This window comes from Bombina bombina, chromosome 3, assembly GCF_027579735.1.
Source record: "Bombina bombina isolate aBomBom1 chromosome 3, aBomBom1.pri, whole genome shotgun sequence".
In the NCBI taxonomy this organism is placed as follows: Eukaryota; Metazoa; Chordata; class Amphibia; order Anura; family Bombinatoridae; genus Bombina; species Bombina bombina.
Genome location: NC_069501.1, coordinates 664,697,639 through 664,841,817, shown reverse-complemented (window position 1 = coordinate 664,841,817; position 144,179 = coordinate 664,697,639).

Genomic DNA, 144,179 nt, shown 5'->3' with positions numbered 1-144,179 from the left:
CCCCAAACACAGTGTGTATCTGTGTGTGTGTGTGTGTGTGTATATATATATATATATATATATATATATATACATACATACATACACATACACACATATATATATATATATATATATATATATATATATATATATATATATATATATATATATATACTTGTATATATTAAACTTATCCCAACATTTATAATTTAATTCCCAATAAACCCTTTGCAAACTAGACGGATAGACAGACCTTTCAGTATTTTACTATAGAGTAATCACTTGGTTGTAATAGTTTAGTGGTTTAATGATAAAATTCTATAATTATATTTAAATTAAAAATACATCAGGTATAGAACCACATTGTTATGATATCAAACCCTGTATCACGTGCCAGCCAGTAGCCTTTCACAGACATGTATGAATATAGACATGTGCGTTTCGTTTCTGCCAAAATTTTGGCCGATTTGGAGATTTGAATGCTGAATTTCCGAATCGGTACCATAACTAAAATCCCGAAAAATTCCAAAAATGAATAAATCGGTTTTCAAATTTTTGGATTACATTATTCATATTCTGAATTTTTCATTGTTCTAATCTAAACCGCAGTTCCTCAACATCGTCGACACTAACTAAATCACAAAATAAAGCTATTATCCCATAAACCGCCATTCCCCAACATCGCCGACACCAACTAAATAAAGCTATTAACCCCTAAACCGCCGTTCCCCGACATAGCCAACACTAACCAAACCTATTAACCCCTAAACCGAGGTTCCCAAACATCGCCAACACTAGCTAAACCTATTAACCCCTAAACCGCAGTTCTGACATCGCCGACACTAACTGAAACACTAAATAAACCTATTAACTCCTAAACTGCCATTCCCAAACATCGCCAACACTAACTAAACCTATTAACCCATAAACTGCAGTTCCCCGACATTGCAACAACCTAAATTAAACTAATAACCCTTAAACCTAGCACCCCCTAACTTTAACATAATTAAAATAGACCTAAATTAAAGTTACAATTATTAACTACCTACCTATTTGAAAATAAATACAAACTTACCTGTGAAATAAAAATAAAACCTAAGCTAGCTACAATATACCTATTAACTAACTACCTAGTTAAAATAAATACAAAGTTACCTGTGAAATAAAAATAAAACCTAAGCTTACACTAATAAAACCTAAGATTACTAAAAAATTAAAACTACACTTACAAAAAATAACACTCAAATTACAAAAAATAAAAAAAATATAAATTATGCTTACCTGATAATTTCATTTCTATCGTCGGTCGGAGGGTCCACTGCTTCGTTCTTTTTTTAAAATAAATAGGACTTTCATTCATCAATTGATATATTTGTTTGCATATATTAAGATATCGCCGTTATAAAACTATGCATAAACGATCCACTAATTCAACCCGTATTTTTTTTTTTTCTGTGTTGATCACGTTTTTTCCCCAACCAATTGAAATTCTGGCCATTAGGGGGCCGTCACTCGACATCATCCACCCCTTTTTTCATTTGCGCATGCCCAATTTGTTTTTCTTCTGAATGAATTCCAAGAGTGCACCCGTTTCGCGCATGTGTATTTGCAAACTAATTCATTCAATACTGTTACGATATTTCACGCATGTGCAGTAGAAAATATTGACCGGTGATTATGCGCATTGAAAAGCGGCTTCGGCGATTTGCGCATGCACATTGCAATCTAAGATCGTGAACGCGCATTTGTGACATGTAGAGAGCGGGACTGCTGAAGACGTCACACAACAAAGAAAAAGAAAGTAGGGATGGAGAGGAGTCAGAACCCAAACAGTAGGGAATTAGAAATTCATTTTTTATTAAAACTATGGCAGAAATCTGAAAAAAAAGTTGCGACTACATGAAGGTGATAATGATAAATGGGAGGTTGTCTTCAAGAAAGGATAACTTTACCTTCACTTTAAATACCTTCCCCACTTCCCTCATCCCCCAGTCATTCTGTCAAAGGAACAAGGAACAGTAGAAGAAATATAAGGGTATAAATGGTGCCAAAAGAACAAAAAATAAATTTTGGTCCGCCCACCGTAGAACGGCAGGTGCAGTGGACTCTCCTCCCCACGATGGAAATTAAATTATCAGGTAAGCATAATTTATGTTTTCCATCTAAAGGGGAGGAGAGTCCACTGCTTCATTCATCACTTGCTGGAACAAATACCCAAGCTCTAGAGGACACTGAATGAAGAAAATGGGAGGGTAAAGGAGGCAGACCCTATACTGAGGGCACCACAGCCTGAAGAACCTTTCTCCCAAAAGTTGCTTTCGCCTAAGCAAAAAAGTCAAATTTGTAAAATTTTGCAAAAGTATATAAGGATGATCAGGTAGCCGCCTTACAAATATGCTCCATAGAAGCATCATTCTTAAATGCCCAAGAAGAGGCCATAGCTCTAGTCGAGTGAGCCGTAATCCTCTGAGGAGGCTTGTGTCCCGCTGTCTCATAAGCCAGATGGATCATACTCCTCAACCAAAAGAATAGAGAAGTTGCAGAGGCCCTCTGACCCCTGTGCCTTCCAGAATACACAACAAATAAGGAAGACGTCTGTCTGAACTCCTTCGTAGCTTGAAGATAAAACTTCAAGGCCCGAACCACATCCAGATTATGAACTAACCTCTCCTTTGAAGAGGATGGGTTAGGACACAAGAAAGGAACGACTATTTCATGATTAATGTTACGACTCAACACTACCTTGGGAAGAAATCCCAAACCGATTTCAGAACGGCTTTGTCAGCATGAAAAAACAAGTAAGGAGGCTCAAATTGTAAGGCCGCCAACTCAGAGATTCTGCATGCCGAAGCAATAGCCAATAACAACAGGACCTTCCATGAGAGAATCTTAATGTCCAGAGCATGCATAGGCTCAAACGGAGCCCTCTGCAAGACCTTAGGCACCAAGTTTAAGCTCCAGGGAGGAGCCGGATTCCTGAAAACAGGTCTAATCCTAACCAGAGCCTGAATATCAGAAAGCTCAGCAAGCTTCTTGTGCAACAGTACAGATAAAGCTGAGATATGTCCCTCCCCTTAGAGAACTGGTGGCAAGACCCTTATCCAGACCATCCTGGAGAAAGGCCAAAATCCTGGATACTTTGAGCCAAGGGTATCCTCGTTCCTCCACACCTTGTGGTAGATGCGTCTAGTGACCGACTTCCTGGCCTGGACGAGAGTGTTGATCACTCTCTACGAAAAACATCTCTTGGCTAAGACTAGGCGTTCAATCCCCATGCAGTCAGCCTCAGAGAATCGAGCTTTTGATGTAGAAAAGGACCTTGAACTAGCAGGTCCTTGCGACAAAGTAACTTCCCTGGCGGATAAGATGACATTGCCACTAGATCTGCAAACCACGTCCTCCGCGGCCACAATGGAGCAATCAGAATAGCTGAAGCTTGCACCTGCTTGATGTGGGCTACTATTCGAGGTAGAAGAGGCAACGGTGGAAATATGTAGATTAGGTTGAAGTCCCAGGGTACCGCCAAGGCGTCTATCAGTTGCGCTTGGGGATCCCTGGATCGCGACCTATATCTGGGTAGCTTGCAATTGAGTCTGGATGCCATGAGATCTATTTCCGGCATCCCCCATCTGCTGCAGATCTCCGCAAACATCTCGGGGTGGAGAGACCATTCCCCTGGATGAAATGTCTGCTCAGAAAATCTGCTTCCCAGTTGTCCACACCCGGAATGTGGATCGCTGAGAGCGAATAATTAAGAGTGTCTGCCCATTCCAGAATCCGAGATACTTCCCTCATTGCTAGGGAGCTTCTCGTCCCCCCCTGGTGGTTTATATAAGCCACTGAGGTGATGTTGTCCAATTGGAATCTGATGAATTGGGATGACCCAAGAGGGGGCCAAGCCTTCAGAGCATTGAAAATCGCTCGAAGTTCCAGAATGTTTATAGGTAGGCTCGATTCCTCTCGAGTCCATCTGCCTTGTGCCTTTCTGGCACCCCAAATGGCTCCCCAAGCTGATAGATTCACATCAAAGGTTACAATCACCCAGGATGGTCTCAGAAAAGAAGTCCCCACCAAGGTCTGTCCAGAGATATCTGTTGGGACAAATCTGAATGATCGCCGTTCCATTGTCTCAATATGCACAGCTGCAGAGGTCTGAGATGAAATCTGGGGAATGGAATGACATCTATTCTGGATACCATGAGCCTGATTACCTCCATACATCTAACCACAGATGTCCTGGAGGATGTCTGCAGGGCTAGAAAGTTGGACGTCAGCTTACAATGTCTGTGAGGAATATCTTCATCGCAGAAGAATCTTCTATCGTACCCAGGAACTCCACCCTGTTGCTGGGGACCAATGATCTCTTCCCTTCGTTTATCTTCCACCCATGGGATCGAAGTAGGAGAGCTCTCGAATGATCCTCCGCCAGACTAGGATGGAGCCTGGACCAAGATATCGTCCAGATACGGAGCCACTGCAATTCCTCTGGCTCTCGCTACTGCGAGAAGAGCTCCCAGAACCTTTGTGAAGACTCTTGGGGCCGTCGCCAGACCAAACAGAAGGGCCACAAACTGGAAGTGCTAGTCCAGGAAGGTGAACCTTAGGAATTTGAAATGATCCTTGTGAATTGGAACATAAAGGTAAGCATCCTTCAGGTCTATAGTCATCATGAATTGCCCCTCTTGAACCAAGGACAGAATTGACCTGATTGTCTCTATCTTAAACGATGGGACTGACAAAAACTTGTTTAGGGCCTTTAAGGTCCAGGATTGGATGAAACATGCCCTCCTTCTTTGGGACCACGAAAAGGTTTGAATAATACCCCAGACCCCTTTCTGCATGAGGAACTGGGACAATTACCCCAAGAGATGAGAGATCCCTCACACATCCCAGGAAGGATTCTCTCTTTTCTGGTTTTGAAGAGATGTTTGACAGGAGGAACCTGCCTCTGAGCGGATATGATTTGAAACCTATCCAGTACCCCTGGGCGACGACCTCCAGGACCCAAGGGTCTGTAACGTCTCCCCTCCAGGCCCCCGCAAAGAAAAGAGATAGTCTGCCCCCTACCTGGTCCAAGGACGGGTCGGGGGGCGCCCCTTCATGCCAACTTTGACTCGCCGGGCTTCTTGTTCTGCTTGGACTTATTTCAAGAGTTTGCTGGCTTCCAAGATCCCTTGGATTGCTCAGATTTTGCGGAAGGCTGCTGGCGTTGAGACTTGTCTGCATGAAAGGGACGAAAAGTAGGTCCCTTAGGTTTGGCTTTCTTATCCTGAGGTAAGAAGGGGCCCTTGCCACCCGTGACTGTAGATATAATAGAATCCAGGCCTGGGCCAAACAAAACCTTCCCCTTGAATGGAAGGGAAAGCAAGTGAGACTTAGATGTCATGTCAGCAGACCACGAGTTTAGCCACAGAAACCTGCAAGCTAAAACAGAAAATCCTGACATTTTAGCATTCAGGTGAATAATCTGCATGTTAGATTTACAAATTAATGAATGTGCTACCCTTAAGGCTTTGATTCAATCCAAAATCTCCTCAAGGGGGTCTCCACCTCGACCATTGCTGCTAGTGCATCACACCAATAGGTAGCTGCACCAGCCACCGCAGCGACAGCCGCCACTGGTTCGAAAATTAACCCTGTCAGTTGGAACATCTTCCGCAACATGGACTCCATCTTTTTATCCATGGGTTCTTTAAAAGAGGAGCTATCTTCAAGCGGAATGGTCATTCTCTTAGCGAGAGTGTAGAGAGCATCATCCACCTTAGGGACGGTTCCCCACAGTTCAAACTGAGCATCCGGAATGGGGAAAAGCTTCTTAAAAGAAGAGGAGGGAGAAAAAGGCTGAACCTAGTTTCTCCCATTCATTTTTAATAATGTTCGTCATTTTGATAGGAACCGGGAAGGCCTGGGGCACTACCCTGTCCTCATAAACCCTATCCAATTTAGGGATCGAAGGTTCCTCGGGTAGCTTCGGTACCAGAACCTCCAGCGTAGCAAGTACTTCCTTCAGCAGGAAATGCAAATGCTCCATCTTAAATTTGAAATCTGGTTCCTCCCCGGATGGAGGCCTAGAATTAGCCGATTCCGACTCAGAAGCAACATCCTCCGATAAGTCGGAATTGTCCTCCTCCACAGATAATCTGTCCGAGATATCCAACGGAGTCGAAGACCCCTGAGATGGATAGCTGTGCCGTACCTTCCGCTTGCGCTTAGTAGGATGTGGTATCGCATTTATGGCCACAGAGACCGCCGTCTGCAATTGATCAGCAAAATCTGGAGGCCAAATGGCCCCTCCCACAGGGCAGGAGGGTTAGTAGTGCCCTGGGGAACTGCTTGTGTAATCGGAGATGCATGTAGGGAACGCACCTCGCAGGACGGATAACCCTCAGAAGGGGACGGCCCAGTTGTACTAAATACTTTATTCTTTTTAGAAGTAGTAATATTTTCGTAACATGTGGAACAGAGCTGTAACGGCAGTTCGACCGGATCCTCCTCACAGTATACACAGTTAGTAGATTTAGATAAGAAAGGAGTACCCTCCAACATATCAGAGTCCTCCATAGCTTGCGTCTTTATTATGGACTTGATTATAGATGAAATGGCACCTTTATATCCCAATGACCGGGGCACTCACCACCTCCTATGACCCGGACTACAAGAAACAGCTTTTGTCTCCTCCAAACACAGGTCGAGAAAGAGAAAGTTACGAGGCCACACCCGGTCACATGGAATGCCATGCAGGACCTCCCCTGCACTGAGCGTGAGACGCGCCAAAAAGCCTGCCTCAAACTCTCTCTAACTGTTCCACATTGACAGAGCCTCATCTCACACAAGTGCAGCAAAGAAAAACACAATAAACATTATCATGTATATTAAAATCCCCCCTGTTACATAACCCCCTTCCAAGGGTATTACCCTAGATTCTATACAGATAAAAGGAGTCACACAGTGACCCTGTCTTCTTGCGTTATCACATATTTATATATTGAAACGATCTTACCAGAATCAACGCTGTAGGACAGGAACATGGCCCTTCAAGTTTGACAGGTTAGTAGCGTTGCTCCTGACATGGACTTGAGAGAATAAAAGCAGGCAGTAAAACTTGTCAACGCTGATTGCTTAAGGAGCTGTTAATCTGAGTGGGGATGGTTTCGCAGGAGAAAAACTCCCCCTGCATCTCCAGGCTCTAACTTTCACCCATGCTCTCACTGAGAGGCTGACAGGACTACTTAAAACTCCAGATCCATTGCGAAGAGTACTACCCTCCATAAGAGACTACTCCAAATCTTCCAACACTTCTCTGCAAACCTTCTGTGATGACAGGCAAATAATAACTGGGGGATGAGGAAAGTGGGGGAGGTATTTAATCCTTTAGCTGGGGCGTCTTTGCCTCCTTCTGGTGGCCAGGTTCTTAATTCCCACAAGTGATGAATGAAGCAGTGGACTCTCCTCCCCTTTAGATGGAAAAACTACCATTACAAAAAATAACAAATGAAATTATCCAAAAAAATAAAAAATTATTCCTATTCTAATACCCTGTTTAAAAAAAACAAAAAACACCCCAAAATAAAAAACCCTAATCTATAATAAACTACCAATAGACCTTAAAAGGGCCTTTTGTAGGGCATTGCCCTCACATTAACAGCTCTTTTGCAAAAAATTAAAACAAACCCCCCCCTTAACATTACAAACCCCCACCCCCCCAAACCCACAAAATAAAAAAAAACCTAATAAAAAAAAAATAATCTTCCCATTGCCCTGAAAAGGGCATTTGTATGGGCATTGCTCTTAAAGGTGCATTCAGCTCTTTTACTGTCCTTAAAAGGGCATTCAGCTCTATTTTGGCCCATTAAAATAAAAAAATAAAAGTGCATTTAGCTCTTTTACTGCCTTTAAAAGGGCATTCAGCTCTTTTTTGGCCCATTAAAATAAAAAAAGCCCAAATCTAAAAAAAAAAAAAAAAACACCCCCAAAAAACCCCCAAAATCGGTACTCACAGTTGCTGAAGTCCAGTGAGCGATCTTCATTCCAGCGGCGAAGTATCCTCATCCAGACGGCTCCATGTTCATCCATCACGGGACCAGCATCTTCTTCATCCCTGCAAAGTGGTCGATTCGCAGAGGCGGAGGTCCCGGGAGAGGTCCATTGGTCCGACGTGGAGATCCTCTTGATGTGATTGTCGGCCGCACACTGAGGATTCAATGCAAGGTACCCCTTTTATATTGGGGTACTGTTGCATTCCTATTGGCTGAAAAATTTAAATCAGCCAATAGGAATAAGAGCTGCTTAAATCCTTTTAAACGGGGTATTAGAATAGGAATAATTTTTATTATTTAGGATAATGTTGTTTGTTATTTTTGGTAATGGAATTTTTTTTTTTTTTTTTTTAATGTGCCAAAAAAGAGCTGAATGCCCCTTTAAGGGCAATGCCGATACAAATGCCTTTTCAGGGCAATGGGTAGATTAGGTTTATTTTTATTTTGCGGGTTTGGAGGGTGGGGGGTTGTAATGTTAGAGGGTGTTTGTTTTTATTTTTTGAAAAAGAGCTGTTAACTTTAGGGCAATGACCTTTTTAGAGCCCTTGGTAGTTTATTATAGATTTTTTTATTTTATTTTGGGGTGTTTTTTTTTTTTTAACGGGGTATTAGAATAAGAATCATTTTTATTTTTTTGGATAATTTCGTTTGTTGATTTTTGTAATAGTAGTTTTTTAACCCTTTCGTGAATGGGTTAAAGTGTCTACATCAGAACAACTGTTCCTATGTAGACAAATTGAAACCACGCGATCGTGCACACGATTGCGAGATTTCAATTATTGAATCGCATCTGGGTGGTATCCCTACAACCCTAGGAATGCCCTCCAGAACGTGATCAAATCCTGGAAGCACAGAAAGCTTCAGGACAGCCATTGCCTATGACGTTATATTCCGTCATAACGGCATTAAAAGGTAAAATTTTTTGTAATTTTAGTGTTTATTTTTTTTTGTAATTGTAGTTTAAATTTTTTAGTAATGTTAGATTTTTTATTTTTAGTAATGTTAGGTTTTATTAGTGTAAGCTTAGGTTTTATTTTTATTTCACAGGTAAGTTTGTATTTATTTTAACTAGTTTATATTGTAGCTAGCTTAGGTTTTATTTTTATTTCACAAGTAAGTTTGTATTTATTTTTAAATAGGTAGTTAGTTAATAATTGTAACTTTAATTTAGGTCTATTTTAGTTATGTTAAAGTTAGGGGGTGTTAGGTTTAGGGGTTAATATAGTTTAATTTAGGTTGTTGCGATGTGGGGGCTGCGGTTTAGGGGTTAATAGGTTTAGTTAGTGTTGGCGACATTTGGGAACGCCGATTTAGGGGTAAATAGGTTTATTTAGTATTTTAGTTAGTGTCAGCGATGTTTGGGAACTTCGGTTTAGGGGTTGATAGGTTTAGTAAGTGTTGGTGATGTTTGGGAACGGCGGTTTAGGGGTTAATAGGTTTATTTAGTGTTTCAGTTAGTGTTGGCTATGTTGGGGAACTGTGGTTTAGGGGTCAATAGGTTTAATTAGTGTTGGCGATGATAGGGAACTGCGGTTTAGGGGTTAATAGCTTTACTTAGTGATTTAGTTAGTGTCAGCGATGTTGGGGAACTGCGGTTTAGGGGTTAATAGGTTTAGGTAGTGTTTGTGATGTGGGGGCGGTGGTTTAGGGGTTAATAGGTTTAGTTAGTGTTAACTATGTGGGGGGCGGTTTAGGGGTTAATAGATTTATTTAATGTCTATGATGTGGGTGGGGGCGGCGGTTTTAGATCATTTTGTTTCGGCAATCGCTGGCATATTAGTTATGTTTAGTTAAATCGTTTTTTTGGATCCATTCTTTATGCATATGCTTTATTTTATTCTAAACTTCAGAATAGAATAATGCATATGAATAAAGAATGGATCCGAAAAATCGAACGGATCCGAAAAAAAAACGATTTAACTTAACATAACTAATGTGCCAAAATTTTTTTGCTGAAACAAAATTGTTTATTTAACTAATGAAAACGAAACTAAACAAATTGTTAGCGTTGCACGTGTCTAATATGTACTATGAACCAGGAATGGGTGCATCAGAAAGTGTGCACTTAGGAGGACTGCCCACAATTTGACTACAGAAGCAAATTCAGAAGTCTTAAAATTGCATGCTGTACCTAAATCATGAATATTTTTTTTGTTTTTCATGTCCCTTTAATAGATATTATTGATATTCCCAAAAAAGGGTGTACCTTCTTGTAAGATGCAGTGAAAAGCAGCCCTGCACAGTATGAAGTGGAGTACAGGTATGCTCCCAGGATTAGAATAATATCAAACTCTCAACAGAGAACCCACACCACAAATCACTGTACAACCAAAGAAACAAGGTTTTACTCTAGGTAGGTGAACTGGCAACTTAGAGAATGTTTCCCGAGTGTAACTGCAGCTACATTTCATTACTCTTCATACACAAAAATCATTCATTTTTGTGAATATTGTGGACCAAACAGAAAGAATTATAATGCTGTCTCACTGTACCCTATCGTGGACAATACGCAGGTGCCAAGTCGAGCAGGAATGCATGGGAATGGAGTTCCTCCACTACTATGGACAGAGAACAGAAACGCTTTAGTAAACACTGTTGCTTCTGGTGGAAGGAGCTGGAGTACAGTCTGGTTAGAGGGATAGTGAGATCCTCTAGTAATGGGCAGTAACACTTCCTACAATACACTAAATGCATGCCTGTCAGCAGTCCTGATTTGTGATCACTCTGCACTATGTGGAACACATGGTGCTTACATTTCTGTGTGGCTTGCTTTCATTAACCAAAGTGTATACTATAGATTATATACATATAAATACAGTGTGTGTGTGTGTGTGTGTAAGTGTGTATGTACAGTATATAAAACCATATTAATTGTGAGAGGGTGGAAGTCTTGGTGAGTTCCCGCACTTTTTTGTAAGACTTGACCCCTGACAATACGGTTCTAAAATAAGGCATAAGAGACATATAATATATAGGAAGCTAAAACAACAAGAGGTTACAGCAAACAGATAAGGTATTACAGAGTTAGGGGACTGAGAGTGAAAGGAAACTTTTCTTTACAAACATCTTCCAAAACTGAACTGACTTTTGAGTTGCATTACATGATGCCTTCACATTACTATGTTCTCAAAATATTACATTTTTTAATATTATTATAAACCAATTATCAATGGCTGTCTAATGGGGGTGACTCAGGTCTCCATTTGCAAAACAAAATATATGAGGCAAATTCAAGCTAAAATTGTTAAGAGTCAAGGGATTAGGGGGAGGAATGATTCAAATAGAGAACATAATTTTAAACATCTTTTCAATGTATTTATTTTATCTAATGTGCTTTGTACTCTTGGTATCCTTTGTTTAAAAGCATACCTAGGTAGGCTCAATTCTTCTAGCTGTTGATTGGTGGCTGCACATATATACCTTTAATCTTTTACTTACCAATTTGTTCAGCTAGTTCCCAGGAGTGGGTTGCTGCTGTTCAACAAAGGATACCAAGAGAATTACGCACAATATTTACTAGAAGTAAATTGAAAAGTTATTTAAAAGTGTATGAAATAAAAAAATCCCTTTAACACGCAATTGAGTTTAACAATAGAGAAAGAAATGAACAATATCAATAAACTGCTCTGATATGTAATAATACCACCTGTCCAATAAATAAAAGCGGGTACAACTGATTTTTAGTCAACCATAAAGCAAATCGATGTCTGTTTTTCTTTCTATATTTGTTTTGTCAGTAATTTTGTCCCTTGTGCTAGTTATCATAAGAGAAATTATTTGTTGCTAATACTAATGACTAGGAGAGATTGTTGCTGGCCTAATATAGTTGTTTTTTCACAGATGTCTCTACATTAAATTTAGATTGTTGCAAAATGGCGTTCCAAAATTGCATGTTGAGTGTGAAAGGTAAAGATGATGAAATGGTTTAAAAATATCAGTGACTCACTATGTTTTCATGAAATTTCCAGCGGCTTATAACAGACTTTGTGACTCAGAAATGGCAATAAGTATGACAGGAACATTTTTATTGTAGATTCTATTTTCTGCAGGGCTGTAAAATCAATTCACTGCATACACCGTTCTGTCTCGGCAATAAATTTGTAAATCATGTTTCTGTTTCAATAGAATTCATGAATAAAATCATGCATTATTCTAGTTCACATATGAACAAAACCTGCCTTACATGTAAAGTATTCTGTTATGAATGTAAAACAAAGCCTTGTTTAGTGAGAGACTCATATCTACATTTTGTGCCTTGTGTTTAGAAGTACAAATTTAAAAAAATATATAGATCATTTTAAAATCTTTAACATATATGAAGTACACTGTAAAGCATTACATTAGCTTTCCAAAAAAAATAAAACTGCAAGTCAATTTTATTCAGGCCAGTTAAAGGGACAGCCTACTTGATTTTTTTTTAATTATTTAAAAAGATAGATAACTCCCTTACTATCTATTCACCAGCTTTGCACAACCAACATTGTTTTATTCATTTACTTTATAACGTTTAAAACTCTAAGGGTCATATTTATCAAGCGCCGTACGGAGCTTGATGCCCCGTGATTCCGGCAAACCTTCAGGCTCGCCCGGTAACAGAAGTTATGAAGCAGCGGTCTAAAGACCGATGCTCCATAACTTGTCAGCCTGCTCTAATGCAGCGGACAAAAATCAACCCGATCAAATGCGATTGGGTTGATTGACACCCCCTGCTAGCGGCTGATTGGCCGCGATTCTGCAGGGGGCGGAATTGCATCAGCAGTTCACCAGAACTGCTGGTGCAATGATAAATGCCAACAGCGTATGCTGTCGGCATTTATCAATGTGGAGCTATGTGCAGCGTATCATATCTGTTTGCACATTGTTAAATATGCCCCTAAATCTCTGTCTGTTTCTAAGCCCCTGCAGGCTGTCTTTATCTCAGCACGTTTTATTAGCTTTTCACGGCAAGACAGTACTAGTTCATGTGTGCCATATAGATGACATTGTGCTCACTCCTGTGTAGTTACATAAGAGCCAACACTGATTGCCTAAAATTAAAGTTTGTAAATAGCTCTGAGATAAGGGACAGTCTGCAGAGGCTTGCATACAAGGTAATTACAGAGGTAAAAAGTGTATTAATATAACTGTGTTGGTTATGCAAAACTGGGGAATGGGTAATAAAGGGATTATCTATCTTTTTAAACAATAAAACATTTCAAGTAAACTATCCCTTTAAATAAATTGGAAAGTTTGGTATAACCAAGGGCTGTCTACAGTCATATGCACCTGCTAATGTCCGCAAGACATCTAATGCTAATCTCAATCATTGCAAATAAATATTTTACAGTGATTTATCACACTCTATTAAGCATTTTATCATTACTGAGTCAGCACTCCCTCGCCATTTTGTTTGTTGTTAAAGGGATAGGAAAGTCAAAATGAAACTTGCATGATTCAGATAGAGCAGGTCATTTTAAGACACTTTTAAATTAACTTCTATTTTCAAATGTGCTTCGTTCTCTCAGTATCCCTTGTTAACAAATGAATATGCACAAATCATACACTAGTGGGATCCGCTGCTAATTGGTGCCTGCACACATTTGTCTCTTGTGATTGGCTAAATAGAAATTTTCAGCTTCCTGTCAGTAGTGCAATGCTGTCCCTTCAGCAATTGATAACAAGAGAATGAAGAAAATTTGATAAAAGAATTAAATTTGGAAAGTTGTTTAAAATTGTATGTTCTATCTGAATCATAAAAGAAAATGTTGGGGTTTACTATCCCTTTAACCCTGCACTACATGTGGTGCTTCTTAAATGTAACTCATGTATGAAGAGAGTATCAACAAAAAAGAGCCACTACTATAGTGGTACAAAATAGACATGTGCATTCGGATCCTTCATTGGGATCCAAATGTGGAAGTAAGCGCTATTTGGCTCTTTTCAGAGCCAAATTGATTCTTGTGTATGATCACCATGTTAAGGTCTGTGCAAATCCAGATCTTAACGTAGTGATTTTACACAAGAATCAATCCGGCTCCAAAAGAGCTGAATTACACCATGGGCGTCCGCAGAAATAAAAAAATAAAATAAATAAATAAAATAAAATACCCTAAGAATAATAATAGTAGTGGCAACATGTAAAGCAGACTTCATACTTGTGAGTAGCCCATTGGCATCAAAAGGGTGACTCAAGTGAGTGCTAATGACTTTTTATGCTTAGATACTTTGTAATTTCCCTAGACACATACAAAACATGGAAATGGGTTGCGATCTCAAACCACACTGGGTGCACATCCTGGGGCCTATCTACCGGACTGGGTGCAAATCATGGGGCCTATCTATCAAGCTCCGAACGGAGCTTGATGGCCCGTGTTTCTGGCGACTCACAAAGACCGCTGCTCCATAACCCTGTCCGCCTGCTCTGAGCAGGTGGACAGGAATCGACAGAATTCAACCCAATCGAGTACGATCGGGTTGATTGACACCTCCCTGCTGGAGGCCCATTGGCCGTGAGTCTGCAAGGGGTGGCGTTGCACCAGCAGCTCTTGTGAGCTGCTGGTGCAATGCTGAATACGGAGAGCGTATTGCTCTCCGCATTCAGCAATGTCTTGCGGACCTGATCCGCACTGTCGGATCAGGTCCGCAAGACATTTGTTAAATAGGCCTCCATATGTCACTGTAAAACTCACAGCCCGGTGTACTCACCAGCACTCACAGACAGCTGAACAGCTCCCAAAAAAATCAGGCGGTCAACCACAGACAAGCCTGGGTGCAAAACCCATAGGAAAAATTACAAAACATAAATATTAGCAGAACACATAGAAAGTCTGGAACTCTCTTCCAAGCACACAGCTAGATTTAAAGCAAAATGGAATAGTAAGTTTTTATCTAGCTTTGTGTTTGCAAAAGTGTGCCTGACTTTTTACCTGGAGCTAAATTCTAGGGGGGGCACTGAATTACACATAATGAAGGGTCCAAATGCACATCTAGTACAAAATACTTTTGCACATTCTTAAAAAAAGATAAAAACAAAATGTATTTCATCCTTTGATCCATGAAGATAGACATTTTTCTTTTTTTTTTCTTTTATTGAGATAAAATAACATATAATACCTATTGCACTCATGGCCGACAAAAGAAGTACAACAGTACACGCAAGAAGACATAACAAACCAGTCAAATAATATCACAATCAATACCGCAATATACATAGTAAAGACAGTTACTTCATTTTATGCTTTTAGTATATTATGTAAGAAGCACTTAACTTTTTAACTCTTACAAATATAAACTACAAAAGTGTGTACTCCATTTGAAACAATTGGTCACTTTAGGGCCTCAGTAGTTATAAAATCTTGGTAGAGGGTAACAAGATGTAAGGCATATTCCCAGTTTTCAAATATAAGAAAAACATGCAAAGAGGGCGTCCCCAATTGAAAAATAGCTTAAAAGAGTGACTTTGCTAGTAAAGGGGAATTGTAGTACTTAAAGCGCCACTCTTGGATATATCGAATATGACACAAGTGAAACTGTATCTTAAATACTGGAAATAAGTTGCTACGTAGACTCTAAATTTAAATGATCCAGTAACAACATATATCAAAATGGTTATAGGCTTATTTTGATCTTATCTTTTAATAGGAATTTGACTATAGCGTTTATAGTTGATAATGACAACTATAGCAGAAAATGACTGGTTTTGAAACCATGTAAACAAAAGCACTAGCTTTCTAAATGGGTGTTTTTTGGCATTGCTGCTTTTAAGCAAAAAAAAAACAAAACATAAAGAAGATACTGTCTTGGGATACTGTCCAAAGTGCGGCAGTGTTTGCTGCTTACAGAGCTAAAGAGAATAACCCAATTACAAAATAAGCAGAGGGAACAACAGTTTTGTCATAACCAACAAGAAATTAACTAGGTGCTATAAAGGAGGCAAATACCATCAACGTGGCTTAATAAAGTACTAATAAACTCTCTCTCACTGAAATGTCCCATTGGTTTCTAAAGAGGTGAAGTTAAAGGGACACTGTACTCAAAAATGTTCTTTCGTGATTCACATAGAGCATGCATTTTTAAGCAACTTTCTAATTTACTCCTATTATCAAATTTTCTTCATTCTCTTGGTATGTTTATTTGAAAAGCAAGAATGTAAGTTTAGATGCCGGCCCATTTTTGGTGAACAACCTGGGTTGTCCTTGCTGATTGGTCAGCACCAATAAACAAGTGCTGTCCATGGTCCTGAATCAAAAATTTGCTGGCTCCTTAGCTGAGATGCCTTCTTTTTTAAATAAAGATAGCAAGAGAACAAATTAAAATTGATAATAGAAGTAAATTAGAAAGTTGCTTAAAATTGCATGCTCTATCTGAATCATGAAAGAAAAAATTTGGGTTCAGTGTCCCTAAGTGCGGTAATCTCTGTCTTGGAAAGAAGCCAGAGTTCTATTGATACATAATAATAGTGACATTGTACCTTGTGAAGTCTAGTTATTGGTTTAGGTAATGTACACCCTGCTGCCTCAGCCGTTGACAGTATGGCACCAGCCCACTTAACTGTCATATATAAAAGTAGAAGCACGGAACAGTAGACTATAGAGAGACTCTGATCTTCTCTGCACAGAACTACCACTGTCTATATTAAATAGCACAAATAATTATTTTTAATATAGTAGGCTATCCTCTCACATTAAACTGGCCATGTGACCTCTGTACTTTTAAGTGTATATGGGGTAAAGGCAGACAAAAAACATTCACAAAAAGTTAAAACCTAACAATGATAAAGAAAAATATAGGCCTAGATTTGGAGTTTGGCGTTAGCCGTGAAAACCAGCGTTAGAGGCTCCTAACGCTGGTTTTAGGCTACCTCCGGTATTTGGAGTCACTCAAAATAGGGTCTAACGCTCACTTTTCAGCCGCGACTTTTCCATACCGCAGATCCCCTTACGTAAATTGCATATCCTATCATTTCAATGGGATCTTTCTAACTCCGGTATTTAGAGTCGTGTCTGAAGTGAGCGTTAGAACTCTAACGACAAAACTCCAGCCACAGGAAAAAAGTCAGTAGTTAAGAGCTTTCTGGGCTAACGCCGGTTTATAAAGCTCTTAACTACTGTACTCTAAAGTACACTAACACCCATAAACTACCTATGTACCCCTAAACCGAGGTCCCCCCACATCGCCGACACTCGATTAATTTTTTTTAACCCCTAATCTGCCGACCGCCACCTATGTTATACTTATGTACCCCTAATCTGCTGCCCCTAACACCGCCGACCCCTATATTATATTTATTAACCCCTAACCTGCCCCCCACAACGTCGCAGCCAGCTACCTACAATAATTAACCCCTAATCTGCCGACCGCAAAGCGCTGCCACCTACGTTATACTTATGTACCCCTAATCTGCTGCCCCTAACACCGCCGACCACTATATTATATTTATTAACCCCTAATCTGCCCCCCTCAACGTCGCCTCCACCTGCCTACACTTATTAACCCCTAATCTGCCAAGCGGACCGCACCGCTATTATTATAAAGTTATTAACCCCTAATCCGCCTCACTAACCCTATAATAAATAGTATTAACCCCTAATCTGCCCTCCCTAACATCGCCGACACCTAACTTCAAACATTAACCCCTAATCTGCCGACTGGAGCTCACCGCTATTCTAATAAATGTATTAACCCCTAAGGCTAAGTCTAACCCTAACACTAACACCCCCCTAAGTTAAATATAATTTAAATCTAAAGAAATAAATTAACTCTTATTAAATAAATTATTCCTATTTAAAGCTAAATACTTACCTGTAAAATAAATCCTAATATAGCTACAATATAAATTATAATTATATTATAGCTATTTTAGGATTAATATTTATTTTACAGGTAACTTTGTATTTATTTTAACCAGGTACAATAGCTATTAAATAGTTAAGAACTATTTAATAGCTAAAATAGTTAAAATAATTACAAAATTACCTGTAAAATAAATCCTAACCTAAGTTACAATTAAACCTAACACTACACTATCAATAAATTAATTAAATAAACTACCTACAATTACCTACAATTAACCTAACACTACACTATCAATAAATTAATTAAATACAATTCCTACAAATAAATACAATTAAATAAACTAGCTAAAGTACAAAAAATAAAAAAGAACTAAGTTACAAAAAATAAAAAAATATTTACAAACATAAGAAAAATATTACAACAATTTTAAACTAATTACACCTACTCTAAGCCCCCTAATAAAATAACAAAGCCCCCCAAAATAAAAAAATGCCCTACCCTATTCTAAATTACTAAAGTTCAAAGCTCTTTTACCTTACCAGCCCTGAACAGGGCCCTTTGCGGGGCATGCCCCAAGAAGTTCAGCTCTTTTGCCTGTAAAAAAAAAACATACAATACCCAAGCCCCCCAACATTACAACCCACCACCCACATACGCCTAATCTAACCCAAACCCCCCTTAAATAAACCTAACACTAAGCCCCTGAAGATCTTCCTACCTTGTCTTCACCTCACCGGGTTCACCGATCTGTCCAGAAGAGCTCCTCCGATGTCCTGATCCAAGCCCAAGCGGGGGGCTGAAGAGGTCCATGATCCGGCTGAAGTCTTCATCCAAGCGGGGCAGAAGAGGTCTTCCATCCGATTGAAGTCTTCATCCAAGCGGGATCTTCTATGGTCATCCAGCGGAGCGGCAGGATCCTGAAGACCTCCGACGTGGAACATCCATCCTGGCCGACGACTGAACGACGAATGACGGTTCCTTTAAATGACGTCATCCAAGATAGCGTCCCTCGAATTCCGATTGGCTGATAGGATTCTATCAGCCAATCGGAATTAAGGTAGGAATATTCTGATTGGCTGATGGAATCAGCCAATCAGAATCAAGTTCAATCCGATTGGCTGATCCGATCAGCCAATCAGATTGAGCTCGCATTCTATTGGCTGATCGGAACAGCCAATAGAATGCGAGCTCAATCTGATTGGCTGATTGGATCAGCCAATCGGATTGAACTTGATTCTGATTGGCTGATTCCATCAGCCAATCAGAATATTCCTACCTTAATTCCGATTGGCTGATAGAATACTATCAGCCAATCGGAATTCGAGGGACGCCATCTTGGATGATGTTATTTAAAGGAACCGTCATTCGTCGTTCAGTCGTCGGCCAGGATGGATGTTCAGCGTCGGAGGTCTTCCGGATCCTGCCGCTCCGCTCCGGATGGATGACCATAGAAGATCCCGCTTGGATGAAGACTTCAATCGGATGGAAGACCTCTTCTGCCCCGCTTGGATGAAGACTTCAGCCGGATCATGGACCTCTTCAGCCCCCCGCTTGGGCTTGGATCAGGACATCGGAGGAGCTCTTCTGGACAGATCGGTGAACCCGGTGAGGTAAAGACAAGGTAGGAAGATCTTCAGGGGCTTAGTGTTAGGTTTATTTAAGGGGGGTTTGGGTTAGATTAGGGGTATGTGGGTGGTGGGTTGTAATGTTGGGGGGCTTGGGTATTGTATGTTTTTTTTTACAGGCAAAAGAGCTGAACTTCTTGGGGCATGCCCCGCAAAGGGCCCTGTTCAGGGCTGGTAAGGTAAAAGAGCTTTGAACTTTAGTAATTTAGAATAGGGTAGGGCATTTTTTTATTTTGGGGGGCTTTGTTATTTTATTAGGGGGCTTAGAGTAGGTGTAATTAGTTTAAAATTGTTGTAATATTTTTCTTATGTTTGTAAATATTTTTTTATTTTTTGTAACTTAGTCCTTTTTTATTTTTTGTACTTTAGCTAGTTTATTTAATTGTATTTATTTGTAGGAATTGTATTTAATTAATTTATTGATAGTGTAGTGTTAGGTTAATTGTAGGTAATTGTAGGTAGTTTATTTAATTAATTTATTGATAGTGTAGTGTTAGGTTTAATTGTAACTTAGGTTAGGATTTATTTTACAGGTAATTTTGTAATTATTTTAACTATTTTAGCTATTAAATAGTTCTTAACTATTTAATAGCTATTGTACCTGGTTAAAATAAATACAAAGTTACCTGTAAAATAAATATTAATCCTAAAATAGCTATAATATAATTATAATTTATATTGTAGCTATATTAGGATTTATTTTACAGGTAAGTATTTAGCTTTAAATAGGAATAATTTATTTAATAAGAGTTAATTTATTTCGTTAGATTTAAATAATATTTAACTTAGGGGGGTGTTAGTGTTAGGGTTAGACTTAGCTTTAGGGGTTAATACATTTATTAGAATAGCGGTGAGCTCCAGTCGGCCGATTAGGGGTTAATGTTTGAAGTTAGGTGTCGGCGATGTTAGGGAGGGCAGATTAGGGGTTAATACTATTCATTATAGGGTTAGTGAGGCGGATTAGGGGTTAATAACTTTATAATAATAGCAGTGCAGTCCGCTCGGCAGATTAGGGGTTAATAAGTGTAGGCAGGTGGAGGCGACGTTGAGGGGGGCAGAATAGGGGTTAATAAATATAATATAGGGGTCGGCGGTGTTAGGGGCAGCAGATTAGGGGTACATAAGTATAACGTAGGTGGCGGCGCTTTGCGGTCGGCAGATTAGGGGTTAATTATTGTAGGTAGCTGGCTGCGACGTTGTGAAGTTAGGGCAGCAGATTAGGGGTACATAGGGATAATGTAAGTAGCAGCGGTTTACGGAGCGGCAGATTAGGGGTTAATAATAATATGCAGGGGTCAGCGATAGCGGGGGCGGCAGAATAGGGGTTAATAAGTGTAAGGTTAGGGGTGTTTAGACTCGGGGTACATGTTAGAGTGTTAGGTGCAGACGTAGGAAGTGTTTCCGCATAGCAAACAATGGGGCTGCGTTAGGAGCTGAACGCGGCTTTTTTGCAGGTGTTAGGTTTTTTTTCAGCTCAAACAGCTCCATTGTTTCCTATGGGGGAATCGTGCACGAGCACGTTTTTGAGGCTGGCCGCTTGCGTAAGCAACTCTGGTATCGAAAGTTGGAGCTGCGTTAAATATGCTCTACGCTCCTTTTTTGGAGCCTAACGCAGCCTTTATGTGGACTCTCAATACCAGAGTTATTTTTATGGTGCTGCCAGAAAAAAGCTGGCGTTAGCTACGCGGGTCGTTACCGACAAAACTCCAAATCTAGGCCATAGTTTTTAACTTGAAAGTCTTACTCATGTCAGAGTCCCTTATAAAAAGAAAACAAAATGTGAATGTCCTAAGGGACAATTCCTAAAGTATGACGAATGAGACTTTTAAAATATATATATCTTAGCCCACCTTGGCTTACAGGCTTGGCATTCTGAGATGAATAGTGTCCAAAATGAACTCTTGTTTGTAGACTTCTCTCTTTCTGGCTAAAACTAGGGTTCAGCTTTCACATTTCAGGTGGGGAGAAAGCCAACAAGCTTGGTAGGGGGCTCCAATAACCGCAAGTCATTTCAACATGCAGGAGAGCTTCCACTCTGTCACAAACAGTATAACACTGTATCTCTACTGTTTAGCAGGGTCTGTTCTTCTTGCTCTCCAAAGAAATGTCCAGTATCGACGGACTCTGTGTCATCATAGGCACTTGGTTTCCAGCCTGTTCAAGAAAGGAGTGCAATTTAACTCCTCCAGATCTCAGCGGGGCATTCTGTATCTAAGATTTCTCTATTAGTAATCTGAAATGCGCTATATAGTTCTCTCTCAAAACAAATCTAATGTGCTGATAGTATCTCCTCAAGTGTTTAGAAAATTTACTTTTCTATTGTTACAGATAAATTAGGATATCCTCTAAGACATATAATGCAGTTTTCAGGGCAGGCCCTTCCAGGGGAAATGTAAATGGAATACTATGGGAGCTAGCCCTGCGGTTTACCGCTTACGTGGCGTTACTCTGTTACCTGGAGGGGTTGTCTGCGGTAGCCCAAGCCCCGAATACAGCCAATCATATCTCATAGAAGACTATGGCCTTGTTTCTGGTGTTTACAATCGATGACCTTGTGGATTCACTAGAGAACATTATTCAGGTAAACGGTCATATTAGATGCTCCCCAACTTCTCAAAAATTTCCTAGGACAAGGCATCATCTAGAGCTTGCAAAAAATATTTAAAAACCCTATGATCGAGGTGTAGTCCAGGAGCGCCTGTAGTACACGTCCTGCCACTCCAGTGGTCAGCTCCACCCCTACAGAAATATTTTAAGCTATACGCACTTAGTTGTGTTCAACAATATGTAGTACCATATGCATAGAGTAAGCAATGATGGCTGGTACCAAGTATAGTACAGGAAATTATACAATTAATAATAGGTCAATAAATATAATCCACCACATATAATAATTTATACATGAAATTGCCCTTTTGCTGTAAGTTTACTGTTCGTATCATTAAATAGCTTTTTTGGACTAGATTGGGCTATTCAGAAGACAGGAGGAGATGTTTCTTATCTTTCTCTGGCTTGGGAATTCTCCTTATTTGTCAGGTCACTAGTTATCAAACCACTAGTAGCAAAGATTTCCCTCCCTAACACCTGGTTGCTAGTTGGCATCAGAAAGAGTCACTGACTAGAAGTTCTGAAGGTGACCAACATTTTAGGATTGGACTCTGTAGCTGGTAGTTAAACAAACTAAGGTAGGTACCTGAGATAAAAAGAAGGGTAGTCGATTCAGCAGGATCATTAATAGAATCATAATCCAGATAGCAAGGTCAAGTTCAGGCTGAGGTCGGCAACGCACAGGCAAAGTAACAAGTCAGAATGGGTATCCAAATGAGGTCAACTTCAGGCAGAGGTCAGCAAAACAGAGGCAAAGTAACAAGGCAGAATCGGTATCCAAATTAGGTAATATTTAGGCAGAGGCTGGCAGCACACTGACAAACATCGAAGCCAAATTGGAAGACAAATGGATGGTCAGAAACAAAGCAGGAGTTCAAGCACAAATCCACAGAAACACATGATAGCAGGCCCAGAACACAGTCTATCAACAGGCAAGCTCTGCAGGAATGGGCTGGATATAAATATGCTAGAAGTGATTGCTAAACGCCTTCAGCTGCAATTAGGCAGAGCTAGAATAGAAACTAAGATTAGCAAAACACCAGCCCAGTGTCTTATTAGAACAACCCACAGTACAACAAACCAGGAGACTCCAGGATGAAACCATATTGAAAGCTTCATAAATGGGGGCCTTAGCTTTGATCATCATACACTTTTGGTATATGGGATTTAAATTTAATAAACCATAACCCTCCATTGCATTAACCTCTCACTCTTAACACTCAACCCTCCCTTCTCCCCCACTGCCCCAATAGTCTTTACCATAAACTAAATAAATGTCCTCACTGCACATAATCTTTTACCTCATGGGACCCTGCCACCACAATGTTACCCTTTCTGCAACGTCTCCACACCAAACTAACTTCCACCCAACCTTTACTTTTTGACAATCTCAGAGTTAAAAAAAAACAAAGACCTCCCCAACCACATTAACCTCTAAATCACTGCCAACATCTTTTACCCTAACCAAAGCTAACTCCAGCACCCCTAACATGGAGAGACTTTGTTCTCACTCACAAAAATTAACCCTGCCACCAATTTATTATTTACCCCAGCCTCCCATGACCACAACTAACACCAGCTAAGCATGACTATCCTGGTGACCCTGGCTATGATTAACCATTTATTTTCTAAACAGTGACTAATCTAGGTCCCCATATCTTTAATTGACCCCAGGCACCGAGCACTATTATCACTAGCCATATTAACTTTGAATAATTATTTCCCTCATAACCACTTAACTGTTAACCCCTTAAACATTCACATGGCAGGACATTGATACATGCTGTCTCAATCTTGATTCAACATTTCTGAAAGTGTTCTATAAAAACCAAGGACACAAAACTAGCGTCAGACATACATTGAGTAAGACAACTGCATGAACCCTTGTTTCAGTGGCCCAAAGAAGAAAAGATAGTCAACACTAAAATCAGGATTAAGGAAGGTAAACACCAAAGAGATTTTTTTTTTTCTTCAAGTGAGTTTAAGGTTTTTTTGTGGGGCGGGGGCACTTAGTTGCTGGGAATATTAATAAATAGGTAGTAGGGTGATAAAAGCCAGCTAATGATGCAGGTGGTACTGGTAAAAACCTCATCTTTTACTGCTTATTTAAATCCCATTCCTTTTTCATTTGCCACTTTCTTTTTCAACTTGCAAAACTGTTATCAGCTACCTTTCTAACGGAGGCAGCTGGCACCTTAAACATTTAGGAAAGCTACAGTGACAAATGGGAAGCATAGCACTTCCCTAGACTTTCCACTGTGTGGCAGTGGTGAGCCTAAGCAGACCCAATGACCCTGTAAGTAATACTGCTTAATAAATGCAAAGGGTTTTTCCTTTTACCGTTGCTGTAAAGCAGATCTTCCAGGTCATTATATCCACCAGGAAGAAAACAATGGACTATTAAACACTTTCCTTCAAAAGTATCAACTTTCTATATATTTCAGGTTTGCGGTTATGCCAATTAAGGAATGCACAGTGATGTCAAATACCAACATCTGCATAAAATAAACTCAGACGATGTGTATATTCTAATTTTGTTTGATAGCATATCAAGTGACTCAGCTTTAATCATCCAAATATAATTCAATAAGGACTTTAGTGGAAATATTTAAGAAGCTTTTATTCAGGATTAGATAACACCTGATAGATTTGTGTAAAAATGCAAACTCATAACAAAAGCTCACAAAATGTTAACCTCCCCCCCCCCTTCAACCCTTACTTGATGAATTTCCTGTGTAATATGATAAATGTACATAGTTTTGGACACTCACATGACCATCTGTTAACAGTTGGTCGTTCGGGTTAGTAACGTAGAGTAGAGGCTAACAAATGGTGCAAATGTAACTTGATTAGTTTAATGAACTCTGCATAATACAGGAAAAGCATTCAGGATCATTTTCATTTATGACTGCTATTTACCAACCGAATATCGTGAGTAAAACAAATTTATATTTTTATTGAACTGAGGAAAAACAGTTGTCACATGGAGTTGCTAATAAAACAATAAAAAAACTACTAATTGTAACTGATTTTTCTATCCTCAGGTAAAAGAAAATGACATTTAAAGGGATTTGAAAACCAAACATTTTCTTTTTTGATTCAGACAGAGCATAGCATTTTAAAAAAGTTTCCAATATCTCTATTATATAATTTGCTTCAAACCCATGAAATTCTTTTTTGAAGAGATACCTAGGTAGGCATCTGTAGCCCTGCATGGCAGGAAATAGTGCTGCCATCTAGTGCTCTTGCAATGGTATAGCAAGTATCATATTAAACCAATGTTAGCACTTCCCTTTAGGTGTTTGCTGCCAGCCCCGGTTCTCTCAAACCGTGTATGTAAGACAGATATGTAGCAAGTTGGCGGCGCGGTACCACTTCCAGGGATCAAAGCTGTCCACGTCCTCAGAGTCTCCAAGCTTCTCCCTCAGATCAAATCTGTCCCACTTTGGAGGTGGAAGAAGTTTGGAGACTCTAAGGATGTGGACAGCTTTGATCCCTGGAAGTGGTACAACTCGCTACATAAATGGCTCTTGCAAAACTGCTGCAATATAGTGCTCTAGAAATGGGTTGGCTCCTAAGCATACATCCCTGTTTTTCAACAAAAGATTCCAAGAGAATAGAAAAAAAATTGATAATAGAAGTAAATTAGAAAGCTGTTTAAAACCACATGCTCTATTTGAATCTTAAAATAATAATTTTGGGTTTATCCTGTTAAGGGAAAGAGGATTTATTTTCAAATGTAACAAACAGCAAACCACTTTCCTGGTTATGCACAAGTCTTCCCCAGCGTTTCACAAATGTTATTTAGCTGAAATCGATGGCTGAGATGTCCCGCTTACAAAACTACTCCTTCTGAAATGCTGCAGATTTAAACACAAGGGTAAGAGGGTGGTGTGACTAAACTTAGAAACTGAACTCTCTCAAAATTGATTAAATCCTTAAAGAGACACTGAACCCAAATGTTTTCTTTCGTAATTCAGATAGAGCATGCAATTTTAAGCATCTTTCTAATTTACTCCTATTATCCATTTTTTTCGTTCTCTTGCTATCTTTATTTGAAAAAGAAGGCATCTAAGCTTTTTTTTTAGTTCAGTACTCTGGACAGCACTTTTTTTATTGGTGGATGAATTTATCCACCAATCATCAAGGACAACTCAGGTTGTTAACCAAAAATGGGCCTGCATCTAAACTTACATTCTTGCATTTCAAATAACGATACCAAGAGAATGAAGAAAATTTGATAATAGGAGTAAATTAGAAAGTTGCTTAAAATTTCATGCTCTATCTGAATCACAAAAGAAAAAATGTGGGTTCAGTGTCCCTTCAAGATACAATGCAAATGAAACAAGTAATAATGAAATACAAAATAAGATGTACTGTATTGTTGCATAACAAATCTAGACAAAAGCAATACTACTCTAGGTAACTGGTGTGCTGCTTTCACAAAATGGGAATATTGGAATTTAAAGGCTGCAACGCTGGAGAAACATAACAGGGACAGAATAGGCTGTGAAATAGCAAATAATACAGACAGGGAAGTAGAGGGCCGATTATCAAACAGTCAAGGTCGAAAGAGTTCAACAAAATAAGAAAAGTTGTCGGCACAACCGGTATAAAAATTAGAAAAAAATCTTTATTAATCCATTAAGAAATTGCAGGATAAAACACGCATCTAAAATGAAATGTAACAGCTCAAACAGGTACAATATAAATCCAAATTGTCAGAGTAATGTCTCAAGTAAAATCTATTCAAACCAAGAGTAAAAAATACAAAATCCAGATTATCAGGGAACGCAAATATCTCATTTAAAACATAGTCAAACCAAGAGACACACAAATCCAAATGATCAAAATAGGAAATGTACCTAGAATAAAAAATAAATACAAATTGTCAAGGAGAGGTCTAAAATACAAAAGCAGTTTAAACCATAAGTCAAATAGAAGCACCCACTGACAATGCATTAAATCTACAGTACAGTACATGCAAAATACAAAGGCACCATATAATACTGCACACAGAGTAACATAGTAACATAGTAGATGAGGTTGAAAAAAGACAGAAGTCCCTCAAGTTCAACCTATACAAATATAAAATACTTACAAAAAGCTCCAGTTAAGATTAAATAATCACACTAAAAGGTGACCCATTTAATACAAGAAATCATATCCATGAATTTTGTTTCTAGACAGAAATGTATCCAAACTATTTTTAAATGTATCTAGGGTATTAGCATTCACTACCTGCTTTGCTAATGAGTTCCACAATTTTATTGCTCTTACAGTGAAAAAACGTTTCCATTGCAAGAGATTAAATCTCCTTTCCTCCAACCTTAAATTGTGACCTCTTGTCACAAACAATTTCCTTGGAATAAACAGAGCTTCTGCCATCTCTGTATATGGGCCTTGAATATAGTTATATAAAGTAATCATATCACCTCTCAAGCGCCTTTTTTTTTAAAGAAAACAGACCCAGTTTGGGAAGCCTCTCCTCATAGCTTAAATTCTCCATTCACCTTATTAGCTTTGTGGCCCTTTTCTGAACTTTTTCTAGTTCTGCAGTATCTTTTTTTGCAATTGGTCCCCAGAACTGCACTCCATACTCAAGGTGAGGTCTTACCAGGGATTTATATAGTGAAAGAATTAGGCTTTCCTCCCTTGAATCAATGCCTCTTTTAATACATCTATTTCTCATAAAACCATGCTGATTTGAACTCATAATCTTGTTTACACAAATATGATCATCAATAAAATCCCTTATAATCCCTTCAAATATCTTCCCCACTATTGATGTCAGACTAACTGGTCTATAGCTTCCTGGATCATCCTTGCTTCCCTTTTTGAGTGGCACCACATCAGCTTTACGCCAATCCTGGGGGACCATGTCGGAGGATAATGAGTCTTGAAAAATTAAGAGTAGAGGTTTGTCTATAACAGTGCTAAGTTCCCTTAACACTCATGGGTGAATTCCATCTGGGCCTGGAGTTTGTTTTACCTTAATATAATCCAATTTTGTCCTGAGATCCTCTATACATAACCCAATTAATGGTATGTGCTGGCATGTTCTAGTTTGTTCCAAAGTATCCTCCGCTGGTTCCTCTATTTTGTATACTGAAGAAAAGAACTAGTTTAGTACCTCAGCCTTCTCCCTGTCACTATTAATCATGCTACCCTCCACGCATTTTAATTTACCTATATTGTCCTTCTTAGATTTTTTGCTATTTGTGTACTTAAAGAACCTTTTAAGGTTAGACTTAGAGGTCTATCTATCAAGCCGTCAACTATGCTGCATTCGCCGGCACCAATATGCTCGCCTAACATCGCGGCCACAGACCTGAATATGATCTCCATATTTATAAAAAAAGCCGGCAAAAAGCCGTGCACCAAGTATGGGGCGATGAGCAGCGGACTGTTAACTAACAGTCATCGATCTCGCTGCTTTTCGGCTTTTTCCCAACTTTATTTATATCCTGTCACTAAACACTGTCACTATACTAAAATGTTTAACCCCTATCCCGTTGCTCCCGGATCCCGCCGCAACTAAATAAATGTATTAACCCCTATCCCGCAGCTCCCGGACCCCGCCGCAACTAAATAAATGTATTAACCCCTAAACCCCTGGCCTCCCACATCACTACCACTTACTAAACCTATTAACCCCTAAACCTCCAGCCCCCCACATTGCTATCAACTAAATTAAGCTATTAACCCCTAAACCTAACAACCTGCTAACTTTACATTAAAATTACCTCATTCCTATCTCATAATAAATTTAAACTATTAATTAACCTACCCTAACTATTATACTAAAATTACATTAAACTATATTAAAATATTAATTAACCTACCCTAACTATTATACTAAAATTACATTAAACTATATTAAAATATTAATTAACCTACTCTAACTATTAAACTAAAATTACATTAAACTACCAATTAAATTAACTATATTACATATTTAAAAACATAACCCTACTCAAATTATTGAAATCTTCAATTAAAAATTACTAAGTTACAAAAAATAAAAAACACTAAGTTACAAAAAATAAAAAACACTATGTTACAAAAAATAAAAAACACTAAGTTACAAAAAAAACAGAGTATGAAAAATAAAAAACAATTACACCTAGTCTAATAGCCCTATCAAAATAAAAAAGTCCCCCCAAAATAAAAAAACCCTAGCCTACAATAAACTACCAATGGCCCTTAAAAGGGCCTTTTGCGGGGCATTGCCCCAAAGAAATCAGCTCTTTTACCTGTAAAAAAAAAATTACAAACACCCCCGCAACAGTAAATTCCACCACCCACACTTCCAACCCCCCCAAATAAAAACCTATCTAAAAAAAACTAAGCTACCCATTGCCCTGAAAAGGGCATTTGTATGGGCATTGCCCTTAAAAGGGCATTTAGCGCTTTTACTGCCCAAAGTCCCTAACCTAAAAATAAAACCCACCCAATAAACCCTTAAAAATACCTAAAACTAACCCACGGCGATCCACTTGCAGTTTTCGAAGACCGGACATCCATCCTCATCCAAGCGGCAGAAGTCCTCATCCAAGCCGGCAGAAGTCTTCCTCCAAGCGGGCTGAAGTCCTCATCCAGACGGCATCTTCTATCTTCATCCATCCGGTGCGGAGCAGATCCATCTTCAAGACATCCGGCGCGGAGCATCCTCTTCTTATGATGGTCGCTGTAGAATGAAGTTTCCCTTTAAGGTACGTCATCCAAGAAGGCATCCCTTACATTCCGATTGGCTGATAGAATTCTATCAGCCAATAGGAATTAAAGGGGAAAAAATCCTATTGGCTGTTGCAATCAGCCAATAGGATTGCATTCTATTGGCTGATTGGAATAGCCAATAGAATGCAAGCTCAATCCTATTGGCTGATTGGATCAGCCAATAGGATTTTTTCAACTTTAATTCTGATTGACTGATAGAATTCTATCATTCAATCGGAATCTAAGGGACGCCATCTTGGATGACGTCACTTAAAGGAACCTTCATTCATCAGGAGTTGTCGTAAGAAGAGGATGCTCTGCGCCGGATGTCTTGAAGATGGACCCGCTCTGCGCCGGATGGATGAAAATAGAAGCTTCCGTCTGGATGAAGACTTCTGCCTGTCTGGAGGACCACTTCTGCTGGCTTGGATGAAGACTTCTCCCGGCTTCGTTGAGGACTTCTCCCGGCTTCGTTGACGATGGATGTCCGGTCTTCAAAACTGTAAATAGATCTTCGGGGGTTAGTGTTTTTTAAGGGTTTATTGGGTGGGTTTTAGTTTTATATTAGGGACTTTGGGCCGCAATAGAGCTAAATGCCCTTTTAAGGGCAATGCCCATCCAAATGCCCTTTTCAGGGCAATGGGGAGCTTAGGTTTTTTTAGTTAGGGTTTTATTTGGGGTTTGGTTGTGTGGGTGGTGGGTTTTAGTGTTGGGGGGGTTGTTTGTATTTTTTTTACAGGTAAAAGAGCTGATTTCTTTGGGGCAATGCCCTGCAAAAGGCCCTTTTAAGGGCTATTGGTAGTTTAGTTTAGGCTAGGGTTTTTTTTTATTGGGGGGGGCTTTTTTATTTTGATAGGGCTATTAGATAAGGTGTAATTAGTTTAAATATCTTGTAATTTGTTTTTATTTTGTGTAATTTAATGTTTGTTTGTTTTTTGTAATTTAGGTATTTGTATTTGAGTTAATTGTATTTAATGTAGGTAATTTATTTAATTGTAGTGTAAGGTTAGGTGTTTATTTTACAGGTAAATTTGTATTTATTTTAGCTAGGTAGTTAGTAAATAGTTAATAACTATTTAGTAACTATTCTACCTAGTTAAAATAGATTGGGTTAATAAGTGTAAGATTAGGGGTGTTTAGACTTGGGGTTCATCTTAGACTGTTAGGTGTAAACATAAATTTAGTTTCCCCATAGGAATCAATGGGGCTGCGTTACTGAGCTTTACGCTGCTTTATTGCAGGCGTTAGGCTTTTTTTCAGCTGGCTCTCCCCATTGATGTCTATGGGGAAATCGTGCACGAGCACGTACAACCAGCTCACCGCTGACTTAAGCAGCGCTGGTATTGGAGTGCGGTATGGAGCTCAATTTTGCTCTACTCTCACTTCTTGTCTTTTAACGCCGCATTTATAAAAAACCTGTAATACCAGCGCTGTAGGTAAGTGAGCGGTGACAATAACGTGCAAGTTAGCACCGCACCCCTATGACCGCAAAACTCGTAATCTAGCCGAGTGTTTTTTTATTTTTTGTAACTTAGTGTTTTTTATTTTTGTAATTTTGTAATTTTTAATTGTAGATTTCAATAATTTGAGTAGGGTTAGGTTTTTAAATATGTAATATAGTTAATTTAATTGGTAGTTTAATGTAATTTTAGTATAATAGTTAGGGTAGGTTAATTAATATTTTAATATAGTTTAATGTAATTTTAGTATAATAGTTAGGGTAGGTTAATTAATAGTTTAATATATTTTAATGTAATTTTAGTATAATAGTTAGGGTAGGTTAATTAATAGTTTAATATAGTTTATTTTAATTCTAAAGGTAAGTTTTAATTTTTTATAAGCTAGGGATGTTGTAATGTTAATGTAAAGTTAGGGGGTTGTTAGGTTTAGGGGTTAATAGCTTAATTTAGTTTATGGCGATGTGGGGGGCTGGCGGTTTAGGGGTTAATAGGTTAAGTTAATGGTAGTGATGTGGGAGGCCAGAAGATTAGGGGTTAATAATTTTATTACAGTTGCGGCGGGGTCTGGGAGCAATGGGATAGAGGTTAATAGGTTTAGTTAGTGGTAGTGATGTGGGAGGCCAGAGGTTTAGGGGTTAATACGTTTATTTAGGTTGCGGCGGGGTCAAGGAGCGGCGGGATAGGGGTTAATAACTTTTATTTAGGTGGCAGTGATGTCGGGGGCAGATTAGGGGTAAGCGGGGCTTATGTTAGGGTGCTTTCAGACTTCCATTGATTCCTATGGCATCCGCGGCCTCCATGGTGGCGGATTGAAAACCAGGTACGCTGTGCCGGAATAGTGGCGAGCGTACCTGTTAGAAATTTGATAAATTGCAAAAGGTGTCAGAATTTGTATTCGGAACATCTGTAATGATGTAAGCATTGATCTGTGTCGGATTGAGACCGGCGGATCGTATGTTATGTCACAAATTTCAACTTTTGCCGGTCTGTAGGCTTTGATAAATAGGTCGGATCAAGCTCGTAACAATTACACTGCGGAATTCCGGCGTATTTGCGGTTGATGGCTTGATAAATAGGCCTCTTAGAATCCTTTGCAATTAATTTTTTATTTTCAATTTTGGCTAATTTGATTGCTTTTTTACATGCATTGTTACATTCCTTATAAATATGGTATGTTGAGTCTGTACTATTTTCTTTGAATAATTTAAATGCCCTACATTTTTTACTAATTTCTCTTAACACATTTTTATTTAGCCACATTGGCTTGGATTTTTTATTTTTATAACCATATAGTATTTGTTGATATGTATATTTATTTAACAAAGTTTTAAATGTTATCCATTTATCCTCTGTATTTTTTATTAGAGAATACTTTGTCCCAATTTATGTTATTTAATGATTTCCTTAAATCGTTGAATTTTGCTTTCTTAAAATTAAAAGTCTTAGTTAAACCTTTAAGACATTGCTTATGAAAAGAGAGTTCAAATGTGACCATGTTATGCTCACTGTTACCCAAATGTTCTTTGACTTCTATGTTTGATATTATATAGGTATTGTTTCATAGCACTAAATCCAATATAGCTTTACTCCTAGTTGGTTCCTCTATTACTTGCGATAAGAAGTTATCCCTGAGAACATTTACAAATCTATCCCCCTTAGCTGAATTACTAGTTTCGTTGGCCCAGTTTATATCAGGGTATTTAAAATTTCCCATAACTACAGCACTGTTATTAGCAGCCTTACCTATTTGCATTAGTAGTTGCGTTTCCTCTAGGTCACTAATCTTGGGGGCTTGTAGCATGTTCAAAGTAATATTTCTTTTAGGATTTTCCCCAACCCACAGGGTCTCTACATTGTCACCTGTATCAAAAATATCTTCCCTTATTGTAGGTTTATGGTTAGGTTTAATATACATGCAGATTCCTCCACCGCTTTTATTATTCCTGTCCCTCCTAAATAAAGTATACCCCTCTAAGTTAACTGAAATAGTGTGAGTGAGTGAGCGCTAAAAGCTAAAAAGGCTAAGCAATGTTTGTGTTGAAAGGCTAAGCAATGTGCATATTTATTACAACAATATCATAAAACACATAATCAATAGTTAAAAACACAATGATAAAATCAAATAAAATCTTCCTTAAAACCTACATGGATCCATGAGATACGTATAAAATCACAATCTACGTCCTGTACTATGGTGACAGTATTTGTTATGGGTGAGAATATAGCATATGATGATCACAGCAAATCTCAGGGAGATAGTGGCTACTAATAAGGTTGTCACAAATATAGTGATGAACAAATGGGTCCTGATATGTGTACAAGAATATAAGTGTGTACAAAAATTAACACGTGTGTACAAGAAATAAGTGCATATAAGTCAACAAATGTGACAAAATAAAAAGAATAAAAAGGTGAAAAAATGTATCAAGTAATGTCCAGGTTCAATGTCCAATTATGATGTCATACAGAAAATAATAATAAATGCCAAAAAGACAAGAACATCGTCTAGATAAATCTAATAACCAATATAGGGGACACAGGGAAAACCACCATCCCCAAAGGAGAACATTGGGATATCAAGGTCCACGAAGGAATGATATGCCACATGAAACCAGACATTGGTACGACACATATGAGAGAAGGCAACGCAATCGCAGAGATGCCTATGACCATAGGATCTACGAGCGGAAACCACGATTTGAGGGGGAAAGATATAATCACTATCCTAACCAGGAACAAAGGCCGCATTCTTTTAATTATAATACCAGAACATATAATACCAACTATCGTAATAATCCCTATCAGGGAGATGCAAGAGCATCCCCAATGAGGAACGGCTATGAAAGAAGGATATTGTTCTCTGATCACAGACAAGATACCTATAACTATGGAAGAAGAGACCAATACTACAACAACCAAACCAACTATGATCAGTACACACCTATGAACTATAGGAACACATACCGGAGATCAAGTTGGAGAGAATATCCCTCTCATAATTACGGAAATTCAAGCAATATATGACAAAGGAACAACTCTAAGGTGGAACAACGCCACCACAACCAGACACCCCAATCTCACAAGGGCAATTCGAATCCGGGAAGCACCGAGATCCTGAACCTAGCGTCCACTTCTGACCAGGTTTTTTTAGTGGGAAGCCCCCAGCCTCCCAGAGAAAAGGAGAAGGAAAGACCAACACTGAAGAGAAAAAACACAGATTCAGAAGAGTCAAGAAGCCCCATCCAGAAAAGAAGACCTTTAGAGGCAAGAGAGGAGGTGCAAAACTAAGGAAAAGAAAAGAGAAAAAAGAAAGACAACAGCCCATGGCCTGCCATACTACTACTAACAAAGAGTCGATCATTCCGAAAACTAAAGGAATATACAATCTCAGTTCCACACCGTTATCAGACAAGGAAGTATCAGTACTATCCTATGGTTTAAGTTTTGCCCCGGCAAAAGGAATGGACAAATTCCAAACCTTCATAGGCATAAAAGAATTTGTCAGGAAGCTGACATTGAAGAGACATTTTTCAAGAACTCCCACTGAAAGATTTATCACACAGCAAAGACAACTTCCAGAGGATCAATTTATACATACAGACCTAAAACCCAGATCTACCTTTTACCCAACCAGTAGCAAAGGTAGTGCTATAGAAGCTTTTGAGGTTAACGTCTGTCAAGACATTAAAAACTTAAGCTCTGATAAGGTCAAACACATCAAACACAATCTATCAAGGTCCCAAATAGGAACTATAAGAAAACTTGAAAGGAACCATGATCTGATAATCAAGCCAGCAGATAAATGTGGCGGCATAGTCGTCATGGACAAAGACAAGTACGACGGTGAATGCAGAAGAATTTTGAATGACGAAAAAACTTATGAAAAACTCTGAAGTAACCTAGTGGAAAGATATAAAAAAGAACTAGAAGATTTACTAACAAAGGCCAAAACACAGGGAGTACTCAACGATAAAGATTTCGACTACATTAAAGTATCACATCCCATTACTCCAGTTTTTTATCAACTGCCCAAGATTCATAAATCTTTGGAAAATCCACCGGGAAGGCCTATCATTTCAGGGATAGGGTCTTTGTCTAGCAACCTCTCTGAGTATGTCAATAAGAACTTGCAGAAATATGTTACCAGACTTCCATCATACCTGAGGGACTCTACACAAGTGCTAGCCATATTAGACAAACTAGTCTGGGATGAGAATTACATACTAGCGACGTGCGATGTTACATCGCTTTATACAAGCATCCCACACGAAGCAGGCATAGAAGCCGTAAATTCCTTTCTAATGAAAGACCCAGAAGTACTTGATGAACAACATCTATTCATACTAGAAAGTATAAAATACATTCTAAGTCACAATTATTTTTGCAGTAACAACAAATTCTATAAGCAAATATGTGGCACAGCAATGGAGACCAGGTTCGTGCCTAGCTACGCCAATCTCTACATGGGTCAATGGGAACAAATATTCTGGGACTCATGCCCAGCTAGCGCGGACCTGGTCCTGTATTCGAGATACATAGACGACATCCTGATCATTTGGAGGGGATCACTGGAAGATCTGAAACATACTATCGATGTAATGAACCTCAATTTAATGAATTTAAAGTTCACGTCCGAATATAGTTACAACAAAATAAACTTTCTGGATCTAACAATCGAGGTCAGAAATGGCAAAATTGAGATGTTGACCTTCTTTAAGAAGGTCGACTGTAACAATTACATTCACAGTCTGAGCTGCCACCATCCAACTTGGAAGGCCAACATACCAGAAGGGCAGCTCCTAAGGGTAAGAAAAAATTGTTCTAACCCCAGCAAGTAGGTAGAACAAGCAGACATATTGAAAGAAAGGTTCATGGACAGGGGGTACAACAAAGAGATCTTGGAAGACAAAATAGAGGAAGTTGGAAAAGTCGACAGAAACAGCCTCATAAAGTATAAGACCAAGTCGGTGAAAGAATGGGAAGACAACCTTATTGACGTACCTATGATTACGGAATACTGCTCCAACAGACATATTCTAGAAAGAATTATTAGGAAGCATTGGGCCATACTGAAAGAGGATGATGTAATTGGTGAGAAGCTGATATCTCAACCGAGATTCATCTATAGGAAGACTGACAATTTGAAAAGACTACTGGCCCCAAGTGTCCCTGGGAACAAGATAAGAAATATTACGAATTACCAGGGCAAAACAATTAAAGGCTTCTTCCCTTGTCCGAGCTGCAAGGCCTGTAAAAGTGGAGTAAAGACCAACCGATTTTCCCCACACGGTAAGAGGGATGAATATAAAATACGAGACCTCATTAGATGCCAAGACAAGGGAGTCATTTATGTGATATTCTGTCCATGTGGCCTTCAATATGTGAGACAGACTTTAAGAGCCCTAAAGGACAGAATAAGAGAACATATATTATGTATCGAAAAGCTAAATACCGACACTCCATTATACAGACACTTTTCTATAAAACATGGAGGCAACATTAAAGACTTTAAGTTCTTTGGAATACAAAAGATAAACAATAATTGGCGAGGAGGTGACCATGAGAGAAAATTATTATTCAATGAATCCAAATGGATCTTCACATTGGATTGTCTTTATCCTAAGGGACTGAACCACAAAGAAGACCTGTCACATCTCCTGCCCCTAAGAAAAGAATATACAGAGTGTACTATCCCTTAAGATTAGGTTCACCAAATTGAACTCTACCATAGGATAACAAAAAGACATTCCGTTATTCAAGCAGTTTTATCAGAATAAGTCACAATATTGACTGCATGTGTTTTCACACTAGCTATCACGTATGACCCTTATTGTTAAATCAGCCGACAGATCCAAACTAGCCGATTTTCCCCACACGGTAAGAGGGATGAATATAAAATACGAGACCTCATTAGATGCCAAGACAAGGGAGTCATTTACGTGATATTCTGTCCATGTGGCCTTCAATATGTGGGACAGACTTTAAGAGCCCTAAAGGACAGAATAAGAGAACATATATTATGTATCGAAAAGCTAAATACCGACACTCCATTATACAGACACTTTTCTATAAAACATGGAGGCAACATTAAAGACTTTAAGTTCTTTGGAATACAAAAGATAAACAATAATTGGCGAGGAGGTGACCATGAGAGAAAATTATTATTCAATGAATCCAAATGGATCTTCACATTGGATTGTCTTTATCCTAAGGGACTGAACCACAAAGAAGACCTGTCACATCTCCTGCCCCTAAGAAAAGAATATACAGAGTGTACTATCCCTTAAGATTAGGTTCACCAAATTGAACTCTACCATAGGATAACAAAAAGACATTCCGTTATTCAAGCAGTTTTATCAGAATAAGTCACAATATTGACTGCATGTGTTTTCACACTAGCTATCACGTATGACCCTTATTGATAAATCAGCCGACAGATCCAAACTAGCCGATAAATTAAACCAGTAAGTCCTATGACAAACTAATGGACAGACTGGACAAGCTGGTAAACCAGATGAGCTAGCATTATCTGAAGGAATAAACTCACCTATTGAGTACAATATAAGAATGCTTTAACCTCCTCTCCATATTCACCAGAAGCCTTAAGCTCTTACTAGACAGCCAAAATGAATTTATAAACAACTAGCTCTGTAGAAGCCCTATGTCTACAAACATTTTAACACTTATGAGATTTCATATAGAGAACATCTAGGATATAATTTTGTCCTATACAATGTAACTCACACAATACCCTCCCACTCCAGTTAGCCTAGCATATGTCGCTTAGAATCCCATCAAGTATATTTGGGAAACAGTATTTTTTGACACACTCAGATCTATGTCACACACCAAGAAAATAATAACACACTGAGATTTGGCCCAAACATCAAGATTATATTTGGCATGGCCACCTAATTAAGATGGATAACGCCAAATAAGATGGACGGATCCTCTAAGTAGCACTTTAGTCATGATACTGGTCCTTTAATTCAGTTTCTGACATCATATGACACACTTTTACACATTTTTATTGTCTTAAATAGCCATTAAATTGGCTTATATTGTGATTTCTCCGTTTGTAATATAACTCATCTTTTACTGTGACATTTCTATTAGGTTACTCCCATCTTTTACAATTTTATATGTTTTTAACTGTTTAGATTGATATCTTAGACTGACATCTAAGATCATCTTCCAGATCGCAACTCTTGCACCCCATTAGGATGTTGATTAAGTCACATAACTTGCATATTGACATAATCAGATGACCTATTTATTTGGCCAATTTTAACATTTCCAACTATACAGAGTATGATTGCTCAACTAAATCATAGAAGGTCCGATACAGGTCAACTTCCGGCAATAGCGAAACCGGATGTGACACTACCAAAACTGGATGTTCATGAAGATGAAGTCCGTTATACGTCAACTTCCGGTAGTATGGAAACCGGAAGTGACGCTGCCGATACCGGATATGATGCGATATACATCGCAACCGGAACAGGCAGTGAACCTAAGACCCGGAAGTGGGGCAAAAAAGGTAAAAAGCGAAAATGCTTTAATGGCCAAATAAATAAGTACCAAAGGTGATAACCCCTCTTATGTATAATATATACACAACAAAGAACTGCCTGTTTTATATACACTTCAAAATCACATAAACTATGAGATATAAGAAATTAAGATTTTTAACAGGAAATCTCCCATGAAACATTGGGCCAAACAGGAAAGGGCGGACCTTATTTTTTGGCGCCAAAACAGACCCAATCATTAAAGTGACTACCATTTAAAAGCTCCCAGAAAATATACAACAGTATAGTCTTGATAAAGGCCTGGCAAGACCGAAACGCGTTGACATACTGGTGAGCTCATTTCCAATTATTATATATAGTGTTTAGACGTTATTGCACTATTGTTTTCTTTATTTATTCACAGGTTCAGAAGATATTTTGGACCACCTTTTCCTTCATTTTTATTTTATTTATTATTTTTTATTCTTTAGTTTTTTTCTATATTTTTTTAATTGTTCCATTGCTTCCACATTTTTATGTGCTTGTGATCATGTTTTCGGATTTATTTTAGTGTTACCTTCCACATCAGATTGGATTTTGGTTTTTACAATTTTTTTCTGCACCACTGTGAATCTGCACCATTGTCAAAATAAGGGAAATCCATTTTGCATATAGCAACACCGGACACTTTTTGCATTGTTTAATAACATCATTTTTTGGCATTTTTTGGCATTTATTATTATTTTCTGGACTACATCATAATTGGACATTGAACCTGGACATTACTTGATACATTTTTTCACCTTTTTATTCTTTTTATTTTGTCACGTTTATTTTGTCACATTTGTTGACTTATATGCACTTATTTCTTGTACAGACGTGCTAATTTTTGTACACACTTGTAATTTTTGTACACACTTATATTCTTGTACACATATCAGGACCCATTTGTTCATCACTATATTTGTGACCACCTTATTAGTAGCCACTATCTCCCTGAGATTTGCTGTGATCATCATATGCTATATTCTCACCCATAACAAATACTGTCACCATAGTACAGGACGTAGATTGTGATTTTATACGTATCTCATGGATCCATGTAGGTTTTAAGGAAGATTTTATTTGATTTTATCATTGTGTTTTTACCTATTGATTATGTGTTTTATGATATTATTGTAATAAATATGCACATTGTTTAGCCTTTCAACACAAACATTGCTTAGCCTTTTTAGCTTTTAGCGCTCACTCACTCACACTATTTCAGTCTTTTTCCAAGTCCACTAGGGGGCTCCTGTCAGTGAGCATAAGGCTTCATAATACTAGCGCTCGGTCTACTAATCGAAAATCCCTCTAAGTTAACTGCCCAGTCATGGGAATCAACCCATTAAAGGGACATGCCAACCACATTTTTTCTTTTATGATTTAGAAAGAGAATGCAATTTTAAACATCTTTCTAATTTACTTATATTATCTAATTTGTTTTATTCTCTTGATATTCTTTGATGAAAAGCATATCTAGATATGCTCACTAGCTGCTGATTGGTTGCTGCATATAGAAGCATTGTGTGATTGGCTCACCATGTGCATTGCTTTTTCTTCAACTAAGGATATTTAAAAAATGAAGCAAAATAAATAATGGAAGTAAATTGTAATGTTGTTTAAATTTCTATTCTCTATCTGAATCATGAAAGAAAGATTTTGGGTTTAGTGGCCCTTTAAGTTTCAGTTATACTGATAATGTCATAGTCCTCTTCTGCAACTAAGAGCTCCAGCTCCCCCATTTTACTCGTCATGCTTCTTGCATTTGATGTCATACATTTCATTTTCATGAGCTTTTTGCTTTTACTTGGTGTGCTTTCCTCCATACTTTCTAATGTGACATTTCTTAAGTCATCCCTTACTTGAGATACTATAGGAGTGACATATTTACAGACTGATACACAGACTGTGTTCTAACTGACCCTCCCCCTTTGCCTAGTTTAAAAGATTCTCTAAACGTGCTACCATCCTTTCCCCCAACACACCTGCACCCATGTCATTATGGTGCAATCCATACTTACTGTACAAATTGTACCTAGGCGAAAAGTCAGCAAAGTACTCTAAAAAGTCAAACCCCTCATTTTTACACCATGTTTTTAACCATGAATTAACAGACCTTAGCTCCTTCTGCCTTACTGAGTTAGCACACGGCACTGGTAATGTCTCCAACCACCAACATCTGCCTCAGGCCCTGACTTGTATGCCCCTCTTCCATGACCAAAGGACTGTTAACTATAGTATGCCCCTCTACCATGTCTGAAGGACTGCCCAACATAGTATACTCCTCTTCCACGACTAAATGACTGTTCAGTATACTAGGCAAAACAGCCCTCTCTGACACTGCCACCCCGTAACTGATATCCCAACATCTTCACTTAATCTGGCAAATCTGTTGGGATGTACCAGCTCAGAACTGGCCTGTCTCTTCGGCTTACCTTTACCTCACCCTCTGACTGTGACCCAGCTACATCCTGGAGTCTCCTCATCTGAATCCTCCCCATTCCCACTGCTAGAACCATTAACATCCAGCTCAGTCCTATCTATTTCCCTTTCAAATGTCTGAATTTCATGCAGTGTTGCATTTCTTTACTCCAAAACTCCAATACGAGTTTCTAAAGAGACAATATGCTCACACTTGCCACAAACATATAATCCCTGAAGTGGCTGCCCCAGTGATGCAAACATATGGCAAGCTGTACACTGGATGAGATTCTCACACACTCTTACTAAAAGGTTTAACGTATAAATATAAAATAATTATATTATTTAATAGATAATCAATGCAGCAGACCCTCTTAGATAGGTTTGCCACCTGCCCCGGTGTCACCGGAACAGTCCCGATCTGGGACTGTATGTCACGTGTCCCAGAACTACCGTCAAATTCCCCGGGCTAAGAGCTCCCCTGGCGCAGCAGTGAGCACAGATTAAAAAAAATTAGCTGACCAGGGGAGCTCTTTGCCCAGGAGCAGAGACGCACGGAGCCTGGAGTATGTGGGAGGGGGTAAGAGGAGGGTTGAGGGACTTGAGGCACCACAGGGATGTGAACTACATTTCCCATCATGCCACTACGTCTGCTATTGGCTTCCGACTTATGGTACGGAAACCGATAGTGACCGGGCAGGGATTCCAGACTAGAGGCCATGGCCGGGAGGGGGTATAGGTGGAGGGGATTGATTTGTCTCGTCTTCCACTGAGCAGCTGTGATGCGCAGATTTATTCGTGCCATCTAAGGAGACAAACAGCAGAGGTGCGTGCACCGGTCCTGTTAGGTAACAGCACAACACAGAGGTACAATTTACCTAGCTTCTTATGTAATGTACCACAGGGTCACATTGTGCTCTAAGTCAGGGTGTTCTCATGTAATGTACTGGCTGTGGCTTTTATATATATATATATATATATATATATATACATAATATATATATACATAATATATATATATATACATAATATATATATATATAATTAATATATATAATATAATATATAATATCATATATATAATATATATATTATATATAATATATATAATATAATATATATATATATATATAATAGTCACACAATATAAGAAACGAGTGCGAATCACAATACTTTACTAGCACAACCAAGATCCTGTGCCTATCCTGAATACAAACATAGCCAATATCAGAGCCAAAGAGAATACACAAACCTCCCAAAACATCCAATACTTGCAGGGTTATAAATCACTTCTTCTTCTCAAACAGTAATAAAGCAAACTTGGCACCAGATGTGTGCTTTCTTACCCTTCACCTTTGACTGTCCGGCTTCCGAGAACGAGGGACCGCTTGTCTCACAGGCAGACTGCTCCTCGGTACCCTCCACCTCCCTCGGCGTCTCCAGCCGGAAGTGCTCCACAGGTGGCCCGGTGATTCCGGGTGACGTCAGCGTTAGTTGGGGGTTTTGCGGATTGGCTAGTTGTCAGGACGTGCAGTGTACAGCAGTATCGGCGGTGGATTTCAGGATAGTAAGATAGATCATCAGGAGAAAAGATAATCCACGCCAACTTAAAACTTGACCTTTATTTATCTTCGGTTAAAAAGAGTTACAAACAAAGGAGATCTTCGCAGCTTAGCAGAGTGAGCGCAGCACTGGGCTTACGCGTTTCGGCAGTTAAGCCGTAGTCATAGCCTATAGTGCTGTGTTCACTCCTGCTATTTAAAAGGAGATACAAAATTCTTATTGGCTCAAAATTGATTGGAAATTGAAAACACAATTGCGCTACTCTATGCTTAAGGTCAGCAAGAACATGTATAAGAACTTCAAAAACAGATTTATTATTTATTACTTTTGTTAAATATTAACCTATAGTACACCTTGGATTTCGTGATTTTTAACTTGTTATAAGAGCCCTATTATGCCACAATATAGTTGAAGTTTTATTAATTGAGAAGTAATGAATTTATTCATTTAAACATTTTCGAGTAAATGAAATCATTCATTTGCTGTGGCACACACACATTTAAGAATGTATATATAGGGTCCGTAACATAATTTAAATTATAACTGTCAATATGTGTTCTTATGCATGTTCTTGCTGACCTTAAGCATAGAGTAGCGCAATTGTGTTTTTAATTTCCAATCAATTTTGAGCCAATAAGAATTTTGTATCTCCTTTTAAATAGCAGGAGTGAACACAGCACTATAGGCTATGACTACGGCTTAGCTGCCGAAACGCGTAAGCCCAGTGCTGCACTCACTCTGCTAAGCTGCGAAGATCTCCTTTGTTTGTAACTCTTTTTAACCGAAGATAAATAAAGGTAAAGTTTTAAGTTGGCGTGGATTATCTTTTCGCCTGATGATCTATCTTACTATCCTGAAATCCACCGCCGATACTGCTGTACACTGCACGTCCTGACAACTAGCCAATCCGCAAAAACCCCAACTAACGCTGACGTCACCCGGAATCACCGGGCCACCTTTGGAGCACTTCCATCTGGAGACGCCGAGGGAGGTGGAGGGTACCGAGGAGCAGTCTGCCTGTGAGACAAGCGGTCCCTCGTTCTGGGAAGCCGGACAGTCAAAAGTAAAGGGTAAGAAAGCACACATCTGGTGCCAAGTTTGCTTTATTACTGTTTGAGAAGAAGAAGTGATTTATAACCCTGCAAGTAACAGACGTTTTGGGTGGTTTGTGTATTCTCTTTGGCTCTGATATTGGCTATGTTTGTATTCAGGATAGGCACAGGATCTTGGTTGTGCTAGTAAAGTATTGTGATTCGCACTTGTTTCTTATATTGTGTAACTGTGATAACGGTACTAACAGGAGGTACCAATTTGAGTGCTTGAGTAATTTAGTTGCAGTAGTACAGCAGTAATAATGGAGGTGAATTTGCAGCAGGGAAATGTAGTCCAATACAATAGAGACTTTTTCTCACTAATGCCAGCAATGGAACGTGAACATAAGGCACAAGACTATGAACATATTTTTTCTGAAGACAAGGGAGTACTATCTCTCAGTTCCTTATTCGAAATGATGGAGTCACTTCTTTTGAAAGAATGCAAGGTCCAATGGGACATCTGGACATTTGACAAATACCTTGAACTGGGGATGATCCCCAGGGGACTGAGACTTTTCAAATTTCCAACATTTGATGTAGACCTGAATGAAAAAGAGTTTATTAAGGACTGGAATTTAACTTTATCTGATTGTTCTATGAAGTTGATGAGAATGTTAAAGTAATTTAAATCTAGACAACTAATTGTGATAAAAAATGAAATCTCAGATTTACAAACTGAAATGGATAAACGCATTGGCGATCCACAGTTTGGTAAATTTGACACCATACTCAGAGGCATTGTGGCTAGGGGGAAGAGTGTGGTAATGGAAAACAAACATTCAAAGTTTCTGCGGGACAGATCAGATTGCCAGACAGACACAGTATATATCTGGAATAGGAAGAAAAGGGGAGAATTAAGACGTACTTAGTTTCCCAATAAGAAAAGAGGTAACCGCAGACGCAGAGGTAACAAACAACAGAAAAATGTTACATTCTCTGGGAGTGATACAGAATAGTCCTCTGATGAAGGAATAACGGAATGCACTGCACCTGCGGTTACCTCTGACAATATGGTCCCTATTACCTCTAATGATATGTCTTTTGCCCCTGTTATACATATGGGTTCAAGAGTGGGGGTATCAGGTGGTATAGCAGATAGACAGAAAAAATAACAAACAACCACAACAAGTAACTCATTATGAACTTATGCCACCATGTGGAACAGCAGTTAAACAGAAAAACACTAAACAACCACAACAAGTTACCAACTATGAACCTATGTATACACACAGTTCCACACATGCGCATAGCTCTTTGCAAACCAGTAGTGCACAAGGGACTGTGAATTCTGATCTTGAACAAGTATTTCCCCAGGTTTTTTGAGAGACCCAAGATCAAATGGGAGGTTTCCAGCAGACACAAGGGGAAGGGACAGGGAGGTATCAATTGAGGGGCAATCGTCCACAAACCAAGTACAAATGATACACAATGTACTTGTCAGGTCTGTCTCTTTAAGCTAAGCCCTCCTCCACACACTACAAATCCTCACCGCACCTGCAAACAGGTGCTTAGCAATTTGTTAGCAACCTTGTGTATTGTAGCAGCAAGTAATTCTGAGCTCCTCTCCTAATCAGAGTTTTGATTTCTAACGGACTTTTCATCAGCTTTCTCAGACTGAGATTTACAAAGACAAACTTTGGAGATTACCCCTCATTCAACTACAACGCTGTTGTTTTTCTCAAACTCCTAAAGCAACGGAACCGCTGACTACCACAAAAAAGAACAAGCAGGATTCACCACTGTGAGTGAAACAACTTATGCTGTATACAGATTTCACTTCAACACCAATCTTACCCGTAAGCACTACTCCGTAACTAACACGGAGACCGGAGTTCCGCATACACTCCCCCTGTGACGTAACAGTGGGCGCTAACTGCAACACAGACGCGGCTGTCAGTACCACCAAGCCTGATCACGGAGCTCTGTGAGCATAACGGACACCGGATAACTGAAGCCACTCCCCACTGTGACGTAACAGTGAGCTATCTCTACTGTTCAGTAGCGGAGGGTAAGAAGGTTGATACAAAACCAAGTAAAGGACATTTACTACAACACTAGTCATCCAGAGAAACTAACAGTTAGTGTTTTTTCTCACAAAGAGTTATAGGTTAAAGGAATACTTTATCAGTATCTCCTCTGACTTCATTCAATCCTATAATAACTGCTACATATTCACAACGGGTAAACTTGTTACCATTCCCTCTCAATAGTGGCGACATATTATCCCATTGTGATACACACCAAAATTGTAGTATATAGTTCTGCATATTGTGATCTTATTAAACCCCTGTATTAAAAAGCAGGAATAACCCATACCAGTACATTTCAGAGGAATACCTGGAAGCAAGGTATTACATATTGCTAAGCCCCATAATGGATCCAGCAGAACTACCTCAGTTCGTTTACAATCTTTCACAGAAGGTGGACCAATTATCCCAAGGTCTCAGAGACCTTCAACTAGAGAACCAAACTTTGAGAGTTATTATAAAAGAGACATTAGTACACAAGGACCTCCCACCTGAACCACAGGTCTCTCTACCTGAGACCTTTGCAGGTAACAGGAAATCATACCGGCAGTTCAAAAATGCCTGCAATTTACTCTTCACACTTAAACCAAAAACATATCATTCAGACCGGATAAGAGTCCTGACGATTGTTTCATTTTTAAGGGGTGAACCCCAAGTCTGGGCAGACACATGTTATGAGAACAACGATCCCATCCTCTCCTCACTACAAAGTTTCTATACCACTATGGATGAACTATACCAAGACAGTGACATACAACTGACTGCAGAGGCTAAGATGAGGGCTCTCAGACAAGGTCGCAGGCCAGTCGAAGAGTACATCACAGAGTTCAAGCAGTATGGCACTGACTCGCAGTGGAATGCGATCGCTCTGAGAAATCAGTTTCGCTTAGGCCTTTCAGACCAACTAAAAGATGAATTGGCAAGGTTAGAGATTCCAAATAGCCTTGAAGTACTGATGAAGCTTGTTATACAGATAGATAGGAGGTTAAGAGAGAGAAAGGTTGAGCGATACCACTCTGAGACTTCAACAAGACAGCCTCCATCCAACCCACAACAGATCTCAACCCAGAGAACCTCTGATGAACCAATGGATTTGGGGGTTATCAGAGGACCCATCACTCCCCAAGAAAGGAACTGCAGAAGGAGTCAGATGCTTTGCATGTATTGTGCAAATCCATCACATGCTGTTAAGGATTGTCCACTTCTTGTCAAAAAGAAGAGACGTAAGTGTTCAATCAGTACTGTTCATACTGCCACCTCACCTAAACCCACTTACTGCCATGTACTTTTGTCTCTACAGTGGCACCAACAGAGAGTCAACGCTGAAGCAATTATCGACTCGAGAGCCACAAACAGTTATATAGATGTAAACCTTGTAAAAATAAACAAGATACCTATTGTGTGTAAGCAAAACCCTGTCTATATTCGTCTTATTGATGGTACAGCAATCAAAACTGGGCCTATCACACACCAAACTATACCCCTATTGGTACAAACTACCAATGGTCACAGTGAATACTTAACACTAGATGTAATTCCCTCACCTCTTTTCCCGATAGTCTTAGGTTTAACTTGGCTACAACTACATCAACCCTCGATAGATTGGAAAGCTCTCCATGTCACTTTCAATTCCGCATACTGCTCCAAGACCTGCTATGCCGGCATGGAGACTTTTCTCAACATCAGTGATGAAGGACCGAGTTTACCTGCAGAGTATGCAGACTTCGCAGACGTCTTCAGTAAAAAACAGGCTGAAGCATTACCACCTCACAGACAATATGATTGTCCTATTGAATTACAACCTGGGGCAACCATTCCCTTTGGACATCTCTATCCCCTCAGAAAACCTGAGTTGGATCACTTAAAAAATTACCTTGAAGAAAACTTAAAAAAAGGCTTCATTCGTCCATCGACATCACCTGCTGGAGCCGGCATATTTTTTGTACGCAACAAAGACAAGTCACTAAGACCCATCATCGCTACCCACTTCCCCTCATACCAGAGCTCATTGAAAGAATTCACCAAGCCACAATCTACACTAAACTCCACCTATGCGGAGCATACAATCTAGTCAGAATACGCAAAGGTGACGAATGGCTCACCGCTTTCAGGACCAGGTATAGGTTATACGAATATCTCGTAATGCCGTTTGGGCTCTGCAACGCCCCTGCAACTTTTCAGCATTTCGTCAACGATATTTTCAGAGATTTGCTCGACATCTGCATGGTCATATATCTTGACGATATTCTCATATTTTCCAACAATCTCCAGGAACATGTCACACATGTTCGCTCCGTATTAGCAAGACTCAGAGATCATCACCTCTACGCCAAACCGGAAAAATGCCTGTTCCATGTAACACATCTGTCATTTCTCTGATATTATATCAGTCCAGAGGGTATAAAGATGGAGGAGACAAAGGTACAAAGCGTAAAGAACTGGCGAGAGCCAAAAACCAAGAAAGAATTACAGCGTTTCTTGGGTTTCGCAAACTATTATAGAAAGTTCATCAAGAATTTCTCACAAATAGCGAAACCTCTAACAAGCCTAACTGGAACTGTCTCTCATTTCTCCTGGAATACAGATGCCCAGAAAGCGTTTGATCATCTCAAGACACTTTTCACTACAGCTCCATTGCTACGCTATCCTGACCCCACTCTACCATATATACTAGAAGTGGATTCTTCGGACTATGGCATTGGAGCCATTCTGTCCCAACGACCTAGCTCCGCTTCTCCTATCCATCCCATCGCCTACTTCTCGAAAGTTTTGTCTCCAGCTGAATCTAATTACCCCATCGGGGAGAAAGAACTATTAGCCATCAGGAAATCCCTAGAACACTGGAGACACTTACTAGAAGGCACTGAAGAACCCATACAGATAATAACGGACCATAAAAACTTAGAGTATTTACAGACAAGTAAAACTCTCTCCTCACGTCAAGCGAGATGGAGTTTGTTCTTCACACAATTTAATTTTACTATCACATACAGACCTGCAAAACTTAATGGGAAGGCTGACGCCTTGTCCAGAAAAGATCTGCCACCAGCGAACGAACCTCAAATGGGCCAAATCATTCCTCCTGAACGATTCATAGCAACTACCTCTTCACTTCATATACCGCTTGACGAGACCACCATTGATCACAATGAGATCACGCAATACTGTTTACAAAAACATTCCGATGGGTCATATTATCATGGTGACCAAAGATATGTATCTCCCTCATCACGGCTCACTATCTTACAGTGTTACCATGACACACCAGGAGCTGGTCATCAGGGAGTTCAAAGAACACATGAAAAGATTTCCAGAAGTTTTTGGTGGCCACAAATGAAAAGAACTATAGCGGATTACATACGTGGTTGTTCAATCTGTGCAAGTTCCAAATACGAAACCAACAAACCTTACGGGTACCTTATGCCCATACAAATAAAACAAAAGCCCTGGCAGCATGTAGGTCTTGACTTCATCGTGGACCTCCCCAAGTCGGAAAGGTTTAATACAATACTCGTTGTAGTCGACCTTTTCAGCAAAATGGCCCATTTCATCCCTTACTCTAAGTTGCCAACTTCATCCGAAACAGCTGACCTGTTCCTACAACTTATTGTTCGCCTACATGGAGTACCACCCATCCTAACATCAGACCATGGCACCCAGTTTACCTCCAGGTTCTGGAGGCAGTTATGTCATCTCCTACAGATCCAACATCGCTACAGCACCTCCTTCCACCCACAAACGAATGGCCAGACTGAGAGGGTAAATCAATGGCTCGAGCAATACATTCGTTGTTTTTGTGGCCAACACCAGACAGATTGGGCAAAACTCTTACCACTGGCAGAGTTCGCCTATAATGATTCAATGAACTCCAGCACAAAGATGACCCCTTTTAATGCGAATTATGGCTTCCACCCTACTTTTTCATTTTCTGACTCAACCATCTCATCCTCACCTCTCGTAGATGAGTACACCAATACCCTCAAGGAGACATTCAATATTCTACGCCAGAATATACAACGCTCCCAAGAGTCACAGAAACATTACTACAACCTACGGTGTAGATCACCCCCAGAGTATAAGGTTGGAGATCATGCTTGGTTGTCCTCCAAAAACCTTCGTCTACAGGTTCCTACTAAAAAATTTGGTAGTCTCTTCCTAGGACCTTTTCCAATCCTTAAGGTTGTCAACCAAAACGCTGTTACTTTAGATCTCCCACCTAGCCTGCGAATACACCCCACATTCCATGTCTCCTTATTAAAACCGGCAGGGCTCATGAGAGTGACTACACCAATTCTACCTCCTTCTCCAGTATTGCCACCAGTGGATGAATATGAGGTTAAAAATATCTTGGATTCTCGATACCACAAAGGTTGCCTGGAATACTTGGTACAGTGGAAGGGTTACTCGAATGAGAATAACTCCTGGGAACTGTCTGCTAATCTAAACGCCCCCAGACTGGTTGCACAGTTTCACCGCCGTTACCCTGATCGTCCTAGACCTCAAGTGTTGGGACCACTTGCTTGAAGAGGGGGTGATGTCAGGTCTGTCTCTTTAAGCTAAGCCCTCCTCCACACACTACAAATCCTCACCGCACCTGCAAACAGGTGCTTAGCAATTTGTTAGCAACCTTGTGTATTGTAGCAGCAAGTAATTCTGAGCTCCTCTCCTAATCAGAGTTTTGATTTCTAACGGACTTTTCATCAGCTTTCTCAGACTGAGATTTACAAAGACAAACTTTGGAGATTACCCCTCATTCAACTACAACGCTGTTGTTTTTCTCAAACTCCTAAAGCAACGGAACCGCTGACTACCACAAAAAAGAACAAGCAGGATTCACCACTGTGAGTGAAACAACTTATGCTGTATACAGATTTCACTTCAACGCCAATCTTACCCGTAAGCACTACTCCGTAACTAACACAGAGACCGAAGTTCCGCATACACTCCCCCTGTGACGTAACAGTGGGCGCTAACCGCAACACAGACGCGGCTGTCAGTACCGCCAAGCCTGATCACGGAGCTCTGTGAGCATAACGGACACCGGATAACTGAAGCCACTCCTCACTGTGACGTAACAGTGAGCTATCTCTACTGTTCAGTAGCGGAGGGTAAGAAGGTTGATACAAAACCAAGTAAAGGACATTTACTACAACACTAGTCATCCAGAGAAACTAACAGTTAGTGCTTTTTCTCACAAAGAGTTATAGGTTAAAGGAATACTTTATCAGTATCTCCTCTGACTTCATTCAATCCTATAATAACTGCTACATATTCACAACGGGTAAACTTGTTACCATTCCCTCTCAATAGTGGCGACATATTATCCCATTGTGATACACACCAATATTGTAGTATATAGTTCTGCATATTGTGATCTTATTAAACCCCTGTATTAAAAAGCAGGAATAACCCATACCAGTACATTTCAGAGGAATACCTGGAAGCAAGGTATTACAGTACTGAATCTCTCCTCATACACACTGTCTAAAGAACAGATACAGGTGTTGTCCTTGGGATTAGGTTTTTCTCCTACAAGCAATTTTAATCTGTTCCAAACTTTGTTGGATGTGAATCGCCTAATTAGGAATTTAACTTTAAAAAAACATTTTGGCACAGAAGATAATTTTCCAAGAAGTGAGGGGGGAGCAGCATTGCAGAATCAAGTGAATAATACTTTGCAAGAGTTTAATGAACTCTGTGATGTTGTGGCCCTGCACTCCTTGGAAAATGAGTCAAGTAATCCCTCTGACACCACAAGTAGGGCACCCAGGTTTAAAAACAATTCAACCTTTTACCCCATCCACAATAGAGGAACGATTTTGGAAACTTTCCAACAAAGAGTGGAAACAGATTTGATCAATTTGGTGAGTTCATGCACCAACACTAAACATAATCTTTCCTATGACCAAAGAAAAGCATTGAGTGAGCTAGAGAAAAACAACAATTTGGTCATACGCACCGCAGATAAGGGCGGTGCGATTGTTGTTATGAATAGGATAGATTATGTGGCGGAGGCTAATCGCCAACTGCACAATCAACATGACTACATCAAACTGGACAGAGATCCCACACGGGCCTACCAGTTGGAACTTAAGAATATTTTGGATGATGGTAAGGAACAGGGGTTCCTGGATGACCAGACAGTGGCATATTTATGCGTACAACATCCCTGGACCCCCTGTTTCCACCATCTACCCAAAGTCCACAAATCTGTCACCAATGTACAAGGATGGCCCATTGTGAGTGGCATCGGTTCACTTTTAAAACATCTTTCACAATGGACCGATTCCATACTACAGCCCCTAGTGACACAATTGGCATCCCATTTGAAGGATATCAAGCATGTCATCAATATTGTTGAACAGTTCGAGTGGAACAGTGACCACATGTGGCTTACTGTGGATGTTGCCGCGTTATACTCTTCCATTCCCCACAACAAGGGACTGGAAGCTATACAGTTTTTTCTGTATAATTATTCCAATTACAATGCAGATTTTCAGACCTTCATTTTGAGAGTAGTCAAATTTCTTCTAACCCACAATTTCTTCCAATATGAGGGGGATTGCTATCTCCAGAGATGCGGCACAGCCATGGGAGCGAAATTCGCACCATCCTACGCCAATTTATATCTAGGCTGGTGGGAGCTGTGCCGCAGCTATGGAGATAGCAACCCGCACAAAGATAACATAAAATTGTATTACAGGTACATAGATGACCTGTTGTTGGTCTGGAAGGGAACAAAGGAAGGTATTGAACTATTCTTGTCTTACCTTAACAACAACGATATGGGTTTAAGATTCACGTATGAAACTAATCCTATGGAAATACATTTCCTTGATTTAACCCTTAAAGGCATAGTTGGCAAGAAAGTTGCCACTTGCGTGTACCGCAAACCTATAACAGGAAATACCATACTACATGGCAGGAGTTGCCATCCGAAGCAAATAAGGTTTGCGATAGCCAAGGGCCAACAAATAAGGCTAAAGCGCAACTGCTCAGATCCCTCTGAATTCAAAGAAAAGGCCAGGGAGCTAAAATACAATCTGAGGAAAAAAGAATGCCCACAGAGGGATTTGGATAGAGCAGAGGCAATAGTTGAGACCTTTCCCAGACCTGAATTACTTAAATACAATAGAGGAACAGAGAGGAAAACTATCGAAAGTAAGGTCAATTTTGTAACAGAATACAGCTCTCAATATGAGGAGATCTGTAAAATAGCGAGAAACAATTTCTCACTGCTGGTGGCAGATGACCAGTTACAAAACGTGGTCAAAACAGGAATCAGATGCTCCTACAAAAAGAGTAAAACCTTAGGTTCCATTTTGGCACCCACCCAATTGAAGAAAATTTCCAATGCAAATAGTTCATGGCTCACACATGTGGGCATGTACAGATGTGGGAGTCTTCCTTGCGAGTTTGTACAAGTTACCAAGGATTTTGAATCTGCCGCATTAGGCACCACATATGACATACGTTCATGTCTTAACTGCAGAAGTACTTACGTAGTCTATCTGATAACTTGTACAGCATGTAAGAAACAGTACGTGGGACTCACGTCAAGGGACGTAAATACTCGAATTAGGTTACATCTTTCCACAATAAGCCAAGGCAGGGCTACTACCCCGTTGGTACAACATTTTGCTGAGAAACACAAAAGTTCCCTAAGTACTTTCAAGTGGTGTGCCATAGAGAAAGTAGTGTTGCCCAAACGTGGCGGTGACCTTGAACAGCTTTTAGCCAAACGAGAAATTTTGTGGATCTTTGAATTGGGTACTAGAGTTCCAAAAGGCCTTAACTCTAGGTTTGACTTAATAAACTACTGGGAATAATACTTATAATTAGTTTCACAACATATTCAAATTTATGGTGTTTTTTATAACTCCGTCCAGTTTTCTAGAGTCCAACACCTTATAAGTTCTCGAGCAGGCCAGACAATTTTATCCAATTAGTAGCATACATTAGTGTATGTAACACAGCAAGGGTTATCACAGTATATTATAGGATATCATAGTGACATCAAATACAATTGGGGAATATCCTCCCCCCCAGGAAACAGGCCACCTTCTAATTTTAGTAATGTATGTCACATACCCCGTGAACTGTTCACATTCTTAATGTACAAGACACAGTATCTCTGAGTTTTCTAGCAAAATTAACATATATGTAGGGTCATCCTAAACCCACACTAAAACTAACAATCAACTTCAAAAACAGATTTATTATTTATTACTTCTGTTAAATATTAACCTATAGTACACCTTGGATTTCGTGATTTTTAACTTGATATAAGAGCCCTATTATGCCACAATATAGTTGAAGTTTTATTAATTGAGAAGTAATGAATTTATTCATTTAAACATTTTCGAGTAAATGAAATCATTCATTTGCTGTGGCACACACACACATTTAAGAATGTATATATAGGGTCCGTAACATAATTTAAATTATAACTGTCAATATGTGTTCTTATGCATGTTCTTGCTGACCTTAAGCATAGAGTAGCGCAATTGTGTTTTTAATTTCCAATCAATTTTGAGCCAATAAGAATTTTGTATCTCCTTTTAAATAGCAGGAGTGAACACAGCACTATAGGCTATGACTACGGCTTAACTGCCGAAACACGTAAGCCCAGTGCTGCGCTCACTCTGCTAAGCTGCAAAGATCTCCTTTGTTTGTAACTCTTTTTAACCGAAGATAAATAAAGGTCAAGTTTTAAGTTGGCGTGGATTATCTTTTCTCCTGATGATATATATATATAATATATATATAAATTTGATTTCATATTGAATTTGAGCCCGCGAGAAGCCATGCCCCAAGCCACGCCCCCTCCACCCACATTTAGAAAGTGTCCAGGAATCTTCTGGGGAAAAGGTGGCAACCCTAGTCTTATAGCAGGCTCCAAGAGTTACTGCGCTTAATTTATATTATATGTAGGCCCAAACAGGTGAAAATAATCCCTCCCCTAATTACCCACACAGGAAACATAAAAAACAAAAATGAAGGTTAGAAATAAACTTATAAAAAAAAACAGTTATTTTTTTTTGTAAATGCAACCCTTGCACAGCAAACAATTTAAAAGATTACCTTGTTTAGCTAACTGCTATACTTAAACAGACAATCTTACTTTAACAGATAATCAATTCAGCAGTCCATCTTAGAGCAGGCTACAAGAGTTACTGTGCTAAATTTATAGTCTAGGTAGGCCCAAACAGGTGAAAGTAATCCCTCCCCTAATTACCCACACAGGAAACAAAAAACAAAAAATGAAGGATAGAAATAAACTTGAAAAAAAAACTGTTTTTTTTTTTTTTAAATGCAACCCTTGCACAGCAAACAATTTAAAAGATTACCTTGTTTAGCATTACTGCTATACTTAAACAGAAAATCTTACTTTAACAGATAATAAATGCAGCAGACCCTCTTAGAGCAGGCTCCATGAGTTACTGTGCTAAATTTATAGTCTAGGTAGGCCAAAAAAACTGAAAATAATCCCTCCCATAATTACCCACACAGGAAACGAAAACAAAAAATGAAGGTTAGAAATAAACTTTAAAAAAAAATCTTTTTTTTTTTAAATGCGAACCCTTGCACAGCAAACAATTTAAAAGATTACCTTGTTTAGCTAACTGCTATACTTAGACAATCATACTTTAACAGATAATCAATGCAGCAGACCTTCTTAGACCCTCTTAGAGTATACATATATAGACTACTGCAGTTTAGGCTGACTAGAAACTGCCAGACCTTCTAACCCAGCAGACAAAGCACAACTTAAAGGGATAGGAAAGTGAAAATTAGACTTGCATGATTCAGATAGAGCATGTAATTTTAAGCCATTTTTTAATTCACTTCTATTTTTAAATGTGCTTGGTTCCCTTGGTATTCCTTGTTGAAAAATAATAAACACATATCATACACTAGTTGGAGCAGCTGCTAATTGGTGCCTGCACACATTTGTCTTTTGTGATTGGCTGACTAGATGTGTTCCGCTAGCTGCCAGTAGTACAATGCTGTTCCTTCAGCAAAGGATAACAAGATAATAAAGCAAATTTGGTAATAGAAGTAAATTGGAAAGTTGTTTAAAATGTTATTTACTATCCAAATCATGAAAGAAAATTTTAGGGGTTCCCTGTCCCTTTAATACAAAAATGTAGTACACACTATTATTACTACAAAACACAGATATGACAGCAAATTTAGTATAAGCCAATCATGACAGCAACTAAGTGAATAAAAGCATGGACACATGGTTAAGAAGTTTAGCTGTTCAAAAGAAAATAATCAAAATGTTGATTTTTTTTTTATCTAAGAGACTTTGCCAGCCAGGTTGGTTTGAGTATCTCAGAAACTGCTGATTAGGGATGGGCAAATGTGTTGATATTTGAATGTTAGAACGAATGTTATTGTAGAAATTCGATTTACATAATCGAATGTTGATAAGAACAAAAATTCTTAAAAATTTTATAATCGAATACTATTTACAGCTTTCGAATGTCACTTTCAAATTCGAATGTTTATAATTTAACGGATACTATTCAGAAGTTGAATAGTTCATGCGGTAGGGAATTTAGTAAATTGACACATAATAAATATAAATATATCAATTTGAATGTTTCTATTTCAAATATTGATTAATTCCAATATTACATTTAAAGAGAGCATTAGAGATACTATTATAAATATATAAATTCGAATTTGTTTGAATTTGAATATTGCATAATTTGAATATTACATTTAACGAAAGCATTAGAAATACTAGTACAAATATATAAATTCAAATTTTTCGAATTCGAATATTGCATAATTCAAATCTAATTATTAAAAAAATTTGAATCAAATATTACATTTAAAGAAAGCATTATAAATACTATTACATTAAACAAATGTTAGAAAGTTATACAAACATTCAAAATTTGAAACAAACTAACGAATTTGTTAAAATTTGCTTCATTTTTCGAATGTTGCAAAATATTCTTTAAAATGCCCACTTACATTTATAGACCTCAATAATCTATGAGGTAGTTGGTCAGCCATTTATAACATATAGGTCATTGGTACAGTTTCTTCAGCTTCTGATAAGTCTAAATTCTACAATTTGCATGAAAAAGCTGTTTGATATGCAGGCAACCTGGTTTACCAGGTATATAAAAGTACGTATTTCTTACTTTGTCTAACGCGTTTCGAAGGATTATTAAGGATACTTCCTTCTTCCTCAGAGACTTCATAGAGATATGCGGCTTGTTATGTGCTTTAAAAAGAAAATCGTGGTCAGCCTCATTATCGTAAGCAGAACCGCCATTAGCTAATCCGGTCACGTGATCCTATATCACTTCTGACGTAGGTGGATAGATACTATTGGATGATACATGATCACGTGATCGGCTAAATGTAAACAAAACAGGTCAATCGTGATATGCGTAATAGTAACGGCATTTGAAACTATACTTGATTATAAGCAAAATAGCTACAAAGAAAACTAAATAACTTTTAACAGATTTTTCTTATATAGAGCTTCGTAATAGAGTATCTTTTTGAAAAGACAATGTATATATATATATATATATATATAAATAAGAGGATGGTCTTTACTCAGTATGGGAATTAGCGGATCACTTATAGATTGATATTTCTGGTTGTTTATCGCTACACTTGGGGGATAGAATTTAAATTTAAATCATATAAATACAATAAATCTATTATAAATACACAGAAGTACTTTTCCATAATCACAGAATGGTTAATACATACACATATACTTAATAAATATTTAAAATACATTTAGAATTAGATTTCAATAATAGTTAGCGGATCACTTTTGGATTAATATTTCTAGTTATTTTTCGCTATACTTGGGGGACTAAATTTGTATATCATATAAGTCAACTATATATAAACAGGAGAACCTTTCCATAAATCCAGAATGGTCAATAAATATACATAATTAAAAAATCTTTAAAAAAACATTTAAAATTTAAAATTCAATTTCAATTTAAAAAAAAAAACAACATTATGTGATTATGGAAAAATATTTCTTTGTATTTATAATAGATTTATATGATATACAAATTCTGTCCCCCAAGTGAAGCGATAAACAGCCAGAAATATCAATCTATAAGCGATCCGCTAATTCCCATACTGAGTAAAGACCATCCTCTTATTTTTATATATATATATATATATATATATATATATATATATATATATATATATATATACAGGTATACCCCGCTCATACAGCGGGTTAGGGACCGGAGCCCCGCTGTAAAGTGAAAACCGCCTTAAAGTGAAACAGGGCAGTTTTAGCTTTCTTTTCACTTGCCAGTGTGTTTAAAGACTTGGAAACATGTTTGAATTAACATATATTAGGGGTGCAATAGTGCTACGTTTAGTTTAACACTAACACAGCACAGTATTCAATTAGTATCCAATAAATACTGTACTTGTAAAATAGTGACAATTACTGTAGTAAAATTTTCCAGACTACAACACTGAGACACAGATTGCACTGTAATGCTGTAAACAGAGTGAACTAAGCATAACAAAATGGTGCCAGTCACTTTTCTCGCGATTACAGCACTGTTTCAAAATCCTTGGAGGTTGAACTTCAGCTCCACAAAGCGCTGTATTAGCGAAGCGCTATAAAGTGAAGCGCTGTAAAGTGGGGTATACCTGTATATATATATATATATATATATATATATATATATATATTGTATATTTATACACTGCATATACATTGTCTTTTCCAAAAGATATTCTATTACGAAGCACTATATAACAAAAATCTGTTAAAAGTTATTTACTATTCTTTGTAGCTATTTTGCTTATAATCAAGTATAGTTTCAAATGCCGTTACTTTTAAGCATATCACGATTAACCTGTTTTGTTTACATTTAGCCGATCACGTGATCCTGTATCATCCAATAGTATCTATCCACCTACGTCAGAAGTGATATAGGATCGGATTAGCTAATGGCAGTTCAGCTTTCTTTTTAAAGCACATAACAAGCCGCATATCTCTATGAAGCCTGAGGAAGAAGGAAGTATCCTTAATAATCCTTCAAAACGCTTTAGACAAAGTAAGAAATACAGACTTTTATATACCTGGTAAACCGGGTTGCCTGCATATCAAACAGCTTTTTCATGCAAATTGTGGAATTTAGACTTATCAACTTGTTTTCTTACTATATCTCACTATTTGCAACTTTTATTTCCTGTTTCTTCCTGTGAGAGAGATCCAAAAATCCGGAAGTCTACCATACTGGAAGAAAGAGCACAAAGAGGAATCCTGTATCACTTATTGTAATGAGATCCTCACTATTCCCTGATCCTTTAACATAAGACCCGCCTACTTCACCTGCTATATATTTCTCTTAACTACCTTTTCTCTTTGCTTGGTATTCCTTGTCAAGCTTCTGAGCGTCCCTAGTCGTCCTTCATCTGAAGATTCCCTCCTCCTGCAGAGTCTAACCCCAGCGCTCCTTGGATACCGCTCAGGACTTACTCCTTCCTCCAGCCTCAGAGTTGCAGCCATCACAGGCATCTCCGCTCACTGCCGCAGCTTCTCAGCGTTCCCTGCTGCTACCCTGTAAATCCTTTGCATCTGTAAACTACCTTCAGTTGTCTCTCCCTCGTGCAGTCTCAGTTTCTTCTCTAAGCGCATATTAAGGTATTTTAATACTCTGTTAACAGAAAACCGCTAAGTTACATACGGCTTCAAAATTGGAGACACAACCTCCAAACTCTCATAGTGAATACTGTATGTTAGCAGGGGAGACTAAATGCTCAGTCCTTATACATGAACCTATGAGCCTGATTCATTGTATTTAGGTATGCTGTCTTACTGTGTAACATCTCAGATTCGTTGCACTACATCCATTATTGAGAGCTACATAACTAAACCGACTGAATATCTGCAGTTGTGGTTCTTAACTTGCAGTTTCCTAAACAAGTTTCAAATCTCGTCACACAGCACTAACAGAAATCTGACATTAATACCAAGCCTACAACAATGAATCCAGCAGATATTCCCACTCATGTTATTAATATGTCACAAAAATGTATGTTATGTCCCAACAAATCAGGGAGTTACAAATAGAAAATGAGACATTAAAGAAATAGGTTAGAGAAATTGTTAAGCCCAGTCCAGGCACCCCTCCTGAAACTATTGTAGGGGTTCCAGAAATGTTTAGTGGTGACACAATATTCTCTCCCAAAGGCAATCTCTAAAACATCCCTTACATCCTGTGGCATATTATTCTAGAGTCATGAACCCCGCTGAAATTAATTACCCAATTGGGGAAAAAGAACTCCTAGCTAGTGATGTCACGAACCTAAAATGTTGCGTTCGCGAACGGCGAACACGAACTTCCGCAAATGTTCACGAACCGGCAAACCGGGCAAACCGGGAAAACCGCCATTGACTTCAATAGGCAGGCGAATTTTAAAACCCACAGGGACTGTTTATGGCCACAATAGTGATGGAAAAGTTGTTTCAAGGGGACTAACACCTGGACTGTTGCATGCCGGAGGGGGATCCATGGCAAACTCCCAAGGAAAATTACATAGTTGATGCAGAGTCTGGTTTTAATCCATAAAGGGCATAAATCACCTAACATTCCTAAATTGTTTGTAAAACGTGCTTTAAAACATCAGGTATGATGTTGTATCGATCAGGTAGTGTCAGGGTTACGCCCGCTTCACAGTGACAGACGCGCACGCGTGCACGGGAGTAGGCGGGCGTGCGTGTGCACGGGGAGGGAGCAGGTGGGAACCGCTACACTACAGAAAAAAATGTTTTTATAAGTGGGAGAAAGGGGTGCAAAATATTTAGTACTTGGAAATCTAAGTGATCTGGGAGCGGGTGGGGGATTGGTCTTGGGGGGGGAAGCTACACTACAGAAAAATGAAATAAAAATAAAAAAAACACATTTTATTTGCAAACTGGGTACTGGCAGACCGCTGCCAGTACCCAATATGACCCCCAATAAGGCCGAGGGGGAGGGTTAGGAAGCTGTTTTGGGGGGATCAGGGAGGTTGGGGGCTAAGGGGGGTATCCTACACAACAGCATATGTAAATATGCTAAAAAATATATATATTAAAAAAAAAAGATAGCTTTTATTTTAGTACTGGCAGACTTTCTGCCAGTACTTAAGATGGCGGGGACAATTGTGGGGTGCGGGAGGGAAGAGAGCTCTTTGGGAGGGATCAGGGGGTCTGATGTGTCAGGTGGGAAGCTGATCTCTACACTAAAGCTAAAATTAACCCTGCAAGCTCCCTACAAGCTACCTAATTAACCCCTTCACTGCTGGGCATAATTCATGTGTTGTGCGCAGTTGCCTTCTAACTACCAAAAAGCAACGCCAAAGCCATATATGTCTGCTATTTCTGAACAAAGGGGATCCCAGAGAAGCATTTACAACCATTTGTGCCATAATTCCAAAATGTTTGTAAATAATTTCAGTTAGAAACCTAAAGTTTGTGAAAAAGTTTACTATTTTTTTTAATTTGATCGCATTTGGCGGTGAAATGGTGCATGAAATATACCAAAATGGGCCTAGATCAATACTTGGGGTTGTCTACTACACTACACTAAAGCTAAAATTAACCCTACAAGCTCCCTACAAGCTCCCTAATTAACCCCTGCACTGCTGAGCATAATACACGTGTGGTGCGCAGCGGCATTTAGCGGCCTTCTAATTACCAAAAAGCAATGCCAAAGCCATATATGTCTGCTATTTCTGAATAAAGGGGATCCCAAAGAAGCATTTACAACCATTTGTGTCATAATTGCACAAAATGTTTGTAAATGATTTCAGTGAGAAACCTAAAATTTGGAAAAATGTAACGTGTTTTTTAATGTGATCGCATTTGGCGGTGAAATGGTGGCATGAAATATTCCAAGATGGGCCTAGATCAATACTTTGGGTTGTATACTACACTACACTAAAGCTAAAATTACCCCAAAAAGCTCCCTACATGCTACCTAATTAACCCCTTCACTGCTGGACATAATACACGTGTGGTGCGCAGTGGCATTTAGCGGCCTTCTAATTATCAAAAAGCAACGTCAAAGCCATATATGTCTGCTATTTCTGAACAAAGGGGATCCCAGAGAAGCATTTACAACCATTTGTGCCATAATTGCACAAGCTGTTTGTAAATAATTTCAGTTAGAAACCTAAAGTTTGTGAAAAAGTTTACTATTTTTTTTAATTTGATCGCATTTGGCGGTGAAATGGTGGCATGAAATATACCAAAATGGGCCTAGATCAATACTTGGGGTTGTCTACTACACTAAAGCTAAAATTAACCCTACAAGCTCCCTAATTAACCCCTGCACTGCTGAGCATAATACACGTGTGGTGCGCAGCGGCATTTAGCGGCCTTCTAATTACCAAAAAGCAATGCCAAAGCCATATATGTCTGCTATTTCTGAAAAAAGGGGATCCCAGAGAAGCATTTACAACCATTTGTGTCATAATTGCACAAAATGTTTGTAAATGATTTCAGTGAGAAACCTAAAATTTGGAAAAATGTAACATGTTTTTTTATTTGATCGCATTTGGCGGTGAAATGGTGGCATGAAATATACCAAGATGGGCCTAGATCAATACTTTGGGTTGTCTACTACACTACACTAAAGCTAAAATTACCCCAAAAAGCTCCCTACATTCTACCTAATTAACCCCTTCACTGCTGGACATAATACACGTGTGGTGCGCAGTGGCATTTAGCGGCCTTCTAATTATCAAAAAGCAACGTCAAAGCCATATATGTCTGCTATTTCTGAACAAAGGGGATCCCAGAGAAAAATGTACAACCATTTATGCCATAATTGCACAAGCTATTTGTAAATCATTTCAGTGAGAAACCTAAAGTTTGTGAAAAAATTTGTGAAAAAAGTGAAAAAAAATTTTATTTGATCGCATTTGGTGGTTAAATGGTGGCATGAAATATACCAAAATGGGCCTAGATCAATACTTTGGGATGTCTTCTAAAAAAAAAATATATATATATACATGTCAATGGCTATTCAGGGATTCCTGACAAATACTATTTATCATGGGTGTTTTTTGGTGGTTGTAGATGAGTAACAGATTTTGGGGGTCAAAGTTAGAAAAACTGTGTTTTTTTCCATTTTTTCCTCATATTTTATAATTTTTTTATAGTAAATTATAGGAAATTATGAAAATAATGGTATCTTTAGAAAGTCCATTTAATGGCGAGAAAAACGGTATATAATATGTGTGGGTACAGTAAACGAGTAAGAGGAAAATTACAGCTAAACACAAACACTGCAGAAATGTAAAAATAGCTCTGGTCCCAAACGGACAGAAAATGGAAAAGTGCTGTGGTCATTAAGGGGTTAATGTACACTACTGTTACACCAGATATGAGTTGCACTGGTGTGACACTGGAGGAAACTGACTGCTATTATTTCACAGTCAAAAAAGTGTTTTTTTTTTTAAATGTACACTACTGTTACACCAGATATGAGTGGTGGCACTGGGCAAGTGGGCACAGTATACGCTGTGAGCCTGACACACATGCTGGCAGGCAGGCAACTGCAATTAGATTACACAGGAAAAAAAAAAAGCAGACATGTTCTAGCCCTAAAAAGGGCTTTTTGGGGTGCTGTCCTTACAGCAGAGATCAGATGAGTCCTTCAGGACTGTAGTGGACACTGAATACACTAGCCTAGCTATCGATTTCCTATTAAATCAGCAGCAGCTACACTGTCCCTCCTCTCACTAAGAATGCAGCTTCCAAATGAATCTAAAATGGATGCTGTCCAGGAGGTAGGAGGGTCTGGGAGGGAGGGTCTGCTGCTGATTGGCTGGAATGTGTCTGCTGACTGTGAGGTACAGGGTCAAAGTTTTACTCAATGATAACGAATAGGGGGCGGATCGAACATCGCATATGTTCACCCACCGCGGCGAACGCGAACATGCTATGTTCACCGGGAACTATTCGCCGGCGAACTATTCGCGACATCACTACGTCCTAGCTGTAAAATCAGCACTTGAACATTGGAGGCACCTCTTGGAGGGTACTCCAGTCCCTGTTCTCATCTATTCCAACCACGATAACTTATAGTACTTAAAAACTTCCAAAACTCTCTCTTCACAACAGATACGTTGGGCCTTGTTCTTCACTAGGTTTAATTTTGTTATTGCATACAAACCTGGTAACACAAATGGAAAAGCAGATGTTCTTTCTAGGAAAGAAGAAAGACCACCTTTCCCACCTACCTCCACCACTATTATTCCTCCTGAAAACGTAATTGGATTATGTAGCAGTATGGATGACATTATCAATAATGTCAACAATTAGATACCAACAAACCTATAAACCTCTTACGGAAAGGATAACAATGATTTCTATCGATATAATCAACAACTTTATATCCCTCCATATGTACGAGAACTTGTTTTGAATAATGTTCACGACCTATCCTTGGTGGGACACCCAAGTGAATATAAAACTTATCAGTTCTTAAAATGAGACTTCTGGTGGCCTACTATGTTTAATGATACTAAAGCATATGTCCAGTCTTGCTCCATATGTCAAACAATAAAGCCGGATAGGAATCTACATTATGGCTTACTTCTACCCTTACCCATCCCCACCAGACCCTGGAATGAGATATCTATGGACTTCTTTGTGGATCTACCTAGATCCCAAAATAATAACACAATACTCATTGTCGTAGACTTACTCACCAAAATGGCACATTTCGTACCATTCAAATCTCTTCCTACAGCTTCCATAACTGCATAACTTTTTCTTGACAATGTTGTAAAACTACATGGTCTCCCAACAACAATTACTTCTGACAGAGGAACCGAGTTTACTTCCAAATTTTGGAAGGAACTGTGCCGTATACTTAAGATTCAACACCACCTCAGTACAGCTTTTCACACACAGATGAATGGACAAACAGAGCACACTAATCAGTGGCTCAAACAATATATACGCTGTTACTGCAATAGTCAACAGGACAACTGGTCAACACTCTTATCCACAGCAGAATTCATATAATAGCATCAACTCATCTACTAATCAATCTCCATTCTACACCAACTATTCTTTCCACCCAAATTTCCACCTACTCCCAGAACGAGAATCCACTAACCCAGCTCTCAACGATTTGAAAGCCTCTATTTCCCAAAATTTTGATCTTCTGTGAGATAACATCAAACAGGCCCAAGAAACACAGGAATATCTTTACAAAACCAGAAGACGAGCTGCTCCATCTTACCAAGTGGGCAACAAAGTATGCCTATCTACGAGGAACTAGAAACTGCACACCCCTTGCAGGAAATTCAATAAAAGATTTGTTGGTCCTTTCACTATTGTAAAATGTGTTAATAAAAATGCAATGACTTTAGAATTACCTTCATCCTACAGAACTTATCCAGCATTCCATGTTTCTCTTCTGAAACCTTTCCATTCATTCCGATCAACCTTGAACACTGATCAACTTTCAACTCCAGATCTACAAGCAGATGACGAGTACGAATTTTATAGCATTCTCAATACCAGGAGATATAGAGAACAGTTGCAGTACTTGGTTCATTGGTCAGGGTTTGGTTCTAAGGAAGATTCCTGGGAGCCCTCCACTAACCTCTCCACAACTAGGTTAAACTCTCTCTTCCACAGGAGGCATCCTGAATGGCCTAAACCGTGAACCACAGAGTGGTTCATTGGGGGGAGAGTTCTGTCATCAGATCCTCACTATTCCCTGTTCCTTTAACATAAGACCTGCCTACTTCACCTGCTATATATTTCTCTTAACTACCTTTGCTCTTTCCTTGGTATTCCTTGTCAAGCTTCTGAGCGTCCCTAGTAGTCCTTCATCTGAAGATTCCCTCCTCCTGCAGAGTCTAACCTCAGTGTTCCGGTTACACTGCTCCTAGGATACTAGGATACCGTCCAGGACTTCCTCCTTCCTTCAGCCTCAGAGTCGCAGCCGTGTGGCTAGCGTGATGTCATCACAGGCATCTCCGCTCACTGCCAAGCTTCTGAGCGTCCCTAGTCGTCTTACATCTGAAGATTCCCTCCTCCTGCAGAGTCTAACCCCAGTGCTCCTAGGATACCGTCCAGGACTGTAATATAATTATCTATATCTGCATATATTCATGGCTGATTGGAACTGATTAGAATTCTATCAGCCAATCGGAATTGAAGGGACGCCATCTTGGATGACGACATTTAAAGGAACCTTTATTCAGTGTTAGCTGTCAATGAAGAGGATGCTCCGCGTCGGATGTCTTGAAGATGGACCCACTCCGCGCCGGATGGATGAAGATAGAAGATGCCGTCTGGATGAAGACTTCTGCCCATCTGGAGGACCACTTCGCCCGGCTTGGATGAAGACTTCTCCCGGCTTCGTTGAGGACTTCGGCCCGGTTGGATGAAGACTTCTCCTGGTAAGGTGATCTTCAAGGGGTTAGTGTTAGGTTTTTTCAAGGGGGTATTGGGTGGGTTTTAGAGTAGGGTTGGTTGTGTGGGTGGTGGGTTTTAATGTTGGGGGGGATTTGTAATTTTTTTTACAGGTAAAAGAGCTAATTACTTTGGGGCAATGCCCCGCAAAAGGACTTTTAAGGGCTATTTGTAATTTAGTGTAGGGTAGGGCTTTTTTTATTTGTGGGGAGGCTTTTTTATTTTGTTAGGGAGATTAGATTAGGTGTAATTAGTTTAAAAATCTTGTAATTTGTTTATTATTTTCTGTAATTTAGTGGGGTTTTTTGTACTTTAGATAATTTTGTACTGAAGATTGAATGCATGGTTTCCCCTTCTATAGGGGCACTTTTGCATTTCTACTGGCTGATTTTTTTATTCAAAATTTGTATAAAAAACTGGCATGGTCTGGGCTGTTTTTCAGGGTATGGGCTAGGCCCCTTAGTTCCAGTGAAGGGTCCTCTTAATTTTACAGGATACAATTGGGTGCTTCCAACCTTATGGCAACAAAGGAAGGCTCTTTTCTGCACAAGCCCATGTGCACAAAGCGAGGTCCATGAAGACAATTTTTGTGTGGGGGAACTAGAGCGTACTGCACAGAGCCCTAACCTCAACCCACTTAACAACTTAGGAATTCATTGGAACACCAAATGCAAGACTGACCTTCTCATCCAACAACAGTACTTGACCTCACAACTGCTCTTTTAGCCTAATGGGGACAACTTCCAACAGGCACACTCCCAAGATCTTGTGGAAAGCCTTCCCAGAAGATTTTCAGCTGTTATAGCCACAAAGGGGGGGGGGGGGCAATACCTTATTAATGCCTATGGTTTCAGAATGGGATGTCCAACAAGCACATGTGGGTGTCATGGTCAGGTGTCCACATAAATTTGGCGATATAGTGTGTGTGCCCTCATAAAAACTATTGTTTGGAAAGCTCTTTCAAGGTTGTGTGCAATATACTTGGTAAAATATACTACGAAAATCACCAGTTAAACTTTCCTTGTTTTATAGTGCAGTGGGTATGTTTCATTTAAATAGACACAGGGTAAATGCCACATGGCAACTGCACCACAATAGAATGGATGTACAAAACCACTATCAGAATGCTTCTTAACAATCTATTCTTATAGAATGACACCTATACCTAAATGAAGCATATGTGGTCTGTTTAGAATCCTGACTTTAAAAGAGTTGAACTGTGCCATTAATTACATTTTACCATGTGTCTGATATATTGGATGAACCTGGCTTAAATTGCATTGTTGCAGGATGTTATTGCCCAACATTTTCTGATCAAATAAAGGTGAAACACTGACTATTTTTAATGGTTATGAAACATTTATTTTTTTATCAAAAAATGCCTAAACCCTATTTTCATATTACCTAACTGCAATTATGAATTAATATTCTAATATTAGTATGTTGCTTTTGATCCCTTTCATATATTAAAGGTGTATATGTTTTCTACTATAATAGGATTCAATAACATTCCTATAGAAAAGCCTATCAAATGGATTAATCTATAAAAAGAAATCCCATAAACGTATAATGATGGATTTTGTAGAAAAATCATTAGATTGTGATTGGCTGCATAATGAAACTAGGACTTTTTTAAAAAAATGTGACTATTAACCACTAATCCACCATAAATCCATTGCAAACTACCCTCCTACGATATTAACCCATAAACCGCAATAATCCCTTAACCGCTATTACCACCACCGCAATAACCCCTTCACTACTTAACCCCCTAAACCGCCATTACCTCTACAGCAATAACCACATACTCTATTAACCCCAAGATCCCTAACCTTAGACTCTATAAGTTACAAACAATAAAAAAACACTACCATTACATTTTTTTTACAAACAAACAAACTTTACTACCAGTAAAAACTCTATCCTAAAACTAAAGTACCCTAACATAAATCCCCCCCTAAGAAACCATATACTAAAACTAAAATACCCCCCCACCCAAAATAAAAACTTACCTTAAAAAAACTAATCTAAAAATCACACTGAAAAGGAAATTTGTCGGTCAGTTGGCCTGGTAGAAGCGATGATAGCACTTTTGCAAAAAAGTGATTATTAGACGTGCGTTTCATTTCGGCTGAATTTTGTTTTCGGCCGAATTTTAGCCAATTCAGAGATTCAAATGCATCCGAATTTCCGAATTGGAAAATCCCGAAAAATTCCGAAAATGAATAAATCAGTTTCCGAATTTTCGGTCCATTATTCATATTCAGAATTTTTCATTGTTCTAATCTAAACCACAGTTCCCCGACATCGCCGACACTAACTAAATCACTAAATAAAGCTATTAACCCCTTAAACCGCAGTTCCCCGACATCGCCGACACCAACTAAACCCATTAACCCCTAAACCGCTGTTCCCAAACATCGCCAACACTAACTAAACCTATTAACCCCTAAACCGCAGTTCCCAAACATCGCCAACACTAACTAAACCTATTAACCCCTAAACTACCGTACACCCACATCGCCAACACTAACTAAACCTATTAACTCCTAAACCACCGTCCCCGACATCGCAACAACCTAAATTAAACTATATTAAATCCTAAACCTAACACCCCCTAACTTTAACATAATTAAAGTTACAATTATTAACTAACTACCTATTTAAAAATAAATACAAACTTACCTGTGAAATAAAAATAAAACCTAAGCTAGCTACAATATAACTATTTACTAACTACCTAGTTAAAATACATACAAACTTACCTGTGAAATAAAAATAAAACCTAAGCTTAAACTAATAAAACCTAACATTACAAAAATAAAAAACCTAACATTACAAAAAAAAAATAAAACTACAATTACAAAAAATAATAAACACTAAAATTCGAAAAATTCAAAAAAACTACCATTACAAAAAATAACAAACGAAATTATGCAAAATAATAAAAATTATTCCTATTCTAATACCCTGTTTTTTAAAAAAACACCCTAAAATAAAAAAAAACTAATCTACCAAGGGCCCTTAAAAGGGCCTTTTGTAGGCCATTGCCCTTAAAGGGACATGAAACCCACATTTTTTCTTTTGTGATTTAGAAAAAACATGCAATTTTAAACAACTTTCTAATTTACTTCCATTATCTAACTTGCTTGATTCTCTTAATATACATTGCTGAAAAGCATATCTAGATAGGCTCAGTAGCTGCTGATTGGTTGCTGCACATAGATGCCTCGTTTGATTGGCTCACCCATGTGCATTGCTATTTATTCAACAAAGGATATCTAAAGAATTAAGCAAATTAGATAATAGAAGTAAATTGGAATGTTGTTTAAAATTGTATTCTCTATCTGAATCATAAAATACATTTTTTGGGTTTAGTGTCCATTTAAGTTAAACAGCTCTTTTGCAAACAAATGAAAACAAACACCCCCTAACATTACAAACCCCCACCCCCCCCAAACCCACAAAATAAAAAAACCTATCTAAAAAAAACTAATCTACCCATTGCCCTGAAAAGGGCATTTGTATGGGCATTCAGCTCTTTTAGTGCCCTTAAAAGGGCATTCAGCTCTTTTTCGGCCCTAAGCCCTAATCTAAAAAAAAAAACACCCCAAAAAAACAAAAGAAAACCTAACACTAGCCCCAAAATCGGTATTCACAGTTGCTGAAGTCCGGTGAAAGATCTTTATCCCAGCGGCGAAGCATCTTCATCCAGGCGGCTCCATATTCATCCATCGCGGGACCGGCATCTTCTTCATCCCTGCGGAGGTGGAACGGTCTATGCGCGGAGGTCCAGGCAGAGGTCCAGACGGAGGTCCATCGGTCCGACATGGAGGTCCTCTTCATGCGATTGTCTGCCGCACACTGAGGAATCAATGCAAGGTACCTCTTTTATATTAAGTTTCCGTTGCATTCCTATTGGCTGAAAAATTAAAATCAGCCAATAGGAATTAGAGCTGCTTAAATCCTATTGGCTGATTTGAACAGCCAATAGGATTTAAGCAGCTCTCATTGCTATTGGCTGATTCAAATACCAAAATTTCGGGACAATGGGTAGATTAGGTTTATTTTTATTTTGTGGGTTTGGGGAGTGGGGGTTTGTAATGTTAGGGGGTGTTTTTTTTTCTTTATTTGCAAAAGAGCTGTTAACTTTAGGGCAATGCCCTAAAAAGGCCCTTTTAAGGGCCCAATAGTTTATTATAGATTAGGTTTTTTTATCTTTGGGTTTTTTTTTTTTTAAACAGGGTATTTAATAATAATAATTTTTATTCACCTAGATTACGAGTTTTGCGTTAGAGGCTATGCGCTGCTAACGAGCAGTTTATGCTCACCACTCACTTACAGACAGCGCTGGTATTACGGGTTTTTAAAAACCCGGTGTTAGCAGACAAAAAGTGAGCGTTGAGCAAAATGTTGCTCATTACCGCACTCCAATACCAGCGCTGCTTACGATAGCGGTGAGCTGGTTGTGCGTGCTCGTGCACAATTTCCCCATAGGAATCAACAGGGAGAGCCGGCTGAAAAAAAGTCTGACATCTGCAAAAAAGCAGCGTAAAGCTCCCTAACGCAGCCCCATTGATTCCTATGGGGAAATACATTTTATGTCTACACCTAACACCCTAACATGAACCCCAAGTCTAAACACCCCTAATCTTACACTTATTAACCCCTAACCTGCCGCCCCCGACATCGCTAACACCTACATTATACTTATTAACCCCTAATCTGCTGCCCCCAACATCGCCGACACCTACATTATATTTATTAACCCCTAATCTGCCGCCCCTAACGTTGCCGCCATTATTCTAAATGTATTAACCCCTAAACCTGAAGATGGACCCGCTCCACACCGGATGGATGAAGATAAAAGATGCCGTCTGGATGAAGACTTCTGCCCATCTGGAGGACCACTTCACCCGGCTTGGATGAAGACTTTTCCCGGCTTTGTTGAGGACTTCGGCCCGGTTGGATGAAGACTTCTCCCGGTAAGGTGATCTTCAAGGAGTTAGTCTTAGGTTTTTTTAAGGGGGTATTGGGTGGGTTTTAGAGTAGGGTTGGTTGTGTGGGTGGTGAGTTTTAATGTTGGCGGGGGATTTGTAATTTTTTTACTGGTAAAAGAGCTGATTACTTTGGGGCAATGCCCCGCAAAAACATAATTTATGTAAGAATTTACCTGATAAATTCATTTCTTTCATATTGGCAAGAGTCCATAAGCTAGTGACATATGGGATATACAATCCTACCAGGAGGGGCAAAGTTTCCCAAACCTCAAAATGCCTATAAATACACCCCTCACCACACCCACAATTCAGTTTAACGAATAGCCAAGTAGTGGGGTGATAAAGAAAGGAGTAAAAAGCATCAACAAAGGAATTTGGAAATAATTGTGCTTTATACAAAAAAATCATAACCACCATAAAAAGGGTGGGCCTCATGGACTCTTGCCAATATGAAAGAAATGAATTTATCAGGTAAATTCTTACATAAATTATGTTTTCTTTCATGTAATTGGCAAGAGTCCATGAGCTAGTGACGTATGGGATATCAATACCCAAGATGTTTAACTCCACGCAAGAGTCACTAGAGAGGGAGGGATAAAAATAAACAAAAGCCATTTTCCGCTGAAAAAATAATCCACAACCCAAAATATAAGTTATTCTTATAATGAAAAGAAAAACTTAAAACATCAGCAGAAGAATCAAACTGAAACAGCTGCCTGAAGAACATTTTTACCAAAAACTGCTTCTGAAGAAGCAAATACATCAAAACGGTAGAATTTAGTAAATGTATGCAAAGAGGAGCAAGTTGCTGCTTTACAAATCTGATCAACTGAAGCTTCATTCTTAAAAGCCCACGAAGTGGAGACTGATCTAGTAGAATGAGCTATAATTCTCTGAGGCAGGGCCTGACCCGACTCCAAATAAGCTTGAAGAATCAAAAGCTTTAACCAAGAAGCCAAGGAAATAGCAGAGGCCTTCTGACCTTACCTAGGACCAGAAAATATAACAAATAGACTAGAAGTCTTCCTGAAATCTTTAGTAGCTTCAACATAATATTTCAAAGCTCTCACCACATCCAAAAAATGTAAGGATCTTTCCAAAGAATTCTTCGGATTAGGACACAAGGAAGGGACAACAATTTCTCTACTAATGTTGTTGGCATTCACAACCTTAGGTAAAAATTTAAATGAAGTCCGCAAAACCGCCTTATCCTGATCAAAATCAGAAAAGGAGATTCACAAGAAAGAGCAGATAGCTCAGAAACTCTTCTAGCAGAAGAGATGGCCAAAAGGAACAACCTTTTCCAAGAAAGCAGTTTAATGTCCAAAGAGTGCATAGGCTCAAAACCAAATTAAGACTCCAAGGAGGAGAAATTGATTTAATGATAGGCTTAATACGAACTAAAGCCTGTACAAAACAGTCAATATCAGGAAGTTTAGCAATCTTTCTGTGAAATAAAACAGAAAGAGCAGAGATGTGTCCCTTCAAGGAACTTGCAGACAAACCCCTATCCAAACCATCCTGAAGAAACTGTAAAATTCTAGGAATTCTAAAAAGAATGCCAAGAGAATTTATGAGAAGAACACCATGAAATGTAAGTCTTCCAAACTCGATAATAAATCTTTCTAGAGACAGATTTAAGAGCTTGTAACTTAGTATTAATCACTGAGTCAGAGAAACCTCTATGACTTAGCACTAAGTGTTCAATGTCCATAACTTCAAATTTAATGATTTGAGATCCTGATGGAAAAATGGCCCTTGAGACAGTAGGTCCGGCCTTAACGGAAGTGGCCAAGGTTGGCAACTGGACATCCGAACAAGATCCGCATACCAAAACCTGTGAGGCCATGCTGGAGCCACCAGCAACACAAACGATTGTTCCATGATGATTTTGGAGATCACTCTTGGAAGAAGAACTAGAGGCGGGAAAATATAAGCAGGTTGATAACACCAAGGAAGTGTCAGCGCATCCACTGCTTCCGCCTGAAAATCCCTGGACCTGGACAGGTATCTGGGAAGTTTCTTGTTTAGATGAGAGGCCATCAGATTTATTGCTGGAAGACCCCACATCTGAACAATTTGAGAAAACACATCTGGATGGAGTGACCGATCCCCCGGATGTAAAGTCTGACGGCTGAGATAATCCGCCTCCCAATTGTCTACACCTGGGATATGAACCAAAGAAATTAGACAGGAGCTGGATTCCGCCCAAGTAAGTATCTGAGATACTTCTTTCATAGCTTGGGGACTGTGAGTCCCACCCTGATGATTGACATATGCCACTGTTGTGATATTGTCTGTCTGAAAACAAATGAACGGTTCTCTCTTCAACAGAAGAACAGAGTTCTAAAATATTGATTGGTAATCTCGCCTCTTGAGATTTCCAAACCCCTTGTGCTGTCAGAGATCCCCAGACAGCTCCCCAACCTGAAAGACTTGCATCTGTTGTGATCACAGTCCAGGTTGGCCAAACAAAAGAGGCCCCTTGAACAAAACGCTGATGATTTAACCACCACGTCAGAGAGTGTCGAACATTGGGATTTAAGGATATTAATTGTGATATCTTTGTATAATCCTGGCACCATTGATTCAGCATACAAAGCTGGAGAGGTCTCATGTGAAAATGAGCAAAGGGAATCGCGTCCGATGCTGCAGTAATGAGACCTAAAACTTTCATGTACATAGCCACTGAAGGAAATGACCGAGACTGAAGGTGCCGACAGGCTGCAACCAATTTTAAACGTCTCTTATCTGTTAGAGTCAGAGTCATGGACACTGAATCTATCTGGAAGCCTAAAAAGGTAACCCTTGTCTGAGGAATCAAGAAACTTTTTGGTAAATTGATCCTCCAACCATGTTTTCAACGAAACAACACTAGTTGATTTGTGTGAGATTCTGCAGAACGTAAAGACTGAGCTAGTACCAAGATATCGTCCAAATAAGGAAACACCGCAATACCCTGCCCTCAGCATTACAGAGAGTAGGGCACCGAGTACCCTTGAAAAGATTCTTGGAGCTATTGCTAGGCCAAATGGAAGAGCAACAAATTGGTAATGCTTGTCTAGAAAAGAGAATCTCAGGAACTGATAATGTTCTGGATTAATCGGAATATGAAGGTATGCATCCTGCAAGTTTATTGTGGACATATAATGTCCTTGCTGAACAAAAGGCAGAATAGTCCTTATGGTCACCATCTTGAAAGTTGGTACTCTTACATAACGATTAAAAATGTTCAGATCCAGAACTGGTCTGAAGTGAAACACACTTCAGGAAAGACTGAGCTTTTACTGAATTTACTGGGATGCGTGAGAGAAAAAATCTTCTCACAGGAGGTCTTAATCCTATTCAGTATCCCTGAGAGACAATGCTCTAAATCAATTGATTTTGGACAGAATCTGTCCAAACATCCTTGAAAAATCTTAATCTGCCCCCTACCAGCTGAGCTGGAATGAGGGCCGCACCTTCATGCAGACTTAGGGGCTGACTTTGGTTTCTTAAAAGGCTTGGATTTATTCCAATTTGAGGAAGGCTTCCAATTGTAAACAGATTCCTCGTGGAAGGATTAGGTTTTTGTTCCTTATTTTGACGAAAGGAACAAAAACAATTAGAAGCCTTAGATTTACCCTTAGGTTTTTTTATCCTGAGGCAAAAAAACTCCCTTCCCCCCAGTAACAGTTGAAATAATAGAATCCAACTGAGAACCAAATAAATTATTACCTTGGAAAGAAAGAGATAGTAATCTAGACTTAGATGTCATATTAGCATTCCAAGATTTAAGCCATAAAGCTCTTCTTGCTAAAATAGCTAAAGACATGGATCTAACATCAATTTTGATAATATCAAAAATAGCATCACAAATAAAATGATTAGCATGTTGCAGTAAGCGAACAATGCTAGATAAGTCAGAATCCAATTCTTGTTGCGTTAAATTCTCCAATCAAAAAGTTGATGCAGCTGCAACATCAGCCAAAGAAATTGCAGGCCTAAGAAGATGACCTGAATATAAATAGGCTTTCCTTAGATAAGATTCAAGTTTCCTATCTAAAGGATCTTTAAAGGAAGTACTATCTTCCATAGGAATAGTGGTTCGTTTACCAAGAGTAGAAATAGCCCCATCAACTTTGGGGATCTTTTCCCAAAACTCTATTGAAATTGCTGGTAAAGGATACAATTTTTTAAACATTGAAGAAGGTTTAAAAGGAGTACCCAGCTTATTCCATTCCTTAGAAATCATATCAGAAATAGCATCAGGAATAGGAAAAACCTCTGGAGTAACCACAGGAGGTTTAAAAACAGAATTTAAACGTTTACTAGTTTTAATATCAAGAGGACTAGCTTCCTCAATGTCCAAAGTAATTAACACTTCTTTTAACAAAGAACGAATATACTCCATTTTAAATAAATAAGTAGATTTGTCAGTGTCAATATCTGAGGAAGGATCTTCTGAATCAGATAGATCCTCATCAGAGGAGGATAATTCATTATGTTGTCGGTCATTTGAAATTTCATCAACTTATGAGAAGTTTTAAAAGACCTTTTACATTTATTAGAAGGTGGAAATGCAGACAAAGCCTTCTGAATAGAATCAGTAACAAATTCTTTAAAATTCATAGGTATATCATGTACATTAGAAGTTGAAGGAAATGCAACCGGCAATGTACTATTACTGATGGATACATTCTCTGCATGTAAAAGTTTATCATGACAACTAATACAAATGACGTTTGTTTGGCTCCAAGTATGACGTACAACGAAACTGAAAATTTTTTGGTGCCATATCCGGAAATGACACACTCGCTTCACTAATGACGCAACCCTGTGTGAAGAACTCGGCATCCACTATGATGCCGGAAGTGGAGCATTTGGCGTACCCGCGAGCCTAATCCAGCCCGCAATTTGAAACAAAAGTAGTCAATTGAAAAAAGACTAAACCCCAGGTAAGAAAAATATTTCTTAATATTTACTTTCCCCAAATATGAAACTGACAATCTGCAAAAGGAAATACATGAGCCTGACTCATGGCAAATATAAGTACAATACATATATTTAGAACTTTATAATAATGCATAAAGTGTCAAACCATAGCTGAGGTGTCTTAAGTAATAAAAACATACTTACCAAAAGACACCCATCCACATATAGCAGATAGCCAAACCAGTACTGAAACAGTTATCAGTAGAGGTAATGGTACATGAGAGTATATCGTCAATCTGAAAAGGGAGGTAGGAGATGAATCTCTACGACCGATAACAGAGAACCTATGAAATAGATCTCCCATGAGGAAAACCATTGCATTCAATAGGTGATACTCCCTTCAAATGCCTCTGACATTAGCTGTACTCTGAGAGGAATCGGGCTTCAAAATGCTGAGAAGCGCATGTCAACGTAGAAATCTTAGCACAAACTTACTTCACCACCTCCATAGGAGGCAAAGTTTGTAAAACTGAATTGTGGGTGTGGTGAGGGTGTATTTATAGGCATTTTGAGTTTGGGAAACTTTGCCCCTCCTGGTATAATTGCATATCCCATACGTCACTAGCTCATGGACTCTTGCCAATTACATGAAAGAAAGGCCCTTTTAAGGGCTATTTATAATTTAGTGAAGGGTAGGGCTTTTTTTTATTTTGGGGGGGGGGTTATTTTTGTTAGGGGGATTAGATTAGGTGTAATTAGTTTAACAATCAAGTAATTTTTTTATTATTTTCTGTAATTTAGTGTTTGTTTTTGTACTTCAGCTAATTTTATTTATTTGTATTTAATTGTATTTAATTTAGGGAAATAATTTAATTATAGTGTAGTGTTAGGTCTTAGTGTAACTTAGGTTAGGTTTTATTTTACAGGTAAATTTGAATTTATTTTAGCTAGGTATTTATTAAATAGTTAATAACTATTTAGTAACTATTCTTCCTAGTTAAAATAAATACAAACTTGCCAGTAAAATAAAAATAAACCCTAAGCTAGCTACAATGTAACTATTAGTTATTTTGTATTATTATTATTATTATCGGTTATTTGTAGAGCGCCAACAGATTCCATAGCTAGCTTAGGGTTTATTTTATAGGTAAGTATTTAGTTTTAAATAGGAATAATTTAGTTAATGATAGTAATTTTTATTAAAATTTCTTTTAATTATATTTAAGTTAGGGGGATTAGGGTTAGACTTAGATTTAGGGGTTAATAACTTTAGTATAGTGGCGGCGACGTTGGGGGCGTCAGATTAGGGGTTAATAAATGTAGGTAGGTGTTGGCGATGTTAGGGACGGCAGATTAGGGGTTAATAATATTTAACTAATGTTTGCGAGGCAGGAGTGCAGCGGTTTAGGGGTTAATATATTTATTATAGTGGCGGCGATGTCCGGTTCGGCAGATTAGGGGTTAAAAAAATTATTTTAGTGTTTGCGATGCGGGAGGGCCTTGGTTTAGGGGTTAATAGGTAGTTTATGGGTGTTAGTGTACTTTTTAGCACTTTAGTTAAGAGTTTTATGCTACGGCTTTGTAGTGTAAAACTCTTAACTACTGACTTTAAAATGCGGTACCAGTCTTGACAGGAGAGGGTCTACCGCTCACTTTTTGGCAGACTCGTAATACCGGCCCTATGCAAGTCCCATTGATAAAAGAGGATACGCAATTTACGTAAGTGGATTTGCAGTATTACCAAGTCTGGCCAAAAAAGTGAGCGGTACACCTGTACATGCAAGACTCGTAATACCAGCGGGCGTTAAAATGCAGCGTTAGGACTGGCCAACGCTGCTTTTTAAGCCTAACGCAAAACTCGTATTCTAGGTGATAGTTTTGGATAATTTTAGGCTAGATTACGAATCTTGCGTTAGCCTTAAAAAGCAGCGTTGAGAGGTCCCCACGCTGCTTTTTAACGCCCGCTGGTATTACGAGCCTTGCAGGTACAGGTGTACCGCTCACTTTTTCGGCCAGACTTTTCAATGGGACTTGCATAGCGCCGGTATTACGAGTCTTCCAAAAAGTGAGCGGTAGACCCTCTCCTGTCAAGCCTGGTATCGCATTTAAAAGTCAGTAGTTAAGAGTTTTATGGTCTAACGCCGTAGCATAAAACTCTTAACTAAAGTGCTAAAAAGTACACTAACACCCATAAACTACCTATTAACCCCTAAACCGAGGCCCCCCACATCGCAAACACTAAAATAAAATGTTTAACCCCTAATCTGCCAAACCGGACATCGTCGCCACTATAATAAATATATTAACCCCTAAACCGCCGCACTCCCGACACGCAAACACTAGTTAAATTTTATTAACCCCTAATCTGCCGTCCCTAACATCGCCGACACCTACCTACATTTATTAACCCCTAATCTGCCGCCCCCAACGTCGCCACCACTATATTAAAGTTATTAACCCCTAAATCTAAGTCTAACCCTAACCCTAACACCCCCCTAACTTAAATATAATTTAAATAAATCTAAATAAAATTACTACAATTAACTAAATTATTCCTATATAAAACTAAATACTTACCTATAAAATAAACCCTAAGCTAGCTACAATATAACTAATAGTTACAATGTAGCTAACATGATTTATTTTTATTTTACAGGCAACTTTGTATTTATTTTAACTAGGTACAATAGTTATTAAATAGTTATTAACTATTTAATAGCTACCTAGTTAAAATAAAGTCAAATTTACCTGTAAAATAAAACCTAACCTAAGTTACAATTACACCTAACACTACACTACAATTAAATGAATTCCCTAAATTAACTACAATTAAATACAATTAAATACAATTATCTAAAGTAAGGGGAAAAAAACACTAAATTACAGAAATTAATAAAATAATTACAATAATTATTTTTTAAACTAATTACACCTAATCTAATCCCCCTAATAAAATAAAAAAGCCCCCCAAAATAATAAAAAGCCCTACCCTATACTAAATTACAAATAGCCCTTAAAAGGGCCTTTTGCAGTGCATTGCCCCAAAGTAATCAGCTCTTTTACCTGTAAAAAAAAGTACAATACCCCCACCAACATTAAAACCCACCACCCACACACCCAACCCTACTCTAAAACCCACCCAATCCCCCCCCTTTATAAAACCTAACACTAACCCCTTGAAGATAACCCTACGTTGAGACGTCTTCACCCAACCGGGCCAAAGTCCTCAACGAAGCCGGGCGAAGTGGTCCTCCAGACCGGCTGAAGTCTTCATCCAAGCCGGGAAAAAGGGGTCCTCCAGACGGGCAGAAGTCTTCATCCAGACGGCATCTTCTATCTTCATCCATCCAGCGCAGAGCGGGTCCATCTTCAGACAAGACGGAGCGGGTCCATCTTCTAATCAGCCAATAGGATTGAAGTTCAATCCTATTGGCTGATTGCATCAGCCAATAGGATTTTTTCTACCTTAATTCCGATTGGCTGATAGAATTCTATCAGCCAATCGGAATTGAAGGGACGCCATCTTGGATGACGTCATTTAAAGGAACCTTCATTCAGTCGTCAGATCAAGAAGGAAGAGGATGCTCGGTGTCGGATGTCTTGAAGATGGACCCGCTCCGCACCGGATGGATGAAGATAGAAGATGCCGTCTGGATGAAGACTTCTGCCCGTCTGGAGGACCTCTTCTTCCCGGCTTGGATGAAGACTTCTGCCCGTCTGGAGGACCACTTCGCCCGGCTTCGTTGAGGACTTCGGCCCGGTTGGGTGAATACTTCTCAAGGTAGGGTGATCTTCAAGGGGTTAGTGTTAGGTTTTATTAAGGGGGGATTGGGTGGATTTTAGAGTAGGGTTAGGTGTGTGGGTGGTGGGTTTTAATGTTGGGGGGTATTGTACTTTTTTTTACAGGTAAAAGAGCTGATTACTTTGGGGCAATGCCCTGCAAAAGGCCCTTTTAAGGGCTATTTGTAATTTAGTATAGGGTAGAGGATTAGATTAGGTGTAATTAGTTTAAAAAACTTGTAATTATTTTATTATTTTCTGTAATTTAGTGTTTGTTTTTTTCCTACTTTAGATAACTGTATTTAATTGTGGTTAATTTAGGGAATTAATTTAATTGTAGTGTAGTGTTAGGTGTAATTGTAACTTAGGTTAGGTTTTATTTTACAGGTAAATTTGTCTTTATTTTAACTAGGTAGCTATTAAATAGTTAATAACTATTTAATAACTATTGTACCTAGTTAAAATAAATACTAAGTTGCCTGTAAAATAAAAATAAATCCTAAGCTAGCTACAATGTAACTATTAGTTATATTGTAGCTAGCTTAGGGTTTATTTTATAGGTAAGTATTTAGTTTTAAATAGGAATAATTTAGTTAATTGTAGTTATTTTATTTAGATTTATTTTAATTATATTTAAGTTAGGGGGTGTTAGGGTTAGGGTTAGACTTAGGTTTAGGGGTTAATAACTTTATTATAGTGGCGGCGACATTGGGGGCGGCAGATTAGGGTTTAATAAGTGTAGGTAGGTGGCAGCGACGTTGGGGGCGGCAGATTAGGGGTTAATAAATTTAATGTAGGTGTCGGCGATGTTGGGGGCAGCAGATTAGGGGTTAATAAGTATAATGTAGGTGACGGCGATGTCCGGAGAGGTAGATTAGGGGTTAATAATATAATGCAGGTGTCGGCGATGTTGGGGGCGGCAGATTAGGGGTTAATAAGTGTAAGATTAGGGGTGTTTAGACTCGGGGTTCATGTTAGGGTGTTAGGTGTAGACATAAATTTTATTTCCCCATAGGAATCAATGGGGCTGCGTTAGGAGCTGAACGCTTCTTTTTTTGCAGGTGTTAGTTTGTTTTTCAGCCGGCTCTCCCCCATTGACTCCTATAGGGAAATCGTGCACAAGCACGTTTTACCAGCTCATCGCTACCGTAAGCAGCCCTGGTATTGAGGTGAGATGTGGAGCTAAATTTTGCTCTCCGCTCACTTTTCTGCGGCTAACGCTGGGTTTGTAAAAACCCTTAATACCAGCGTTGTCTGTAGGTGAGCGGTGAGCAGAAACTGCTTGTTAGCACCGCACCCCTGTTACCGCAAAACTAGTAATCTAGGCGTTTGTTATTTTTTGTAATGGTAGTTTTTTATTTTTTTATTTTAGTGTTTATTATTTTTTGTAATTGTAGTTTTCATTTTTTTGTATTCTTATTTTTTTTTTAATTTTTAGTAATGTTAGTTTTTTTTTAGTGTTAGCTTAGGTTTTATTTTTATTTCACAGGTAAGTTTGTATTTATTTTAACTAGGTAGTATGTAAATAGTTATATTGTAGCTAGCTTAAGTTTTAATTTTATTTCATAGGTAAGTTTGTATTTATTTTTAAAAAGGTAGTTAGTTAACAATAGTAACTTTAATTTAGGTCTATTTTAATAATGTTAAAGTTAGGGGGTGTTAAGTTTAGGGGTTTATATAGTTTAATTTAGGTTGTTGCGATGTGGGGGCCGGCGGTTTAGGGGTTAATAGGTTTACTTAGTGTTGGCAAAGTTTGGGAATGGCAGTTTAGGGGTTAAAGGGACAGTCAACACTTACTTTAACATGTTTTTATATTGAAAATAACAAAACAGAGGTCCGCCTACACTATACCCCTCCTGCTTTGCCGCCTTGCTTCTGTCCTAATCAGCGGCGCTAACTACTATAATACCCGGTAAATATGGATGCCGGAATCCCCCCACCATTACGTAGCTGCCTTCTTCTTCAACTGATAAGCAAATCAGAATCCAGTCCTCGGACAGAAATTGCTCACCCGTTCTTGTCATTTGCGTTCTTGAATTTTTGCTAACCCATAATTTTTTCTGTTTTGAGGACAAATACTATCTCCAAAGATGTGGCACTGCTATGGGGGCAAAGTTTGCCCCCTCCTACGCCAATCTTTATCTAGGGTGGTGGGAGTACGGCCACATCTTTGGAGATACTAACCCCTACAGACCATTTATACGTTTTTTCAAACGTTTTATAGATGATTTTTTGTTCATCTGGTCTGGCCCTCTAAGTAGTGTGGGGGATTTTGTGGGATGGCTCAATGCGAATGACCTAAATGTGAAGTTCACATATGAGTGTAATATTGAATCCATTAATTTTTTGGATCTAACTTTAATGGGGGACAGTGAAGGGAACATACACACCAAGGTGTATCGTAAACCCATATCAGGTAACACGCTTCTTCACGCAGATAGCTGCCATCCAAAAAATATTTCCTATGCTGTGGCCAAAGGCCAATTCTCACGATTAAAGATAAATTGCAGCAGGACAGGCGACTATCTGAGTGAAGCCAGTGATCTTGAGAATAGGCTTACTGAACGTAATTACAACAAAAATCATATAAAAGAAGCCAAAACTAAGGTACATAATATACCCATAGAAAGGCTTTTGGAAGATCGAGTATACACCAAAAATGAACAGACATTTAAGGGTATACACTTTGTAACTACTTACAGTACCCAATACACCAAAATCTGCAGTATTGTAAAAAAACACTTTTCTTTACTGGCAGCGGATGACCAACTCAAAGACACAGTTGATAAGGGTTTACGCTGCTCTTACAAGAAGTGTCGGACCCTTGGTGCAATTTTATCCCCCACTCAGTTGAAACCAGTCAATAGATCTGTGAGTTCGTGGCTATCTCATGTGGTATGTTTCGCTGTGGACACCGCAAATGTAAACCGTGCGAGTATGTCCAGATAGCGAACTCCTTTGAGTCATGTGTAACGGGCAAAAGGTATGATGTGAAAACATGCCTTAACTGTACTCATACGCACGTCATATATTTGATTACATGTGTGAAATGTAACATCCAATATGTAGGACTCACCTCCAGAGACATAAACACATGGATGAGGGAACACTTTTAAACAATTGAAAGAGGGAAATCAACAACACCTCTGGTACAACACTTTGCCATCCATCATTCGAGTAAACTTAACACCTTGACATGGATGGCTATAGAAAAGGTTGCACTTCCCAAGCGGGGGGGTGACATTGATACATTACTGGTCAAACGTGAGGTATTCTGGATCTTTCATCTAAGAACCAGAGTACCTCAGGGATTAAATTCCAGATATGATCTTATGAATTTTTGGGAATAAATCCACAGTCTTTCTTTTAATTCATTTAAATTCATTAATATCTGGTAATACATTTTATTACTATATCCATTCATTATTAAACATCTGATTGGCCTCCATTTCATGCACTACATTATATACCTAATTTAATGTACTATTATTTATTAAATTGCATTGGAACTAGGACACTTTGTTTTAACTATAGGTCCTTTTAAATTTAATACCATCTTAGATATTTTTCATCTATGAAACTATGGATATGTGAGCTGTTATATGAGTGCTCACTGAGAAATATATATATACTCTTAATGAGCCTCAGTCACAGAGATAGGTCTTTTATTAATTATAGTATACCATTTACATTTATGAGCTGTATGCTGTATATTCTCACATCCTTGGTATTTATTATGTGCATTAATTCAGTGATGTTTGCTTCACATTTCAAAACTGACATTTTTATAATATCAATATTTGATGTTCATTATGTTATGGTCTGCACTGTTAATATTAGCACAAATTCTTTTTCTTTTTCTTTCTCTTTTCTTTCTTTTTTTTTCTTTGGTTAATAATGTTTAGCTTTGGCATAAGGCATTCTGGGGTTAAATTTTGTTAAGATTTGTAGGTGTTACTCCCATTTTTAATTGTATCCAATCAGGTAACACGTTACCTGTTTTAAGACAGATCTCTTGATAGCACTGTATGCTATGATTACGGCCTGAGGGCTATACCTACTTTCTGTTGGGATGTTTCCTGCTGTTCTCTGAATTTTTAATGTTGTTCAATAAAAGACATTTTATTTATCTAAACAGTGGCTCTACTCCTCTTTATACTATACCTAACACCCTAACATGAACCCCGAGTCTAAACACCCCTAATCTTACACTTAGTAACCCCTAATCTGCCGCCCCTGACATCGCTGACACCTACATTATACTTATTAACCCCTAATCTGCTGCCCCCAACATCGCTGACACCTACATTATATTTTTTAACCCCTAATCTCCCGCCCCCAATGTCACCGCAACCTACCTACACTTATTAACCCCTAATCTGCCGCCCCCAACTTCGCCGCCACTATAATAAACATATTAACCCCTAAACCGCCGCACTCCCGCCTCGCAAACACTAGTTAAATATTATTAATCCCTAATCTGCCGCCCCTAACATCGCCGCCACCTACCTACATTTATTAACCCCTAATCTGCCGCCCCCAACGACGCCGCCACTATATTACATTTATTAACCCCTAAACCTAAGTCTAACCCTAACACCCATAACTTAAATATAATTAAAATAAATCTAACTAAAAATTCCTATAATTAACTAAATAATTCTAATTTAAAACTAAATACTTACCTATAAAATAAACCCTAAGATAGCTACAATATAACTAATAGTTACATTGTATCTAGCTTAGGGTTTATTTTTATTTTACAGGCAAGTTTGTGTTTATTTTAACTAGGTAGACTAGTTACTAAATAGTTATTAACTATTTACTAACTACCTAGCTAAAATAAATACAAATTGACATGTAAAATAAAGCCCTACCCTGTCCTACGCTAACACCTAACCTTACACTACAATTAAATAAATTACCTAAATTAAATACAATTAACTAAATTAAATACAAATACCTAAATTACAAAAAAAAAACCCACTAAATTACACAAAATAAAAAACAAATTACAAGAAATTTAAACTAATTACACCTAATCTAATAGCCCTATCAAAATAAAAAAAAGCCCACCCAAAATAAAAAAACACTAGCCTAAACTAAACTACCAATAGCCCTTAAAAGGGCCTTTTGCGGGGCATTGCCCCAAAGAAATCAGCTCTTTTACCTGAAAAAAAAATACAAACAACCCCCACAACAGTAAAACCCACCACCCACACAACCAAACCCCCAAATAAAACCCTAACTAAAAAAACCTAAGCTCCCCATTGCCCTGAAAAGGGCATTTGGATGGGCATTGCCCTTAAAAGGGTATTTAGCTCTATTGCGGCCCAAACCCTAAGCTAAAAATAAAACCAAAAAGTCCTCAACAAAGCCGGGAGAAGTCTTCATCAAAGCCGGCAGAAGTGGTCTTCCAGACGGGCAGAAGTCTTCATCCAGACGGCATCTTCTATCTTCATCCATCCGGCACGGAGCGAGTCCATCTTCAAGACATCCAGCGCGGAGCATCCTCCAACAAAGTCTTCCCAAATGAATGTTTCTTTAAGTGACGTCATCCAAGATGGCGTCCCTTAGATTTCCGATTGGCTTATTTTATTGTTTTAGGCCCAGGTGTCCTTGATTATTACACCTACGCAATAAGTTGAATAAGACAAACTCTATAATATAAGGGAATATGGATCATATATTTTAATATTTGCATTGAAACTATTTTAATGTGTTTTAAAGAGCACACGTGCAGTGTGCACCTGCATATAAATATTAACAAAAATTAAAAAGAGTTACTAAATCCTCTTTTATACAATATTAATAGATTCATTGCACTGCAAAAAAAGCAGAATTTTCAACCTGTCAAAATATTTATTTTCTCTTCAAGTATGCATTAGCTGAGATAAGAGAGATCTCAAAAAGAGTACACAGTCACTTCTGATCCCATTTTCTGGTATAGTGCAAACGTGGCACCTCTCTTATATGATTAACAGCAAATAAGATAACAAAATGTGCAACGTGATATGTTGTCAGTATATGCTCAGTGAGTGTGTTACCTACGGAACGACCTTTTAAATTGCTGCGTGGGAAGACAGGCTTTCATCTCACAAATGGTATATAGCGCAAACAATAGGTTGTCCTGGTAAATTAATCCTCGACTTTCAAATCTCTATGGCTGACTATAAGCCATCAGGGAAGTGGAGCGTGATGGAAGTTTTATATTAATCTCCAATGAGACATATGGTAATTCCCACAACTTGAGTAAGGAATTGTCACGACCCACAGATTCATTGAAGCATGTATTATAAATATTATTATGGCAGTGCTTACCTGTACCTTAACAAGGCAAGAGAATATCAGGAATGGCAGACTTGTAGCTTCTGTGACATGCATAGCAAAGAAAAAAAAACTGAGTAAAAGGAGAAAGATAGTGAACAGAATTAACAAAAGAAAGAGAAGAAAGGAGTTGATAATATGCTGCTTTTTTTAACAATGATTAGTCTGACTGCCGGGAAAAGCTGGAGGTAATAATATTATTGTGTGCTTTTAAAATGCCTTTCATTTTATGTGCAGACAACTCAATCACATTAGCTAGAACATCCTGGTCTGCATTTAGAGAGAAAAATAGGGCAATTATATTATTAGAATAAACTGTAGCAGTGGAATAAAAAAGTAGCTAGCCCAATACCATTTATTTAAAAAATGTTAGAGGCTAAAACACTTCTAACAACATTTTAGCACCAATAACTATGCAATACAATAAAAAAAACTTGCTGCACAGAAAAATATAATTGAATTTATAATAATATTATTTATGTGATCATATAGAATTGTTTCCTTTAAAACATTTATTTCCAAGTCAACTAAATTTATGTTTTTTGCTCCCCCATATGGAATGCAGCACAATGGTGCATAATAAATACTTGTATTCCATTGTTGTCCCAATTCTTGCTCACATCCATTTTTGCTGCACTTCTGGGTTCTTTGTTTATGTTGCACATTTTTTTGCCTCCTCCAGCCTTCTACTGGTATCATATTTTGCCGTCCTATCATGTCTTTTCTGTGTACATTTTAGCACTAATTGGGCACATATGTATTGCAAGTTTTTCTTCTACTCCTTGCCCATTTGCTGATAGTTGCTCTCTGGGTGTGCTTACTCATGATGAATATCCTGTATACAAAATATTGCTTGTTTCTTTGATTACCCTTCTGTTCCTGGTTCTGCTTGGCTGCTTCTATGGGTTTGACCCTTGGCTTGTCCACCTAATTTTGTACATCATTACGTGGCTTGGATTTTAATATGGACTGTCTCTGACCTTGTAAGACAAACAGGATTACTTTAGACCAGGGGTGTCCAAACTTTGCTCTCCAGAGGTTTTGGAACTACATTTCCGATGATGCTCAGCCAGCATTTTATCTAGCTGAGCATCATGGGAAATGTAGTTGCAAAACCTCTGGAGAGCAAAGTTTGGACACCCCTGCTTTAGACCATCCTAGAGTCCTTTGATGATTATCAAACTACTTTAGAAATCATTTGCATATCATCAGACATCAGGTAAGGTAAAAAATTATGGGCGATAACTTCAGAGTGATTAGCAGATTACCACAACAGGGGGTTGTAGAGCTTAGGGGAGCTCTATTTATTTTTAAAACTTTACCTAGAATTGTTAGCCTATATAGGTGGGAATAGATACAATACCAATACTTAATAATCGTAACAAACAAACTTACAAATAATGTTACTTGGTTAAAAATTGAGCTATCGCTAACTTAGACCAATTATAATGTATCTAGTTACACACTATTAGAGAGGAATCTTATCTAAACCTGGCTACTTAATCTAAGCGGCATACTGGCAGTTTATGTAGGGAATATGTTTGATACCAATTGACTTTAACTAAGAAGTCAGGCAAACGATCATTGTAAGTGCTAACGTACTGCCGAATTTGTGGCAACTAGTAATAATTTAGTTACTATTGTTATAAAGAACCAATAGGATTGACAATATTATTGAAGCACAAAATAATAAAATAACTTCTTAAACAAGTGGCTTCATAAGTGGATACATTTCTTTAGCGGCATCAAGTACAAACCGGATATCTACCGGCACAGTTATAGGACTATAAAAAACCTATTACACCAGTACATTTTATAGATGCACGCTTAGCCATTGTAAATCTACTTGCTTGTACTCTGCAATTCATTGCATACAAACCTTGTCTCCTATAGTACTATCCCACTGGTATAATAGTGGATAAACTTTATCTCTAACAGAAAGCAAATAATCAGTAATTTTATTAACTCAAGGCACTGGTAATGCGATATATGAGATGTATATGACGTATTCAGTGTAGAAAATATAATCCTACCTGACAACTCAGGAAAAATATTCTAACCTGATATGCCGAACTAACTTATATGCTAATACATACCACTACAGCAATATTAAGAAACTAAGCCAGAACTATATTGCAAGATTAAGCAATAAGACACGGACACCACTCTATCTAAATTGATCTTTATTTTTAGAAACCAATATGGAAAACTTACTATAAAATCATACAGTTGGTGCTGAGCATGTTTTCATTGCCTTACTTAATATTAACTCAAGGATAATATGAAAGTGATACTAAAGTGATATCACACAGTTACTAAAACCATAGAAAAGTATTCACAAGGAGTTACATGCAATTTGCATGCTCCTAAAGTCACATTATCCAGTATTAACACAAATACTACATGAATATGATACTATGTGAATAAATAATGTGATGTCACACAGTCATAAACAATATATACAAATACACTCACAAAGGGTTGTGCGCTATTTGAATGCTCTGAAATCTATTGTGTGCTATTTGAATGCTTTGAAATCTATTATTTCAACTCTAGTATACTATGAACATGATGGTACAAGCACAAATAAAGTGATACCACACAGCCATAAAAGTGCATATAAACACTTATAAGGTGTCACGTTCTATCTATATGCTTTGAAAATACATAATCACAACATAACTTGTGAATAAAATTACAATATTGATCCTCACTATCTATTATTTATTTGTCTAATAGTGGTCATAGATATAGCTCCCCACCTATAATAATTCCTTATATTACTGTGGACATATCAAAGGCTTACTGATAATTCAGGAATGGGCTTCCAATTCTTTGGTTGTTTTTAATTGTGAGTTTTATTTTAAATATACCAAATAAAAGTTATATTTTAATTTTCCCATATTTTTCCACTACTAGTCCAGGCTTAGAGTGCTATATGTGCAGTCTTTTGAGAGGTCCCTTCCTCTTTTTTGCTCAGTGATTAGCAGATTACCTTACTGATTACTCCACATGCATGAATAGCCAGTGAATTACTCTAGAGTCATCTCATTTAAATATTTCGGCCTGTAGGCATAGGATGGTTTCTGATGATTGGTCTGGAGTCATTGATTATTCAGAAAGACTCCAGCAAGATCATCCTTTAACTCAGGCTCTATTATGAATTCTGATTTGCCCGCTTTACTCCTGGAGTTGATTTGGCTCACAACTATACTTGTAATCTGTATTCATAAATATCTCAAGTCCTGGGTCCTATTCATGGAATTGAGTTAGTGTTTATCTATCACTACGTTTTCAGGACTGATGTTTGCTTTACTTTAATGTATCTATTTGCTTAGTTTTAGGTTGAGTTTTCTCCATAGCTGTAGTTTTTGTTTAATCAGAGTGCAGGGTGCTGTAGGAGGTTTACGTACCAGGGCCGGCCGAAGACATTGTGCTGCCAGGATCCAAAAATAAAGTGATGCCCCTCAACTCTCTGCACATTACAGTCTAAACCCAACCAGAGTCAGTTGTCTCAGAGATTAAAGTTCCGCAGATTAAAAATTCCCATGAGAACATGCAGATGAGCATCATATCAGGTTAATTTCTCTTTAAAACACTGTTATCCAGAATATACTCTCCCCATTATGTGCTGCCACTGTTAAGTGCTGCAGGGTCCAGTGGTCCCAATTTTAGAGCCGGCCCCCCATACTACAAGGTTAGATTTTTGAAGTTTAATAAGTTATTTGCAGCTAGGATATAGATCAGTTTTACAAATAAAGGGGTAGAGAGGTCTCAGAGGGGGATAGCTTTGGGTATTCTCCAATTCACAGCTTGACATTTTTTACTGAGTATGTTGACACTAATTATTAAAGAGAAAAAAAAGGCATTGACCTGCCACACTCGCGCTCAGCTGTATGGTATAAGGTCGCAATATACTAAGGAAAATAAGTCATTAACATTAAAAATTAACCTTAAATACAAATTAAATGAGAGTAAAAAAAAATACAAGCATATGCTACCTCTCTCCTCTGCAAAGGAAAACAATCAGATGTGCATTATATATTTCCAATTAGCAAGTTGTTGTTCTATTTATGACCTAAAGGTTAGCACAAAATGGGTAATTATCCCCATTGCCAAGTAAACAGCAAGTACAAAAGATCTCTAATATAATAACTATAGGATGACAATTACATTTCAATTACTACAATTAAAGAACAAGGGGAAACTCTCTACACTTTCACCATTTTGCTTGGCAATTATCTAACAAAGCAATAATCTAACATTACTTGCAGACTCAGTATTGCATATCACAATTAAAGGTACAGTCAACACCAGAATTTTTGTTGTTTAAAAAGATAGATAATCCCTTTATTACCCATTCCCCAGTTTTGCATAACCAACACAGTTATATAAATACACTTTTTACCACTGTGATTACCTTGTATTGAAGCTTCTGCAAACTGCCCCCTTATTTCAGTTCTTTTGACATACTTGAATTTTAGCTAATCAGTGCTCACTCCTAAGTAACTTCACATGCGTGAGCTCAATGTTATCTATATAAAAAACATGAACTAATGCCCTATAGTGGTAAAAAACTGTCAAAATGCATTCAGATTAGAGGTGGCCTTCAAGGTTTAAGAAATCAGCATATGAACCTCCTAGGTTTAGCTTTCAACTAAGAATACCAAGAGAACAAAGCAAAATGTGTGATAAAAGTAAAATGGAAAGTTGTTTAAAATTACATGCCCAATCAGAATCATGAAAGTTTATTTTGGACTTGACTGTCCCTTTAAATAACATGTATCATAGGAAAGCAGAGACAATAAATGCCTAACTTTCGCCTACTCCTTTGTTAATGTCCAAAGAATAATGTAAAGAGTTTCCCTCCATCACACTTTCCTTATTTGGAGGATCCCATCTGGCTTTGAGTCTGCAGAAGACAGGACTTGCCAGTGTCATTATGTTAATAAAATCTCAATGGTTTGGCTTCGGTAAAAAAGATCACAAACTGAAAGTTAGGAAGAAATAAGTGGCAAGGTTAGACTTGTGAAGCGTGTCATGTGGTCTTTCATTTTTCAGGATCAGAAAATCCAAAATTTTCAGACTTAAATTAAAGGAAATGGGAGCAAAGTAAATAATGAAAGTATATTTCAGAGTTTTAATATGTATAATTAAGCATGTTATATAATAATCGTATTTTCCCTTTAATGGGAATTAAAAGCAAAATGTAATTCCCTATAAACAAAAATGTATTTATGCATTGCCAAAAAATGCATTATTCTTCATTCAGTATTTTTTGTCCTGTTTTTACCTCTAAAAACTGTGTATTAGTCAGTGTATCCTTCATATTTCACATTTTACTACAGGACAGGGAGACTCATATTTTGCTTAATCTTTCTTCTACTATTTATTTAGCTTTCAAATGTAAATAAAAAACATAACCAAATTAACAGTAAAAACACAGAATAGAGACAGAAAAAGAATGACTCATGAGAGGGCACTTTTAAGTGGTGCAGCAAAAAGTAGCTGAATAAAATGTTCATAATGACCATTTATAATCTAGAAGGCAAAGAAGAGTTCAAGGAGCACCGTGATAGAAGTAAAAATTAAACTTTATTAGTGTCAAAATTGAAAACACAGGGTATCCATAATTCTGGGGGTAAAATACAGACAGCTAGATTACGAGTTTTGCGTTATGAGCGGCTCACTGCTAACTTGCAAGTTATTTCCACTGCTCACCCTGCGTTAGCAGGCAATATAGCAGCGTTGAGCTCCACTGAGCTCCATACCGCACTCAAATACCAGCGCTGCTTTAAACTGGTTTTACGTGCTCGTGCACGATTTCCCCATAGTCATCAATGGGGAGATCCGGCTAAAAAAAAGCCTAAGACCTGCATTGAGTCCTATGGGGAATCAAGCCCCATTGATTCCTATGGGGAAAGAAAATTTATGTTTACACCTAACACCCTAACATAAACCCAGAGGCATCTAATTATCAAGCCGTCAACTTACTTGTATTCGACGGCACCAATACGCTTGCCTAAGATGTTCCAATCAGCCAATAGAATGCAAGCTCAATCCTATTGGCTGATTGGATCAGCCAATAGGATTGAACTTCAATCCTATTGGCTGATTGCATCAGCCAATAGGATTTTTCCTACCTTAATTCCGATTGGCTAATAGAATTCTATCAGCCAATCGGAATTGAAGGGACCCCATCTTTGATGACGTCACTTAAAGGAACCGTCATTGTTCAAGAAGACGTAGGATGAAGAGGATGCTCCGCGTCAGATGTGTAGAAGATAAAGCCGCTCCTCGCCGGATGGATGAAGATAGAAGATGCCACCTGGATGAAGACTTCTGCCCGTCTGGAGGACCACTTCGCCTGGCTTGGATGAAGACTTCTCCAAGCTTTATTGAGGACTTCGGCCCGGCTGGTTGAAGACTTCTCCCAGTAAGGTGATCTTCAAGGGATTAGTGTTAGGTTTTTAAGGGGGTATTGGGTGGGTTTTAGAGTAGGGTTGGTTGTGTGGGTGGTGGGTTTTAATGTTGGGGGGACATTTGTACTTTTTTTACAGGTAAAAGAGCTGATTACTTTGGGGCAATGCCCCGCAAAAGGCCCTTTTAAGGACTATTTGTAATTTAGTGTAGGGTAGGGCTTTTTTTATTTTGGGGGGGCTTTTTTATTTTGTTAGGGGGATTAGATTAGGTGTAATTAGTTTAAAAATCTTGTAATTTGTTTATTATTTTCTGTAATTAAGTGTTTTTGCTTTTTTTTGTACTTTATATAATTTTATTTAATTTTATTTTATTTTATTTTATTTAATTTAGGGAATTCATTTAATTATAGTGCAGTGTTAGGTGTAATTGTAACTTAGGTTAGGTTTTATTTTACAGGTCAATGTGTATTTATTTTAACTAGGTAGTTATTAAATAGTTAATAACTATTTAGTAACTATTCTACCTAGTTAAAATAAATACAAACTTGCCTGTAAAATAAAAATAAACCCTAAGCTAGCTACAATGTAACTATTAGTTATATTGTAGCTATCTTAGGGTTTATTTTTATAGCTAAGTATTTAGTTTTAAATAGGAATAATTTAGTTAATGATAGGAATATTTATTTAGATTTATTTAAATTATATTTAAATTAGGGGGTGTTAGGGTTAGGGTTAGACTTAGGTTTAGGGGTTAATAAATTTAATATAGTGGCGGCGACGTTGGGGGCGGCAGATTAGGGGTTAATAAATGTAGGTAGGTGGTGGCGATGTAGGGGGGGCAGATTAGGGGTTAATAAGTTTAATGTAGGTGGTGGGTGTGTCAGGGGCAGCAGATTAGGGGTTAATAAGTATAATGTAGGTGGCGGCGATGTAGGGGGGGCAGATTAGGGGTTAATAAGTATAATGTAGGTGGTGGCGATGTAGGGGGGGCAGATTAAGGGTTAATAAGTATAATGTAGGTGGCAGTGGTATCAGGGGCAGCAGATTAGGGGTTAATAAGTATAATGTAGGTGGCGGCAGTGTAGGGGGGGGGCAGATTAGGGGTGTTTAGACTCGGGGTACATGTTAGGGTGTTAGGTTTAAACGTTACCATAGGAATCAATGGAATATCGGGCAGCAGCAATCATGAGCTTTCGCTGCTTTCAGACTCCCATTGATTCCTATGGCATCCGCCGCCTCAAGGACGGCGGATTGAAAACCAGGTACGGTGGGCCGGAATAGTGGCGAGCATACCTGGTAGAAATTTGATAACTAGCAAAAGTAGTCAGATTGTGACGAATTTGCATTCAGGACATCTGTAATGATGTAAGCATCGATCAGTGTCGGACTGAGTCAGGCAGATCGTATGTTACGTCAAAAAATTCTACTTTTGTCAGTCTGTAGGGTTTGATAATTTAGGGGAATCAGGCTAGCAATACGTGTGGAATTCCAACGTATTTGCGGTTGATGGCTTGATAAATAGATGCCGGAGTCTAAACATCCCTAATCTGTCGCCCCCGACATCGCCGACACCTACATTACACTTATTAACCCTAATCTGCCACTCCCGACATCGCCGACACCTACATTATACTTATTAACCCCTAATCTGCCTCCCCTAACATCGCCGCCACCTACCTACACTTATTAACCCCTAATCTTCCGCCCCCAACATCACCGCCACTATACTAAAGTTATTAACCCCTAAACCTAACCCTAAGTCTAACCCTAACCCTAACACCCACTAACTTGAACATAATTAAAATAAATCTAAATAAAAATTACAATTAATACCTAAATAATTCCTATTTAAAACTAAATAAATACTTACCTGTAAAATAAACCCTAAGCTAGCTACAATATAACTAATAATTACATTGTATCTCTCTTAGGTTTTATTTTTATTTCACAGGCAAGCTTGTATTTATTTTAACTAGGTAGACTAGTTAGTAAATAGTTATTAACTATTTACTAACTACCTATCTTAAAAAATGCAAATTTACCTGTAAAATAAAACCTAACCTGTCTTACACTAACACCTAACCTTACACTGCAATTAAATAAATTACATTAATTAAATACAATTAACTAAATCACAAAAAAAACACTAAATTACACAAAATAGAAAAGAAATTATCAAATATTTAAACTAATTACACCTAATCTAATAATTAATTAATTAAAATAAAAAAGCCCCCCCCCCCCCAAAAAAAAAAAAAAGCCTAGCCTAAACTAAACTGCCAATAGCCCTTAAAAAGGCCTTTTGCAGGGCATTGCCCCAAAGAAATCAGCTCTTTTACAAACAACCCACCAACAGTAAAACCCACCACCCACACAACCAAACCCCCCAAATAAAATCCTATCTAAAAAAACTAAGCTCCCCATTGCACTGAAAAGGGCATTTGGATGGGAATTGCCCTTAAAATGGTATTTAGCTCTTTTGCAGGCCCAAAGCCCTAACCTAAAAAATAAACCCACCCAATACACCCCTAAAAAAATCCTAACACTAACCCCCAATCAGCCAATAGGAATGAGCTTGCATTCTATTGGCTGATTTTTTCTACGTTGGGGACGGCAAATTAGGGGTTAATAAGTATAATGTAGGTGGCAGCGATGTTTGGGGTGGCAGATTAGGGGTTAATGATATTTAACTGGTGTTTGCGAGGTGGGAGTGCAGCGGTTTAGGGGAGTGCAGCGGCTTATTCTAGTGGTGGCGATGTCCGGAGCGGAAGATTAGGGGTTACATTTTTTATTATAGTGTTTGTGATGTGGGAGGGCCTCGGCTTAGGGGTTAATAGGTAGTTTATGGGTGTTAGTGTACTTTTTAGCACTTTAGTTATGAGTTTTATGCTACAGCGTTGTACCATAAAACTCTTAACTACTGAATTTAGAATGCGTTACAGATCTTGGAGGTAGAGGGTGTACCCTTACTTTTTGGTCTCCCAGGACAGACTCTATGAAAGTCCCATAGAAAAAAGAGTTTACGAAGTTTACGTAAGTCGTTTTGCGGTAAGGCCAAAAAAGTGTGCGGGGCCCCTAAACCTGCAAGACTCGTAATAGCAGCGGTAGTGAAAAAGCAGCGTTAGGACCTGTTAACGCTGCTTTTTCAGCTTACCGCAAACTCGTAATCTAGCCGAAGATTTCTAAATGAGAAGTATTTCTCCCTTCTAAGATAGAAAAATTATTTTTATTTTGTGTATCAATGTCATTTATTAGCTATACTATATTATTTTAAGCAGTGTTTACCCGCTAATATACTTTACATAGATCAGTTACAAGATCAAGCTTTATTCTTATTCTATACTGTTATACTAGATCGACCTGTGGTTACCAAGAGAGATATATCATGCTTTACTAGATGACCCATAAGTAACCAGTTCACTAACCACTCATATGCTATTTTTATTGATATAAAAGAGGTTTCTAAAATATATTATTTAATGTGTCGCATAGCCATATAACGTCAGTCTATGTAGTAATTTGTTGTACTTTGAATCTGATCTTTGTAATATGATTTACAGTATTGTTTGGAATTTTTGCAAAACCTCAATAAAAGAATATTAAATTAAAAAAAAGAATGTAACGAAAATGCAATTTTCGTTGTTTTTTTTTATTCTTCCAAAAACTAATGCACATGTCTAAAAACAATATTATTTTTTTCTTTTACACTTTTTGTTGTATATTTCTCATATGTCATGATATATACTTAAAATAATAGCTGTTTAAATCTGCTTGATCTGTCGAAAAAAAACCAATATATCATTTGGGTAGGTTTCTGACCAAAGATGACCTATGGTTAAATAAATAATTAGTAGATAATTAAATGCTGTTTCCCCTTTTTTTCTCACTGTGCTATTTTCTTTCATTTTTACATTTTTATATATTCCTGGTAATTTTGTTTTACTTTTTTTTTATATATTTCTTTCCATGCTTACAGCATTTAACTTAAACATTTTTTCCTTCTAAATCATTTACTTGCAGACACATTTTTTTATTTTCCTTATTTCAGTTCTCGCTTTCTCTGTAGTTGCATAGTGTTTCTAAATGAATATTTTTAGACTTTTGCATTTAGCTACTGCTTCTCACTGGCCAACTGTAAGTGCTACTATTGTGAAGTCGAAGCATCTAGAATCAACACAGGCCCAGCCACAAAGTTATAGACCACTGGGTTGTTAAGTGCTGAAGCACATGGTACATAAAAATCACCTTTCATCTGTTGCATCACTCACTACAGAGTTCCAAACTGCTTCTGGAAGCAACATCAGCATAAGAACTGTGCGTTAGGAGCATAATTAAATTAATTTTTATGGTAGAGCAGCAATAAGCCTCACATACACATTCTATATGCCAAACAACAGTTGAAGTCATGTAAAGCAAGCTGCCACTGGACTCTGGAACGTGTTTTCTAACGTGAATTACATTTCATTATCTGGCAGTCAAATGGAAAAATGTAGGTGTGGGGGAAGCAAGGAGAACTCTACCTACCAAAATGCATAGTGTCTACTGTAAAGTTCGGTGGAGAATGGATGATTGTTTGGGGCTTTTTCAGGGCTTGGATTAGGCCCCTTTGTTCCAGTGAAGTGTCGTCTTATTGCAACAGGATACAAAGACACTTTAGGCAATTGGGTGATTCCAACTTTGTGGCAATAGTTTGGAGAAGGCTTTTTCCTGCTCCAGTATGACTGTGCCGCTGTGCAAAAAGTGAGGTCCATGAAGACATGGTTTGGCTATATTGTGTATATAGTCTATAAGGAAAAAGCTTGAAGCCCACTCAAAGGAAAATGTCATTTTTTTTTTTTATTTGTTCATTGAAATTTCTTGGCTAGTGGGACTAGTTGACTAGTGAACATTTCAATTCCGAAATATATTCCATGTAAATGTTTTTGCTACATGGAAATCGGTGCACACATTTTATTTATATCATCAAAAATAGTTTTGGCAATTTATGCTTTTCTTTTATCTTATGTCTGATTATTCTGTAGAAATAATCTTGAAATTCTTGGAAAGGAAATTGTATTGTTTGCTGAGAGTATTTTCATTTTTCCACCCTAAGTGCTAAATTTTCATCAGGCCCGCCCAACAACAGTACATAAAACTCATTTAATTAATTCATACTTCTGCTAGGGTTTCTCTGGTTTTTGAGTTACAATATTCTTGTGTCCTTAAACTAGAGATAATGTAATACACAAATTATCTCCACTCAACGTTTTTAAATAAGAGACTTAAATTGATATGAAACCCAAAATTAATCTTTCAAGATTTAAATGCATATTACAAGTTTTAACAACGATCCAATTTACTTTTATTAACAATTTTGCTTCATTTTCTTGGTATTTTTTATTAAAGGAGCAGCAATGCATTACATAGAGCTAGCTGAACACATCTGTAAGCAAAGGACAACAAACATATAGTTGCAGCCACCAATCAGCAGCTAGCTACCAGCTCCTGAGTCTGTCTAAATAGGTATTATTGTCAACACAGGATACAAAGAGAAGAAAATTAGATAATAGAAGTAAATTGGAAAGATGTTTAAAATTGTGTGCTCTTTCTGAATCATGATACTCAACATTTTGAGTTTCATGTTCCTTTAATAAATCATTTTATATTCTTGAAATACTATAATATATTTAAAAATATTCCATTGCACTTCATACTCAAGTGTTTTTTGGACAAAAAAAAATTCTGCAGACTCTTTAGAAAATTGGCCAAGCTCTGCAGTTAAACATTGTAAATGTCAAGGCAAAAGTCCTAAACAAACAGAAAGTTAAGTCCGAGCATATTAGAAGTCTGGCAAGCACTGGCATTTTAAGAAATTCCATTTTAAAATAGTTACTGAAATGTCTTTTCTTCTTTAGCCTTTATTGTTTGAGGATTACGTGTGAGAATAAACTAAACAATAGAAGACTTCTGTGGCCTGTGTTGATTTATATCATTAGACCACAAGGATTGGTTGGCACCATACACCCTAGCAAAGCTTTTTAAGTAAAGCCTGGATATCACTTAGGTGAATACTGATTAAACCAGAAGAACAAGTTCATCAGGACAAAAAGGTTCATGAGTGACATTCTCATGAGATTATTAAATATATAGTGACTTTGCTTAAGATGTAGAACAGAAAAACAATAGCTTAATGATAGTTTTATTTGTATTATGTAAGGACACAGTTATGTGCATAAGGGCCATTATTAGAAAAGAGAGATATGCTGGTAGTAACTGTTTATAAACTTTTTTTCCCATAGATTGCCTTCCAAAAATTAATTGAAACACATTAAAATGTATTAAAGGGACATGAAACCCAATTTTTTTCTTTTATGATTCAGATAGAGCAGGGGGTGCCAACCTTTCGGACCTCAGGGACCACTAAACTCACAATTTTGAATCCCGTGGACCACTAACATGTTTTTTTTTTTTTTAAAAAGGTACAAACCTTTATAATATATGTACTGTGTGTGTGTATGTGTATGTGTGTGTATATATATATATATATATATACACACACACATACATACTGTACATAACTTAGCGAAGTTTACATTATATATATATTTAAAAAATTTTAAGAACTATTTTTTGGAATTAACTAACTGAATGACAGAACTGAGAGAATACTTCCAAATGACAGATTATGTCTGAGTGCCAACCTTTGAGCTTGAAACAGAGAGGCAGAAAGTGGGGGGGAAGAATTATGTTTAATAGGACCACAAGACTTCCAAGTTACCTCTCAGTTAGGAATTATTCAAAACTACTTATGATCATGGACAGAGATCGGAGTCATAAATTAAGTTTATATCAGAAAGCTCTCAATATGGATGTGAGCTAACCACGGCTGATGTTACTGGCAATCACTATAATACTGGTGGGATATGGCTGATCTGCTGGATGGCAATTACTGGAATTCAGGTGGGATGGCTTTGTGCACGGAAAAATTATTATAATTAATATTTAATTAAAAAAAAAAGAAAATGGAGGGGAGGAAGACAAACATTGATGTAAGTCAATCTGAAGTAATTAGAAAAACTACTACAAAGAGACAGGTAAAGGGAAGAAAATAAATGAAATATGAAAAATATTATTTTTTTATATACTTTAATTCTACTATTTCAAGCCAAGACTAAACCAACCTCTGCTAGCTTTAGAATGGAAGCATCTTCCTCTGAGGAGCGCACCGGGCAGGAGGAGTTAAAAATACAATCTAGCTACGCAAGTTGCGCAGTAGTACACAACGTGCATAGGGAGATTATAATTTAACTCCTCCTCCGTTGGTTTTCACTGATGTCCAGCCAGGCACTGTAGGGAGTTGGGGCGCGACAAGGGTGACACTCCCAGGGGTGACAGAGGAGATTAATTCCTGTCAAGGGCCACCAACATCTTCTCGTGGACCACCAGTGGTCCATGGACCACTGGTTGGCGACCACTGAGATAGAGAATGCAATTTAAATAACTTTCCAATTTAATTATATTATCTAACTAGCTTCATTCTCTGGTTATCCTTTGTTCAAGAAGCAGCAATGAAATACTAGGAGCTAGCTGAAAGGATTGAGTGAGCCAATAACATAGGGAATATATGTGTAGCCACCAATCAGCAGTTTCTTAGTCTATTTAGGTAAAGGATACCAAGATAACAATACAAATTAGATAATAGACGTAAACTGAAAAGTTGTTTAAAATCACATTTTCTATCTGAATCATGAAAGAAAAAATATGTGTTTTATGTCCATTTAATGTTGTCTAGTTATAGATAATCCTATATTATAAAATGCCAGGTATGTTTGTCCGAAGCTGGCCTTAGACAAACACACTTGGCACCTGATCCACAATAGACTGTGCGCGAGGCAGTGGCACGTGAGGATAAATCAGTAGCGTGTCTCTGTCCGCCAACGAACGGTGGGCGGTAGTGGGCGTGGTGGGGGCAGGAGCGGGTGTGGTGGGGGCGTGGTCGGTCGGGGCCAGGCAGGACCACTGCACTGCATAAAATGGTTTGTGTACACAGGCTTTAGGACTAGTAATGACATAAATGGTAACATCAGAAAAGCTCAGAAAAGGAACAAATATATATGTATACATAATATATAAATACATTTGTGTATATATATATATATATATATATATATATATATTTATATATATATATATATTAGACATGTGTATGTACAGTATGTGTATACATATATTTATTTATTTTTTGCAAAAATTGTACCATCTAGTAATGGATATGGTGGCTAAGGTCAAGCACCCACAGTACTCCAATGCTGACGTGGGTACCAAGGTGCATGGAGGTTTAGAGAATAATATATATATAAAAAAGAGAAACATATAGTAAACCTTATCCAGCAACCCCATATTAAACCTTAATAAAAAATAATAAGAGCTACCAGAATCTCAAGAATGCACAAACACGGATACTTGATGAGAAATAATATTCATTAATTTATTAAGGTATATGTGCAATGTGCAAAAAGAAAAACAATAACTAACTAATAAAGAAACTTCCAATTAATGGTCTAAGGTATAAAGCATATGTGATTCATTCATTACCCAATAACATATACAGAGATCCCTGTTAGTATATACACACAGCAAGAAAGCTATAAATATAGCTGTAAGGTAGTCCCAATATTATGGATCCTTAAGTATACAGTCCGTGAGTCTGGACAATTGCTGCTAATTTCGTATGTAAGGCAAAACTGGCTGGGTACTCCTAATTTTCACCCTTGCTCCCTATGTGGCAAAACAGTAAATATTCAAGCGGACTCCGGTCCGCCTAGAGATACGACTCACTGGACCAAACACAAAAGGGGCAGATTGATTATCACTAAACCCTGCGCTTCATCCCAAACCACTCACTCTGGCAGACTGCAAGCTGTAAGTTGACCAATGGGATAACAAGTACAGTCCAGCAGGGTAATGACACTAACGCTCCTCATACAGCGTCCTCCAACGTGTCAAACAGGCAAAATACACACTGCTCTTCTCACTCAGCATCTCCTTAGTGTTACCTGTATGTTAAATGCTGTAGTTATTTCACCCCATGTTCAGCACATGCACCGCTCATCGGTCATCAGTAGTCATAATTAGCGTCCTATACTCACATAGGGAGTGTTACAGAGGGCTCCTGGGTTAGGTTGTTAGAACGCTGTAACTCCAAACAGCGTGGAAGTCGGCACCAGCCGATAGATAAGCCGCTACACGTGTTTCACCCTACGTCACTTAGGGCTTCCTCAGGCATGGTCAATTGTTGTCTGCTTCATAGATTCTGCTCTATTTAATGTGCTTCCCACATGTGAATTGGAACTTAATTGCTTTTTACACATAGTAACAAAACTAATCATAATGAAACCTATTTTGCAAAAAGAAAAAGAGGATTTATTTACCTGTGGGAAGCACATTAAATAGAGCAGAATCTATTCAGCAGACATCAATTGATCGTGCCTGAGGAAGCCCCAAGTGCCATTCAATAAATTTCAATAAATGGCAGAGTAGTGAACAATATAATAAATTGAGTGAAGAAATTAGAATTGAACTCAGGAAATTACAGGATGAAATTAAATAAAGGAAAAGAAGGACATTTTTGAGGGATTTGCTGGCCTATAAGAAGGTGTTGTATATGATTACGCATGTCAAAAATCAGGCACATCTGAAAGGCAGATCAGCTAGGAGAAATAGAGGTAGAAGAAGGGGTAATTTTTTAGGCAACAGGAGGATAAAAGACAAAAAAAGAGAAGAAGGGGAGGAAGAAAACACAGAAAAAATGGTAAAAAAAAACCCCAGTTATGCCCTGAGAACTCAGCAGGGCAACACAATATCAAAATAAGTGACCCTAATAAAGAAGGATTGGAAGTGGTAAATTTGTCCAAAAAAAAACTAAAAGAAGCTCACATTGAGGTGTTGGCTAAGGGATTAACCTTTTGTCCCAATAACAATTTGGACAAATTTACTGCATCCAAATACCTCCACATTTTTGCAAGGAATGTAGTTCTGAGGAAACTAAATATGGGCAAAATGTCTGATGAAAGGTTGGATATGCATGATAAGATTGCATTAGAAAAATTTAACTGCTGAGGAAAAAACTGAAGTTGATAATACTAGCAGTATTGGCTTTAATGATTTAAAACCAAAATCCTCATATATACCAGCACTATCTATGGTACTGAGTGTCATGACATTTGTTAAATTAGTAGAAGGAGATTTAAAAGGACTCACTATTAATAAAAATAAAAATGATAACCTAACTAAAGAACAACGCTTGGCATTAAATGATTTGATTATGGATAAAACCATTGTGGTGAAACCCTCGGACAAGGGGGGTAATGTGGTTATCCTCAATGTCCAGGACTATAAAAAAGAGTGTTTGAGACAACTCAATAATACAGCCCAATATGAAAAACTAAAATTCAACCCAACCATTGAATACAAAGAGGAGTTAGACAGCATTTTAGCTAGAGCTTTAACCGACAGCCTTATAAACAAAAAAGAACTATCCTTCATGCTGGTCAAATTTCCAGTTACCCCAACATTTTATACAATGCCTAAAATACATAAACATAAGACTCCTCCACCAGGGCAGCCAATAGTGTCGGGGATGAGGGATTAACGGAAAGTGTGACAAAATACTTGGACTGGTACCTTAGGCCCTACCTCAATTCATAACCCTCCTATGTCAAGGATACCACTGAGGTTTTGAGAAAACATGATGATATTTTACTCACCCCAGAAACAATCTTGGTGTCCATTGATGTAGAAGCGCTATATTCCTCCATCCCCCACACTAAAGACATTGAGACAATTAAAGACATTTTTAAAGCAGAGAGGTAAAAAATGTAATAGTCATACTGACTTTGTTCTTAATCTGTTACATTTTGTTCTACATAGGAACTATTTTAAGTTTGATGGCAAATATTATAGACAAACGATCGGTACAGCAATGGGTGCATGTTGCACACCGACCTACGCCTGTCTCTACCTTGGTAGAAGGGAAAATGATAACATTATGGATGCTGCAGGCAAGTTTGGAAATGCAATAGCACTATGGATTCATTTTATCGATGATGTCCTCCTTTTATGGGAGGGCACATCGGATGACTTGCACAAATTAACGCTGCAACTAAATTGTAATGACTGGAATCTCAAATTCACCTTTGAATGGAGTTATGATTCATTATCCTTTTTGGATCACAAACTTTCCAGATACAAAGATGGACAAGTGACAGAAACTTTCAGAAAGAGTACCTCTGCTAATACCCTGCTAGAAGCATCCAGTCATCACCCTTTACATCAAATTAATGCCATTCCTATTGGTCAATATTTAAGACAGAAGAGAAATCGTTCATCAGAGTTGACATACAAAAAATTTGCTGATGATTTGAGGCAGAGATTTATAGCCAGAGGTTATTCCAAACATGCAATTAAAAAAGGTTATAAAAGATCAAGAGAAACTCCATGTGAAAAGCTATTATATGAGACAGTGGATAAACAAACAAGCTCTAAAGTAAGGTTCATTAGTACATTTAATTCTGAGTGGGAAGAATTAAGAAAAATATTACGCAGATATTGGAATATCCTGACCACAGATATTGAAATCCAAAAAATAGTTGGGGAATATCCATTAATGACAGCCAGACGTGCTCCTTCTCTCAAGGATTAATTAGTACACAGTCACTACAAAGGGAACAATGATTGGCTTGGTAAACGTCAAAAGAAGGATGGTTGCTTTAGGTGTGGCAAATGCAAAATGTGTAAACATTTAGTAAAGGGTCAATATATGATTGACACAATTGGGCACCCACACAAAGTAAAGGGCCAAATCACATGCTGTTCTGAGGGTGTAGTATATGTTGCCTACTGCTCTTGTCCCCATTTTTACATGAGCAAAACTTACAGGGAATTTAGGGAACAAATGAAGGAGCACAGAAGGGATATCCTTAACGAAAAGGACAGTGGAGTAGCCAGACATTTTTTTGATTTGCATTATAGTAGCGTTCAAGACTTAAAATTCATGGGATTGAAACTGGTGGACGTTATAGAAAGACCGGGTGATTGGGCCAACATACTCCTTAAGTCTGAGTGTAGATGGATTTACAAACTTAACTTACTTCAACCTAAAGGGTTAAATGAAGAACTTAATTATGCTCCTTTCCTTATGAATTGATGCCTGGTATTAATATGTTATTAAACATGCTGGTATAAGTCTTGTATATTTTTTGGTTACTATATATAATCATTGATCGATATCCAGCATTTATATTGCAAGTAATTACTACTAAACTATTCCATTTTTATGTATTTAGAGATTTGGTAGTTTAGAAAGTATAAATTAAATACAAGTATAACCTGCCCCGTAGTATATATAGGCTCTAATAGGAAACTGACCACTATAAGAAAAAATGTGTTACTTATAAATATATATTAACCACTGTTATGAACTATGATATATGCACCAAGTTCTGAGCCTATATTTTACTATGTACAGATTGCTGATCACGGATATTTGAGAGGCTATGTAAATAAATCCACTTTTCTTTTTGAAAAATTGGTTTCATTATGATTAGTTTTGTTACTATGTGTAAAAAGCAATTAAGTTCCAATTCACCTGTGGGAAGCACATTAAATAGAGCAGAATCTATGCAGCAGACATCAATTGATCGTGCCTGAGGAAGCCCTAAGTGACGTAGGGTGAAACAGGTGTAGCGGCTTATCTATCGGCTGGTGCCGACTTCCACGCTGTTTGGAGTTACAGCGTTCTAACAACCTAACCCAGGAGCCCTCTGTAACACTCCCTATGTGAGTATAGGACGCTAATTATGACTACTGATGACCGATGAGCGGTGCATGTGCTGAACATGGGGTGAAATAACTACAGCATTTAACATACAGGTAACACTAAGGAGACGCTGAGTGAGAAGTGCAGTGTGTATTTTGACTGTTTGACACAGAGGAGGATGCTGTATGAGGAGCATCATTACCCTGCTTGACTGTACTTGTTATCCCATTGGTGAACTTACAGCTTGCAGTCTGCCGGAGTGAGTGGTTTGGGATGAAGCGCAGGGTTTAGTGATAATCAATCTGCCCCTTTTGTGTTTGGTCCAGTGAGTCGTATCTCTAGGCGGACCGGAGCCCGCTTAAATATTTACTATTTTGCCACATAGGGAGCAAGGGTGAAAATCAGGAGTACCCAGCCAGTTTTGCCTTACATCTGAAATTAGCAGCAATTGTCAAGACTCAAGGACTGTATACTTAAGGATCCATAATATTGGGACTACCTTACAGCTATATTTATAGCTTTCTTGCTGTGTGTATATACTAACAGGGATCTCTGTATATGTTATTGGGTAATAAATGAATCGCATATGCTTTATACCTTAGACCATTAATTGTATGGTTCTTTTTTAGTTAGTTATTGTTTTTCTTTTTGCACGTATACCTTACTAAATTAACGAATATTATTTCTCATCAAGCATCCGTGTTTATGCGTTCTTGAGATTCTGGTAGCTCTTATTATTTTTTATTAAGGCTTAAAATGGGGTTGCTGCATAAGGTTTACTATATGTTTATCTTTTTTTTACACACATATATATATATATATATATATATATATATATATATATATAGGATATAAGGAAGAAAGCGAGGACTCAGGAACTTGAAGCCAGGTGACTTTATTAGATATACAAAGTGAGTAGCACAGTATATATATGTTTTGATCTGTTATCTGGACATGTGCAATTCCTGTTTTACGTCTGGTGAACCAATGAAAAGAAGCATTTGTGTGCAGTCACCAATCAGCTGTAAGCTCACAGTAATGCATTGCTGAATCTACTTAGGTATCATTTTAAACTAAGGATACCAAGAAAATGAAGCAAAATAGATAACAGAAGTAAATTTTAAAGTTGTGTAAAATCACATACTCTGTCTGAATCATGAAAGAAGAAATTTGGGTTTCAAATTCCTTTAATAATAAATAGTTTTACAGTCACTAATATAAATTAGCAAAATTAGCCCAACAAACACACATGCCCACTATATTGATAATGACCCTGTTCAAATCTCTTAGAGAGATATAAATACATATCTCTAAGGTTTTGGTGCAGTTTAATTGCACACATGCCACCTATTAGCATCAGATAAGGGCGGAAGCATTGTCATCATGGACAAGGAGTTTTAATTTTCAAAGGCCACCAGACAATTGTATGATGGCAGCACCTATCAAAAATTACCCTTCAATCCGACAGCAACATTCAAGAGGGAATTGTTGCGTTTGGTTGAAGATGGTATTTCTTTGGGCATCTTTGACATGAAGAATTTGAATATTTTAGTTCCTGCTAATCCAATAATTCCAATTTTCTATCATGTGCCTAAGGTGCACAAGGATTGTGAGCGTCCTCCGTGTAGACCATTTGTCTCTGGCATTGGTTCCCTTTTTGGACCTATGGGAGCATGGTTATATGCAATTTTACAACCCATTGCCCAGAGCCAGCTGAGCTACCTGGAGGATAGCTCCCATCTCCTTGAAAGTTTAGAACACATTCAATGGCAGCCAGACTTCACTTGGATAGTGGTGGATATCACCTCCCTATACACATGTATTCCTCATCTCCTGGGAGTTCAAATCATTGAACTGTTTTTAGCCAAGGAATTAAATTTGGACAATACAACCAAATGTTTTACTGGTGACATTCTCAGGTACCTGTCATCACACAAGTTTTTTCTATTTAATCAAGAGTTTTACCAGCAAATTTGTGGCACAGTGATAAGGGCAAAATTTGCCCCATCGTTTGCCAATTTATACGTTGCCTGGTGGGAACTTAATTACATTTATAGCTTGCAGAATCCATGGCATGAGGACATCATCATGTTTGTAAGATACATTGATGACCTGCTGTTTATTGTCATAAAGACCACTTGATGACTCCTCGTTCCATGAATTTATGCAGTATCTAAATAACAATAACATGGGACTTAAATTTACGGGAATCTATAGCGAAACTGAGGTCAATTTTTTAGATCTGACCTTACATATTGTAAACGGCCAAATAAGTACAAAAACTTTCAGAAAACCTACCGCAGGAAACACAATTCTACATGCTACATCACAGCATCCTAAACATCTGGTCTCAACCATCCCAAAGGGTCAATTAATTAGACTCAGACGTAACACCAAATCAGATAGGATTTATGATCAACAAGCCATTGAGCTTGAAAACCATTTGGTACAACCATTAGCCAAATGTCACCAACAGGTTAAAATGTTTAAAATTGATCATAATAAAAAATCCCACAAAGAATCCAATTTGAGTGATTTTTCAGATTCTGTGGTGTTTACCACAGAATTTACTACACAATTTGATTCTGAAAAAAAAAGAAATCCTGTGCACATCCTTGCATAGGAAACAAGAGAACTCCAGTAGTTAATAAAATAAAAATATCTTTATTTGCTCCATAGGTTAAAAAAGTATAACAGATTCATACTAAGGGTTAGCTAAAAAAGTCTTAGACTTAGGAGGTGTGACTCGAGGTGAGAGGCTGAGCGGGGTGAAGAAGAGACGCTAAGGAGGACACTTGCGGCCACAAAGCAAGACAGAAGACTTTGTGGAATCAAACCCCCCTATACAGCACTGAAGACACACGGTAACATCTTTGTACTGTATCAAATTACTGCACATGTCTGCCGCACATCAATAAATGCCGACAGCATACGCTGTTGGCATTTATCATTGCACCTGCAGTTCTAGTGAACTGCTGGTGCAATACCGCCCCCTGCAGATTTGCGGCCAATCGGCCGCTATCAGGGGGTGTCAATCAACCCGATCATATTCGATCGGGTGGATTTCTGTCTGCCGCCTCAGAGCAGACAGACAAGTTATGGATCAGCGGTCTTTAGACTGCTGCTTCATAACTTGTGTCTCTGGCGAGCCCCATTCGGAGCTTGATAAATAGACCCTGTCTTGATAAATAGATGGAATCAGCCAATCAGATTCAAGTTCAATCCGATTGGCTGATCCAATCAGCCAATCAGATTGAGCTTGCATTCTATTGGCTGATCGGAACAGCCAATAGAATGCAAGCTCAATCTGATTGGCTGATTCAATCAGCCAATCAGATTTTCCCTACCTTAATTCCGATTGGCTGATAGAATCCTATCAGCCAATTAGAATTTGAGGGACGCCATCTTGGATGACGTCATTTAAAGGAACCTTCATTCGGACTTAGGACGTCGGAAGAAGAGGATGGATCCGCGCTGGAGGTCTTCAAGATGGAGCCACTCGTCATCGGATGAAGATAGAAGATGCCGCTTGGAAGAAGATGGTTGCCGGTCCGGATCTCCTCTTCTGCGCGAATAGAATGAAGACTTTGGAGCCTCTTCTGGACTTCTTCTTGCCGCTTGATAGAAGACTTCAGCCGGATGATGGATCTCCAGCCCCCGCTTGGGCTTGGATGAAGACTTCAGAGCCTGGAACGATCGGTGATACCTGGCATGGTGAAGACAAGGTAGGAAGATCTTCAGGGGCTTAGTGTTAGGTTTATTTAAGGGGGGTTTGGGTTAGATTAGGGGTATGTGGGTGGTGGGTTGTATTGTTGGGGGGTATTGTATGTTTTTTTTTACAGTCAAAAGAGCTGAATTCTTTGGGGCATGCCCCGCAAAAAGCCCTTTTAAGGGCTGGTAAGGTAAAAGAGCTTTTCTATTTTAATTTTAGAATAGGGTAGGGCATTTTTTTATTTTGGGGGGCTTTGTTATTTTATTAGGGGGCTTAGAGTAGGTGTAATTAGCTTAAAATTGTTGTAATATTTTTATTATGTTTGTAATTAATTTTTTTATTTTTTGTAACTTAGCTTTTTTTTATTTTTTGTACTTTAGTTAGTTTATTTAATTGTATTTATTTGTAGGTATTTGTAGGTATTTTATTTAATTAGTTTATTGATAGTGTAGTGTTAGGTTTAATTGTAACTTAGGTTAGGATTTATTTTAAAGGTAATTTTGTAATTATTTTAACTAGGTAGCTATTAAATAGTTCTTAACTATTTAATAGCTATTGTACCTGGTTAAAATAAATACAAAGATGCCTGTAAAATAAATATTAATCCTAAAATAGCTACAATTTAATTATTATTTATATTTTAGCTATATTAGGGTTTATTTTACAGGTAAGTATTTAGCTTTAAATAGGAATAATTTATTTAATAAGAGTTAATTTATTTCATTAGATTTAAATTATATTTAATTTAGGGGGGTGTTAGTGTTAGGGTTAGACTTAGCTTTAGGGGTTAATACATTTATTAGAGTAGAGGTGAGGTCCGGTCGGCAGATTAGGGGTTAATACTTGAAGTTAGGTGTCAGCGATGTTAGGGAGGGCAGATTAGGGGTTAATACTATTTATTATAGGGTTAGCAAGGCGGATTAGGGGTTAATACATTTATTATAGTAGCGGTGAGGTCTGGTCGGCAGATTAGGGGTTAATAAGTGTAGGTAGCTGGCGGTGACATTGTGGGGGGCAGATTAGGGGTTAATAAATATAATATAGGGGTCGGCGGTGTTAGGGGCAGCAGATTAGGGGTACATAGGGATAATGTAGGTGGCGGCGGTGTGCGGTCGGCAGATTAGGGGTTAAAAAAAATTATTAGAGTGGTGGCGATGTGGGGGGGGCCTCGGTTTAGGGGTACATAGGTAGTTTATGGGTGTTAGTGTACTTTAGAGCACAGTAGTTAAGAGCTTTATAAACCAGCGTTAGCCCAGAAAGCTCTTAACTACTGACTTTTTTCTGCGGCTGGAGTTTTGTCGTTAGATTTCTAACGCTCACTTCAGCCAAGACTCTAAATACCGGCGTTAGAAAGATCCCATTGAAAAGATAGGATACGCAAATGGCGTAGGGGGATCTGCGGTATTGAAAAGTCGCGGCTGCAAAGTGAGCGTTAGACCCTTACCTACAAGACTCTAAATACCAGCGGTAGCCCAAAACCAGCGTTAGGAGTCTCTAACGCTGGTTTTGACGGCTAACGCCAAACTCTAAATCTAGCCGAATATGTTCAGAGAGCACACCATAGGTAGCAAGACCCTAGGTTTCACAGGCACCTCTGTAACAAGGGATGATGTGTTATCCAGGGATAAGATGCAAGCCTTATTAGGGGAGGTGCCTGCAAAACCCAGAGATGCCATATTCCCACAAAAACAGTTGCAGGATTTTACTGCCAGAGAGGGAGTATATGAGATGGGGCAAAATATTCTGGTATTAACACCCATGAGGCAGAACCAGCTACAGGCTGCATGGGAGGGGCCCTGCAATATACAGGGAGTGCAGAATTATTAGGCAAATGAGTATTTTGACCACATCATCCTCTTTATGCATGTTGTCTTACTCCAAGCTGTATAGGCTCGAAAGCCTACTACCAATTAAGCATATTAGGTGATGTGCATCTCTGTAATGAGAAGGGGTGTGGTCTAATGACATCAACACCCTATATCAGGTGTGCATAATTATTAGGCAACTTCCTTTCCTTTGGCAAAATGGGTCAAAAGAAGGATTTGACAGGCTCAGAAAAGTCAAAAATAGTGAGATATCTTGCAGAGGGATGCAGCACTCTTAAAATTGCAAAGCTTCTGAAGCATGATCATCGAACAATCAAGCGTTTCATTCAAAATAGTCAACAGGGTCGCAAGAAGCGTGTGGAAAAACCAAGGCGCAAAATAACTGCCCATGAACTGAGAAAAGTCAAGCGTGCAGCTGCCAAGATGCCACTTGCCACCAGTTTGGCCATATTTCAGAGCTGCAACATCACTGGAGTGCCCAAAAGCACAAGGTGTGCAATACTTAGAGACATGGCCAAGGTAAGAAAGGCTGAAAGACGACCACCACTGAACAAGACACACAAGCTGAAACGTCAAAACTGGGCCAAGAAATATCTCAAGACTGATTTTTCTAAGGTTTTATGGACTGATGAAATGAGAGTGAGTCTTGATGGGCCAGATGGATGGGCCCGTGGCTGGATTGGTAAAGGGCAGAGAGCTCCAGTCCGACTCAGATGCCAGCAAGGTGGAGGTGGAGTACTGGTTTGGGCTGGTATCATCAAAGATGAGCTTGTGGGGCCTTTTCGGGTTGAGGATGGAGTCAAGCTCAACTCCCAGTCCTACTGCCAGTTTCTGGAAGACACCTTCTTCAAGCAGTGGTACAGGAAGAAGTCTGCATCCTTCAAGAAAAACATGATTTTCATGCAGGACAATGCTCCATCACACGCGTCCAAGTACTCCACAGCGTGGCTGGCAAGAAAGGGTATAAAAGAAGAAAATCTAATGACATGGCCTCCTTGTTCACCTGATCTGAACCCCATTGAGAAACTGTGGTCCATCATCAAATGTGAGATTTACAAGGAGGGAAAACAGTACACCTCTCTGAACAGTGTCTGGGAGGCTGTGGTTGCTGCTGCACGCAATGTTGATGGTGAACAGATCAAAACACTGACAGAATCCATGGATGGCAGGCTTTTGAGTGTCCTTGCAAAGAAAGGTGGCTATATTGGTCACTGATTTGTTTTTGTTTTGTTTTTGAATGTCAGAAATGTATATTTGTGAATGTTGAGATGTTATATTGGTTTCACTGGTAAAAATAAATAATTGAAATGGGTATATATTTGTTTTTTGTTAAGTTGCCTAATAATTATGCACAGTAATAGTCACCTGCACACACAGATATCCCCCTAAAATAGCTATAACTAAAAACAAACTAAAAACTACTTCCAAAACTATTCAGCTTTGATATTAATGAGTTTTTTGGGTTCGTTGAGAACATGGTTGTTGTTCAATAATAAAATTAATCCTCAAAAATACAACTTGCCTAATAATTCTGCACTCCCTGTATTCAATCAGTTGGGTAGAGCAACTAGTGTGTCACTTTTAAAAGGAGGGCATCCTGCTGGCAAAACTGCTATGTGCAATTTGTCTGGCAATGGCGTTATCACCGCAAGGGGAAGCTCCCTTTGATACGCATCGGGAGTGGCTCGTAGCTACCCCTATTGCGTCTCTTATTGGGGGAGGTGTCACGAAAACCTCAGGCTTTAACTAAGAAGGGGTTAATTCTGTGTAGCTTGAACTCAAAACAGTTATTTGTTTTTCAAGAAGAATTGTGTGTTTTTTTTAAAGTGCCAGGAGCCTCCTAAATAGCCCCACCAAGTGTTATTGTGTATGCATTGAGTCATAAAGCCACTCAAGCTCTTCGTTTCAGAAAATACACAGGAAAGGGTTTATGGCTTAGGTTGTCAATAGAATGCATGATGCAAAACAGGGCCTCCATCACAAAAACTGACCAGGTCACTGAAAGGACATTGGTATATTATGTACTTATGTGTGTTAAAACTATAACCTTAAATGAAGGTAATTATGACCACCTATGGCATATTTGATATCAAACGAATGAAACTAAGAGGTTCTCGATATGTAAATATAGAAATAGTTACCTAGCAGAAATTATAATGGATTGTATAATTTCAGGCAAGAACTTAGTCTATTGAAGGGCATAAAGACAGGGGGGTTTCTTAGCCCGCCCAGGAGGATGTGGTCAGGCAACCTAATCTCTGGAAAATGGTATAAGAATCTTATGTTTTTAACAATAAGGGGTTCATTCTACATGGGAGGCTGCTTGCTACAGCGTGAGTGACAACTTTTCTTCTTGCCCATCTCCCTGGGGGCAGACTCATAAGCTAGTGAAGTATTAGGTCTGTTATTTTTCGCCTATTTTATTTTAAAACACTGTTTGCTAATGTGTCATGTTATTTGTACCAACTTTTATTAATAATGCATTGGGCATAATATTTTTGGCATAATAAATAATTCCTTTATTGAGTTTGGCCTTTGTCTAATAATTGAACCACGTTACTGAAAGAGACTGGAATATTAGAACTGTATAATTTAAGGTTATTTTCTGCTAAATTGTATTTAGAGAATTCATGTGTGAAGTCTGGGTTTTTTCTTAGGATTTTCCCTTTAATACATTTTAAGTTGTGGCAGTATTGGAGCTATAGGATTGTTGGTTTAGTGTGGGTGGCATTAAAAGGGAGTTTGGGGCATTTCTCTTACGTCTAGTACAGATTAGGGAGTGTGGTTAACCCTTGCACCCACTAAACTGAATCACAAGCTTGCCTGGTGTGGCTAGATTGTGGCCTATTGGTGACAGAAAAGGGGGGCTGATAACCCTTTCTGTGCTAAATAAGTTACTGGCGCAGGGTTGGATAACCTTGGTTCGTCACAGACCCCATTAGGTAAACCTGCATTTTCAATTTCAGAGGACAAACCTATATGATGTTAAGATGTTTGATTATCTAAACATCCAAGTGTTTAGGTATACGCCTAATAGCAATTCAATGTGGGTTTCAGATATATATATTTTTTTATCTCTCAATAGTACAACTCATTATCACAGAATGTACATTTGCTGGTAGATAGTTCCAGGGCAGATAAGTCACCTTAATATATACATAAAATAGATGTAGCACAGTAAGAAAATCAAGTGTCAAAACAACTATTGAAATAATGCATAAACCCACAAGTGCACTTCACAAACCTGCAAAAAAACACTAGTAATGTGTGGATAAAGTATCTGAACTATAAATGCAAACAATCTTGCTACTTGAGTGCACTGAATATAGAGCAGTATATGAGAATCGATTGAACCATCATCGTTGAATCCAACTTGACATAGTGACTGACTACAGAGTGATCAACGTTGGTACTTAGTGTACAAGGAATAGGTGGCGTTTAAAGGTTTTGTTTTTTCTGTATTTGTCCCTGTTGAAAGGTTCACCTTCACTTGTGAGTACTAGTTAATTCATATATTATTAGACACATTTTAAATTGCACAGTCTTTTAGAACTCCTAAAGGTTGCAAAAAGCACCATATGCATTGGAATTACACTTGACTCATATCTATCATTCCCTCCCCACATCCAGTCCTTGGCCAATTCCTGCCATTTCCACCTCAAAAATATCTTAAAAATTCACAACTTAATTGTTCAAGGCACAACTAAGATTTTAAACCTCTCATTATTTATTTCTTTAATGATTGCAACTCCATGCTCTCTGGTCTCTCTAGCTGTCATCAATGCCTTAACAATCCCAAATGATTGTCTCTACCAGGCTGTTCTTCCTTACCTGTTGCTCTTCATCTGCTGCACCTTTCTGCCAGTCCTTTCTCTGTCTTTGTCTAGCCTCCACAATAAAACACAAAATCCTGACCCTAACATTTATGGCCCTCAACAACACTGCTAATTCCTATTTGTCTGCACTCATCTCCAGATGCTCTCCCACCTGTTCCCTTTACTCTGCTCATGACAACCTTCTGTTCTCATCTCTCTTTACCTCCTCCCATTCCTGTTTACAGGACTTCTCTAGATTAACCTCAATTTTGTAGAACTTTCTGCCTCACCCCACAAAACTCTTCTCTACTTTTCAAAGTTTCAAGTGTTCCTTTAAAGGGACAGTCTACACCAGAATTGTTATTTTTTTAAAAGATAGATAATCCATTTTTTTACCCATTCCCCAGTTTTGCATAACCAACACAGTTATATTTATATATTTTTTACCTCTGCGATTATCTTGTATCTAAGCCTCTGCAAACTGCACCTTTATTTCAGTTCTTTTGACAGACTTGCAGTTTAGCCCATCAGTGATGGCTTCCAGGTAACTTCACGTGCATGAGCACAGTGTTATCTATATGAAAAACATCAACTAACACACTCTAGTGGTGAAAAACCTGTTAAAATGCATTCTTAAGAGGCGGCCTTCAAGGTCTAAGAAATTAGCATTTGAACCTCCTAGGTTAAGCTTTCAACTAAGAATACCAAGAGAACAAAGAACAATTGGCGATAAAAGTAAATTTGAAAATTGTTTAAAATTACATGCCCTATCTTAATCATGAAAGGTTTTTTTGGACTAGACTGTCCCTTTAAGACTCTACTGTTCAGAGGTGCATACAATGTACACTAACCTTTCTTACTCCTGTTCCTAAACTACTTTATAAGTCAATTGCACCACCCTAGATTGTAAGCTTACAACCCCCAGTTGTACTGACCCAGCTGTCCCATAGACCATCTTCTTGAAAGGTGATCTACAATTGTTGGTAACTCTGGGAAGGGCCCCCTACACACTCATCTGGTGCATAATCTGCCTCTTTAAAGGGACATTGTACACTAGATTTTTCTTTGCATAAATGTTTTGTAGATAATCCATTTATATAGCCCATTTGGGAGTGTTTTTGCAACAATGCATAATTTTGCTTATTTTTAATAACATTGTGCTTATTTTCAGACTCATAACCAAGCCCCAAAGTATCAGATGTATACTGATGGCTACAGATTCCTGCTTGCCCCTGTTTTACTAATGGGTCTTTTCATATGCAGGGGAGAGGGGAGGGACTGCTCTTCCTGTTTTCTCAGTCCCTTTCAGTGGGTGTCCCAACTTAATTTCATCAACATTGCTAAACTAACGGCGAGATAACGAGTTTTGCCTTAGGAGCTATGCGGTGCTAACAAGCAGTTTTTTCTCACTGCTCACTTACCTGCAGTGCTGGTATTATGGGTTTTCAGAAACCCAGCGTTAAAAGACAATAAATGAGCGTAGAGCAAAATTTAGCTCCATATCTTACTTCAATACCAGCGCTGCTTAAGTCAGCTGTGAGCTGGTCGTACGTGTCCGTGCACAATTTCCCCATAGACATCAATGGGGTGAGCCGGCTGAGAAAAAGTCTAACACCTGCAAAAAAGCAGCGTAAATCTCAGTAACGCCGCCCCATTGATTCCTATGGGGAAACACATTTTATGTTTACACCTAACACCCTAACATGAACCCCAAGCCTAAACACCCCTAATTTTACACTTATTAACCCCTAATCTGCTGCCCCCGACATCGCCGACACCTGCATTATATTTATTAACCCCTAATCTGATGCTGCAGACACCACCGCCACCTACATTATACTTATGAACCCCTAATCTGCTGCCCCCAACATCGCCGACACCTACATTATATTTATTAACCCCTAATCTGCCACCCCCAATGTCGCCACAACCTAACTACACTTATTAACCCCTAATCTGCCACCCCCAACGTCGCCACCACTATATTAAATTTATTAACCCCTAAACCCAAGTCTAACCCTAACACCCCCTATCTTAAATATAATTTAAATAAATCTAAATAAAATTACTATCATTAACTAAGTAATTACTATTTAAAACTAAATACTTACCTGTAAAATAAACCCTAAGCTAGCTACAATATAACTAATAGTTACATTGTATCTAGCTTAGGGTTTATTTTTATTTTACAGGCAAGTTTGTATTTATTTTAACTTGGTAGAATAGTTACTAAATAGTTATTAACTATTTAATAACTACCTAGCTAAAATAAATACAAATTGACCTGTAAAATAAAACCTAACCTAAGTAACAATAACACCTAACACTACACTACAATTAAATAAATTACCTAAATTAAATACAATTAAATAAATTAAAATAAATTAGCTAAATCACAAAAAAACACTAAATTACAGAAAATAAAAAACAAATTACAGATCTTTAAACTAATTACACCTAATCTAATAGCCCTATCAAAATAAAAAAGCCCCCCAAAATAAAAAAAAACCCTAGCCTAAACTAAACTATCAATAGCCCTTAAAAGGGCCTTTTGCGGGGCATTGCCCCAAAGTAATCAACTCTTTTACCTGTAAAAAAATACAAACAACCCCCCCAACAGTAAAATCCCCCACCCCCACAACCAACCCCCCAAATAAAAAGCTAACTAAAAAAAACTAAGCTCCCCATTGCCCTGAAAAGGGCATTTGGATGGTCATTGTCCTTAAAAGGACATTTAGCGGGGGCGGAGCCAACTGCCTAAATGGCCGGACGCATGTTGTAGGAGCTCTGTCTCTAAATCCTGATATTCGGGGTAAAAACATGACTTAATGAACGGATATACAGCATTATTGAAGACTACTGCAAGTTTCCTTCATAAAATATCCTGCCAATCTAGTATGATCGCTAGAACTTCAGAATTGGTTGTAGTGAGGCTGACAACCCATACTATCTGCATAGCAGTTGTTATATACAGCCAGCCTACTTACCTAGAACATCGACACAGCCACAGAAGTCATACCAGCAACACTATTGATTTTTTGGCGGAGAAAAGGGGAAAAACTTGTATATAAAATTGAGACGGCTGAAAACTGGGAGTCAATTGCTTTGGGCTTCATTGAGGCCTCCTTCCGGCTCCTAGAGACACATCTGATCAAGATTTTTGCTGAACCGGCTTCTAACTCCATTCCATCTACTCTGGCAGATCAAGGTCTGGGACTCTGCGGCGTGAGTGAAAACTTATTGACCACAGCTGCCGACACTTACAACCCTAGTGCAGGGGTGCCACTTAATAACGCTAAGCCATACCAGCAGTCTCAGGTCCCCTTTGAGGAGTATGCGAGCCAACGAAAACCCCATTTCTCACCTGCTCTTGAGATCCCTTGCTCACTTGATCCTACCGGCGACCCTAGTCCACGAACGGAGGTTCATATGTTCAGGCGACATTGGGAGATCCTTCTACTAACAACAGCGGAGGGTCGGAAGCATGGACTTATTCCTCAGGCTCCAGCCAGATTCATCTTATTTGACGCTGCAAACATCGTAACGTGGCGAGGTGATGTGGGTTAGTAACTCACTTTCATATGAGACTGCCTTGTCATATCTGGCCTCAAAGATAAGAACTTTGCAATCAGACTTTGTGATTAAGACACTACTTTACTTTATACGAAAAGTCTGCAATGAAGAGTAATGTATGTTAGAGCTCACCTGTTAAAATAGTTAAACTCATGGTGGCAATATGGTTACCTGTTTATGGGGTTATTTTTAGTGATTGTTCCTACTTTACTTACAGGACTTAGTACTCCATGCCTCACAATGTTCCCAGTATCTTAAGATAACTACACTACTCCTATTATATGTTCTAGTATTGAAGCTATAGTATAGCATGGGTATTTGTTTACATATATATCTTTAATCTTAAATATAGGTAGTGCAACACTATTAATGACGTTTATTCATTTGGGAGCCCCTTTGAACTGCATTCATAAGTACATACCAGTTGTGCTAAGGATGTCTTTTTGCTAAACCACTATTGAGCCTGTGCTTTTATGGAAATCCACACCTGGATATGATTGTATTAGTTTTCTTAAATTTTAATGGTTGTACCTGGTCAGGTGGGTCTCTCAAGTGGCTGAATGTGACACTCATGATAGTTAAAGAACCATGCTTGCTCTTTATTTGTATTTTAGTAACCTAATTATTTACTACTCAGCTCTAGTAACCTAATATTTATTACTTTCCAACTTTATACTGAATGCGAGATAAATAAGTGTTTGATGCTTACTCCATTTCATAATATGTGTCTGTTATTGATAATTAAGTGAGAGACATTATCACCAGGAGCTTTCATACCCTTGCATTACAGGATAGCAGATGCAGTGTGGGAGGATTAGAGATGCCTAGTTTAAATACATCACTGCATTATGTAAGCTACTTTTTAATTGAAGTGCTGCTATAGTCTCTCTCAATATCCTAGTCAGTTCCTTTTGATTCACAGCTTAATAAGCATATCTTTGACATAAAACAAATTGTACTATCTTCTCAAGGCTAAAGCTAAAATATATGGAATGAGAACAACCTGTAATCTACCGCCGAGTCATGACTAGATCCTTGCTGGGTATAGGGCCTATGCCCAGGAGATAGGATCTAAGACAACTTAGGTGTAAAAATGTAGCCTCCCTTTTTTCTTTATGACAACAGTGGTACACTTGTAGTGTTAAAGGTGGTTACAGCATTTTTCAATCCCTACTTAACAATTGCATGAACAATTGCATTATCTGTTTATTATTGACCTGCTTGTATATATCTTTTTATAAGGGGATATGCGGTGTCCATGAGTAATTTCAATGGGAGCTCTGACATCTCTCATCCCTTACCTAGCAAATGTTTTGTTTCGAAGAAAAATGTTACATTATCTCAAAACATCAAAACACCCATAAGGTTTTACCGAGCAGGCTGGTCCTGCGTTATTCATACCAGACATTATCTCCTCTTTCACTGTATCTTAAATAAGTAAAGGAAAGTTTACCAAATCTTTAAGCTTGGATGGTTAGGTCCTATCCTGCTAGATATAATATAGGCCTTACATGTAAATCAGCACTTTATATCCCTGTACTTCACAGCCATTCAGTTGTCCATGAAACTCTCCACATAGATAGGTTGTTGAAACATGCTTGTTTTAAGCCTCCAGGCAATAGTTTTCCATGTTCTTATATGAATGCACAATATTTTCCCTCTGTTTGAGTAGAAACTATGTATCTTATCATAACTAAATTGGATGTAGTAGTCATCGTATATAGCGGAGCCAAAACTTCACCTCTAACCCCCATATCTCTAGTTTTGTATTGCTACTAGTCTGGGAACATGGAACATATAGCCCCACTGGGCTAGATAAACTATTGGTCTTATATGTAACCCACTCATTTCTAACTTTTCCTCAGGGTCTCATATGTCCATATACTGTTATATAAAGTAACATTGCTCTGTATGGCTATAGCCTGCTTATTTAATTCATATAACCTACTACATATATATACTCACCTCCCCCCCCCCCCCAACCTATAATGTGTCCCCTTGTTTAGGAGAACTAAATATGCGGCTTTTCTTGCCAATGCCGCAACCCTTACCATTCCTTTAATAGCAATTCTTACACTCTAATACAGTGTTGACCTAATTTTTCCCATTGGCCTTAACAAGACAGGTCAGCTGCATTTAATCCTTTCCTAGCTTAGTAAGACTTTTTACTATATTTCCTCTAAAGACAGTTAAAATGTATTAGGGCCCATATGTGGCTCATTATAGCGCGAGAGGGACTTATATCACCTAAAAAGAGGTTTCAGTTTTGCCTATCAATTTTCATAGTTAATGTTATTTCCACTGTTATGCAGGAAGCAGGCAAATGTATTACTATACAGAATGTCTATGTACTCTGTTTTAATGTTTCTATTATATGTATATCTAATCTTTGTACTGTGTAAAAACCTCAATAAAAAAAAAAAAAAAAAAAAAAAGGGCATTTAGCTCTATTGCTGCCCAAATCCTAACCTAAAAAATAAACCCACCCAATACACCTTTAAAAAAACCTAACACTAACCCCCTGAAAATCGACTTACTGTTCTGAAGACCGGACATCCATCCTCAAGGAAACAGCAGAAGTCTTCATCCAGCTGGGCCGAAGTCCTCTACGAAGCCGGGAGAAGTCTTCATCCAAGCCGGGCGAAGTGGTCCTCCAGACAGGCAGAAGTCTTCATCCAGATGGCATCTTTTATCTTCATCCATCCTACGCGAAGCGGCTCCATCTTCAAGACATCCGACGCGGAGCATCCTCTTCATCGGCAGTCTTCTTACTAAATGAATGCTCCTTTAAATGACGTCATCCAAGATGGCGTCCCTTAGATTCCGATTGGCTGATAGAATTCTATCAGCCAATCGGAATTAAGGTAGAAAAAATCCTATTGGCTGATGCAATCAGCCAATAGGATTGAAGTTCAATCCTATTGGCTGATCCAATCAGCCAATAGGATTGAGCTTGTATTCTATTGGCTGATTGGAACAGTCAATAGAATGCAAGCTCAATCCTATTTCCCATAGAAAAAAACCTTTACAAAGTTTACGTAAGTCGGTTTGCCTTAAGGCCAAAAAAGTGTGCGGTGCCCCTAAACCTGCAAGACTCGTAAAACCAGCGGTAGTGAAAAAGCAGCGTTAGGATCTGTTAACGCTGCTTTTTCAGTCTACCGCACAACTCATAATCTAGCCGTAAGAGTTTCTACGTAAGTTTTTAAAAGGTTTTATACTGGATTTTTAGATCAGTATCTGTGCATATTCTTCTTTATAGTAGTTTCTATTACATGCAGTTATATGAACATTGGTGTATATTATCCCTTTAATGCTACCTTTCTATACTATATTTATGTTTATAGCACTGCAGAGTCTATTGGTGCTCTTAAAATAGATTATAATAATAATAATCAAAGATAATAATAATAATAATAAAATGCTACTTTTCATACATGGAGGATATTTTCATACCTGTGTAACAGGGTTGGACCTAGGCCCACAAATACCCCTGTGGGACTTTACCCCAGCTACCTACATGTGCTCTGCAGGCTGATCCTGAGCCTCCACTACCTGGGAGTTGGGGTACATGACTGTGGCAGTGCCTCCACCAGACTGGGCATTCAGGGCAAGGATGGATTTCCCAGAAAGGAACATAATAAATAATTACAACACACACAGTGATAACAGTAAAACAGTATTAACATGTATTAAAGGTTTATGGCAAATAAAAGTAAGGCAAGTTATACAGTGGCTAACTAACACACAATCTCTGTCTAACCAGGCCCAGCACCCTCCCAAACCACCTGCAAACCCACCCTCAGGCTTCACCCTAATGGCTGATGGGTACTAGTTGGTGCACAGAAATGTTGGGGCCTTTAAGGTAATCCAATGATTTACAACTTATAGGAAGCTGCAATCCACAGGAAGAGCTGTGTATTAGTGTTTGTGATGGACAGAATGCCCTGTCAGTATGAAAGGGGGAGAGGATACTTCTTACCCCTAAACAGGATTCAGCTAAGCAGGCTGAAGGGAAACTCCAGGGTCTGCCAGTCATTTACTTTTTCTGGATCCTGCTCCACAGCTCTATCACAGGGTCAGACTGCAGCTGGCAGCATATACTAAATCAGCAGATAAGAGGAATGCTGTTACTTTACACAGGATGGAGTCTCTATGCAGCTCCTCTTACAGCCAGGCCTCACACACTCCTTCACTGCTCTGACATGTCTGCTTCCCTATAGGCTCAATTGATCACATGACCAACCAGTCTGTTAGTTACCTAGACAACTTTTCCTGCAGTCACTGTATTCAGGTGCAAAAGCTTAACAGGAATATGTGAGGGACTACACCTGGAAGTTTCCTTTATTAAGGTGAAGTAAAGACCCACACCTAAATTTCAGATTAGCTGAGAGTTTCCAGCCTGCTCCTTGAGGTGGTCCACATTTGTGAGTTTATTCCTTTCTTTGTCTAATTGGGATTTTTCTGTCTGTATTGCACTATGTGCACCCTTTAATTGGTATCATTATAATTTTAATGCAAAGCCTACCTAAACTGTATAGGGCTCAACATTACAGGCACTAAGCTACTAGCCAGGCCAAAATGTCACTCGCCACTTCTGATCCAACCCATCACCTGCCTACACCACACCTACAACCCGCCCATACCTCACTACCTTGTTGTATATGTTTAGCCATTGTGAAACATCTTATTGTGCAGTAGTTTTTCATATTTTATTTATTTTAAACAATAACAAATTGAGTGCAGAGAAGAAGGAAACAGCACGGCTCCAGTAAAACCTCCAGGATACTTATGAACTCAGTTAGTGAAAGAAGCAATGTAAAATAAATACTTCTTCAAAAGTCAGCTGAGGTGATGAGGTGCACGCCACATAGTGAGACAAATCAATCCGATAAGTGCAAAGAAGAAACAAAGAGGCAGCACACTTGGAACCAGCATTGGAGCAGTGAGACAAACACACCAACATGAAGGAGCAGAGAAAGGGGCGTGTCCTTACGCGTTTTGTGCGGTGCGGCACTTAGTCATAGGATGACAGGGAAGTGTAAACAAGGTAAGTATATGCCCCTGAACCACCAATCGGAACAAATCAATTAATGATGGGAGGGACAAGGGGCATAACAAAGCAGTTAAAAAATGCACAAAAGGATTAATGTCAACAGGATAACAGAACATATTTTGCTCAATTTTCTGACAAAAAAGTTAATCAATACAGCATGAGGGAAAACACTATTGCAAAAAAGCTTGACACAATGCATAATATGTAATACCTAGAGGTAACTATATCTCAAACCCTATTATTAAATTACTCAGTATTAATCACTGTGAATACTAATTTATAAACATAGAAAAAGTCCAAATGCATTAGCTACACAGAGGTAGAGAAAATAGAAACTCAAGATGAGCATGTGTATGCATGTATATGAACATCCAATGTGAAAGAGCCAATGACTAGAAAGTTATAAAAAGAGATGAAATATTCACCAAAAAAGTGCGCTCTTAGCGAGTGACATCCAGGAAAAGTATTTTTTTGGGTCACAAATTGTATATGATAAATTTTATATGAGGAAGAATATGTATATATTCATGTGGCCAAATGACTTTTAAACATTTTACTGGAAAAGTATGGCACAATGTTTAAAAACTACATCTGAGTCCTACTTACAGTAATAGGCTGTGGCTTCAAAAGAAATTGTATAACACAAGCTCACATGAATGTATTTGTCATGGCAACATATGAATAAAAAATAATAAATATCGAAGATAGGTCACCTGATGTCTAATACCTTTACCAGTTTGTTCCCGTATGATAGACAAAAAAAGTTAGAATCAACTATACTCAATGAAACATTACTCAATATAAAGGCTTATATCCCATTCCTTATTTAGACCATATGGCTCTCTGGTGTTAAGCGTGAGAATCCAAAAAAGTTCTTTCTTCATGAGAATTTTGTATTTATTCCCACCTCTGGGTGGCAATCTCACAACATCAATCACCTTGATGTTTATATTAGGAATATGAGTAAAATGAAACCCATTAAAGTGCCTCGCTATACTAGAATCTTTCACATAATTCTTTACATCTCTCTTATGCTCACCTATTCTGGATCTCAAACAACATGAGGTCTGACCTACATATTGGGTTTTACAGAGGTTGCACTCCAGGAGATAAACCACAAAAGTGGAAGCACAATTGGCATAATGATCTATTTTAAAGATGCTTCCTGTGGACAAACTACTGAAGGTATCACCTCTTGAAATGACTTCACAAGTGCCACAGTTAGATGCTAAACACCGAAAGGTGCCTTTTTGTTTAGCCAAGTGGTCTTGCTTTTATTGTCATTACTGATACCCATACTGGGAGCAAGCTTGCTTCCCAAAGTAGGTGCTTTCCTGGACACAAATTTGATGTGTTCAACTGAGTTAGAGAGCATATCATCACCTCTCAGGAACGTTAAATTACGCTTGACAATATTACAGATCTCTCTATATTGAGATGAATACTCAGTGGAAAACACAATGGACTCATCAGAGAAAACACCTGGCTTTTTATGCCTCTTTTCTTAATATCCTCAAGTGGTTTGTCCCTGACTTCTTTTAGTGCCTTCTCCAATGAGTCCAATGAATAACCCCTGAGAAGCAACCTTTCAACAAGTGATTCTGCCTGTTTATTCAAAAGAAAGTCAGACGAAGCATTCCTTCTCAACCTTAAAAATTTACTTTTCGATCACTTATATTATATGAGATATCTGTAAATGTATTTTAAGTACCACCTTGCCACTAACATATACATATCTATCAGAGTCTATCTCTTTTGTGGTATATTCATCTGTATCAAATCTAAACGGTATTAGCTGTTAGCTGCGATATGGACACTTGTAATTATTCCTTTTTGTCACATGCTATACGCAAGCCTATATACACATTTTAACTGCATTTTTTATTAGTTCATCTGGACCTATCCTCAGAGAGGTTGTATAGTTCACATGAATTTGCAATGAGGATTTTCCTGCTACCTACACTAACTTAAGTTGTGTATACTATACCCAAGCCAGAGCTTTTTGTATAGGTGTTACTGGACTATACCTTGCTCTATTTATGACTCTACCTTCTCCCTGCATATGGGGAGACTCTCCTATTGAACTATTAACACATATTTAAGCTTACTAGACCTAGTTTAAATGCCCAGCCCCCAATACTCAACAATGGAGCAGCCTAAGTTATACACACATAAACCTAGAGACCTTTATTAGGTCACGGCTCTAGGATATTCACGAAACACAACTGATAGTAGCCTGGGAGGTATGCTAGCTAGTGATGTCGTGAACCTAAAATTTTCGGTTCGCGAACGGCGGACTCGAACTTCCGGTATTGAATTCAATAGGCAGGCGAACTTTAAAACCTACAAGGACTCTTTCTGGCCACAATAGTGATGGAAAAGTTGTTTCAAGGGTACTAACACCTGGACTGTCGCATGCTGGAGGGGGATCCCTGGCAAAACTCCCATGGAAAATTACATAGTTTATGCAGAGTCTGCTTTTAAGCCATAATGGGTCTAAATCAACTAACATACCCAAAGTGGCTGTCTCAAAACATCCCGGACAGAAGATAGATTGATAGATAGGATAGATAGATATGCATAGATTGATAGTTAGATAGAATCGATAGAAGAGAAATAGATAGATTTGTTAGATATATAATTACCCTACTAAATTCTAATAATCAAACATGCGTTCTTGGACCCAACTAGCTTGTGTTAATTAGTACTTTTCTTAGCACTTTAATCCCTGTTCCCTCCCCCTATCGGGGGAGTTCTATATGGCCTGCCAGATTACCCTGAAATTTTTTAATAATAAGACATGTGGTCTGCTACCTATTTTAACTAGGTTGTGTTTTAAGTACTACCATTCTTAGCACTTTAATCTCTGTAACTCCCCCTATTTGGTGAGGTCTATACGGCCTGGATGATTACCCATACAAAATATAATAATAAGACATCTGCTCTTGGTCTGCGACCCATGGTAACTATGTTGTGTTAATTAGTAATGTCCTTCGCATTTTAATAGCTGTTACTCATACTCACCCTATTGGTGGAGGTCTATATGGCCTGCATGATTACCCTTACAAAATATAACAACCAAACATATGCTCTGGGACCCATGGTAAGTAGGTTGTGTTAAGTAGTACTGTTCTTTGCATTTTCATACCTGTTACAACACCAAATGGTGGCAGGTCTATCTGGCCTTCATGATTAGCTGCACCCAAACCCCAAAAAAAGCCGAGTGGTCTTAGACTAACACCCATGGCTAACTCGGTTGTTTCAATTAGTACTATTCTTAGCACTTTCATCCCTGTTACGGGTGGTCTACATGGCCATCATGATTAGCCGAACAAAATACTACAATCCAACCTTTGCTCAGTCTTCATAGGCCCTTCATTGTCTGTATTTTGATAGTACAGTTCTTATTATTTTTATAGCTGATACAACACCGAATGGTGGCAGCTCTATATGGCCTGCATGATTAGCCGCACCCAATTCAAAAATAAATCCAAGCGGTCTTGGATTACCACCCATGGCTAACTCTGTTGTTTCAAGTAGTACTATTCTTAGCACTTTCATCTCATCATCCCTGTTACTTCCAGGACTCTCGGTGGTGGTGGTCTACATGGCCATCATGATTAGCCTAACCAAATACTACAATCCAACCTTGGCTCAGTCTTCCTAAGGCCCTTCATTGGCTCTATTTTGGTAGTACTGTTCTTATTAGTTTAATAGCTGATACGACACCGAATGGTGGCAGCTCTATATGGCCTGCATGAATAGCCGCACCCAAAGCCAAAAAAAAGCCAAGCGGTTTTGCACTAACACCCATGGCTAACTCTGTTGTTTCAAGTTCTACTATTCTTAGCTCTTACATCTCATCCCTGTTACTTCCAGGACTCTCGGTGGTGGTGGTCTACATGGCCATCATGATTAGCCTAACCAAATACTACAATCCAACCTTGGCTCAGTCTTCCTAAGGCCCTTCATTGGCTGTATTTTGGTAGTACTGTTCTTATTAGTTTAATAGCTGATACGACACCGAATGGTCGCAGCTCTATATGGCCTGCATGAATAGCCGCACCCAAAGCCAAAAAAAAGCCAAGCGGTTTTGCACTAACACCCATGGCTAACTCTGTTGTTTCAAGTAGTACTATTCTTAGCTCTTTCATCTCATCATCCCTGTTACTTCCAGGACTCTCGGTGGTGGTGGTCTACATGGCCATCATGATTAGCCTAACCAAATACTACAATCCAACCTTGGCTCAGTCTTCGTAAGGCCCTTCATTGGCTCTATTTTGGTAGTACTGTTCTTATTAGTTTAATAGCTGATACGACACCGAATGGTGGCAGCTCTATATGGCCTGCATGAATAGCCGCACCCAAAGCCAAAAAAAAGCCAAGCGGTTTTGCACTAACACCCATGGCTAACTCTGTTGTTTCAAGTTCTACTATTCTTAGCTCTTTCATCTCATCCCTGTTACTTCCAGGACTCTCGGTGGTGGTGGTCTACATGGCCATCATGATTAGCCTAACCAAATACTACAATCCAACCTTTGCTCAGTCTTCCTAAGGCCCTTCATTGGCTCTATTTTGGTAGTACTGTTCTTATTAGTTTAATAGCTGATACGACACCGAATGGTGGCAGCTCTATATGGCCTGCATGAATAGCCGCACCCAAAGCCAAAAAAAAGCCAAGCGGTTTTGCACTAACACCCATGGCTAACTCTGTTGTTTCAAGTTCTACTAGTCTTAGCTCTTTCATCTCATCCCTGTTACTTCCAGGACTCTCGGTGGTGGTGGTCTACATGGCCATCATGATTAGCCTAACCAAATACTACAATCCACCCTTGGCTCAGTCTTCCTAAGGCCCTTCATTGGCTCTATTTTGGTAGTACTGTTCTTATTAGTTTAATAGATGATACGACACCGAATGGTGGCAGCTCTATATGGCCTGCATGAATAGCCGCACCCAAAGCCAAAAAAAATCCAAGCGGTTTAGCACAAACACCCATGGCCAACTCTGTTGTTTCAAGTTCTACTATTCTTAGCTCTTTCATCTCATCCCTGTTACTTCTAGGACTCTCGGTGGTGGTGGTCTACATGGCCATCATGATTAGCCTAACCAAATACTACAATCCAACCTTGGCTCAGTCTTCCTAAGGCCCTTCATTGGCTGTATTTTGGTAGTACTGTTCTTATTAGTTTAATAGCTGATACGACACTGAATGGTGGCAGCTCTATATGGCCTGCATGAATAGCCGCACCCAAAGCCAAAAAAAAGCCAAGCGGTTTTGCACTAACACCCATTGCTAACTCTGTTGTTTCAAGTTCTACTATTCTTAGCTCTTTCATCTCATCCCTGTTACTTCCAGGACTCTCGGTGGTGGTGGTCTACATGGCCATCATGATTAGCCTAACCAAATACTACAATCCAACCTTGGCTCAGTCTTCCTAAGGCCCTTCATTGGCTGTATTTTGGTAGTACTGTCATCCTTTTGAATAATAGATTACAGGAAAGGCATTGATTTTAGAATCCCAGAGATCATTTATATGACCCGGGAAATCGAAAAAAACATTGATTAGACACCCGTTACACTTATTTATCCTCAGGCCTTTTTAATACGAGGGTCCCGGAGCCTCAACCGAAACAACAGCATGAAAGAGGAGATATGTCATCCTTTTGAATAATAGATTACAGGAAAGGCATTGAGTTTAGAAAGACAGAAAAAATTTGTTACAACCGGGAAATCTAAAAAAACATTGAATAGACACCCATTACACTTCTTTATCCTTAATCCTTTTTAGCAGAGGCTCCAGGACACTCAACAAAACCAGCAGTAGGAAAGAGGACATATGGTGTCCTTTGTGAAAAAAAGATTATAGGAAAGGCATTGATTTTAGAAACCCGGGGATAATTTGTTGCAACCGTGAATTTGAATAAAAAAAATGATTGGATGGACACCCAGTACAATTCTTTCTCCTTAGGCCTTTTTATAAGAGGGTCCAGGACCCTCAAACAAAACACCAGCAGGAAAGAGGACATATGGCATACTTTTGAACAATAGAGTACAGGAAAGGCATTGATTTTAGAAACCCATAGATATTTTTTTTCAAATGGAAATTTGAATAAAACAAATGATTCGATGGACACCCAGTACACCTCTTTCTCCTTAGGCATTTTTATAAGAGGGTCCTGGACCCTCAAAAAAAACACCAGCAGGAAAGAGGACGTATGGCATCCTTTTGAACAATAGAGTACAGGTACAGCATTGATTTTACAAACCCAGAGATCATTTTGGTCAATTGTTAAATAGAAAAATACAAATGAGTGGCCAACCAGTACACCTCTTTCTCCTTAGGCCTTTTTATAAGAGGGTCCTGGACCCTCAAAAAAAACACCAGCAGGAAAGAGGACATATGGCATCATTTTGAACAATAGAGTATAGGTACAGCATTGATTTTACAAACCCAGAGATCATTTTGGTCAATTGTTAAATAGAAAAATAAAAATCAGTGGCCAACCAGTACACCTCTTTCTCCTTAGGCCTTTTTATAAGAGGGTCCTGGACCCTCAAAAAAAACACCAGCAAATTTGTGGCATTTTGCGTTCAATTGAATGGTCCACCGGATATGAGTGGTGTGTTAAGTTGTACAATTCGTAACAGTTTAATCACTAGTGTTATGTGCCTTATTTTTTTTATTTGAGTTTTGTACCCACAGAGCTGCAGCAGAGGCCAGAAAAATTAGGAATGTACAAATGACTGAAAAATTGGGGTATTGTTGTAGCAACTGCTGTAGCAGCGGCCAGAAAAATCGATGTCTGTAAATCATTTATAAAGTGCCCTAAAAGCTTGTGGCTTGAACACTAGTTGTTGGCGGATAAGTCAAGCAAGTCCTCCGGCTTTATAACCAAAAAAAAAAGGCCAGCCTGTGTACCAAGCCAGCTCATATCATCATCAGTAGTTTTTTATTCAAATGTATCGCCCAATGTCAGTCCCTTCGGGATCCAGCCCTCATTCATTTTTATAAAAGTGAAATAGTCAAGGCTTTTTTGACTTAGGCGACTTCTTTTCTCAGTGACAAAACCTCCTGCTGCACTGAAAGTCCTTTCGGACAGTACACTTGAAGCGGGGCAGGCCAGAAGTTCCATTGCAAATTGGGATAGCTCAGGACACAAGTCCAGCCTGCACACCCAGTAGTCAAGGGGTCCATCGCTCCTGAGAGTGTCGAGATCCGCAGTTAAAGCTAGGTAGTCTGCTACCTGTCGGTTGAGTCTTTCTCTAAGGCTGGATCCCGAAAGGCTCTGATGGTGCATGGGAGTTAAAAAGGTACGCATGTCCTCCATCAACAAGACGTCAGGAAAGCGCCAGGTCCTTGCCGCCGTGGTCGTGGGAGGAGGAGGATTAATTTCATCTCTTCCCCTGTTACATTCCCGTGGTGCTGTGACATCACCCTTATACGCTGTGTAAAGCATAGTTTTTAATTTATTATGAAAATGCTCCATCCTTTCCGACTTGCGGGAATTTGGTAACATTTCAGGCACTTTATGCTTATACCGGGGGTCGAGGAGCGTGGACACCCAGTACAGGTCATTCTCCTTCAGATTTTTTATACGAGGGTCCCTCAACAGGCACGACAGCATGAAAGAACCAATTTGAACAAGGTTGGATGCTGAGCTAATCATGTTGCGTTCCTCCTCCTCACTGATGGTATCTTCTTCCCCCCAGCCACGTACAACACCACGGGTACCAGAGAGGTGACAACAACGAGCACCCTGGGATGACTGTTGTGCTCGGTCTTCCTCCTCCTCATCCTCCCCAAAGCCACATTCCTCCTCTGACTCCTCTTCCTCACAATCCTCTTCCTGCGTTGCCGCAGGTCCAGCAAGCAATGCTGATTTGGCTGTTTGCGGGGGTGATGGACACCACAACTCTCCCGCTTCCTCTTCACGCTCATCTACTGCCTGATCCAGCACTCCACTGGTACCTTCCACTGCGGTGTCCCAATAGATACAAATTTTTTGAAAGCATCAGACTCCACCAGCTTGTATGGTAAAAGCTGGCGGGCTAAGAGTTTAGACAAGCCAGCTGTCAGATGCTGGGCAAGGGGGTGACTTTGAGAAATTGGCTTCTTACGCTCAAACATGTCCTTGACAGACACCTGACTGTGGGCAGATGACCAGGAACTGCTAAGTAAGAGAGACTGAGTGGAGGATGGTTGAGAGGGGGCAAGGAGGACAGCACTGGTTGACGTGGAAGAAGATGCTGGAGCAGGAGGAGGAGGGCGGCTTTCACTTTGTGTGCTGCTTCTACTCATGTGTTCTTCCCATCGGCCTTTGTGATGGGAGACCATGTGCCTTTGCAAAGCAGTTGTACCTAGGTGGTTGTTGGACTTCCCACGACTCAGTTTCTTTTGGCACAGGTTTCAAATGGCATCGCTGTTGTCAGAGGCAGACACACAAAAAAAATGCCACACTGCTGAGCTCTGCGATGACAGCATTCTGGTGGTGGCAACAGCATGCGTTGATGGGCGTCGGCGTGCTGTCTGGCTGACCCCTGGTGACGATGCATGCTGTCTGACTGTGCCACTAGCTCCTTGAGACGACTTCCCCGTGCTTCCAAATCGTCTCCTCCTCCTCTCTGTCTCCCCATCTGAACTTTCCCCCTCTTCTTCTTCTCTTCTAGCAGGCACCCACGTGACATCCACTGACACATCATCATCAACCGCTTCACTTGTATCTGAAACATCAAGAAAGGAAGCAGCAGTGGGTACAACATCATAATCATCACACCGTACCTCCATGTCGGTAATGCTGCCTGACTGAGACTGATCACTATTATTTACATCCTCTGTCAATGATGGTTGTGCATCACTCATTTCTTCCAAATGATGTGTCAATAACTCCTGTGACAGATCAAGTGAAGCAGCTGTGGTGCTAGTGTTGGTGGTGGCGACAGGCGGCGGAGTGGCACTGGTCATTTGAGACCTGCCCAAAGCACAGCTGGACTTAGATGGTGCGTCAAGGTTAGGAGGACTAGCAGCGGAAGCTGAAGAAGATTGGGTTTCCTGTGTTAGCTATTCAACTAGGTCCTCCTCAGAAGTTTTTGCGTCCCCCCTGGCACCCGGCGTCTGAACAATGTGCATATTTGTAGGGTCTAAAGGAATCACAGCACCACGACCACGACCACGGAACCTGCGGGGTGGCCTGCCTCTGCCTGTCATTTTTTTTTAAATGGACACTAACAATACTATTACACCAATTGAGTGGTGGCACTGTGAAAGTGGGCACAGTATACGCTATGAGACTGACAACAACAAAAAAGACAGATGTTTTAAAAATCACAAATTGTTAATTTTTTAAAATATTACAACTTACAAGTACTGTGGCAACAAATATGATTGTTTGGCACTATTTGGCAAATGGGCCTGTCTGGCACACACGCTGGGAGAAAGGAAACTGCAATTCAATGGCACTAGGAGACTGAAGAATCACAGTCAAAACAGTTATGATTAACAAAAATTCCAATCCTGTTACAATAAATATGAGTGGTGGCAATAATTGGCTAGTTGGGACTGGCACACAGGCAGGCAGGCAGGAGGAAAATGCAATTCAAGGGCACTAGTAGACTGCAGATTGACAGTCAAAACAGTGATGATTGACAAATTTTGCAATACTGTTAAAAGAAATATGATTGCTGGCACTAATTGGATAGTTGGGCCTGGCACACAGGCTGGCAGGAAGTAGAAAAGTGCAATTCAATGGCACAAGCAAACTGAGGATTAAGATCAACAATCAAGATTTTTTAAATTTTAATTAGTAACTATACTGTGACAACAATTATGATTGGTGTAAATAGTTGGCAAGACGGCCTGGCACAAAAGGATGGCAGGCAGGAGGTAGATGCAATTCAAGGACACTAGGAGACTGATTACTGATAGTCAAAACAGTGATGATTGACAATTTTTGCAATACTGTTAAAAGAAATATGATTGCTGACAACAATTGGCTAGGTGGGCCTGGCTCACAGCAGGCTGCAAGGCAGGAGGAAAGTGCTATTCAATGGCACCAGCAAACTGAGGATTCAAATCACAGCAACTATTACCAAAAATTTTAATTTTTAATTATTAGAATACTGTCACAACAAATATGATTGGTGTAAATATTTTTTAAGTAGGCCTGGCACACAGGCTTGGAAGGCAGTAGAAAAGTGCAATTCTAGGGCACAAGCAAACTGAGGATTAAGATCATCAACAATCAAGATTTTTTTAATTTTAATTAGTAACTATACTGTGACAAAAAATTAGGATTGGTGTAAATAGTTGGAAAAACGGCCTGGCACAAAAGGATGGCAGGCAGGAGGTAGACGCAATTCAAGGACACTAGGAGACTGATTACTGACAGTCTAAACAGTGATGATTGACAATTTTTGCAATACTGTTAACAGAAATATGATTGCTGACAACAATTGGCTAGGTGGGCCTGGCTCACAGCAGGCTGCAAGGCAGGAGGAAAGTGCTATTCAATGGCACCAGCAAACTGACGATTCAAATCACAGCAACTATTACCAAAAATTTTAATTTTTAATTATTAGAATACTGTCACAACAAATATGATTGGTGTAAATATTTTTCAAGTAGGCCTGGCACACAGGCTTGGAAGGCTGTAGAAAAGTGCAATTCTAGGGCACGAGCAAACTGAGGATTAAGATCATCAACAATCAAGATTTTTTTAATTTTAATTAGTAACTATACTGTGACAAAAAATTAGGATTGGTGTAAATAGTTGGCAAGACGGCCTGGCACAAAAGGATGGCAGGCAGGAGGGAGATGCAATTCAAGGACACTAGGAGACTGATTACTGACAGTCTAAACAGTGATGATTGACAATTTTTGCAATACTGTTAACAGAAATATGATTGCTGACAACAATTGGCTAGGTGGGCCTGGCTCACAGCAGGCTGCAAGGCAGGAGGAAAGTGCTATTCAATGGCACCAGCAAACTGAGGATTCAAATCACAGCAACTATTACCAAAAAATTTAATTTTTAATTATTAGAATACTGTCACAACAAATATGATTGGTGTAAATATTTTTTAAGTAGGCCTGGCACACAGGCTTGGAAGGCTGTAGAAAAGTGCAATTCAAAGGCACGAGCAAACTGAGGATTAAGATCAACACTAAAAAATTTTTTTATTTAAATTAATAACTATACTGTCTGTGACAACAATTATGATTGGTGTAAATAGTTGGCTAGACGGCCTGGCACAAAAGGCTGGCAGTGGCAGGCAGGAGGTAAATGAAATTCAATGGCACTAGGAGACTGAATATTTGCAGTCCAAAAAATTATGATTTTTTTTTTTAATTACTGTTACAAGAATTGTGATTGGTGCCACTAATTGGCTACTTGGGCCTGGCAGACAGGCTGGCAGATATGAGTCGTGGATGGTAGGTAGGGCAGCAATTTAACACAGTATGCTGTGTAAGTGACAAAAACACAGGACTGATAGAAAATTAAGTTACATTACACTAGCAAAATATTTTAAAATTTTAGATTTTAATATTAAAATTATGTTAAGAAGTGCAATGCACATATGACTCTATGAGTGGTCGCACTGGCTGGCTGCTACGTAGGGCAGCAATTATAACAACAGTATGCTGTGTAAGTCAGATAGACAGTTAGACACAGGCCTGATAGAAAATACAATTAGATTACACTAGCATAATGATTTAAAGACTTTTTTTTGGAAATTTTTAGAAAAAGGTTAAGCACATACATATGAGTCGTGGCTGATAGCCTTGGAAGGGCAGCTATTAAAAACAGTAGGCTCTGTATGTCGGATACACACACGCCTGATAGAAAATACTATTAGATTATACTAGAAAAATGATAGAAATTATTTTTTTTGGGGGGGGAATTAAAAAAAAGGTTAAACACATATGAGTCGTGGCTCATAGACTAGGGAGGGCAGCAAGTAAACACAGTAGGCTCTCTATGTCAGCAAAACACACAGGCCGGATAGAAAATTATATTAGATTACACTAGCAAACAAATTTAAACTTTTTTTTTTTTATATTAAAATTAAGGTGAAGGAGAATAGATATGAGTGCTGGGTGGCTGCCTGGCACAGACCAATTAACCAAAAGACTGGAAAAAAAAGAGGTATATTAATGTGAGTGAGCCTGACAGACACAGGCATGATAGTAAATGTAATTAGATTACACTAGCAAAATATTTTTTTTTTTTTTAATTTAAAATAATGTTATAAACGGATATTAACACTGGTGGCTGCTGGCTGGCACAGAGCAATGAACCAGAGTATATGCTGTGTGACACTGGCCTGATAGAAAATGAAAAAAAATTACACTAGAAAAATAATTATATTTTTGGGTTAGTTAAATTTAAACTAATGTTGTTAGGGAGATATCAGTGGTGGCAGTAGTCACAGCATATGCTGTGAGCCTTAAACACACAGCTGAAAGCCAGGCAAATGCTAATAAAAAAAAAACGAAAAAAAAAAAAAGGCACGAAATATAGCCCTAAAAAGGGCTTTTTGGGGTGCTGTGCTTGCAGCAGAGATGAGTGGAGTCCTTCTAGACTGTAAATACACTAGCCTAGCTATATTTTTCCTATTAATGTCAGGAGCAAAAACACAACACGTCCTCTCATTAAAAAAGCAAGGTCGTTATGAGTCTAAAATGGCGGATTCCGAGTAGCTGGGAGTGTCTGTGAGGGAGTGTCTGATGTTGATTGGCTCTAATGTGTCAGGCGGCTGTGACATAAAGGGTCAAAGTTTCCACAATGATGACACATAGGGGCGGATCGAACATCGCCATGTGTTCGCCCACAAACGCGAACGCGAACAAGCTATGTTCGCTGTGAACCGTTCGCGGGCGAACAGTTCGGGACATCACTAATGCTAGCCTCAATATATCTCATAGCTCCGCCCTCCACTCCCCCCCTATATTAAGAGCGGTGCTTACCCGCTGAATATCCCCTCCCCCTACTATATATATACTATTTCGCTCCTGGAAGCTCCTAAAGAGCTGTCTACCTGACCAGTAGCTATCTATTTCTTTTCTTTTTTTTTTTTCTTAGAAATCTGGTCCATTGGGCCTAAACTTGTGTCCTCATCTGGTCATTAAGGTTGAGAAGGAATGCTTCGTCTGACTTTCTTTTTAATAAACAGGCAGAATCACTTGTTAAAAGGTTGCTTCTCAGGGGTTATTCATTAGACTCATTGGAGAAGGCACTAAAAGAAGTCAGGGACAAACCACTTGAGGATATTAAGAAAAGAGGCATAAAAAAGCCAGGTGTTTTCTCTGATGAGTTGATTGTGTTTTCCACTGAGTACTATTCATCTCAATATAGAGAGATCTGTAATATTGTCAAGCGTAATTTAACGTTCCTGAGAGGTGATGATATACTCTCTAACTCCGTTGAACACATCAAATTTGTGTCCAGGAAAGCACCTACTTTGGGAAGCAAGCTTAATCCAAGTATGGTTATCAATAATGACAACAAAAGCGAGACCACTTGGCTTAACAAAAAAGGCACCTTTCGGTGTTTAGCATCTAACTGTGGCACTTGTGAAGTCATTTCAAGAGGCGATACCTTCAGTAGTTTGTCCACAGGAAGCATCTTTAAAATAGATCATTATGCCAATTGTGCTTCCACTTTTGTGGTTTATCTCCTGGAGTGCAACCTCTGTACAACCCAATATGTAGGTCAGACCTCACGTTGTTTGAGATCCAGAATAGGTGAGCATAAGAGAGATGTAAAGAATTATGTGAAAGATTCTAGTATAGCGAGGCACTTTAATGGGTTTCATTTTACTCATATTCCTAATATAAACGTCAAGGTGATTGATGTTGTGAGATTGTCACCCAGAGGTGGGAATAAATACAAAATTCTCATGAAGAAAGAACTTTTTTTGATTCTCACGCTTAACACCAGAGAGCCATATGGTCTAAATAAGGAATGGGATATAATCCTTTTTATTGAGTAATGTTTTATTGAGTATAGTTGATTCTAACTTTTTTGTCTATCATACGGGAACAAACTGGTAAAGGTATTAGACATCAGGTGACCTATCTTTGATTTTTATTATTTTTTATTCATATGTTGCCATGACCAAATACATTAATGTGAGCTTGTGTTATACAATTTCTTTTGAAGCCACAGCCTATTACTGTAAGTAGGGCTCAGATGTAGTTTTTAAACATTGTGCCATACTTTTCCAGTAAAATGTTTAAAAGTCATTTGGCCACATGAATATATACATATTCTGCATCATATAAAATGTATCAAATACAATTTGTGACTCAAAAAATACTCTTCCTGGATGTCACTTGCTAAGAGTGCACTTTTTTGATGAACATTTCATCTCTTTTTACAACTTTCTAGTCATTGGCTCTTTCACATTGGATGTTCATATACATGCATACACATGCTCATCTTGAGTTTCTATTTTTGTCTACCTCTGTGTAGCTAATGAATTTGGACTTGTTTTCTAACGGCTAGATTTAGAGTTTTGTCGGTAACGACCCGTGTATCTAATGCTGGCTTTTTTCTGGCCGCACCTTTAAAATAACTCTGGTATTGAGAGTCCACAGAATGGCTGCGTTAGGCTCCAAAAAAAGGAGCGTAGAGCATATTTAACGCAACTTCAACTCTCGATACCAGAGTTGCTTACGGACGCGGCCAGCCTCAAAAATGTGCTCGTGCACGATTCCCCCATAGGAAACAATGGGGCTGTTTGAGCTGAAAAAAAACCTAACACCTGCAAAAAAGCCGCGTTCAGCTCCTAACGCAGCCCCATTGTTTCCTATGGGGAAACACTTCCTACGTCTGCACCTAACACTCTAACATGTACCCCGAGTCCAAACACCCCTAACCTTACACTTATTAACCACTATTCTGCCGCCCCCCCTATCGCTGACCCCTGTATATTATTTTTAACCCCTAATCTGCCGCTCCGTAAGCCGCCGCTACTTACATTATCCCTATGTACCCCTAATCTGCTGCCCCTAACACCGCCGACTCCTATATTATATTTATTAACCCCTAATCTGCCCCCCACAACGTCGCCTCCACCTGCCTACACTTATTAACCCCTAATCTGCCGACCGGACCGCACCGCTATTATTATAAAGTTATTAACCCCTAATCCGCCTCACTAACCCTATAATAAATAGTATTAACCCCTAATCTGCCCTCCCTAACATCGCCGACACCTAACTTCAATTATTAACCCCTAATCTGCCGACTGGAGCTCATCGCTATTCTAATAAATGTATTAACCCCTAAAGCTAAGTCTAACCCTAACACTAACACCCCCCTAAATTAAATATAATTTTAATCTAACGAAATTAATTAACTCTTCTTAAATAAATTATTCCTATTTAAAGCTAAATACTTACCTGTAAAATAAATCCTAATATAGCTACAATATAAATTATAATGATATTATAGCTATTTTAGGATTAATATTTATTTTACAGGTAACTTTGTATTTATTTTAACCAGGTACAATAGCTATTAAATAGTTAAGAACTATTTAATAGCTAAAATAGTTAAAATAATTACAAATTTACCTGTAAAATAAATCCTAACCTAAGTTACAATTAAACCTAACACTACACTATCAATAAATAAATTAAATAAAATACCTATAATTATCTACAATTAAACCTAACACTACACTATCAATAAATAAATTAAATTCAATTCCTACAAATAAATACAATGAAATAAACTAACTCAAGTACAAAAAATAAAAAAATATTTACAAACATTAGAAAAATATTACAACAATTTTAAACTAATTACACCTACTCTAAGCCCCCTAATAAAATAACAAAGCCCCCCAAAATAAAAAAATGCTCTACCCTATTCTAAATTACTAAAGTTCAAAGCTCTTTTACCTTACCAGCCCTGAACAGGGCCCTTTGCGGGGCATGCCCCAAGAAGTTCAGCTCTTTTGCCTGTAAAAAAAAACATACAATACCCCCCCCAACATTACAACCCACCACCCACATACCCCTAATCTAACCCAAACCCCCCTTAAATAAACCTAACACTAAGCCCCTGAAGATCTTCCTACCTTATCTTCACCATACCAGGTTCACCGATCGATCCAGAAGAGCTCCTCCGATGTCCTGATCCAAGCCCAAGCGGGGGGCTGAAGAGGTACATGATCCGGCTGAAGTCATCATCCAAGCGGGAGCTAAAGAGGTCCATGATCCGGCTGAAGTCTTCATCCAAGCGGGAGCTGAAGAGGTCCATGATCCGGATGAAGTCTTCTATCAACGGCATCTTCAATTTTCTTTCTTCGGGAGCCATCATCTTCTATCCGACGCGGAACATCCACTTCTCCCGACGCCTACTTGCCGAATGACGGTTCCTTTAAATGACGTCATCCAAGATGGCGTCCCTCGAATTCCGATTGGCTGATAGGATTCTATCAGCCAATCGGAATTAAGGTAGGAATATTCTGATTGGCTGATGGAATCAGCCAATCAGAATCAAGTTCAATCCGATTGGCTGATTGGGTTGTAATTTTGGGGGGGGTATTGTATGTTTTTTTTTACAGGCAAAAGAGCTGAACTTCTTGGGGCATGCCCCGCAAAGGGCCCTGTTCAGGGCTGGTAAGGTAAAAGAGCTTTGAACTTTAGTAATTTAGAATAGGATAGGGCATTTTTTTATTTTGGGGGGCTTTGTTATTTTATTAGGGGGCTTAGAGTAGGTGTAATTAGTTTAAAATTGTTGTAATATTTTTCTAATGTTTGTAAATATTTTTTTATTTTTTGTAACTTAGTTCTTTTTTATTTTTTGTACTTTAGTTAGTTTATTTAATTGTATTTATTTGTAGGAATTGTATTTAATTTATTTATTGATAGTGTAGTGTTAGGTTTAATTGTAGATAATTATAGGTATTTTATTAAATTTATTTATTGATAGTGTAGTGTTAGGTTTAATTGTAACTTAGGTTAGGATTTATTTTACAGGTAAATTTGTAATTATTTTAACTATTTTAGCTATTAAATGGTTCTTAACTATTTAATAGCTATTGTACCTGGTTAAAATAAATACAAAGTTACCTGTAAAATAAATATTAATCCTAAAATAGCTATAATATCATTATAATTTATATTGTAGCTATATTAGGATTTATTTTACAGGTAAGTATTTAGCTTTAAATAGGAATAATTTATTTAAGAAGAGTTAATTAATTTTGTTAGATTAAAATTATATTTAATTTAGGGGGGTGTTAGTGTTAGGGTTAGACTTAGCTTTAGGGGTTAATACATTTATTAGAATAGCGGTGAGCTCCAGTCGGCAGATTAGGGGTTAATAATTGAAGTTAGGTGTCGGCGATGTTAGGGAGGGCAGATTAGGGGTTAATACTATTTATTATAGGGTTATTGAGGCGGGAGTGAGGCGGATTAGGGGTTAATAACTTTATTATAGTAGCGGTGCGGTCCGCTCGGCAGATTAGGGGTTAATAAGTGTAGGCAGGTGGAGGCGACGTTGAGGGGGGCAGATTAGGGATTAAGAAATATAATATAGGGGTCAGCGGTGTTAGGGGCAGCAGATTAGGGGTACATAAGTATAACGTAGGTGGCGGTCGGCAGATTAGGGGTTAATTATTGTAGGTAGCTGGCGGCGACGTTGTGGGGGGCAGGTTAGGGGTTAATAAATATAATATAGGGGTCGGCGGTGTTAGGGGCAGCAGATTAGGGGTACATAATATAACGTAGGTGGCGGTCGGCAGATTAGGGGTTAAAAAATTTAATCGAGTGGCGGCGATGTGGGGGGGGGGCTCGGTTTAGGGGTACATAGGTAGTTTATGGGTGTTAGTGTACTTTAGAGCACAGTAGTTAAGAGCTTTATGAACCGGCGTTAGCCCAGAAAGCTCTTAACTACTGACTTTTTTCTGCGGCTGGAGTTTTGTCGTTAGATTTCTAACGCTCACTTCAGCCGGAGTTAGAAAGATCCCATTGAAAAGATAGGATACGCAATCGACGTAAGGGGATCTGCGGTATGGAAAAGTCACGGCTGAAAAGTGAGCGTTAGACCCTTTTTTTAATGACTCCAAATACCGGCGGTAGCCTAAAACCAGCGTTAGGAGCCTCTAACGCTGGTTTTCACGGCTACCGCCAAACTCCAAATCTAGGCCTAAGTTTATAAATTAGTATTCACAGTGATTAATACTGAGTAATTTAATAATAGGATTTGAGATGTAGTTACCTCTAGGTATTACATATTATGCATTGTGTCAAGCTTTTTTGCAATAGTGTTTTCCCTCATGCTGTATTGATTAACTATTTTGTCAGAAAATTTAGCAAAATATGTTCTGTAATCCTGTTGACATTAATCCTTTCGTGCATTTTTTAACTGCTTTGTTATGCCCCTTGTCCCTCCCATCATTAATTGATTTGTTTCGATTGGTGGTTCAGGGGCATATACTTACCTTGTTTACACTTCCCTGTCATCCTATGACTAAGTGCCACACCGCACAAAACGCGTAAGGACACGCCCCTTTCTCTGCTCCTTCATGTTGGTGTGTTTGTCTCACTGCTCCAATGCTGGAATAAAGGTCCGTTTTATTGGAGTTTCCAATAACAAATTGAGCCCTTTTAAAACAAATAAATTATAAATATATACATTTGCTGATCATTTGGCACAGTTTCTAGGCAGCATTTATTTCTCTATCTACTCCCCTCCGTTCAATTTTTACTCACCAAGGGCAAGTCGGCAAGTGGAAGTTTTGAGCCCCCATGCACATAATGTTATTTTTTTAAGTAACTTGTTTCAAATTTAAAGTGATACAAATTGCAGCATGTAAAAAGTCCCTTTTGTATAGTATAGAATGTGTAGCATATTGAATATATTTCCATACGGTAAAGTAACACTCACCCTACTGGTCGTGCACTCCCTCTTGCAAGTACTTTTTTTCTTCTGTCTTGAGCAGAAGGAGCACACCCCTTCACCCCAAGTCTGTCACTGCCTATATAAAGCATAGGTATAAGGTACAGGTAGTGTGCACCTTCTTTTTCATAAGTAGCAATCAGTGCAACTTCAAATTGGCTATCCTATGGCACTTAAAAAAAGTATTAATATAAAGCATCCCCTTAAAGATAGCAGTGACAATAAACTCTTATATAAACTTACACTGACTACACCTAGTGAAAAAAATGTTAAAGCCTACTGCACATGTACATACAGCTAAACCTGTGTCATTGTAGCTATATTATAAATACTGTATAGTATCAGACAACATAACAATTATTGTAAACAGCTTTTTACTCACAATCAAAACTCCTGATCTCCAGCTCTAGTTAGTGTAAAATATTATAATTTTCTTAAGGTTGTGAATTTCTAACTGCAGATTAACCCTTTGTCAACCTTGTAATAAAAGTATGTAAAATGTTATACGTATATGCATCTCACAATCACTTAATTCTAGATTATATTAGAGAAACAGTACATCTCTGATGCTGCCTCGCTCCCAGCTCATGTGGATGGACATGTTCCCTACCTGGAAACATTATCCTCTTGAATGTTAATAGATGGGTGCAATATAATGTCATGGATTTTTGGCTCAATAAGCAGCCCAGTTGGCTAATAAACATTTAGTTATGCAGCATAGTTCTATACATATTAGGCTAGATTATGGGGGGAGCTCTATTTATCACTCCCCCTCGTAACTGTGCTCAACTTTGGCTTTTTGTGCATTTCGGGGGCCACGTATATTACAAGTTGAAAGTAAAACGTTTTTGCTCACTCACTAACCAAATGCACACAAAAAGCCGAAGTAACAATATCGTGACCTCATTAACATATTCTCCCAAAATACTTCAATAAAGTGGAGAAAAAAAACCTATATGATTGATTATATATAGGAATAGATATATACATATATGTATATATATAGGCAGTTCTTCTTATAAAATTCAGAGCACTGGATGACTGCATTTTTCAAGCACTGCCTATAAATATCTGTATATACTGTATCTAAACCGATAGATAGATAGATAGATAGATAGATAGATAGATAGATGGATAGATAGATAAATGATAGATATATATCCTATATAATAAAATGCCAAGTGTGTTTGTCTGAAGCTGTCATGCGCAGTAGAGACTGTGCGCGAGGACAAGCACACCCGGCCTTCCAACTGACTGATGGAGTGGGTGGGGCCAGGCATGACCTGGCGGGGCCAGATGCCGTGGCCAACTGCCACAGTGCTGTAGGACTGAGAGCACTAAAGAGGGGGGATAGAGAAAGCAGAGGAGGGGTATAAAGATAGGGAGAGAGACAGCAAAAGAGAGGGGGGAGAATGCAAAAGAGAGACAGCAAAAGAGAGAGGGGAGAGAGAGAGAGCAAAAGAGGGGGAGAGAGAGAGAGAGAAAAAGAGAGGGGGAGAGAGAGAGCAAAAGAGATGGAGAGAGGCAGCAAAAGAGAGGGGGAGAAAATAAAAAAGAGAGGGAGAGATACAGTAAAAGAGAGAGGGGAGAGAGAGAGAGCAAAAGAGAGGGGAGAGAGATCAAAAGAGAGGGGGAGATAGAGAGCACAAAAGAGAGGGGGAGAGAGCGCAAACGAGAGGGGGGAAGAGAGCAAAAGAGAGGGAGAGAGACAACAAAAGAGAGGGAGAGAGAGCAA